Genomic DNA, 143,519 nt, shown 5'->3' with positions numbered 1-143,519 from the left:
TCGTCAGTAAAGTATGTTTGTGAATCAACTATAAGTATTGTGCGGCTCAATGAAGTCAAAGTGTAAGGATTAATATAATTAACCAGAGTACAATTCCTGCTCACCAAAGCACAGCTCAGCAAAACCATATAGGACAAAAATATTCGGTTTTAGAATGCGCGTCCTGCTACTGTACCCTGAGAAGTTCTGTAAATACTATACAATGCACAGTCCTGATGGAATGAGATGAAAAACAGAGTTTTTCCACTTTACGCATTTTATGTTTTGGTTAATTAAGAAATATATAGGCAGCTAACGCATACAATTGACATGGCTCTACGATGCTTGTTAAGAGAAGAGAAGGAATGACGCACCTGGATTTCGTGGACTGCCTCTCTCGGGAACACATATAAGTCGAGAGAGTTAACGATGAGATTCAGAAGATGCAAAGACAGCCCGTATGCAACGAACAAGGATTTGGAATGCAAACGCAACGATGGACAAAACAATAATTACAGTGAATGTCATGCGATAAAGTCCTTCAACTTCTCCGGAGCAATAGCCGTGAGGTCTCTTGTGTTTCGCCCATCTTATGTGCATACGTTTTGAAAGTTGCACCACTGCAAAACCTGTGAGCTCGGGACACAGTTCCAGGGACTTGTATGTTCCCTTCGGTCCTTGAAGTAGGAAAACTGGAGCAAAACTTGAAACCAGCGTCGCAAAAGAAGGCATTGATAATCTCAACACGTGTTCACGAAGAGGCCAGTCCCTCAGTTGTGCAGCCACGAATGAGATTGGATCATCTCTGAGATAATTACAAATTAAAAAAAAAAAAAAACCGCGATGCTTTACTCTGAATTTGGAGAAGACGATCAGAACCCAATTTCTGAGGAAAACACAGTACATGCTTTCTATGACTACACAAGTGTCTACACAGTTCATTAATTATTGACTTAGAAATTGGGAAAATAAGATGAAAAATATGAATTTAGTCCAAGAATTGTATACACACCCGCTGCGGGCATCATAAACAGATGCGAATCCGCTACTCCCAATAGGGTCATCACATGTGAATTTTGAGGTAGAAGCGACTGAATGAGGAGCATCACAATTCTGTTGATGAACCAAGTCAGTGTTTGAAGAAGAAACAGCTCCAACTTCTGCCGCCCCAGTAGGATCTCTTCTGTCTCGCATTGGATCGAGGCCAGATGAATTAACTGCATAGATGGTACAAGGACTAAGGTTTTGGGGAATGTACGGACGATGCTGTAAAAGACCGTAATAGCTGCAATAATTGGGAGGTTATAACATAGGACAACTCTTCGCGAGCAATAGACGGGAGAGCCCTTGGATTTCCTCCGCATATGCAACCGCTTAATAGAGGGCGGATTTATTTCATTAAGTAACGGGCCCAACCCCATTGCTGCTGATATTCCGACCAGGCTTTCAAGCTGGACAACTAAATCAACACATAGCGCTGCCAGGAGGATGGCCGCGAAATGATCAGTAACTTGAATATCAAAAGGATACAGTGTTTTCCATTGGCTATAGTTGGTGGTAAAGGAACTGAATTATTAGCAGCATCATTATTCTGTTGATGAACCATTTTATATTGTTTCAGTTTCGGCAGCTGCATGATCATTGAAGCCACCATGATATTTCAGAACAAATTCATGAAAGCATGTTTATTAGTAAAGTATAACATATGCATTGTTGTGGAGTCAAGTGTATGCGTGAATAGCAGCTAACGGATATGATTGTCATGGCCCTGCAATGCTTGTTAAGAGAAGGGAGGAGATGACGCACCTCGTACACAACCATAGTGATCCAGAGAAGCAGATATGCAACCGGAACTAAGTAAGCTGTCAGGGATTTGGCAATTACAGAAGTGACGCAGTAAAAGGCAGCAATAAGTAGAGTCATGGGGAGGTCATAGAATGGGAGAACCCGGCGTAGGTAATAGAGGCGAGGGACCTTGTTTTGCCCCAATAGTGTACACTGCATCAAACGCCAAATATAGGCTACTGCAAGCACTCTCACCATCTGAAACCGCTCATATGTTGCCTCCAGTCTTTCAAGCTTGGACGCTAAAGAAACACATAGGTATGCCTGAGAAAGAATAAAGATCATGAAGCAATGTTTAAAATCAGCGTCTCAGAAGAAGGCGGTAATCTCAACCAGCGTTCACGAACAAGTGGATCCAGATCTATCAGTAGTGTAGCCATGGATGAGATTGCATGTGCGTTCAATATGATGATGGCTGAGATATATGGGCAAGTTTCATAAGCAATTCACTGATTCTGCTTTTTTCAAACCCAAAACAACCATCTTCTTCGTTACTAGTCAACAATGGGCAGCGCGGCACAGGGAAATTTCACTTTCGTGATTCTCACTTTACTTGGAATTTGCTGGCTAAAATTTACCCTCCCCCTGGCCAACTTTTCTTTGAATTTTTTTTCTTTTAAGAAAATGGTAAAAAAAACCCTTAAAATGATGAAATTATGAAATAAATACTTGAATAAAGAAATTACTGTCAGGAGGACCAGGCCTTAAATTGAAATTATGAAATCATACCTACTTATTTTCTTTCTTCCGTCTCATCTTCTTCTGTTTGTTTTCTGGAGCTCTCGGCTTCAACCTCATCTCCAATCTTCTGACTTTGCTTCGACTCTGATTCTACACCTGTTTATCAATGGCTAAAGAGGCAAAACAGATTATGTTGGCTACGAATAGACGAAAATAATAGAGATATGAAGAGCGCATAAAGTCGTGAAGAGAAGTGAGAAGCATTTAGTATCCTCTAAAGTTAGTTGAGTTTTGAGTTGCGTATTCGCATAATTTCAATTATTTTTGCATTTATGACCAACGACTTCTCTCGCTTTTACTCTATGTTTCCTTCAACAACTCTTGGACTTTAGACTATATAGCGAAGGAAAAGATAGAGTGCAAAGAAAGATTTTTCTACTTCAATAAAAAAAAAAAAATTTCTAATTTGAGAACAACACAACCATATGATAGTCACAAATCATAAGTTAGAGAGGTTCAATCAATAACGGGATCACTAGTTTGAATTTTTAATTAAATCAAGGAAATTGAAATTTTATATACCACTTTTAGTCTTCAACATAAGAATTAGATAACTAATTTGGAAATATACAAAGAAAAATTAGTTAAGTTGATTATTTGTCACAAATATGTATTGGTCTTTCTAAAATATCCTCTTCAACCAAGTGTATTGGAACTACAATTTCATGAAAACTTTAACATGTACAATCACTATAACAACTACTTTGAGGAAAAAAAAAATATGAGAGATAAAATAGATTGAAGTCTCGTATTTAGTCTCAAAAAAAATTCCAATAGGTTTTTATATTAAGAATCGAAAGTAATCTATTCTTTTGATGATGAGCTCTTTTAGTTAATTTTCACAAGTTAGAGAGGTTCAGTTGATAGCTTTAACATTTACATGTTTTAATTTAATTAAATGAAAGCATATTAAGTATAGAAGGCTAAGCAGCTGATAAATCGTTTCCATAAATGATATAATTAAGTTAGATGTATCATAATAACAAGCTTACACGTAATTTTACTTAAGTAATTTAATTTTCCATTGATGTTAAAGTAAAAGATCTTAAAAGCTTCCTCCCCTGAATATACTGTCACTCATTTAAATGTACTGGGAATAGTAATTATATTTTCTGTGGGCCATTGTATCTGTTGAAGCTAAAGGTATTCGTAAGATATTCTCCAAATTAACCTCATAAGCCACAAATTATGGAGTAACTGGATTGATTGACTAAACAACATGTAATTTATCAAAAAGTACAAAATATTTAGGTTTTTTAAAAACAGAATGATGAAATAAAATTTACTAATTATTAACATAAAAATAAATGATTATTCTCATGGTCATCTCCTTACGTCTATATATAATCTGAAATGCAGTTAATAATTTTGATTTTATTTAAATCCATGTAGCAAAAATAATCCAAGTATATAGGCTAATTAGAGAGGCATTATTAGTTTCTAATGTCATTTCTGTTACAAATTAAGAAATCATAAATATAGGAACAATAACTCTAATTGAGAATGTTATAATGAGAATCCAATAAAAAAAATTATAATGAATTGTTTAAATTTTCGTAACCGTAAATCAAAATCAAAGGGGATCACAACTTCATCCAACACAAGAAACAAAACCATGGGAACATTAGTCCTGAAGCCCTCTTCACCAAAAACCTTCCGTTTGCATCTAAAAGCACATAATTCCCTCGTCATTCTACTGGTCTCCTTCGATCAAAACCTCTGCTATATTAAATCCAAGACATTAAGTTGAAGAAATTTGGTTAAGGATGCAAGAGTTAAAGACAAACTTCAGTAGCAGCAGTGGAAGACTAGTAGCAGTAGTATAAGCGCGTATATATACTGCCAAAATGGTCTTAGCCAAATGGTCAAGTCCACAATAGCCGTCTCTTTAATTTGGATTGGCTATTTTATCTCTCTCTCTGTTTTTTTTTACTAATATTTTTTGAAAGATGATAATTATGTAAACTCCAAAGGCGACTAAAAAGTTTTGTTAAAAAATAAGTTATAAATAATAATTCAGAAAGTTCTAAATATGAGAGTTCAAGCTGCAAGCTATATATTATACTTCACAATTACTAACTCCTACTTCTAAATATAGGAATTAGACAAAATAAATTTACTTAAATGACCTCAAATCACGTTGCTTTCCTAAATTTATAATTTTTTTGGCCCAAAATATCATTATTGATTGTATATATTAAGGGGGCTCCTAATCATGGAGTATTTCTATTACACGTGATTAAATGGTTTAAGAAAACCAAGATACATTTGTTATAGATAATTAACTTTAATAAGTTTATTAATTTACAAATTAGTCATTCAGGAGTAGTATTAATTAACCTCTGCCTAGACATTCATACTTGTAATTATATAAATTGATTCTAATTTAATTTCTAGCAAAATCTGTTAGAGATCGCACTGTTATAAGATTTAAGTTTTGAAACTCGAACTATTATTTTTCCTAATATTTTACAACAATTAATTCCTTACACGTGTTATGGAACTCCCCAGTAGCCCTTTTAAATATAAGAAAAATCTAGATTCCTTTCTTCTAGATCTACCGCGTTAAACACGCAGTATCATTGACAATGACAACTTCAAACTTCGAAGAAATTAAAAAGGATCTGAAAAATTCACTAAAATTCACATGTCAACCAGTAATTTTCACTAAAATCCATAATCCATAATATATATCCCAATCCACATTAATTATATTTTATTTTGATTTTGATGTCACACCTTAATATGGATTTTGATTAAAACATCAACATGATTCAGTTCGTTACCATTTAATATATACATACTATTATTCTGATTTTATTCATAAAGCAGAAAAGATATCTGAAAAAATAATAATTCACAGTATAATAATTTATAAATAAAATTAGAAGAGTATAGGCTAATAGTTTCACTGCATGAACTTGACATATTACAGCAGCGAAGCTCAATGTCAACAAATAACTTGTCTTCCCCATTTCATACTCGTCCATTTCTTCTTTCAAGGTTGTGTTTGGATGAAACCAAACCGTGGTTTGGAAAAGTGATTCTGGAGAATAGATTCTGAGAAAAAGTGATTCTGAGAAGTGAGAGTGTTTAGATAGTTATTACCAGAAGCACTTTTTACATGTAAAAATTACCAAAAATGGTATAAGTTAATATGATAATTATATAAGGGATAGATTTTATGATATATTTTGATTTGAAGAAATAAAATTGTTAATGAAAATTTTTTTACTAACATAATTAATAATATATAAGATAATATAATTAATACATAATTAATATGTGTATATATATTTAAAACATAATATTAAATATGTTTATAGAAAAATGAATTTTTTTTGCTAACAGAAAAATATTAATTTTCTTTAAACATTTTAAACGTGAAATCCCATAACATTTTTTCACAACTACTTTTTGTAATAACATACTACATGTATAATAACCTCTGATGTTTAATACAATTAATTAATTAATTGTCACCACATATATATATTCATAAAAATATAAGAGTAAAAATATTTTTAGAGAAGATGAATTATTTTGTTGCAAACAAAAAATCATGTATTTTTCATGAAGATTATAAACATAAAATGGGATGATATTGTTTGATAAAATAGAATAAACACATCTTAAAACAATTTATTAATTATTAATTATTAAAGTAAGTAACAATTAGCTTGAGAATATAAGGTATAATATTAATAAAAGAAATATAAATAAAGAAGTGTCATAATAATTAAGATGATGCATCGATACAAAGCATTTGTAATAGGTTTTGTTTTTAACTACATATTACAATCTATGATAAAAGGAAATAAATAAGACATGACTATTATCTTTGTATTGAATTAACAAGTTCGTCTCTTATGCCGTCACAAACCTGAGCCATGTAAGATGAAGATTGAATTGATGAATGTATACGTGAAAATCCAACCCTATCATCATCATCTTCTGCATAAGTACCTTCTTCTTCCAATTGAACGAATCCAGGATCAGTAATAGATGTCATTCTAATAAAATTATGTATAGCCATCGTTGCACAAACGATTTTAACTTGTGTTTCATAATCATAGGATGGCATGTTTCGTAAGATTGCGAACTTTTTTTTTCAAACTCTGAAAGTTCTTTCAATTGTACTCTTTAAACTTGAATGGAAATAATTAAAGACCTCATTGTCATTTTCAAACCCAAATGTCCTTCGAAAATCAGGCAGATGGTAACGCTCCCGTCTGTATGGGCCGAGATATCCATTTGGTGTTGGGTATCCAGCATCCACCAAATAATATTTTCCTATATAAAAAATAAAATTATTGTAAATTATGTTTCTATTGTTAAGCTAAATATAAATAAAATTTAGGAAATAAAAAAATACCTTCAGGTGGATAGGGAAAGTTCATTGAGGGAGTTTTGAGGGCATGATCAAATATCCGAGCATCATGTGCGCTACCTTCCCATCCAGCTAAGACAAAAGTAAAACACATGTCCTAATCACAAACCGCCATGACATTTTGTGACACTGTTCCTTTTCTAGAGATAAATTTAGTTTGATTTGTTGCACTGACAACGCAGGAAACGTGTGTGCCATCAATTGCTCCAATAGCATGTTTAAACAAAGGCCAGTATTTACGAAACCGAATTTTTGTATGAACATGCCAGAATGTTGGATCTTTTGGTTTGATATTAGACATGGCAAGTCTACAGCATGCCATTAGGACATTATGAAAATTTCTGCTAATTGTCTCCCCTGAATGTTGAAATTTTTCTTGTTGCATTCTGCTACTAAGTACATGGCCAACGGTATGTAAAAACATTACAACTGATTCATGTATCCCTATATTTTTAGTTTCTTTTAGACCATGTTGTTGCAATTGTTCCACCAGACTTAAGAACACACCCCGTTCTATCCTAAACATGTTATAACAACGACTGGAGTTGCCATCTAAAACATCCCTTACCCGTAAGCAGCTTGTATAAGCACTTGTATGCCGAGACTCTTTACACAAGTTCAAAGTAGCGTATGCACCGACCAATGCTGTAACTTTGTTAGCCCTTTTTTTTCATCCCTTAGCATGCTCTTCCACACATTTAATTTCAGCATCCATATTCGTTTTATCCTATGTGCATACACATAAAGTTTAGAATTCTTACGTAGAAATTACGAAACATTTATAAAAGTTACAGAGTTGTTTGATTCATATAACAACCCACTAGTCACATAAAACGATACACATATGGAACTGTCTAATATAATAAACAAGTCATAAATCCCTAGTGTAAAACTCCAAAATAGGTAGAAGTTGTTCCTTCTGATCCTTCAGAACTGCATATATTTCCCGTGCCTTCGGCCGTTCCATAAGGAGTTGTGTGCATTGTCTAAAGAAATCAGGATCACTGACAACTTCAGGAACTATTTTCAAGTGAGACAGGACTCTCCTAATTGAAATCTCATAAGCACGCGCTTCTTCTTCCAACCTTCTAGCTTCTACTCATGAAATGACCTCATTTCCACGCTCGGCCTCAGAAATATTTGTTTCAGCAATCTTGCTAAGTGCATCCGCTATTTTCATAGAGGGAGATGTGCGTTTCTTCTTGACTTCACTCTTCTTTCTGACCCCCAATAAGCTACTAGGTCGACTCCTACCTCTGCTTGTACCCCCACCACTGTTATCCTGCCTCAATTCAGTGTTGCCTCCACTACCTCCACTATTATCATTGAAGTTCACTGTATTAAATTCCCCACTTATACCAGTTGGTGCGCCTAAAATTTCATCACTATCTCCGGACCCTTCTTCCAAATCTTCATTCGGTGTTTCTTCACTTGGAAGTGTCATGGAAGAAGGTGCCCATGCTTGTGGTCCAGTTGCAGCCACACTCCCGAACAGTTGAGTTAATTGATCCCTAAATTGAAGTCCTCTTTCTCTAAATTTTTCGTAGTTTGGAACTTCCTGCACATTAGACACTAATAATATCATAAAATATTCAAAAAACAGTAAATATGCACAAAACATTAATAGGCAGAGAAAATGTAAGATCAAAAGGTTCAATAATTCCCCTTATTTTCCTCTCCCACCAATCATCAGTTGCACTGACAGTATTCCTTTCAGTATCCCATCCCAATCCTGTCTCGCGAAGCAGCCTATCCCATGTCTGCCACTCCTTTCGTAGGGAATCATATTTATTCTTAAATTGAGATTTTTCATACACTCTCCCAGTTTTGGTAGTAAACTTATCACCAAGAATATCCCAAGCTTTCTTTGTTAAGCTAGTACCTTTTCTTTCCCCTTGTTGCACAAGTTCAATGCACAGGTCAAGAAACACTTTAGTGGTTCTTAGATCCCAGGAAGCTTTCACCGTATCCTTACCCATTATGCTATAGCACAATTACAGCTCTTCAGTCATCATAAGTTAATCAACCCAAAATCATATGAAATAACAAAAATCATATTGTCTACTGCAATAGGTGAAAAAGTTGACCACATTTTAAATCTCAATTCCTTCCTACCAAACCAACCGCGACGAAAATTAACAAACACAAGAAAATTCTAATTTTAAATGGCCAGAAAAAATACACCCCTCCTATTCGAAACTTCATTATCTATTTTTGTTTGAAAATACTAACTTTTAAAACGTCAAAACTAACTAAATAATTATATATATTTTTTCCTTTTCTTAACTATTGTACAAAGACGATTGGAAGACAAAATAATAAGAAAAATCATATTTGAACCATCATGCACCATAAATCATATTGTACTCAACTTTTGAAACAACTGTATATTACGAATAATTTTCAAAAAAATTCGTTCATGTGTGTAATTAATACAAATATTCATGATGAATGCAATTATCGGATTTGTCAACTGAAAATATAAAACACTAGCAATATAAACCTCTAACCAAAATACAAATCACTTCTTTCAATATATACATGGATTTGAGTTGTGATTCTATTTGTCCTCACTCTCAAAAGTTGGCCATAAATTTATCAAAGTCCTTAATACAACAATACAGGACAACACATTCCAAATCAGATCAACTCTTAACAAATAATATTAATTAATTTAATTAATCACAAACCTAAAATACTATTAAAAAAATACAAAGTCCCAATATATTGTTCGACTTCACAGGCTTCTTCTTGGGGGGAATCTGGACAGGAAAAAGGGATCCCACGCCAAGCAACCAGAGCAAAAAGAATTTGCATTTTATATACCCAGTGGAATTCAATTCGCAGGCTTTCTCGTCTCCAAAACAATATCACCAAATATATCCCCTGCCTCCAGAACCACATTTCGTTTCATAAAAAAAATCAGACTACTATGAAAGCAAGCAATAATATCTCATTCCTTCGATCAACATGCCGGTCATGAACAAATTCAAAAACGAAAGTGGGAGGAAGTTTGCAAAACAAATCAGATCCACAACCAGGAAACCGAGCTACAATTCGAAGAGCATAGTAGAACACTACAGCCAAATCATTCCAAAATCTTTCGGTTTACCACAGGGAAAATACTGAAGCCAACATAAAAATTTTTATGTCACCGGAGATAGCTTACCTGAGTCAAAAACCTGACCAACCAAGCCCTACACAGCGACCTAACCAAGTGTACAAATATCGGAGCAGCGACGGCGAAAGAAGGGGGAAGAGGTGAGCTGATGAAGCTAAGAGACGAGCTGAGTGAAGATCGACGGTGAAATGCAGAGTAGCGACGTCGAAGTCAAGAGCGAAGAGGCGAGCAGGCAAGCTGGGTGAAGAGAGGCGAGCAGCAACGGCGAAGTGAAGACCGACGGTGAAATTCAGAGCAGCTACACAAGAAGAGCGAACCGGCGAGCAGAGAAAGAGGCGAGCTTCCTCTGATGAAGGCGCGAGCAAAGCGAGAAGAACCCCAGTCCAAAGTGTCGGCCAGCACTGCAGAGGGTATTTTTAGGTCAGCCGTTGCCTTCAATTATTAGAGCCAGAAGCGAAAATTTCTTGCTTCTGGTGAAACCATGGTTTCACCGATGGAAACCATGGTTTTAGCCTGGACCACGTTTCGGATTATATGCCTGCCTGTTTGGATGATTTCATGTGCAAACCATGGTTTCAGCTTCCAAACCATGGTTTGCTTTGTCATCCAAACAGGGCCTAAACCTCTATACCCTCCACTACCAAACAACCCTATCACTGTTACTAAACATGCCACAAGTGATGGATGCACCATCATGTCCAAAGTCCCCTCGAAACTTTTGCTTTTGACAACTTTAATGAATGCCTGTGTCACAGAAAGCACCAACCCAAACACAGCTGCACAGCGGCAACTGTGCTTATGAACCCGATCACATATTTCTTCTTTTCTGATGACACTTCACTGTCGGATTTTGCAGAAGAATCAGTTTGAAGAACGAGGAGGATGGAGGAGATTGTTAAGAGTAAAATAGAGTTTATGATATAGGGCGTGAATTTCTGTGAGTTGAGGAAGAAGGAGAAGAAGGCATTCAAGGCTAATTTTGATGAGCAGGTAAGAGAATATGTAGAAACAGGAAGGCTAGATAGACCCATAGCGCATAAGAAGAAATCTACAAAATATTAATATTAAATCTAAATTATTTATTTTTTAAGGCTTATGATTTTGGAAAAAGGAAAAAAGAGAACCCAAACCCTTCCATGTCCCCCGGCAAACACTGGGTATTGACTCCCATGGATGATCAAAATGGGAAATTACTAAAGTAGACAACAGTAACATCTGCACAATGATCCATATGCCCTTCTACCAAAAAATTGTCATGTCACAAAACCCACGCCACCATACCCCACCTTCCATCAAATTGTTTAGGATTAAGGAAAAATTACAATAAGGTTCCACTTAAAGGAATTAAATACAAAAAAGTTCTTTAAAATATCAAATTATTCTCAACTTTCAAGAGACCTCATTGTAATAAATTTTATTTGTTTAATTATCAAATTGCCTTTATTTTTTTTTTTATAGTTTGCATTGATAAATGAAAGAGTAGTCGTTGACAATTTAAAGTATAAGATTAACAACTATCGTGACAAGTATGGACAACACATTTTCTCAGCATATTACAAAATGTAATGCATAAGTTGTTAATAACTACCACGATGGTTGTTAATCCTTATATCTTAAGTTGTGAACGATTGCTGTTTTAGTTGTCAATGCAAACTTTAAAAAAAATGGCAATTTGGTAGTATTTTTTCTCAAGTTTTAATTGTGAAAATCACTTACTACACAGTCTCATGGGAAGTCTGAAATATCTTAGCACTTTGTATTGATTTGTAGTATGCTTTTAATGAGCTAACTATGTCATCCCTTTTTTTGCTTTTGTTCAGGCTTCTTTGATTTTGTCTAGCTTGTCTAACTCTTTTTAAATATAAAATAAAAATTATGATATAGTCGCTATAGAAAAAATGTTAACTTATTTATTAAAATTTTATAACATATATACAAATTGATACGTATTTGTTGGTTTAATCATTAAGATTTTTGTTTTAATATGGAAAATATATTTTGTTTATTTTAATATATAACTGTTGGTTCGAATAAATATAAATTTAAAATCTGATTTATGATATGGAGAATATATTTTTATTTATTTTAATATCATTAGAGATTGAGGTATGAGCTAAGAGTGAGTGAAAGATTAAAAGTAAAATTTAAAGAGGATGAGTGTGTAAAGTATTAGGGATTTAGGTTAGAGTTAAGAAAAAAATATAAATTCAGAAAAAAATTATTATTGGTCGGGTTAAACGGGCTGGCCTTTTTATTTTTGAGTTTTACAGGACTGGTTCTTTTAAGTCCAAATTTTCTTTAAAGATCCTAAATTACAAACCCGACCCTCAACTTAAACAGGTTTAAAAGGATCGGCCCGACGGCTCACCCGTTTTCACGGTTCTAATTTGGTGAGGATTTGAAATGGCTCGTTGAATTGGTGAAATGGAAGTTGTGCTAGATGGTGTGTGAGAGAGAGAACATAGCTGCCTGAGCTATTTATCGTGAGATATTGATCTCTCCTATCATTGTCAGTAGAGTTTACATTGCCGCCGATGGGAAGATGGAAGGAGAATAGGGGAGAGTGTGGTTTTATGTTTTTCCCCTTATTTTTCCATTAAAACATTACCAAAAAAAAATCATTTCTCCTCGTAACTGTCAAATAGTTGAGATATCATGAAACAGAATAAGGGATGTAATCTAACCAGGGACAAATTTATATTTACATATTCATATTTTTAGATTTTGGTCTTTCTAAATAATTATATTTTTTGAGATCCTCTCCAATGAGTATCATTTGTCTAGGTGCTTCCCTCTAATTTTCCCAATAAATTAGTTGTACAATAATTCTTAATCATTCACAAAAATGCTGATCATATACATTTTTTTTTTAAAAATATTTTTATAGGAATTGATTCAGACGTTTTTGGATACAACCTTACCTCTTCTCTCCACACATCTCCTCAATGTAAATAAACACCAAAGTTGATATTTGATGCAGTTATAGAAAATCATACTTTCAGAACTGGAAAAACAGCCAAGCCCGCCAGGACGAGCTATTTAGGCACTAAAAATGTCAAGGCTGGGCTTGTAATTTTTCTCCCAAATTGAAAACAGGTCTAACCGAGCTGGCAAACCCACCTAACAACCACGTGTCAAATGCTCTCATCCCAGTCAATCTCTTATCCCCCGACTTGTAGACACCCACTTCGCCTCTCTCCTTACTCAACACTTCTGCCTCGTTTGGTACAATGGAAGCGTTTTTTATGGAAGTGGAAATGGAAATGGAAATAGAAATGAAAATAGAAGTGGAAGTGAGATTAAAAATGTGTTTGGTGTGACCATAGAAGTAGAATTTAAATTTTAATTAAAATAATATTAATAATATGAAAATACTAAAATGTCTTTGCTGAAAAAAATCACTCTCTTCCTCGCAAGGAAAAGAAATCCATGTTTGAAAAGAAGCACGCCGTCGGAGGAAACTATTCAGGAATTAGAACTGTTGTGATAGGATTCTTTCAATTGCAAATCTGATCAAACCACTTTCCTATAGCAATTAATCCACTCAAAACACCCATATCTTGAAGAAGTTAGCTTTGCTTCTTCTCATACTCCACATACCGCTTCCTACAATCCAGCTACGCTGCTATCAATGGCGGCCATTAACACAGGATTTAAACAAGAAATCTTCCAGAAAATTAGCATAAGAACCAAAAAAAAAAATATTGCAAAGAAGATGGTTGCAGCTATCAAAGTCAAGAACGAAAATCATAGGGAAAAAATAATAGCAAAAATCTGACAAGAAAATACTTCCATTGTGGCAGCATCGAATCAAAGAACCACCTCTGTTAGAAATGAAAATGGGCTGCGGATTGTAACAGAGATTTCAGCTTAAAAAAAAAATACAAAGTACTATCGTCTCTGGAGAAGAAGACTCGCAGATCTGGAGAAATCTCTCCCTCTCGATGGTAGAAACCATACTCTTTGGAGAGACCCGAATGTTGATCTCTCTCTGTTGTCGTTGATGGAAGAAATAGATGAAGAGGATGAAACATTGTGAGCAGCCAAAATGAAAATCGAAGGTTGAAACCGCCGCAATCATACATCATCATCGTCGCCACGCCAACCTTGCCTCGTCTTCATCGTCCTCGCGAGGTCAGCGTTGTCAAAGGTGGAGGAGCAAGCGAGAAGGGAGAAGATGAGATCGAAGGGGATGCCGGAGGGGGGACATCGTCAATGATGGAGATGGACGCCGGAGGAGGATGGCGTCAGGTTTGACGGAAAAGGGATGGGCAAATTGGTCAATTGATAAAACAACTGAAGGGTGGTACAGTGGTCAGAAAATCTCACTTCCATGGAACCCATCTCAGTTCCCCGGTCTAGCTAAGGAACCGAGTTCCATCAAATTTGATGGAACTGACTTCCACCAGGAACCCACTTCACGCATACCAAATGCTTAAAATAATGGGTTCCACTTCCTTCCCTCCAGTTCCCTGCTACCAAACGGGGCATTCATATTCACAACTCACGCTTCACTTCATGCCTCATCTCTCTACTAAAAACTATGACAAACCCAGCTTATACCTCCTTTTTCTCCTTCACTTGAGTTTTTGCTCCTTTAGAGACTTCTCTCAACTACAGAATCAAGGAATTCTCCTCCTTCAAGACGCCACAATGTGGTCCCCCAATCATTCATTAATCAGAACTCCTTAATGCCAGGAATGAAGCCTGGATGGGATCAAGAAATGGGTTCGGATAAATTTCTGTCATCTTGAAAAGTTCAAATGACCTAGGTCGGGGATGGTTAGAATAGGGTCATGGAATAGCGATTCAACACTTGGTGGAGCTCGGAAGCAGAGATGAGGCCATTCTTGTCCTGATCGTGGAGGTCAAAGGCGTCATGAAGCTCCACGGAGATGCTGACGACAGAGTTGGAGTGACATAAGTTGGCAAACTCGGATAGGTTGATGAAATTATGGCTGTGAAAATGGCTCAGGAGGGGGGGGGGGAGAGGATTAAAGATGAATTGAAGCAGAGGATTGAAGTTGAATGATATGTGAAAATGGCTGAACAGAGAGAGAGAGAAGAAGGGTGAGAGAGATGATATGTGAAGAGCATTTGGACAAGCGTATGCTAGATGGGACCCATAAAGAAAAGGTAACGAACCTCTGGGAGAATTAACGAAGATAACATATTTTTTCCCTTTTGAAATATTCATGTGTATCTTTATACACAATATTTTATTATAGTACATGGTATTATTTTTAGATATTATAATGACTAAATTTGTCCCTTTAATTTTTTTTTTTTAAAACTAGATTCCTCTCTAACCGTGTTAAACACACAATATCATTGATCTTTCTTTGCGAACTATTAAATATACACGTGTGCGCGCAATGTCAATGACAATGACAACTTCAAACTTTGAAGGGGGAAAAAAGTGTGTATATTAACACTAATTGGAATGAATCAGATCATTTACCAATAATGAAGAAAATGATACGACAAATTCATTAATGCAAATGTCTACCAGCAATTTTCTTTCTTTCTGTTTTTTTAATACATCTACAAGCAATTTTCTACGTGCGACTGCCCTTAAAAAGCCATTTTTGAGTGAACTGTTTCATCATTTCATGCGCTGTCGGATTAATCAAGCCAATGTAATTTTTGGTGAAATTTGTCATTAAAGAATCTTTCATCCTGCGTGGAGCTGCTCTTCTTCATGCTTTGAAGGTGATAAATTGAGGTTTCTTTTGTGTGTGAGCGCATAATATGTTGAGAACAATTCATATGAATAAAATTGAGACAACTAATGTTAATCATCTTTTCTAGAAGTAAAAAAAAATGTTAATAATCTTTTCTAGAAGGAAGAAAGTAACGTATTATTATTAACAGGCATTAATTTTAATAGAAAGTATTTCAAAGATCTTGAGCTCCACGACGCTTAAAATAATGCGGGTGATGAAGGAAAAACCCATCAATCTCAACTCTCTAGGAAATTCTTATTCCAGCACTGTTCAAAAATAATTTTCCATTGACTTGGCCCCCACGTTGAATATCGGCGGAGCTCAGCATCCCACTGGAGAACAGCTTTGAACCCCGTTTTGGCATCTGAATAATATCAATTTATTTAATTTTTTTTCATACAACATAGTCCTTGGAGTTTGGATTGACACAACTCCAAGTTTCTTCTATTTAATGTATTGATTCATTTGTCAAACAAAACCACTGGTACTTAATATAAGAACTAGTTTAACTTTTAATTTGGTCCATTTCAGTTTATTTTGTATCTCATATTTATCTTTTTTTTCCTGAAGTAGTCATTGTAATAATTGCACATATTAAAAATTTCATCAAATGGTATATGATTAGCAAAGGCATTTTAGGAAAGACAACACCCATTTATTATAAATAACTAATTTAACTAACTTTTTTAATCTATTTAAATTAGTCAACTAGCTCTTATATTAAAAACTAGAAGAAATAGTACTGATGTAAAGGTTTAAGGCATTAGAGGAAAAGGAAGACACTTCTAGAATCAAGCTCAAACAACCCACTCGATGAACTTGCCATTTTATAGCAATGAAGCTCAATGTATGTCAACACATAACTTCCCTTCTCCTTTCAATCTTCTAAGCTCCCCACTCCCAAGCAGCCCTATCACTGTTACCAAACATGCCACAACTGATGGATACACCATCATGTCCAAAAGGCCCTTGAAACTTTTGCATTTCACGACTTTGCTGAATGCAAGCTGTGTCAGAGAAAACATCAATCCACACACAGCTGCACAGCGGCAACTGTGCCTGTGAACCCAATCACATACTTCTTATTTTCTGATGAACTTCACCGTTGGATTCTGCAGAAGAATCAGTCTGAAGAACGAGGAAGAAGGAGAAGCCATTGAAGGCTAGTTTTGATGTGCAAATCAGAGAATATGTGGAAACAGGAAAGTCAAAGCAGAAGGTTGCTTATCACTACTGTTTGATTGGCTCCACAAATTACCATTACCCCAATTAGGAATTGTTTCGATTGCTCCTTCTGATACTTGAAAAGAAAAGGAATGAAAATATTAATTCATGAGAATACAAGTTCATCTGAAAGTGTCAAAACAACGGAATAAGAAGACGTGTGTCAGACCCAAAAAACAAAAGAAAAGTAGACGTGTGAATATGGAGCAAGTTTTTTGCCGGGTGATTCTTATTTCTGAATAGGAAGAGAGAGCAAATTTATGGACACTATTAACAGACCTATTCCTATTTGGGAAGCTTCACTTGATCTTGAGCTTCTCCCATGGCAAATTTGAACAAGGTTCAGAAGAGAGAAGGCGTAGAAATTAATGGCTCTTGCGGTAATACTACACTTTGTCATTTTTTATACTTGAAATTCCTGAGAAGTTCAAACGGTTTTCATTTAAGTTATATTATTTGACCAGTAATTAAGACGAAAAGGAGTTCCTGACGATGAAGCCAAAAAGCCATTTTATCGTTTAAAAAATTAAAATGTTCTTATATGATACATTGAGTGCCATCACTATTAGTATATATATGCTAGCGATACATCTCATGACAATCATCTTGAATCTAGTTTTGCGTAATTGATTTGCCTCTTTGGTGGGATCAAGGACAGGTCATTAAATAGCGAGAATATATTAACATCCATTTTTTAATGTTTATTTACTTTATAAGGCCAACCTATTTGTGAATAATTTTGCTTTGTTTACCGCTTCTTGGAGTCAAAGAAAGAATACTAAATAAATTAGTTGAATATATATATATATATAATGGAAGGTGAGGAGAAGTCAGTTGTATATTTAATTTATTGGGAAAATTAATCTTTTAGTCCTTAAGGGTTTTAAGTTATTTGTAACTCAGTCCTTAAACTTTAACTTGGTGCAACTCAGTTCCTATAGTTTTGATCCGGTTGTAACTCAATTCTTAAAGTTTGATTCCATGCAACTCAGTTAGTCACTTTAAAATTAGTCCCTATAGTTTAGAAAATAAAATTATGGAAAATTAATATTTTAATCTTCATAATATCATTCAATTTATAATTAGGTCCCACAGTTCATATCCTTTTCATCAACTCCCTGCACATTCAGTTTATGAATGGCGTTACTTGCTATAGTCTACCATAATCGCTAATTTTCTGCCATGTTAGCTCTATTGAAAGTGCTAGGGCTTGAATAGCAAAATTTCAAGGCCGATAATCGTCAAGGCTTGACATTGATAATGAGTTCCTTGCTCTTCTGTTTTATTTTTGTCATCTACGCTGGCTTCATGGTCTCTCTTTACCCTGTCTTTTTTTATTCTTTCTTACTGAAATCATATTCACAAAGTATTTAGCTTGTATTTTAACAACACAACTTCAACAAGGCAATATTTTTTCATGCATGATGGAAACAAGCAAAAGCTAAAGGATCCTCTGTTCGCCTCTGCCTTCGGCCCCAAAAACAAAGGCAATGAAAATATTAATAATATGGTAATAGCAATCCCCAGTTTGGACTATTGTTTTCCATAGATAACATGATGATGATATCTATCATTTTTTCTTTTTTTGTCTACTTATCAGTATGTGCATGTTTACAGCTGATTAAAACATTAAAATATTCGACAGAAAAAAATAATAATGGAAAAAAACCACATCACAGTAACCCAAAAAAAAAAAAATGTCTTTCACTTAAATAATCTTTCAATTCGCTCTAGAACACTATGCCAAAATTAATAATAGAAGGCGACCATATTTTGATGCTTCTCTCCTCTACACTTCATCACCGCTCATAGTTGAAATGCGAAGCTATCATTCTGAAGGAAAATCATGGAACCGACATTAAGCTGATTAATCATATTTGGTTTAACGACAATGAACATGGAAGTGACAATAATTATTTTGGCAAAAGTACTGCCAATTTCATGAGCGTACTTGATTCATACCTTTTATATAACAGAAGTATTTTTACCCCAAAATAAAAGGTATCGAACAGATTACACCGATTTTCTTCCATCTAAACCATAACAACTGGAGTAAAACATAAATCACACAAAGCTAACCTGCAATTTTCTTCGATAAGTCCATCCTCATATTTATTAGCACTGGACTTACGAACCACCTCGTTTAAGAGTGATGAAGGGGTGGCGGGTCTTGCCAAATCAGATTTTGACTTGCCATCTCATAAAAAATTAACGGATTTTAAAGAGTTATAAATAGTGAGAAGGAACACCATTCTCAGATTGAAAGGCAGGCAGTTAATTGAAAGGATATAAATTATGGGACCTGATTATAAATTGAATGATATTCTGGGGATTAAAATATTAATTTTTCCTAATTTTATGTTCTAAATTGTAGGGACTAATTTATAAATGGCTAAACTATCGGGATTGAATTGCATAGAATCAAACTTTAGGAATTGAGTACAACTAAGTCAAAACTATAAAGATTAAGCTGTATCGAGTTAAAGTCTAAGGATTGAGCTACAAATGACTTAAAACTCTAAGGACCAAAAGATTAATTTTTTTCTAATTTATTTTGTTATCAAGATGATTATTTAATATTATTGTCATCTCATATCATACTATATCAAATTATAATTACATGTAACTCTTTTTACATAAAAAATCTAATTGAACCACCAATAAAGCTAAATGAAGAGAATTTGGACGTAGAGTACTATATATGTTACTAAACTGTGGCCTTATTTGGCACGCAGACAACATATAATGAAAAAATCATTTTCACAACGAGAAATTTTTTTAAGATTAATAAATAAAAAAATATATAAATATTAGTATGCCCTCAAAGTATTAGGAGAGTCGATAGTGTGTGCATGTTGTTCTTAACTTCTTACTACCTCTAGTCCTCAATATAAAAACTCGTTTGACTTTTATTTTGATCATAAATATAAGACCTCAATCAGCTTTGTTTCTCATATTTATCTATTTTTTTCTAAGGCAGTCTTTATAATAATGGTAGTTCTAGTCAATACACTTGATTAGCAATGATATTTTAGAAAAGATAACATCTATTTATTACAAATAACTAACTTAACGAACTTTCTTAATTTAATCAAATTAGTTAACTAGCTCTTACATTAAGAACCAGAGGTAGTACTATATAATTAACTAATTTATAGCCCTATGCGATGTGTGGTTTGTTTAAAATGTATTATAAACTAGTAAAGTAATTTGATTAAATAGGATATAAAAATATTGTGAAATATAACTAATTGTGCTGAACACATTAGCAGTTAAGGCACGTCATCTATTTCTAAAGATAAGAAATTGGGATTCAGTAAAAACAGAGCAATGATAAGCTATTTTGAGAAGAATAATTCTTTAGCAATATCTGTTTTATATAATAACCACAAAAAACTAATAATTGCCAAAATCGTCTTCTTAAAATTGTCAGGTTCACAATCGCCAACTCTTTGGACTCCCGATCTGGACTCGCCGTCTTTTGTCTCTGTTCCCTGTGGCTAATATTTTGGAAGGATGATAACTATGTAGCAGAACTCCAAAGGTTTAGGTGTCCAAACAATTTTTTCAAAAATAAGTTATAAATAATAATTCAAAAACTTCTAAATGTGAGAGTTGAACTTGCAAACTATAATACTTAATAATTTCTGATTTACCACTTAATTGGACTTTCATACTTGGTAGTTATTTAAACCAATAGTACTTTAATTTTCATCAAAATTTCTTGAGACCGGACCGTTATCAGATTTAAATTTTGAAACTTAACTATTATTTTCCAAACAATGGAATGCCCAATATTCTTTTTTTTTTAAAAAAAAAAATCTAGATTCCTCTTTTCTATATCTACAGTGTTAGACATGCAATATCATTTATCCCTCTTTGCCAGCAATGCTCCTATGCACAAAACAAATGAAGAGATAACCCTTAGATCTCATTTGGTATGAAGCATTGACAATGCAATATAAGAATTATGATTGGGATTGAGAAAATCTACTCAATCTCACCTATATAGATTTGTCTAATTACAAGTAACAAGCAATCTTCCATGCTAAGCATTCTTCTAATATATTTTCTCAATCTCAATTTCAATCCCATATTTTCAATACTTCGTATCAAACGAGACTTAAGCGGACATCATCAATCATTGAAACTTTCTTCCATCGGCTGGCTAGGTTGTTTGCGCTTTTACAAAGGGATGTTCTAGTAATGCTGCAGCAGATGGCCGCTGGGCCGGATTTCTTGCGAAGCAGAGTTCCAGAAAATCCTTACCATCTTGGCATAATCCTTCTGGTATGTCCGGATTTTCCTCTTTAAGACAAACTCTAAAGAACACCTGTTGCTGCTTAGTTAATGAATTTGTTTTAGTGAAATACTTAATTAACTAATAAATGCAAGCCCCATATATGTGATACGATGTCTCATATAATTCCACAATTATTTTGTTTCAAAAGTATACCCTAGTTTCTCACTTGCATTAACGCCAGATCTAAAGATTAGCTAGTTCTTTGAGTACATTATTATATGCTTTATTTATAGTCACACTGCTCTAAGATTAGATGTGTTATTTTTGTGTTGGGTAAAGCGAAAACAGATAGACTTTCTTTGATTAGAATATTTTATTGCTTCATTTGTTTAAGAAATATTTATAGCATAAAATAACAAAGCCTTAAATTCTTTGATTTTTATATGCACATTAAGAAGTCATATAATCTAATGCAATGTTATCTCTATATATAATGAAGTATAAAAGTGTTTACCGGTTCAAAACCAGACCAAGGATGCTTCCCTGAGAACATTTCAATCATTACGCAGCCCAAACTCCATATATCAGCAGCATAAGCTTCAAGCGAGCTCTTGTATTCTATTTTTTTAAGAACCTGTATGCATGAACAATTAAACAAGTCTATTAAGAAATACTTTGTGACGCATAATGTAGAGTATGTAAGTGTACACCTCTGGGGCTGCATAATATGGAGTTCCTAATACGGAGTGCGTGCCCGCAGATTCTGCTAACTATTCAACACAGAAAAGCCAATTGAGTTATTGTTGGCTGTTGGGACTATCATATCAATTCCAAGGGTATTTGAAAGGCCACAAATAACCACCAATACTATAGGTCACACATACTCGATCCTAAACATGTTCAAAAACCAGTGGCCACGATTTTGTCATGTGAGTGCATGTCGAACATGATATCCAAGAACTTACATGCTTAGCCAAACCAAAGTCAACGAGCTTTAAGATGTTGTTAGAATCGACAAGCAGATTGTCTGGCTTTATGTCCCTATACAATAATACACATGAAAACAAGGAGAGAATGAGGGAGGGTTATAGAATATAAGAATGATATATATTTTGAAGAAACGTTCTGCAGAAGAAAATCTATCTTTTTTTTATATTTTATTACTTTCCATTTTTCCTTTCTTTAGTAAGTGGGTTGTTTAATCATTAGGTGTATTAAAATTGCTAACAGGTAGGTTTCTTTTTGTAATGATGGCAGAGCAAGTGGGTGATTAGTTCATAGAAAGGAAGGGGGGAGCAAGCGGCTGGTTTCTTCAAGAGAATTGGAAACCTCAACCTATAAATATGTGTGTACCTATTAGGATAGACTTGGATGGTAATGAAAATTGATTTTGCTATAGTTTAGCTATTCTCTATCCTCCTTAAGTTCTTCTTATTCCTCCTCCTTCTTATCTTATCTCTAGCTCCCTTCATTTCTCTGTCGAATCCCCCTCTTTAGTTTAGTCTCTCCTATCCCCCATCATCACTGTTCTGTTTTTCCTATCTCTTCCTCTTATGTTTTTATGAACCTCCCCCAACTTCCTCCTCTATTTGTATTAGAAGAAATGTGTGTCAGTGTTTTTGTCCTGGGCGAAATAAATTACTTAAGACCATCCCAACATATACTTATCATTTTGACAACCCTATTTTTAGTGTGATTTTGAAACATGAGTTAAAAATTAATTATCTTACAGGGTATATGTGTTATAATATCCAGAAATCACACAATATTCCATACAAGTATAAAAAATACCTGTGAATTATTCTTTTGCTATGCAGGTAAACCAACCCGGAGAGAATTTGCGCAGTGAAATTTTGAATTAAAGGTTCACATAAAATACCTCGTTCTGATATATATTTCTTTAGTGAACCTGGTTTGATGTACTCCATGTATAAAGAAATGTGGTGTCCAGCCTAATTATGCATGAACCAAGTCATGAATTAATTGTGTATATCTTTCCTCCTCTGCTAATAAATCGGGAAAGTACTTACTATTTCATTGCCAAAATATTTCACAATATTGGGATGTTCCAGTTGGCTGAGAATTTTGATTTCCTGAAAACACAAATATATTTTAGCAATGTTTGATGCAGTGAAATGTATAATAAATTTATTGCAATAATAGGCAAATAATTTTCTTTCTCCATCTTTTAAATTAGCTAAAGGGTTTATTGACTTGCAATGACATCATAATCCCTGCAGTCTGGTTGAATTTAGAAATTATGTATAGCATAATTCGGATCCTTTGGTATTATAATGTTTATTAATTAATAGAAAAAGTAGTAGGAAGAGAATTTGGATTCTTTTTAAGATATCAAGTTTTTTAAGAGAAAAAATAATGAGAGGAATACGGAGTTTAATTACAATAAATGTTTAATTTATAACTCTACTCCATAATTTATTCTTAATTTTTTATATTATATTTTCACACACTAGAAATTAAAGCTTTGGCTCGACTTTCTGATTCTTCAATGACAAAATCGTCACTTGTAAAGGATCTTATGTGTGACAAAGAAATTTTAGTAATATGTATAAGCCATACCTTTCTTATAGATTCTCCATTTTCAAGTTTGAAAACATCTTTAAGTTCCTTGACTGCACATAATTTTTTGATTTCCCTGTCAGAAATGAAGAAGACGACATGGCTTTTATACTTCGAGCAAGTGTTTACTGCTTACTAACTAGCTAGGCTTCCAACATATATTTCTCATTAAGAAATTTAAAGTAAGACGATAAGATCCAAATTTTAGTTTACTCATACCTGTTATAGGCAACATAAACAGTCCCATATCCACCAGCCCCAATAATTTCTCCTTTTACCCATGTACTAAAATTGGCGGCATCAGAGGTTGAATTGGCATCATCGTCGTCGTCGTCTTCTTCCTCTACTGCACTTGAGACTCTGTCAAGAACGGAAAAGAAAACACATTGATGGCTGCGCAATTGTCCACATAATGCATTAATTATTGACTAAGAAATGATGAGATTAAGAAAAAAAAGATAAAAATACCTGGAAGGATCAACATGAACCGATACGAATCCACCATTCCCAGTAGGAGGATCCCATTTCGGCCTTTGGCTAAAATTTGAGGGAGAAGAGAATGATTGAGGGTCATCGTAGTTGTGTTGATCGACCAACTCATCAATGGTTAAAGAAACAGATCCAACTTCTGCAGCCCCAGCAGGATCCTCTGTTTCACACTGGCTAAGGTAGGTGGTCGAAGAGATTGAACGAGCACCATCATAATTCTGTTGATCAAACAACCCAGTGTTCAAAGAAGGGGCTTGGGCAGGGCTGATATTTTGTTCCAGTTCCGCGGCCTGCTTGATCATTGAAGCAACCATTATATTTCAGAACAAGTTCATAAATGCATGCATGTTCGTCAGTAAAGTATGTTTATGAATCAACTCTTAAGTATTGTGTAGCTCAATGAAGTCAAAGCGTAAGGATTAATATATATTAACCAGAGTACAATTTCTCTTCACCAAAGCACAGCTCAGCAAAACCATATAGGACAAAAATATTCGGTTATTAGAATGCTTGTCCTGCTACTGTATCCTGAGAAGTTCTGTAAATACTCTACAATGTACTGTGTCGATGGAATGAGATGAAATAAGAGAGTTTCTACACTTTACACATTTCATGTTTTGGTTATAATTAAGAAATATATAGGCAGCTAACGCATATAGTTGACATGGCTCTACGATACTTGTTAAGAAAAGGGAAGGAATGACCCACCTGGATTTCGTGGACTGCCTCTCTTGGGAACACATATAAGTAGAGAGAGTTAACGATGAGATTCAGAAGATGCAAAACCAGACCGTATGCAACGAATAAGGATTTCGAATGCAAACGTAAGGCGATGGACAAAACAATAACAACAGTGTATGTCATGCCATAAAGTCCTTCAACTTCTCTGGAGCAATAGCCGTGAGGTCTCGTGTCTTTCGCCCATCTTATGTGCATACATTTTGAAAGTTGCACTACCGCAAAACCTGTGAGCTCGGGATACAGTTCCAGGGACTTAAATATTCCCTCCGGTCCTTCAACCAGGAGCATTGGAGCAAAAGATATCACAATGCCCAAACTTGAAACCAGCTTCGCAGTAGCAGGCATTGATAATCTCAACTCGCGTTCACGAAGAGGCCGGTCCCCCAGTTGTGCAGCCATGAATGAGATTGGATCATCTCTGAGATATGTGTATTATTACAAATTAAAAAAAAAAAACCGTTGCTTTACTCTGAATTTGGAGAAGACGATCAGAACCCAATTTCTGAGGAAAACACAGTACATGCTTTCTATGACCACACAAGTGTCTACATAGTTCATTAATTATTGGCTAAGAAATTAAGAAAATAAGATGAAAAATATGAATTTAATCCAAGAATTGTATACACACCTGCTGCGGGCAACATGAACAGATACGAATCCACTACCCCCAATAGGATCTTCACATATAAAATTTGAGGTAGAAGAGACTGAATGAGGAGCATCATAATTCTGCTGATGAACGAAGTCAGTGTTTAAAGAAGAATCAGCTCCAACTTCTGCGGCCCCAGTAGGATCTTCTGTCTCGCATTGCGTCAAGGCCAGACGAATTAACCTTATAGATGGTACAAGGACTAAGGTCTTGGGGAATGTACGGACGATGCTGTAAAAGACCGTAATAGCTGCACTAATTGGGAGGTTATAACATAGGACAGCTTCTCGTGACCAATAGACGGAAGAGCCCTTGGATTTCCTCCGCATATTCAGCGGATTTACTTCATGAGGCAACTGGACCATGACCATCGCTGCTGCTGATATTCCGTCCAGGCTTTCAAGCTGGACCACTAAATCAAAACATAGCGCTGCCAGGAGGATGGCCGCAAAATGCTCAGTAACTTGAATATGTAAAGGACACAGCCAGTTGGTGGTAAAAGGGACTGAATTATTAGCAGCATCATTATTCTGTTGATGAACCATTGTATATTGTTTCAGTTTCTGCAGCTGCATGATCATTGAAGCAACCATTATATTTCAGAACAAGTTCATGAAAGCATGTTCATCAGCAAAGTATAACATATGCATTGTTGTGGAGTCAAGTGTATGCGTGAATAGCGGCTAACGGATATGATTGTCATGGCCCTACAATGATTGTTAAGAGAAGGGAGGAAATGGCGCACCTCGTACACCTCGCACATAACCATAATGATAAAGAGCAGAAGATATGCAACCAGAAATAAGTGATCAGCTGTCGGGGATTTGGCAATTACAGGGATGACGTAGTAAAAAGCAGCGGTAAAAAGTAGAGTAATGGGGACGTCATAGAATGGGAGAACCCGTCGTAGGTAATAGAGGGGAGGGACTTTGTTTTGCCCCAGCATTGTACACTGCATCAAACGCCAAATATAGGCTGCTGCAAGCACTCTCACCATCTGAAACCGCTCATATGTTGCCTCCAGTCTTTCAAGCTTGGACGCTAAAGAAACACATAGGTATGCCTCAGAAATAATAAAGATCATGAAGGAATATTTAAAACTCAGCGTCTCAGAAGAAGGTGGTAATCTCAACCAGCGTTCACGAAGAAGTGGATCCAGATCTATCAGTAGTGTAGCCATGGATGAAATTGCATGTGCGTTGAATATAATGATGGCTGAGATATATGGGCATGTTTCATAAGCAATTCACTGATTCTATTCAAACCCAAAACAACCATCTTCCTCGTTACTAGTCAACAATGGACAGCGCGGCAAAGGGAAATCTCACTTTCATGATTCTCAGTTTCTCACTTCACTCGGAATTTTCTTTTTGGAATCCTTGAATAGAGATGAAAACAATGGAGTGTAATAAATGAAAGAAGAATTGGGGGAGGAGTAGTCAATGACGGAAGAAAAAAAAAACGAGGGAAGCAACGGATGAAAGTGGAAAAAATGGATGGGGGCGGTGGAAGGGATTGAACGTGGGAATATTAAATACCTTCACCCCAGTTGTTATTTTCAAAGCAGAGGAAGAGAGAGCAGAAGAGAAAGAGTAATAGGCAGTGAGGAAAATCAAGAGAGAATAAAAGTACACGCTGTCTGAAGGTGAAGATAAGATTTAGAGATCATTTAGGTATACAAATATACTTCTTTTTATATTTTTTATGAATATTTTTATATATTTAGAGTTTTATATTATTAGTTTTATTATAATGTTTAGAAAAAATTTTAAAGTTTGAGTATAGAGTAAATAGTGACTTTTAACAATATATGATCGTGAAAATTTAAAGATATATTATTAAGAAATTTTAATTAGTTAATATTTGTTTAATGATTGTTTTGCTAATTTCAAATTAAGATTTTAGTTGAAAAATTTATTATTTAAAACATATAAAATGTTTTTACCAATTAAATTTAATTTAAATAATTTATTTGTGTTATTTAATAAATTATTGAGATTTTAATCAGTTTGAATATTGAATAGGTTAAAGATATATTTTTGAAATAATTTTTGAAGGTTTGAAAAATTATAAATTAAGAATTTTACGAAATTAGATAAAGTTGCAATTTATTTATAATTCAAAAGGGTTGTTTGGTTTGAGAAAAATTTTAAATGAGACTATAATAAATAATTGAGATTTTAATATGAAATATTTATATTTTTGGTAATAAAAATATATTTGCTTAAGTTATTAAATTTAAATAGTTTGATGTAAATTATATTTTCAAAATAATATTATCTTTATTATAAATAGCTAGATTTGTGAGAATTAATATATTTTTGTAATTTTAGTTTAGAGGGTATTCTTAAAATTTTAGAGTAGTTTTAAGTTTTATATTAATATCTATATGCAACTTTGTAGACTCTAAAAATTCTTTCATATACATGTAAATTGTATATGATTATATTGTTGATTTACTAATTTTTATATCATACTGAAATATAATATTATGATTTTTCAAATAAATGTTTTAATATGTTACTTGACTTTAAGATATATTGCTATTAATTATGACCAATATTTAAATATATTGATAGCTATGGAATTATCATGAGTTGCTGTTAAATGGTATAAAAATTTTATTGCTATCTTATTTTAATAAATTTGATGACATATTTCTGATGTAACATTATTTGAATATGACATTTCTATTGTTGGGCTAAAGATAGAAGGAAATTTGTATGGATATAAATTACCATGTCGTATGCTATCACTTGGTGCACAGTGGATGGTACTTATCAAGGCCCATTCTTTCATGTTTTCCTTTGGCCGGGAATTTATTGGAGTTGTGGGACATGTGACGCCTCTTTTTTTTATCTGCAAAGGAGGAAAGCCATAGTCCGAACTTGAGCTCTATATCTTTAACCAAATATATCTCCAGTATCAGTGAGCTTGGAATAATTCAGTAAAATGAATTAGTTCCTATTGGACCATGTGTTAGCCTATGGCTTCAGTCAGTGGTATAAGGGTGGACGGTGATATAGAGGCTGCATATTGCATTATTTTTGGATATATTGAAAAAATGATATTAGTATGTTGTTGAATTTAAAAACAAACTTGAGTTGAATGTGTAAAATTCATGATTTTCATACATAAATATATATATATACATATAAATGGATTTTTATTTATCATATATAGTTTGCTTGTATAGGTTAATTAGAATTTCAGTAGTTAATGAGACGTTTGATCTCATTCCTTATATTAAAATTTTCAGGTGAAAGATTTAGTAGGAATCAAAGGAAGGCACCGATGGAGTAAACCGTGAAGGCTTTTGTACTCCTCGAACACATGCTATGTTGTATTTTTATCTGCCATGATTAAGACTTCGATAATTTATTTTGTTATGTCAAAAAAATATTTTGAAATCATGACCTGTTTGAAGTGTTAGAAATACATATGGACTTTTAAATAAAGTATTTTATTGTGTATATGAATATAATTACATGAGGTGTAACAGATAATAATTTTTATTTTATTTAAATCCATGTAGCAAAAATAATCCAAGTATATATGCTAATTAGAGCGGCATTATTAGTTTCTAATGTCATTTCTGTTACAAATTAAGAAATCATGAGTGTATATTATAATAAGAATTCAATTAAACAAATTATAATGATTTGTTTAAATTTTCGTAACCGTAAATCAAAATCAAAGGGGATCGCAACTTCTTCCAACACACGAAACAAAACCATGGGAACATTAATCCTGAAGCCCTCTTCGCCAAAAACCTTCCTTTCGCATCTAAAAGCATATAATTCCCTCATCATTCTACTGGTTACCTCTGCTCTATTAAATCCAAGACATTAAGTTGAAGAAATTTGGTTGCCGATGCAAAAGTTAAAGACAAACTTCAGTAGTAGCAATAGTAGCAGACTAGTAGCAGTATAAGCGCGTATATATTGTGCCAAAATGGTCTTAGCAAAATGGTCAAGTCCACAACAGCCGTCTTTGGACTGGCTACTTTGTCTCTCTGTTCCTCTTGACTAATGTAAAAGACCGCCACATGCAGCCAGCCCCTGCTGATTCCTTCAACCATCCACGTCTATCCCCACCCTCCTGCTGGGGGTAGGGTCCACCTTGTTTGTTTTCGTTACTTTAAACGAAAAGATATATCTTTGAAAAGTCAAGTCCTAAAAATTGAAGCATTTTTATATATAAAAAATTATGTATAGAGTTAAAATACTAAAAATAACTAAAATCATATCTTTACAACTTATAAAGCCACTGTAAAACTAATATCACTTGGTAAAACAAAGAGATGGTTCAAGAAAACCTACATTAAATTGAAAATATTTAAGATCAAATTGAAAATCAAATTAGCTCTTATATTAAGCGAATAGAATGCTAAAATTGTGATTTTTTTAAAACTACCAGATGCACAATAGCCTACTCTTTGGACTCCCAAGCTGGACGCATTTTCTTTTGTCTCTGTTCCTTGTGACTAATATTTTGGAGGGATGACAATTACGTCGCAGAACTCCAAAGGTTAAGGTGTCTAAAAAATTTTGTCAAAAAATAAGTTATAAATAATAGTCGTAATTCAAAAGGTTGTAAATATGAGAGTTGAAGTTGCAAACTATAATACTTAACTATTAATATTTTTTGATCAAACAATACTTATGTCAAATTCCGTATATCCATTAAATCAAGTTTTCCAACCACATAAGACCATATATCATATATTTAAAATATTACTGTTGAATTATAAAACGACAGATGAGAAAATAAGATATATGGCAATGTATTATTGGAGAACTTAACATAATAAATATTATGAACTTGATTTAAGTATTTTTCTTTTTGATCTACAACTTGGAGACTTTCACTGCCCAATATTCTTTTTTTGAAAAAAAAAAATCTAGATTCCTCTCTTTTATATCTACAGTGTTAAACACGCAATATCATTTATCTTTCTTTGCGAGTAATGGTCCAATGCACAAAACAAGTGAAGAGATCACCCTTGTTATATAAATTAAGACCTTAGCTATTTATATCATACTAAAATCCCAATACCCTCAACGTACATCATCAGTCATTGTACTTTCTTCCGTGGGGAGGCTAAGTTGTCTGCGCTTTTACAAAGGGATGTTCTAGTAATGCTGCAGCAGATGGCCGCTCGGCTGGAGTTCTTCTGAAGCAGAGTTGGAGAAAATCTTTACCATCTTGGCATAACTCTTCTGGTATGTCCGGATGTTCCTCGTTAAGACAAACTCTATAGAAAGCCTGTTGCTGCTTAGTAAATGAATTTGTTTTAGTCAAATATTTAATTGACTCATAAATGGAAGCTCCATATATGGGATACAATGTCTCATATAATTCCACAATTATTTTGTTCAAAAAGTATACCATAATTTCTCCCTTGTCCTTGCATTTAACCAAGGCACTATTTCATTAATGCCAGACGTAAGGATTAGCTATTCCTTTGAGTACGCATTAGATGTGTTATGCTTGTTGCTTCACTTGTTTAAAGAAATTTTTATAGCAGAAAATAAGAGACTTAAATTCTTTGATATTTATATGCAAATTAAGAAGTCATATTATCTAATGCAATGTTAGATCTATATATGTCGAAGTGTAAAAGTGTTTACCGGTTCAAAACCAGACCAAGGATGCTTTCCTGAGAACATTTCAATTATAACGCAGCCCAAACTCCATATATCAGCAGCATAAGCTTCAAGCGAGCTCTTATATTCTATTTTTTTAAGAACCTGTATGTATGAGAACCAGATTTAATTGAAAAATAATTTTTGACGCATAATGAAGAATATGTAAATATACACCTCAGGGGCTGCGTAATGTAGAGTTCCCAACACGGAGTGCTTGCCCACAGATTCTGCTAACTATTCAATACAGAAAAGCCAATTAAGTTATTGCTGACTCTTGGGACTATCATATCAAGTCCAAGGGTATTGGAAAGGCCACAAATAACCATCAGTACCGTGTGGGACACGCATACTCGATCCTAAACATGAATCACCATCTTAAATAATCACTTGAGAAATTATGTCTCGAGTTCAAAAATCAATGGCCTCGATTTTGTCATGTGAATGCATGCTGTACAAGATAATCAAGAACTTACATTCTTAGCCAAACCAAAGTCAACCAGCTTTACTATGTTGTTAGAATCGACAAGCAGATTGTCTGGCTTTATGTCCCTGTATAATCATACATGACAATAAAGAAAGAATGAGAGAGGGTTATAGAATATAAGAATGATACATATTTTGAAGAAACCTCCTATAGAGGGAAATATGTCGTACTTTTGTATTCTATTACTTTCTGGTTTTCCTTTATTTAGTAACTGCGTTGCAAGTAGGTTTCTTTTGTAATGATGGCAAGGCAAGTGGGTGACTAATTCATAGGAAGGAAAAGATAGAGCAAGCAGATGTTTCCTTCAAGAGAATTGAAAACCTCAACCTATAAATATGTGTGCGCCTTCTGTATTAGGATAGACTTGGATGGTAATGAAAATAGATTTTGCTATAGTTTAGCCATCCTCTATCCTCCTCAAGTTCCTCTTATTTCCCCTCCTTTTGGTCTTACCTCTCCCTTCATTTCTCTGTCTATTCCCCCTCTTTAGTTTTGTCCATCCTATTCCCCATCATTACTCTTCTGTTTTCCCTATCTCTTCCTCCATGTTTTTGTGAACCTTCCTCAAATTCTCCTCTGTTTGCATTAGAAGAAATGTGCGTCAGTGCTTTTGTCCTGGGGAAAAAAATTACTTAAGACGAAAATCCCAACATATACTTATCATTTTGACAACCCTATTTCAGTGTGATTTTGAAACATGAGTTAAAAAATTAACTATCCTACAAGATATGTGTGTCACAATGTCCAGAACTCACGCGATATTCCATACACGTTTGAAAAATACCTGTGAACAACTCTTTTGCTATGCAGGTAAACCAACCCAGAGAGAATTTGTGCAGTGAAGTTTTGTTAAGACAAATAGAATAACACATAAGCCCAGCCATTACTCAAGAGCAAAGCCCAATAGGCCCAGAGTGAAATTACTAAGTGACTGACTGTAGTTTATTTCTTCTAATGTATACGTGGCCTATCTCTATTCTTTCTAGGGTTTTGTCTTGTCTATATAATGTACAGTTACTGCCTTGTGCAGTGTGCAATCAATACAATATAATTTTTCCTCTCATTACAAGTTTTATCTTGGTATCAGAGCCCTAGGCTAGCCGCCATGGCAGAACAAACCTCTCACACTGAAAACCCAGGATTACAGAGCACCGGAAGCAATGGAGGCAACAGCTCACTGAGTTCGGCCACAGCTCTTGCCAGGTTGACTGAGAAGAGCAATACACTCTCTCAGACATGTTCTGTCAAGTTGGACAGAACCAACTACTCCATCTGGCTGACTCACGTTTTGCCCATTATCAAAGGGCACAAACTTGAAGGTTTTATCAACAGCACCAAACCTTGCCCTCCTCAGTTTATCAAAGAGAATGACTCCTCCAGGCTGAATCCCGACTTTGAAGATTGGGAAGCTGCAGATCAGTTGCTGTTTGGATGGTTGCTGAACACCATGACTCTGGAGATATCTTCAGAAATGACCAATGTATCCACCTCTGCTGGCTTGTGGAGAGCAGCGAAACAACTAGCTGGTGCTCAGACGAAATCACGCCTTCTTATGCTGCGTGCTGAGCTACAAAGAACCAGAAAGGGAACCATGAAAATGGGAGAGTATTTGGCGAAAATAAAAGGCATTGGAGAGCAACTTACCCTGGCTGGAAGTCCCTTTCCTCTTCCTGACTTGATTATTCAAGCGTTGGCTGGCTTAGATGCAGATTACAACCCCATAGTGGTTCAACTATCCAATCAAGCTGAAGAACTGAGCTGGATTGATCTTCAGACTTCTTTGTTCACCTTTGAAAGCCGGCTGGAGCAACTCAATCAGCTTGCTCAACTGTCACTCAGCAACAACTTTGCTAACTATGCCAGATCTGATGGTGGTTCTTCTTCCAGAAACAATTGGAGAGGAGGAAGAGGAAACCGTGGCAGACGTGGTAGAGGAAGATTTGGAAGAGGAGGACGTTATAACAGCTACAACAACAACAATGATACTGATGTTATAAAATGCCAGCTTTGTAACAAGGTTGGTCATGTTGTTGAACATTGCTTTTATAGATATGACCGTTCTTTTCATGGTCCAGGTAGCAAACAGAACAAAGACAGAAATGACTATACTGAACTTGATAGTGCATATTGGGCAACACCCGAGACTGTAAATGATGATGGTTGGTACTTGGATAGTGGAGCAACAAGTCATGTGACAAACGATCTCAGCAAGCTGGACAATCCGACTACACCTAATGGTAAGATGAATGTGATTGTTGGTGATGGATTTAAGCTAGGAGTTGAAAGAGTTGGCTCATCCATCATTCATAATGGTACTAAAAGAAAAGTTGAGTTGAAAAACATTCTGTATACCCCAAAGATCAAGAAAAACTTGCTGAGTGTTTATAAAATGGCTTATGATAATGATGCTGATGTGATCTTTAATACCAGTGGTGTTTTTGTGAAGAATCAGGACACAGGGGAAACAATACTGGAGGGAAGACCAAGTAATGGTGGTATGTTTCGAATCAGTAAGCAAGGACAGAATGGTGAAACTGAAGTAGTTTTTGTTGCAGAAGAAGAAGCTAGTGCTCCAGCAACTAAATCTAGCTATTCTAGTAGGACTTTTTGGCATTGTAGGCTTGGACACCCAAGCAATAGAATATTGAATCGGCTAATTAGAGAATGTAATCTGCAAATGACTCCTATCAATGAAAATGAGTCTGTTTTCTGTGAATCTTGCAAGTATGGAAAGTTACACTCTCTTCCCTTCAAGGTGTCTGCTTCTAGAGCCTCAAAACCACTAGAATTAATCCACACGGACCTTTGGGGTCCCTCTCCAATAACCTCAATGAATGGTTTTCGGTATTATATTCTGTTTCTTGATGATTACAGTAGGTTCTCTTGGATCTACCCTCTAAAAACTAAAGATGAGGCACTGCCCATGTTTGTTCAGTTTAAAACTCAAGCTGAAAGGCAATTTGATAATAAGATCAAAATTATCCAAAGTGACTGGGGAGGAGAATACAGAAGCTTTAGTAAGTTGTTGAGTGAAAATGGAATTGTTTTCAGACATTCCTGTCCTCATACATCAGCCCAAAATGGCAGAGCTGAAAGGAAACATAGGCATATTGTAGAAATGGGTCTTACACTTCTAGCACAAGCTAAAATGCCTTTGTTTTACTGGTGGGAAGCCTTTCATACAGCAGCTCAACTTATTAATAAACTACCTACTCCGGTTTTGGGAGGAATTTCACCCCATTTCCGTCTCCTAGGCAGACATCCAGATTACAACTCACTAAAGGTTTTTGGTTCAGCTTGCTTTCCATGTCTAAGACCATACAATGAGCATAAACTACAATTTCAGTCTGTAAAGTGTGTGTTTATTGGCTACAGCAACTCTCACAAAGGATATAAATGTTTGAGTCCAACAGGAAGAGTGTATATTTCTAGACATGTTGTATTTAATGAGTGTGATTTTCCTTTTTCAACAGGCTTCATCAACAAAAGGAAAATACCTGAGGAATCTATGCATCCTAAGGCCTTCTTTCAACCTCTCTTGTCTGCCTTTAAGACTTGTCCAACTGATCACAATATTGGTGAAGCCGCCACTCCTCAAATCACAGCACACTCCTCATCAGATGATTTGCCTTCCTCTGAACCTGCAGTTGCAGAACAAATACTGAGTCAGTCCTCTACTCAAAATCAGAGAGAAAATGGGTTACATGAAAGTCAGCATTCAACAGGACAGAACACAGAACAAGCAGAAGAGTCAAGCAATGAAGAAGCTAGCCCTCAGTCAGCTGGAAATGAACTAATTCCGACTCAACATCACATGGTGACAAGAAGCAGAGCTGGAATTCATAAACCAAAACAACCATATGTTGGTGTAGCTATTGCAGATTCGACTCTAAAAGAACCGTCTACTGTCAAAGAAGCCTTGAATTCAGAAAATTGGAGAAGGGCTATGGCTGAGGAGTTTAATGCTCTTGTCAGGAATGAAACTTGGGTCCTTGTTCCTCATTTCAAACATATGAAGCTTATTGACTCTAAATGGGTCTTCAAACTAAAGTCTAATGCAGATGGAACTGTGTTTAGACCTAAAGCTCGGCTAGTAGCTAAGGGTTTTCAACAAAGCCCAGGAATCGATTTTGATGAGACTTTCAGTCCAGTGTTGAAGGCTTCCACTCTGAGGTTTGTACTCTCTCTTGCTGTTACTTTTGGGTGGCCTATTAGACAGTTAGACATAAATAATGCCTTTCTTAATGGAGAATTGCAAGAACAAGTCTATATGAGGCAACCTATAGGCTTTGAATCCAGTAAATTTCCAAATCATGTCTGTCTTTTGAGGAAGGCTCTCTATGGTCTAAGACAAGCTCCCAGAGCCTGGTTTGAGAATTTAAAGTCAGTACTGTTGAATTGGGGTTTTACACATTCCAAATGTGACACATCACTATTCTTTTTCAAGAGCAAGGAGTTCTGCCTTTTTGTCCTAATTTATGTTGATGACATAATCATTACGGGAAATTCCTCAAAAACTCTCGTTATGTTCATTCAACGCCTAAATGATCAATTTGCACTTAAGGATCTGGGTAATCTGCACTATTTCCTTGGAGTAGAGGCGTACAGAGATGACACCGGCTTGTATCTTAAGCAAGAAAAATATATTTTCGATCTGCTTCACAGATTTGGAATGGGAAATTCCTCATCAGTGCCAACACCTATGATTGTTAATAAACACTACTCAAAGCATGATGGAGTTCCCCTGAAAAATCCGACTCCCTACAGACAAGCTATTGGAGCCTTACAGTATCTCATCAATACACGACCAGACATCATGTTTGCTGTAAATAAACTCAGTCAATTCCTTACCTCTCCAACGGACACTCACTGGCAGGCGCTTAAACGGATCTTCCGCTATCTAAAAGGCACCTCGGATTTTGCTCTGCATATTCGGCCGAGTACTCATCTTACTCTCCAAGGATTTTCTGATGCCGATTGGGCTGTTTGCCCTGACGATCGTCGCTCAATAGGAGGCTACTGTGTTTATCTCGGTGACTCTCTTATCTCTTGGTCTGCGAAGAAACAAAACGTTGTGTCTCGGTCGAGTGCCGAATCCGAATATCGGTCACTTGCAAATCTCGCCACCGAGCTTGCCTGGATTCAATCCTTGATCAAAGAACTTGGTGCCCGATTGAATCGAACTCCGATCGCCTGGTGTGATAATATGAGTGCTGCCGCCTTAGCATCAAATCCTGTCTTCCATGCAAGATCTAAACACATCGAATTGGATGTGCACTATCTCAGAGATCGGGTAATGAATCATCAGCTGTGTGTTCGCTATATTCCCTCCTCTGAGCAAATTGCGGATATTTTCACCAAGGCGCTCTCCCATTCCAGATTTCGGGCCTTCTGTGACAAACTTGGCCTCACCAGATCTCCAAGCCCAAGTTTGAGAGGGGATGTTAAGACAAATAGAATAACACATAAGCCCAGCCATTACTCAAGAGCAAAGCCCAATAGGCCCAGAGTGAAATTACTAAGTGACTGACTGTAGTTTATTTCTTCTAATGTATACGTGGCCTATCTCTATTCTTTCTAGGGTTTTGTCTTGTCTATATAATGTACAGTTACTGCCTTGTGCAGTGTGCAATCAATACAATATAATTTTTCCTCTCATTACAAGTTTTATCTAGTTTTGAATTAAAGGTTCACATAAAAGACCCCCTTTCGATATATATTTCTTCAATGAACCTGGTTGGATGTATTCCATGTATAGAGAAATGTGGTGTCCAACCTAATTATGTATGAAACCAAGTCATTAATTGTGTATATAGCTTCATCCTCAGCTTAAATCAGGAGGGTACTTACTATTTCATTGCCATAATACTTCACAATATTGGGATGTTTCAGTTGGCTGAGAATTTCGATTTCCTGAAAATACAAATATACTTTAGTCATGATTGATACAATGAAACGTGCAAATTTATTGCAATCATAGACATATTTTTCTTTTTCCATCTTTTTAAAATTGCTAAAGTATACATTTAATCATTTAACTTTATAGATGGTTTCATTTAATCCCTTAACTTTTAACAAAAAAATACAGTTAGTCCTTTAACCCTAAAATTATTAACAAAAAACAATGATATTAAGAATTCAAATGTTGATAAAACATTCTTAGTGCTAACAAAATAAGTTTAGTTTTCAAAATAATCATGATTGTTACAAAAAACATCATTTAAGCCTAATGATTTTAGGGTTAAATGATCAAATGTATCATTTTCAGAGTTAAGAGATCAATTTCAAACCTTATACTACCTCCAGTCCTAAGTATAAGGCATTGTTTGTAGTTTACAAATGAGGTTTTATACTTAAGGCCAGAAGTTGTATAAAGTTAAAAGACCAAATATGTATTTTAACTTTTTAAAATAGGTGAAGGATTTATTAACTTGCAATGACATCATAATCACTGCAGTTCTGTTGAATTTCGAAACTATAAATGGCATAATTCGGATTCTTTGGAATTACAATGTTTATTAATTAATAGAAAAAGTAATGGGAAGAGAATTTAATTTGGATTTCTTTAAGTATATATCATGTTTTTAAGAGTAAAAATGATGAGAAGAGTATAGAGTTTAATTACAATTAGTGTTCAGTTTATAACTCTACTCCAGAATTTATTCTTACTTTCTTATTCTATTTGCACACATTAGAAATTAGGGCTCTGGCTTTGAGTTTCTGATTCTTCAATGACAGAATCATCACTTGTGGTGGATTATATGTGCGACAAGGAAATTTTAGTAGTATATATAAGACGTACCTTTTTAATAGATTCTACATTTTCAAGTTTGAAAATGTCTTTAAGTTCCTTAACTGCACATAATGTTTTGATTTCCCTGTCAGAAATGAACACAACATGGCTTATATGCTTCAAGCAAGTGTTTACGGCTTATTAGCTAGGCTTCCAACACATTGTTCTTAATAAGAAATTAATATTAAGATGATAAGATCAAAATTTCAGTGTACTCATGCCTGTTATAGGCAACGTAAACAGTCCCATATCCACCAACTCCAATAATTTCCCCTTTTTCCCATATGCTAAAATTGGCGGCATCAGAGGTTGAATTAGCGTCATCTTCTTCTCCTTCTTCTACTGCACTTGGGACTCTGGTTACTCTGTCAAGAATGGCCAAAACACAACACATTGATGTCTACGCAAGTGTCCACACAATGCATTAACTACTGACCAATAAATGATCAGATTAAGAAAATAAGATCAATATATGAATTAAGGCTGAGAATTGTATACATGCCTGTGAGAGGCAACATGAACAGATGCGAATCCACAATCCCCTGTAGGAGGATCCCATTTTCGCCTTTGGCTAAAATTTGAGGGAGAAGAGAATAACTGAGGATCATCGTAATTGCGTTGATCAGCCGATTCATCAATGTTCAAAGAAACAGCTCCAACTTCTGCAGTCCCTGTAGGATCCTCTGTTTCACATGGGCTAAAGTTGGTGGTAGAAGAGACTGAATGAGCAACATCATAATTCTGTTGATCAAGCAGCTCAGTGTTCAAAGAAGAGGCATGGGTACGGCTGACATTTTGTTCCGGTTCCACGCCATGCTTAACCATTGAAGCAACCATTATATTTCAGAACAAGCTCATAAAAGCATGCATGTTCATCAGTAAAGTATGTTTATGAATCAACTCAAGAAATTGTCCATAACACAAGTATTGTTGTGGCTCAATGACTAATATATACTAACCAGCGTACAATCCCTACTCAGCAAAATCATATAAGACAAAAATTTATGCTCTAAATTATTGGGTTATTAGAATACATGCCCTGCTATTTTACCCTGAGAAGTTCTGTAAATACTCTAACAATGTACTGCATTGATGCAATGAGATGAAATAACAGATTTTCTCCACTTTATGCACTTAATGTTCTGGTTATAATTAAGAAATATATAGGCAGCTAACGTATATGATTGACATGGCTCTACAATGCTTGTTAAGAGAAGGGAAGAAATGAGCCATGACCCACCTGGATTTCGTGGACTGCCTCTCTCGGGGACACATATAAGTCGAGAGAGTTAAGGATGAGATGCAGAAGATGCAAAACCAGACCGTATGCAACGGATAAGGACTTGGAATATGAGCGTAAGACGACGGACAAAACAGTAATTGCAGTAAATGCCATGCAGTAAAATCTTTCATCTTCTCGGGAGCAATAGCCGTGAGGTCTCTTGTATTTCGCCCATCTTATGTACATACATTTTGAAAGTTGCACTACTCCAACACCTGTGAGCTCAGGTAACAGTTCCAGGAACTTATCTGTTTCCCCGGGTCTTTTATCCAGGATCACTGGAGCAAAACATATCACATAGAGGAAAATAGAAACCAGCGTCGCAGTAGAAGGCATTAATAATCTCAACAGGCGTTCATGAAGAGGCCGATCCCGCACTTGTGCAGCCACGAATGAGACTAGAGGATCTCTGAGATATGTGTATTTTTTCCAAAAAAAGAAAAAGACCGTTGGTCTGGTGAAATAATTTAGCAAATTAAAAATCCTTTCTTTTTCTTTCTTTCTTCTTTTTTTTTTTAGTGGGACGGAAAATGTATTAACAGAATGTACAAAAAATACAAGGCACTACCATCTGAGCTTCAGCATCTATGAGGTTCAAAAGGCTGTTAGCTTTGATGGTGTGATTGACAATGGAACAAAGAGAAACTAAAATGTTGTCAGTAGGAAAAAATGCATCTATTTCTATTATCCCACAGTTTCTAAGGGGTGTTTGCTAGTATGAAAAAATATTTTTGAAAACTACTTTTTCACACAATGAGACAAATTCCTCTGTATATTTATTTCGTCTACCGTAAAAATACTTTTAAAACCATAGTTTGGTTTCCATCCAAACATCCCCTAAGTTCTACCGAAAAAATGTCCTTTCTAAGTTCTACTGAATCGCTTATCTGCTATTGCTCTCTCCATATTAACAGCTAGTCAACAAAGCAAAGCGGCGCGACGGAATTTTCTCTTTCTTTTTAATAAACAAATGTTTTCCTCTCAAAGTTAAGTTAACTCGGACTCGCACTTCACTCTGAATTTGACGAAGACGATCAGAACCCAATTTATTAGGAAAACACAATACATGTTTTCTATGGCTAATAAATCAAGATATTGAGAAAATAAGATGAAAATACGAATTTAGTCCAAGACTTATGTACATACCTGCTAGAAGCAACACGAACAGATATGGACCCCCCATCCCCAGTAGGGTCATCACATATAAAATTCGAGGTAGAAGAGACTGAATGAGGAACATCATAATTGTGTTCATGAACCAAGTCAGTGTTTAAAGAAGAAACAGCTCCAACTTCCGCAGCCCCAGTAAGAACCTCTGTTTCATATTGGCGCCTGGCCAGAGAAATTAAATATATAGATGATGCAAGGAGTAAGCTTTTGGGAAATGTGCGAACGATGCCGTAAAAAACAGCGATAGCTGCAGCAATTGGGAGGTGATAACATAGGAGAACCTTTCGTTGGTAACGGACGGCAGAGCCCTTGAGTTCCCCCCGCATATGCGACAGCGTAGCACAGCATGCATCGCTTATTATAAGCAACGGGAAACAGGATAGCAGTGCCCATGTTTCGTTCAGGCTTTCAAGCTGGACCCCTAAATCAACACATAGCGCTGCCAGGAGGATGATGGTGAAATGGTCAGTAAATCGAATATGAAGCAACTCGGTGATGGAAGAAGAGGCTGGGGTGGGGCTGACATGTTGTTCCAGTTTATGCAGCTGCATGATCATTGAAGCAACCATTATATTTCAGAACAAGTTCATAAAAGCATGTTCATTAGTGCAGTATATTGATGACTCAACTACTGAGAATATTGTGTATAACATGTGTTGTTGTGGAGTGAAGTGTATGCGTTAATAGCAGCTAATGGATATGATGGACATGGCACTACAACGCTTGTTAAGAGAAGGGAGGAAATGGCGCACCTTGTAGTTAAGGATAATGAGCCAGAGCGTAAGACATGCACCCAGAAATAAGAGAGCTGTCGGGTATTTGGCAATTAGAGGAATTGCGTAGCAAAAAGCAGCAAAAACCACAGTAATGGGGAGGTCATAGAATGGGAGAACATTTCGCAGGTAATAGAGGGGAGGGACCTTGTTTTGCCCCACAAGTGTACACTGCATCAAACGCCAAATATAGGCTACTGCAAGCACTCTCACCATCTGAAACCCCTCATATGCTCCAACCAGCCACGTGAAGAAAACACATAAGTATGCCAGACCAATAATAACGGCCAGGAAGCTATGTTTGATATACAGCATCTCATAAGGAGGCAGTGATCTCAACCAGCGTTCACGAACAAGTGGATCTATCAGTAGTGTAGCCATGGATGAGATTGTTTGTGTGTTGAATGATGGCTGAGATATATATATATATATATATATATATATATTTATGGGTACGTTTCAAAACCAATTCACTGATTCTGCTTTCTTCATACGCAAACAAACCACCCTCTTTGTTCCTCCCAACTGCTACTAGTCAACAATGGACAGCGCCGCAAAGGCAAACTCCACTTCGATGATTCTCACTTTACTCCGAATTTGCGGGTTGAAATTTATTCTCCCTCTGGCCCTTTTTGGGAAAAAAAACAAACGAACAAACTTTTTTCTTTTTGGAATCCTTGAATATCATGGTCGTCATTTTTCTTGATTCCCCTTAATTGAATTCCATCAACGTGTAAATTCTTTTTTGTTTCTTTAATTATTAACTTTACTTTTAGATTTGGAAAAATTCTGTGTGTTTTTTCAAAATAAAAAAATAAAACCGTACAGTTACATCAACAAAATGGAGGCCTATGAGATTTTTCAACTTCAATTTAAAAAATTAATTTCCGATTTGAGAACATCATAATATAAGAGTAAGATAACTAATTTTGATATATAAAAAATTAGTTAAGTTCGTTATTTGTTACAAATATGTGTTACTAATATCATTTCTCTCACAAATTAAGAAATTATGAGCGTAGGAGCAATAAGTATAATTGAGAAAATTATAAGAATCCAATGGAAAAAATTATAATGACTTAAATAAATTTTCGTAACAATGAAAAAAATCAATGATAGTAGTAAAGATTAGTAGATTAAGCAATTAGTACTTGTGAAAACAATATCCAGATACTGTCAAGATATTTGACTTATGGTTGTAGGTTGTATATTATGATATTTGTAGGCCTAATTTAAATTTTTTTTGGGATAATTTTACTAAACAAGTAATTGTAATTACAACATGCATAATGAAAGTTGTCACTTCCGTGATGGCATTCGGAACTCGATTATTTGTGCCCCAAATTACATCTACTTGGACCCAATTTCACTACACAAGTAATGGGATTAACAATATTCATAACGAAAGTGACTACTTTTGTACCATTTGCAACTCGTTTCTTTCAAATCCAAGTAAAATGTATTTGGAGCCAATTTCACTATATCGGTAATGATAATCACAACATTTGTAATGTGAATTACAACTTTCATAATGAGAGTTATCATCTCGCTATTACCATTTGTAACTTGTTTCTTTCAAACCTAAATAACATTTATTTTCAGCCAATTTCACTATTTCGATAATGATAATCACAACATTTGTAATGTGAATTACAACTTTCGTAATGAGAGTTACCATCTCACTATTGTCATTTCAACTCATTTCTTTCAAACCCAAGTAACATCTAGTTTCAGCAAATTTCACTACCCCAATAATGATAATCACAACATTTGTAATGTGAGTTACAACTTTCGTAATGAGAGTTACCATCTCACTATTGCCATTCGTAACTCGTTTCTTTCAAATCCAAGTAACATATTTTCAGCCAATTTCACTATCCCGGTAATGATAATTACAATATTTGTAATGTGAATCACAATTTTCGTAATGAGAGTTACCATCTCGCTATTGCTATTTGCAACTCGTTTCTTTCAAACCCAAGTAACATATTTTCAGCCAATTTCATTACCCCGGTAATGATAATTACAATATTTGTAATGTAAATAATAACATTTGTAATCAAATTAACCACTCTAGTCATGCCTATTGGCAACTTCCACCATCTCTCTTGGAAGAATTAAACAAATGGTAAAATGTGTTGACAAAATAGCATACAAGTACACCTGAAGAGCAGCATAATATGTTTACATTAACATTAAGACTTTACTATATGTATAATGGAATTGATCACTCAAGTGACAATATTTACCAAAAACCAGGAGGCCTATGATAGAAGCTACATAACTTATATTCAAATGACAAGTTAACATTAACATTAAAGTACCACTTAATGTTTTCTTGTCATTTAAATTACAAAGCATATCCTACCCAATTAACATCATTTACAAAAAAGATAGCCTACTTATCAACCCTTCTTCAAAAAAATTAAGAAGGGTTCAAAAGTCATTCCATTCACACCAAAAAATTACCCCTCAATGTTAGACCTAATGTTAGATGTCATCAAAGCTTGCTAACCTGCAGCAAAGAAGCATAAATCAGTATTTTAGTTCCCCAATAATCAATTTCATTTACTTTCCGAAACACCCAAAAAATGCACACACCCACTTCCTCCATTGACAACTTAAATATAGGATTTGACAATTCTACTAATGAATTTAACAACACTGACCACCTCCTACTTATTGTTTGGCCTCAAACTCCATACCCATATTATCAGTTGCCACCATTTTTCCATTTCGGATGCATTAGTGATTTCAATTATTTGCATGCCCATTTTGTCATTTTAAATTTCAATAGTCATTTTCTGGTCATTTTCCCTAGAAAAATTCAGAAAAACCAAAATACATTTGTTATATAATTAAATTACCTAATTTCATTAATTTACACAAATTAGTCATCCGAAGCAAAAGTAATACTACGTTCGATCCTTATTGTAAGTGCTAGTTGACTAATTTGAGTAGATTAAGAAAGTTTATTAAGTTAGTTACTTGTAATAAATAGGTATTGTTTTTTCTAAAATACCCTTGCTAATCATGTATATTAGTTAGAACTATTATCTGATAAAACATTTAACATGTGCAACTACTACAAGAACTACTTTAGAAAAAATAGATAAATATGAGAGACAAAGTGAATTAGAGTTTTATATTTAAGACCAAATTAAAAGTCAAACTAGCTTTTATATTAATGACAGATGGTAATATTAATATCAGACTTGCAACTTAGACTTTCATTCTTGTAATTATTTTTGGCCAAAAAATACTCGTAATTATTTAAATCGATTCTAAGTTAATATTCAATAAAATTTGTTGAGACCGGACCGTTATAAGATTTAAGTTTTGAAACTTAAACTATTATTGTTCCTAATATTTTCCCAACAAATTAATTCCTTGCCCGTGTTATGGAACTGCCCAAGATCCTTCTGTAGGTAAAAAAAATTCCAAGACAATGCCACTTTCAAACTTCAAAGAAATAAAAAAAATGTATATATTAAAATTAATTGGACTGAGTCAGAACCTTGACCAATAAAGAAGAAAATGATACGACAGAGTCATTAATTCAAACGTCAAGTAGCCATTTTCTACCTGCGACTGCCCATAAAAAGCCATATTCAACTGAACTGTTTCATCATTCCACGTGCGTTCTGATATACATGGTAGGTTCTACATTCAATACTTAATTATGAATATTCACGTCTGCATGGACATGCAACGAAACACACGTAAAGTACGCGGGAGCCATTAATAGTATGCTGAGGGAGCTAGGCATACACAAATACTTGTAATTAACTTTCTGGTCGGTTAGTTTTGTGTCTCCTTAATTATGTATCTGCAAACTAAAAGATGGGACTAAGTTATTTGAACTCTAAATGTAATTAAGTTGGCAGAATAACAGTAACAAAAGATGACAAAACAGCAGCCATTTACCAAATCGATCTTCTGTTGAAATTGAAGATAGAGATCGATATACAAATTCTTGAGGAAAGAATGAAGATTTTATGAAGAATAATGCTCCTGCTATGCACAAAATTATTGAAGAGACGACCCTTCTTAGGGGTGTCTGTTGTACCCCCTCTAATGCCATTCTTCTTGCCCTTTCATTTTGCCTCCCTTCTCAAATATTTTCTTCTTATTTCTTTTGGTCATTAAATTCTACAAAAAGTGACACTGATATCTCATGGACAAAAAATAATACAATAGTTTTCAATTTTGTTATGATTTTTCAAAGAAAAATACTCTAAATTAAAAAGAAACTACATATTTTATGTGGAATATTTGAAAAATCGTAAAAAATTAAAAACTGTACCATTTTTTGCTCATAAAATATCAAAATATCACTCATTTTATGTAGAAGATGATGACCAAAAGACATTTGGAAAGGAAGCCAAAATGAAGGGGTAGCAAGGAAGGCATTAGAGGGTGCATCAGACACCCCCTCCCCTTCTTATATAGACTAATTAAGGCTTTAGCTATATATATGTCATACTAAAATCTCCCAATACTCCCAACGTTATCAAGCCTTGTATTTTCTTCCATCAGCAAGCTAAGTTGTCTGTGCTTTTGCAAAGGGATGCTCTCGCAATGCTGCAGCAGAAGGCCGCTCGTCTGGAGCTAGGAAGCAGAGTTGAAGAAAATCTTTACCCTCTTGGCTCAACTCTTCTGGTATGGGCGGATGTTGATGATCAACACAAATTTTATAGTAAGCCCGCACCTGCTCAGTAAATGAGTTTGTTTTAGTTATATACTAAATTAACAAATAAATGAAAGATCCATATATGGGATGCAATGTTTCATATACTTAATACCCAAATTTCTCACTTATTGCCCTTGCATTTAACCAAGGCACTACTTCATTAACGCTAGACCTAAAGATTGGCTAGTCCTTACAGTACATTATGTGCTTTGTTTTTGCTTCATTTGTTTAAAGCATAAAATAACAGAGACTTGCATTCTTTGATCTTATATATGCAAATTAAGAAGTCATATATATATATATATATATATATATATTATCTAATGCAATGTTCGCTCTATATATACATAGAAGTGTAAAAGTGTTTACCGGATCAGCATGAGGCCAAGGATGCTCCCCTGTGAACATTTCAATGATTACACAACCCAAACTCCATATATCAGCAGCAGAAGCTTCGCGCCAGCTCTTATAACCTGTATATATGAGAAATTAAACAAGTCTATTAAGAAATACTTTAATTTGTGACACATAATGTAGAGTTTGAAAATATGTACCTCTGGGGCTGCATAATATGGAGTTCCCGACGTGGAGTGCTGGTCCACAGATTCTCCTAGCTATTCAACACAAAAAAGCCCATTTAAGTCATCACTATTGCTGACTCTTGGGACTATCATAGCATTTAAAAGGCCACAAATAATTAACCACCAATACTGTGGGACACACATACTCATCCTCTACACACAAAAAAAAAAAAAAAAAACTTTAGTTGACGGCTTTCAAAGGCAACAAAAAAAGACTTTCAGCAGCGACAATAAAAAGTCACTGCTAAAAGTAAGATTTTTTGTCGCCGCTGAATATTAGACCTTCGATAGTGATGTCATCACTGAAGGGTTCATTTTCAGTGGCGACTTTCTAGGGTTGCCATCAAAAGTAGACTTTCAGCGGTGACTAGACTTTTAGCAGCGACTTTCTAATATCGCCGCTGAAAGTATAATATAATAATATATATTTTATTTTACAATAGTAATAAACAAATTCAGTCTAGCTCAACGGCTAGAAGATTGGACACAAAAAGAGGTAGTCACGAGTTCAAACTTTGAAGAAGACACATTTAAGGTGAAAATATTTGGGTGGTGATGTGGTGGGAAGGAGTGATGTGGCATGAGAGTGGTGATGTGGCAATGACGTGGGGGCGGCCGACGATGACATGGAGGTGGCTAGTGATGACATGGCACTTGGTCGGTGATGACGTGTTGCTCGACAACGATGAGGTGGAGGTGGCCAGTGATGACATGGTAGTCGGTGGCAATGACATGGCATCGATAGCTAATTTTTTTTAGGCATCACTTTTAATGGCGACAAAAAGAGTCACCGCTGAAAGTCACTTTTGGTGACGACAGATTGTCACTGCTAAAAGTTCTTTCAATGGCGACAAGAACGTCACTGCCAAAAGTGTCTTTCAGCGGTGACTTTTTTTGTCCCCACTGAAAGTTTTCAGCCATGGTTGCTACGGCAACGACTTTTCAGTGACAACAAGTCGCCACTGAAAACTTTTGGCTGCGACTTTTTGTCACCACTGAAAGTCAGTTTTTTTGTAGTGATATCCTAAACATGAAACACCATCTCGAGTTCAAAAATCAGTGGCCTCGATTTTGTCACGTGAATGCATGTTGTACAAGATATCCAAGAACTTACATGCTTAGCCAAACCGAAGTCAACTAGCTTTACTATGTTGTTAGAATCGACAAGTAGATTGTCCGGCGTTATGTCCCTATACAATCATACATATAAAAAAAGAAAGAAAGAATGAGAGGTGGGGGGAATAAATTAATCATTACAATCCCAATACACAGGATGTGTGTTATGATGACCAAAACTCATGCAGTATTCCATGTAAGGAGGGATTATACCTGTGAACAACTCTTTTATTACACAGGTAATCCAACCCAGAGAGAATTTGTTTGGTGAAATTTCGAATTAAAGGTTCAAGTAAACCCCTTCTCTTCCGAGATATATTTTTTTAGTGAACCTGGTTCGATGTGTTTCATGAATAGAAAAATGTGGTATCCAATCTAACTATGCATGAACCAGTAAGTGATTAATTAATTGTGTACACAGTTCCCTCATCAGCTTAACGTAGGAGAGTACTTACTATTTCATTGCCATAATACTTCAGAATGTTTGGATGTTCCAGTTGGCTGAGAATTTTGATTTCTTGAAAACACATAAATCAACTTTGTTTGAAGTTATATATAGTGTTCATTATTTTATATAAGAAAATGGTCCAAAGAGAATTTGGATTCATTTAAGATATCATGTTTTTCAAGAGAGAAAAAATTGATGAGAAGAGAAGACGGTTTGATTACAATGTTTAATTACTTGTTTAATTAACTTTAGTACTGTAGAATTTATTCTTACTATCTTATATTGTATTCAGCCAGTTAAAATTAAATCTTATACTTTACTTCACTTGTGGAGGAATATTAGTGACGAAGAAATGGTAGTAGTATTGACAACTCTCCATTTTTTTCAGTATATTTAAAAAATATTTTTAATATATTTGGAGAGTTATCATTTCGATAATTTTGATTGATTTTTAAGAGTTGAATATAGAAATTAATTTTGAGTACCAGAAGATCTTCATGGTAAATACCACAGCTTTTAAATACAATAGAAGTAGTTAAAAATAAATTGAAATATAAAAAATAATTTATTTTATTTTATTTTGTTCATTTTATTTCAATTCCCTTTCTTTTATTTCTTTAATTTTGTTTTTCTACTTTTATCTTCATTTTCCTTCCTCCTCTCCGTGAGGAAAAAACACGTGCTGCACGTGCTGGAGGGGAGAGTACGAACCGTTTGGACTTGGAAGCTGAGGGTTTTGAGGAGTATCTTAAATTCATCAAACCTAGACTATTTATATCTAATTTGAACAGTTCAAATTTAAAATTTTTAATTAATTATTTGTAAATAAAAAAATTATTTTTTAAAAATAATTATTAAAGAATTATCTTTATTTTAAATTATATACATATTAAAATAATTATTCTAAATAAATATAAATAAATTGAATTGAATCCAAATAATCAAATAAAATATGGATGATCCAGAATTTGAGTTTAGGATAGTGCGGAAACTGGATCCAAGGCTACTGTGGGTTTTGGTTGGTCTGGTTCGTTGACGGGGAATCAAATTCATCTTGTTGAAACATTAGGCCCTACCAGAAACCACACACACTACGCATAGAAACGAGCTATTTCCATTAATCTCATAACCTGATATTTACATCAAAATGGGCTTAATAGAATAAGCCAACACTGGACCCCTTTTATAGAGCCCAGCAGACATAACAAACAATACAAGAAAGTCAAGAAGAACCAGAAACGTAATCAGATCTAAAGCAATTTGGGCTTAAACTAATTAACCCAAAAATACAAAAATGACCCTCCTATTTCTCACACATCTCTGGAGCTTGGAGGCGACGGACTGAACTGAGCGGGGAAAAGGAGGCGTCTGGCACCGGTCTTCACAGTTCATCGTCTTCTTCTTGGAGGAGGAAGTCGAGTTCGACGGACGTGAGCAGCGGAGGTCGCGACTGGCCTGAGGGAGACAGGACGGTGACGAGGTCGTCTTCTTTGCTCGCGAACCGGGAACGCTGTCGGACTGGTTGGGTGGAGAACTGGAGATCGTCTTCGACGAGAGGGGAGAGACGGTGAGCTGCTCTGGGTTCTTCTTCTTCGACTACGACTGGGAAGAGAGTAGGTAGTGAGGGAAACACGTCTTGAGAGGTGACTGGCCGACAACTTTGGAGCTGGAAATACAGTTGCTGCTGGTTCGTCTCAGAAGAGGAGGAAGATTAGATACATTAACACTGTTTTATTTCTTTCTCTTTGTCCTTTCTTGATGATGATGGATTCTGAAATTGTTTCTGCCGAACTGAGACTGACTGAAATTGAAGAATTTCTCTGCACTCCTCTGTTTTTTCCTCCCTTTTTTTAATTGAATTGACTTGATACCTCATTAACTATTTCGCGGCCGTACCTAAAGAATTTTTGCAGGGTCCAATATACACAAGACGTTCCTTTTTAATAGATTCTACATGTTCGCGTTCGCAAATGTCGTTAAGTTCCCTAACTGCAACTAACTCTCTGATTTCCCTGTCAGAAATGAAGACAACATGTTTTTTATGGCTCCGAGGAAGCGGCTTTCAACACATATTTCTTCCTAAGACATCAGATTAAGACAATAAGATCAAAATTTCAGTTTACTCATATACCTTTTGTGGGCAACATAATCCCATATCCACAGGCCCCAATGCGTTGCCCTTTTTCCCATCTGCTAAAACTGGTGGTGTGAGAGATTGAATTAGCAGAAGCATCACGCTCTTGCATGACCAACTCAGACTTGATAGGTTCATCATTGAAGCCACCACCTTCGATGGAGCTGATATCTTCTTTCCAGCAAAGATCAAATTCCTCAGAAACACAAATAATTTGTCATTGTCTGTAGGAGAAACAAACGCAGAAATGGCACACCTGGTCCTGGTTGAGCTCCTTTCTTGGGAGCAAGTAGGGAAACAGAGGTGATAGCAGTGGGACGAGGGGAATAAGAAGTTGAATCAGATGAATCAGAATTATGGCATCCATGATCCGTTCAAACAATGGCAGCTGTGGGGCTGTGAGACTCATGAACAAGTGGAAAACAGCAAGAACAATAAAGAGAAGCTTATTTGAGGCAAACCAGTGGGAGGTGTTAGTGTTGGGTCTCCTTATTCCCAAGTAGAGACGAAATTGAGGCCTTATTAATTGTGCCCCGTAGAAGCACTGCCATCAAGGAAACCAGAGCTCCTCCCACCACCACAAGTTTTGCAGCCATGGTGGCTTCCATGAATGAGGCTAGACGAGCTCTGAGATGTGACCTATTTCCCCATACAGTACTCTTTCTCAAACTTAGAATCGATTCAGATCTATCAATTTCAGCTTCTGGCTTGTCGGCCATCTCTGCATCATGCTTGATGAGAGAAGCAGTGGAAATTTCATCCTGCATACCTCCTGGAACAATCGAAGTTCTGGTCCTCCCACACGAATCTGCAAAATCTAAGATTGAAAAGAAAAAACACAGGAGAAAATGAGAGTAAATTATGAATGATATGATTTGTTACAAGATTGACTCATCCTCTCAACAACAAGCATGTACTGACTGCCATTGGTCTTTGTCCAGTTACCATATTTTCCATGAGCAGAAGCAACGATGGTTTCTGAATGTGAAAGCTTTTGGGATGAAGCTGTCTTCTTTTGGGAGAGCCATTTCTTGGAGAAAATTATGTCTACAGATAGAAAACGTCGCCGGGAGGGGAGGAAAAGTAGAAGCTCCGTTCCTCTTATAGTCTTCAGAATAGTGACTGTGCCCTGCTTCCGCACGAGCTTAGTCTCTTCCTCCACCCCCACCACCACCAGAGACGAGGACATTAAACCTTCAGCACGCATCCCCCAGTAAATCTGCATACATGATACATCAAATGACCAAAGCTTGACAGGAAAAGCGCCAAAATAGAACAAAGAAACAAGAAACCCAAGGAGCAGGTAGGCGAAATTTGAAGGTGGTGACAATGATGAGGTTGTTTGGGTTGGGAATTCAGGAGCAGAGAAAGGGTGTTTGTAGAGGAAACCAACGTTCACGTATATGCCCATAAATTAATGCAACTTGTCATTTCTTTTCTATTTTTAACACGTAGCAACTTGTCATTTTTTTTTCTACTTTTAATGCGTAGCAACTTGTCATTTCTTGTCAAGGTGTGAGCTTGTGAGAATATCTGCTTTTCTCACTACTTTTACTACTGCTGCCGTAATTTTTTCTACAGTAATTAATCAAGCCAATGTAATTTTTGGTGAATTTTGTCATTATTAAAGTATCCTTCACAATGGAGACCCGGATTGAAAAGTTATGGTTTTGGACATTCACCTGATGTAAACAAACATGTTTTGGCCTTAACTTTTAAGCAACAAATCTTCGTTTTCCCCCTCCTTTAGTTTAGTCAATTTCTCAATCTTAAAAGAGGATGTGTTAATTTTGAACCACATAATGTGTGCTATTTTCGGACATTGAATTTTGCGTCATCCCCTTCGTTTTTTAAATCAAGTTGAACATCCTGCGTGGAGCTGCTCTTCTTCATGCTTTGAATATGAGAAATTGATGTCTATTTTGTGTGTGAGCGCATAAGATGTTGAGAATAATTCATATGAATAAATTTGAACAATTAATGTCAATCTTTTCTAGAAGAACAAAAGAAAGCTGCGTCTTATTAACAGGAATTAATTCTAAGACAAAGGATCTTAAAGATCTTGAGCTTGGCTACGCTTAAAATAATGTGGGTGAAGAAAAAAATCCACCAATGTCAACTCTCTAGGAAATTCTCGTTCCAGCACTGTTAGAAAATAATTTTCCATTGACTTGGTCACCACGTTGAATGTCGGTGGAGTTCAGCATCCCCCGGAGAACAGTCTTGAAACCCTTTTTTGACATATGAATAATATCAATTTATTTATTTATTTTATTATAACTTTGAATTGACACAACCCCAAGTTTCTCCTATTTAATGTATTCATTAGCCCCAAAAAAAAAAACAGTCCTCATAACTCATCCATGCATTTAAAATTAAGTTTTAGTAGTTTTATCTTAAAATATTGATGTAGCGGTTTAAGGCATTAGAGAACAAAGAATAAGACAGAATCAAACTCAAACATCCCACTACATAAACTTGCCATGTTTATAGCAGTGAAGTTCAATGTCAACATATAACTTCCCTTCCCCATTTCATACCCTTCCATTTCTCCTTTCAACCCTCCGAACTCCCCACGCCCAAACTGCCCCATCACTGCTACCAAACATGCCACAAGGGACGGATGCACTATCATGTCGAAAATGTCCTTGAAGCTTTTGCTTTTCACAACTTTACTGAATGCAAGCTGTGTCACAGAAAGCATCAATCCATACACAGCTGCAGTGGCAACTGTGCTTATGAACCCAATCACATACTTCTTATTTTCTGATGACACTTCACTGTTGGATTCTGCAGAAGAATCAGTTTGAAGAACGAGGAGGATGGAGGAGATTGCTAAGAGGAATAGAGTTTATGATGTACAGTGTGAACTTCTGTGAGTTGAGGAAGAAGGAGATGGAGGAATTGAAGGCTAATTTTGATGAGAAAATCAGAGAATATGTAGAAACAGTAAGGTTAAAGCGGCAGGTTGCTTTTCATTATGGCGAATGGAGTGTTTGGATGCAGGAATAGTATAAAATGGGAGAAGTATAGGGAAACCCACAAGTTAGATAAGTGTTGCAATCCATTTGCTATTTCCACCTTCTTGATAGGAGAGTCTTCCTGGCCAGGAGCATTGCTTGATTGGCTCCACAAATTACCATTACCCCCATCATGAATTGTTTCATAAATGAAATTATTTTTAAAATGATGAGAAATCTTTTTAATATTCATAAATAAAAATAATATGTATATAAAAGTATGCCTTCAAAATATTCGGAGAGTGTGTGTATGTTGTTCTTATTATATACTAATACTAGACTACTAATAATTTCTGATTTACAGCTTAGACTTTCCTACCTGTAATTATTTAAATCGATTTCAACAAAGCTTGTCGAGACCGGACTGTTATCAGATTTAAGTTTTGAAACCTAACTATTATTTTCCAAAGAATTATTCATTGCACGTGTTATGGAACTGCCCCATACTCTCTTTTTTTTTTTTTTAAAGAAAAAAATCATTGATCTTTCTTTGAGAACTATTAAAAGATTCCTCTCTTTTAGATCTACAGCGTTAAACACGCAACATTGATCTTTCTTTGCGAACAATGCTCCTATGCACAAAACAAATGAAGAGATGTGCCTTGTTATATAAACTAAGACCTTAGCTATATATATCATACTAAAGTCCCAATACCTTCAACGTAGAACATCAATCATTGTTCTTTCTTCCATCGGCAAGTTAAGTTGTTTTGTGCTTTTACAAAGGGATGGCGTAGTAATGCTGCAGCAGAAGGCCGCTGGGCCGGAGCTCTTGTGAAGCAGAGTTCCAGAAAATCTTTACCATCTTCGCATAATCCTTCTGGTATGGGCGGATGTTCCTCATTAATACAAACTTTACAGAACGCCTGTTGCTGCTCAGTAAATGAATTTCTTTTAGTGAAATACATAATTAACTAATAAATGTAAGCTCCATATATGGGATACAATGTCTCATATAATTCCACAATTACTTTGTTGAAAAAATGTACCCTAATTTCTCACTTGTCCTTGCATTTAACCAAGGCACTATTGCATTAACGCCAAACCTAAAGATTAGCTAGTCCTTTGAGTACGTTATTATATGCTTTGTTTACAGTGACACCCTGCGCGTTATGCACATGCTGAGAAGTCTACGGTTCCAAGATTAGATGTCTCATGTTTCTGTTGGGTAAAGCAAAAACAGGGATTAGAATATTTTGGGTATAACTTAAAGTATTCTCATATCACTTTGAGTTTGAGATTAATCTTTGTCAGACCAAGAGCATTAAAGTTAAAATCCTCCTAACAAGTGCGCTTTTAGGCATTTGAACTGGTGTTTTCTTCCATACAGGGTCAGACAGCTTATCATTTTGACTAACAAGTTGTTGATTTTGTTTAGAATATTTTATTGCTTTAAACATGTGAAGCAATAAAATGTTTGGTTAGAATATTTATTGATTCACATGTTTAGAGAAATTTTTATAGCGGAAAATAACAAAGGCTTACATTCGTTGATCTTATATGCAAATTAAGAGGTCGTATGATCTAATACAATGCTAGCTCCAAACACACACACATATATATATTGAAGTGTACAAGTGTTTACCCATTCCAAACCAGGCCAAGGATGCTCCCCTGAGAACATTTCAATGATTACGCAACCCAAACTCCATATATCAGCAGCAAAAGCTTCAAGAGAGCTCTTATATTCTATTTTTTGAAGAACCTGTATGTATGAGAACCAAGTTTAATTAAGAAATACTTTGTAACGCATAATGTAAAGTATGAAAGTATATACCTCTGGCGCTGCATAATATGGAGTTCCCAACTGGGAGTGCTTGCCCACAGATTTTGCTAACTATACAACACAGAAAAACCAATTAAGTTATTGCTGACTGTTGGGACTATAATGTCAATTCCAAGGGCATTTGAAAGGCCACAAAGGCAAAAGTAACCACCAATACTATGGGACACAAAAACTCGATCCTAAACATGTTCAAAAACAAATGGCCTTGATTTTGTCACGTGAATGCATGTTGTACAAGATATCCAAGAACTTACATGCTTAGCCAAACCAAAGTCAACCAGCTTTAAGTTGTTATTAGAATCGACAAGCAGATTGTCAGGCTTTATGTCCCTATATAATCATACACAAGAACAAAGAGAGAATGAGAGAGTTATAGAATATAAGAATAATATATATATATTTTTTGAACAAACCTCCTATAAAGGAAATCTATCCTACTTTTATATTTTATTACTTTCTGTTTTTCCCCTATTTTGTAAGTGGGTTGTTTAGTCATTACATGTATTAGTGGGTAGGGTTTCTTTTTGTAATGATGGCCGAGCAAGTGGGCATAGAAAGGAAAGGGTAGAGCAAGCGGATGTTTCCTTCAGGAGAATTGGAAACCTCAACCTATAAATATGTGTGTACCTCTCTATCCTCCTCAAGTTCTTCTTATTCCCGCTCTTTCTGGTCCTATCTCTCCCTTCATTTCTCGATCTAACCCCCTCTTTAGTTTGGTCTCTCCTATCCCCCGCCATCACTGTTCTGTTTCCCCCTCTCTCTTCCTCTATGTTTTTGTGAACCTCCCCCAAATTCTCCTCTGTTTGCATTAGAAGAAATGTGTGCCAGTGGTGTTTTTGTCCCGGGGGCAATAAATTACTTAGGAAGACAATCCCAACATATGCTTATCATTTTGACAACCCTATTTTCAGTGTGATTTTGAAACATAAGTTAAAAAATTAATTATCCTACAAGATATGTGTGTTACAATGTCTAGCGTATTCCATACAGGCATGTGGAACATACCTGTGCACTACTCTTTTGCTACGCAGGTAAATCAACCCGGACAGAATTTGTGCAGTGAAATTTTGAATTAAATGTTCATTTAAAACCCCTTGTTCTGATATATACTTCTTCAATGAACCTGGTTGGATGTATTCCATGTATAGACAAATGCGGTGTCCAACCTAATTATGCATGAACCAAGTCATTAAGTAATTGTGTGCATAGTTTCATCCTCAGCTTAAATCAGGAGAATACTTACTATTTCATTGTCATAATACTTCACAATATTGGAATGTTTCAGTTTGCTGAGAATTTCGATTTCCTGAAAGCACAAATATACTTTAGTCATGTTTGATACAGTGAAATGCGCCGTAGACAAATAATTTTCTTTCTCCATCTTTTTAACATTGGTAACGGATTTATTGACTTGCAATGACATCATAATCACTGCGGTCTGGTTGAATTTAGAAACTATGTATGGCATAATGCGGATCCTTTGGAATTATAATGTTTGTTAATTAATAGAAAAAGTAATAGGAAGAGAATTTTGATTCTTTTAAGGTATCAAGTTTTTCAAGAGAAAAAATGATGAGAAGAATACAGAGTTTAATTACAATTAATTTTTAATTTATAACTCTAAATCTAATCTCAATTTCTTATATTTTATTTGCACACACTAGAAAATTTAGTAATATATATAAGACGTACCTTCTTTATCGATGCTACATTTTCAGGTTTGAAAATGTCTTTAAGTTCCTTAACTGCACATAATTTTTCAGTTTTCCTGTCAGAAATGAAGAACACGACATGGCTTTTATGCTCCGAGCAAGTGTTCACAGCTTATTAGCTAGGCTTCCAACACATATTTCTTGATAAGAAATTAAAATTAAGACGATAAGATCAAAATTTCAGTTAACTCATACCTGTTATAGGCTCAGTCAAGGAAAAGGGGGGAAAAAAAAAGTACCTGTTATAGGCAAGATAAACAGTCCCAAATCCACCAGCCCCAATAATTTTCCCCTTTTTCCATCTGCTAAAATTGTCGGCATTAGATGTTGAATTAGCATCATCATCATCTTCTTCTTCCTGTATTGGACTTAAGACTCTGTCAAGAATGGAAAACAAAACACATTGATGGCTACACAAGTGTCCAAATAATGCATTAATTATTGACTAAGAAATGATGAGATTAGGAACACTAGGTCCAAATACATGGAGGACGCAGCACGAACAGATGCGAATCCACCAGCCCCAGTAGGAGGATCCCGTTTTGGCCTTTTTCTAAAATTTGAGGGAGAAGAGAATGATTGAGGATCATCATAATTGTGTTGATCAATGTTCGAAGAAACAGATCCAGCTTCTGCAGCCCCAGCAGGATCCTCTCTTTCACGTTGGCCAAAGTTGGTTGCAGAAGAGATTGAATGAGCAACATCATAATTCTTTTCTTCTTCTTTTTGGAGTAGGCAAGTAGACCTTGCGAGCAGGGATCGAACCCTGTTAAAGGCCGCCAACAGGCGGCTATGATGCCACTGCGCCACACAGGCACTGGCAGCAACATCATAATTCTGTTGATCACGAAACTCAGTTTTCACAGAAGAGGCTGGGGTTCGGCTGATATTTTGTTCCACTTCCCCGCCCTGCTTGATCATTGAAGCAACCATTATATTTCAGAACAGGTTCATGAAAGCACGCATGTTCGGTTATTAGAATACATGTCCTGCTATTGTACCTTGAGAAGTTCTGTAAATACTCTACAATGTACTGTGATGATGCAATTAGATGAAATAATAGATTTTCCATTGTATGTAGTTTATGTTCTGGTTATAATTAAGAAATATATAGGCAGCTAACGCATATTTTGACGCGGCTCTACCATGCTTGTTAAGAGAAGGGAAGAAATGGCCTACTTGGATTTCGTGGACTACCTCTGTTAGGGATACAGATACGTCGAGAGTGCTGATGATGAGGAAAAGAAGATGCAAAACCAGACCGTATGCAACGAATAAGGATTCGGAACGCCAACGTAAGACGATGGACAAGATAATAATTGCAGTAAATGTCATGCCATAAAGTCGTTCAACCTGTCGTGGGCAATAGCCGTGAGGTCTCCCGTGTTTCGCCCATCTTACGTGCAGACATTTTGAAAGTTGCACTGCTGCAAAACCCATGAGCTCGGGAAACAGTTCCAGCAACTTATGTGCTTCCTTCGGTGTTTTAGCCAGGACCATTGGAGCAAAACATATCACTAAGCCAAAATGTGAAACCAGCTCCGCAGTAGAGGGCATTAATAATCTCAACGGGCATTCACGAAGAGGCCGATCCCCCAGTTGCGCAGCCACGAATGAGACTGCAGGATCTCTGTGATATGTGTATGTTCCCAAAAAAAAAAAAACCGTTGGTCTGGTGAAATAATTTCACAAATTAAAAGTCCTGTCTTTTTTTTTTTGAGTGGGTAGGAAAATGTATTAACAGAATGTACAAAAAATTACAAGGCACTACCATCTAAGCTTCCGCATCTATGAGGTTCAAAAGGCTGTTAGCTTTGTGATTAACAATGGAACAATCAGAAAGTAAAATGTTTTAGTAGCTAAAGGCGCATTGGAAAAAATGCATCTATTTCTATCATCCCACAGTTTCTAAGGCAGCGTTGGCTAACGTGAAAAAATATTTTTTAAAAGTATTTTTTTATACAACGAGTCAAATTTTTTTATATATTTATTTCATATAATATGAAAATACTTTTAAAATTATAGTTTAGTTTCTATTTAAACACCCAACACCCTTACAGCAAAAAAGTCCTTTCTAAGTTCTACTGAATAGTTTATCTGCTATTGCTCTCTCCATATTAACAGCTAGTCGAGAAAGCAAAGCACCGCGACGGAATTTTCTCTTTCTTTTTAATAAATAAATGTTTTCGTCTCAAAGTTAAATTAACTCGGACTCTCACTTTACTCTGAATTTGACGAAGACGATCAGAACCCAATTTATTAGGAAAACACAGTACATGTTTTCTATGGCTAATAAATCAAGATATTGAGAAAATAAGATGAAATACGAATTTAGTCCACAACTTGTATACATACCTGCTAGAGGCAACATGAAAAGATAAGGACCCGCCACCCCCGCTAGGATCATCAAATATAAAATTCGATGCAGAAGAGACTAAATGAGGAGCAGCATAATTGTGTTGATGAACCAAGCCAGTGTTTAAAGAAGAAACAGCTCCAACTTCTGCAGCCCCAGTAAAAACCTGTGTTTCGCATTGCCCCAAAGCCAGAGAAATTAAATCCATAGATGATGCAAGGAGTAAGACTTTGGGAAATGTGCGAACGATGCCGTAAAAAGCAGTGATAGCTGCAGTAATTGGGAGGTGATAAGATAGGATAACCTTCCGTGGGTGTTGGTCGGAAAGGCCCTCGAATTTCACCCCCACGGGCGACGGCATGGGACAGGACATAATTTTTATTAGAAGCAACAGGCTCCAGCATTCCAGTGCCCCTGTTCCGTGCAGGCTTTCAATCTGGACCCCTAAATCAACACATAGCGCCGCCAGGAGGATGACGGTGAAATGGTCGATAAGTGGAATATGAAAAGCATGCAGTGTTTCCCATGGGTTAGAAGATATTGAATTATTAGCAGCATCATTATTCTGTTGATGAAGCAACTTGGTGATGGAAGAAGAGGCTGGGGTGGGGCTGATATATTGTTTCAGTTTCTGCAGATGCATGATCATTGAAGCAACCATTATATTTCAGAACAAGTTCATAAAAACATGTTCATTAGTGAGGTATATTGACGACTCAACTACTGAAAATATTGTGTGCAACAAACATATTTATTATTTCTGGCACAATGAAGTCAAGTGTATGCGTGAACAGCAGGTAACGGATATAATTGTCATGGCCCTATAATCAATGCTTGTTAAGAGAAGGGGGGAAATGGCGCACCTCGTACACAATCCAGAGCAGAAAACAAGCATGCAGAAGTAAACTAGCTTCCGGGGATTTCGCAATTACAGGAAGGACGTAGCAAAAAGCAGCAAAAACTACAGTGATGGGGAGGTCATAGATTGGGAGAACATTTCGTAGGTAATAGAGGGGAGGGACCTTGTCTTGCCCCAATATAAACTGCATCAAACGCCAAATATAGGCTACTGTGAGCACTCTCACCGTCTGAAACCGCTCATTTGCTCCCTTCCCTGTTTTAACCATGCACTCAAAAGAAACACACGAGCATGCCAGACAAGTAATAACGAGCAGGAAGGTATGTTTGGTAGACAGCGTCCCATAAAAAGGCGGTAATCTCAACCAGCGTTCACGAACAAGTGGATCCAGATCCGTCGGTAGTGTAGCCATGGATGAGATTGCGTGTGTGCGCAATGATATACGCACACATATACATATATATATATATGGTTATGTTTCAAAAGCAATTCACTGATTCTACTTTCTTCATACCCAAACAAACCATCCTCAATCTTCAATATTACTCCCAACCGCTACTAGTCAACAATGGACAGCGCAACAAAGGGAAATTTCACTTTGATGATTCTCACTTTACTCGGAATTTGCAGGCTTTATTTTACTCTCCTTCTATCCCTCTTGTTGCTTTAATTATTTGTAATAATTGGATTTTTTTTTAAATATCTTTACAAATCATGTATTAGCTAAAACTATTATTTGATTGAACACTTAACGTATGTAACTACTACAAAAACTACTTTAAAAAAATAGATAAATATAAAAAACAAAATATATTAAAGTATTATATTTATAACTAAATCAAAAGTTAAACTAGATTTTATATCAAGAATAGAGACAAAGTACTCTCTTTCTTCTTGGGATCCTTGGAATATCGTATTCGTCGTGTTCCTTGAATCCCGTGACTGAATTCCATCTACGTGTAACTCTCTTTTTTTGTTTTCAATTATTACTTTACTTCTAGATTGCTGGTAAAAAAAAAATCACTTTTAGATTTGGAAAATTTCCGTGTGTCTTCTCAAAATGAGAAATAAAACCGTTCAATTACATCAACAAAAAGGAGGCCTGAGAGATTTTTCTACTTCAATAAAAAATTAATTTCTAATTTGGGAACAAACACAACCATATGATAGTCACAAATCATAAGTTAGAGAGGTTCAATCAATAACGGGATCACTAGTTTGTACTTTTAATCAAATCAAGGAATCTAAAATTTTATATACTACCTCTGATCTTTAACACAAGAGTTAGATAACTAATTTGGAGATATAAAAAAAATTAGTTAAGTTGATTATTTGTCACAAATATGTGTTAGTCTCTCTAAAATATCCTCTTCAATCAAGTATGTTGGAACTATCCTTTCATAAAAACTTTAAAATGTGTAATCACTATTGCTATTATTTTGAGAAAAAATAAATAAATATGATAAAGAAAAATAATTTTTAGTCTTATATTTAATATATAAAAAAATTCCAACGAATTTTCATATTAAGAATCAGAAGTAGTTTATTTATATTATGATGAGCTCTTTTTCACAAGTTAGAGAGGTTCAATCAATAGCTTTAACATTTACATGTTTTAATTTAATTAAATGAAAGCATGGTAAGTATTGAAGGCTAAGCAGGTGATAAATCTTCTCCATAAATGATATAATTGAGTTAGATATATCATAATAACAAGCTTACATGTAATTTTACTTAAGTAATTCAATTTTCCATTGATGTTAAAGTATGAGATCTTAAAAGCTTCCTCTCCTGAATATACTGTCGCTCATTCAAATGTACTGGGAATAGTAATTATATTTTCTGTGTGTCATTTTATCTGTTGCAGCTAAACGCACTCGTAAGGTATTCTCCAAATTAACCTCATAAGCCACAAATTATGAAGTAATTGGATTGATTGACTAAATAACATGTAATTTATCAAAAAGTACAAAATATTTAGGTTTTTTAAAAATAGAATGATGAAACAAATTCTACTGGTCTCCTTCGATCAAAACCTCTGCTCTATCAAGACATTAAGTTGAAGACACTTGGTTAAGGATGCAAGAGACAAACTTCAGTAGTAGAAGACTAGCAGCTGTAGTATGAGCGCCTATATATACTGCCGAACTAGTCTTAGCGAAATGGTCAAGTCCACAATAGCCGTCCTTTTGGACTGACTATTTTGTCTCTCTCTTCCTTTTGGCTAATATTTTTTGAAGGGTGATGATTATGTAAACTCCAAAGGTTTAGGTGTCTAAAAAGTTGTGTTAAAAAAATAAGTTATAAATAATAATTCAGAAAGTTCTAAATATGAGAGTTCAAGGTGCAAGCCATATATTATACTTCACTATTACTATACTCCTCCTTCTAAATATGAGAATTAGAAAAAAAAATTTACTTTAATGATCTCAGTCCACTTTATTTTTCTAAATTTATAATTTTTTTTACTCAAAGTATTAATATTGAGTGCATATATTACCTCCAATCCTAAATATAAAAGCTAGTTGATTAATTTGAGGAAGTTAAGGAAATAATTTTAGTTAGTTAGTTGTAATAAATAAATATTATTTTTCTTAAAATATTCATACTAATTAAATGTATTAGCTAGAACTATTATTAATAAAAGGACTATCTTGAAAAAAATGTATAAATATAAAAGACAAAGTGAATTGAGATTTTATATTTAAGACCAACATAAAAGTCAAATAATATTTTATATTAAGAACAGGAAGTAGTATTAAGGAAGCTCTCAATTAGGTAGTATTTCGAATACATATGACTAAAAGGGTGTTTTGCAAACCTAAGAAAAGCACTTTTGGAACCCAAACTAAAGTTTGGCCCCAAAAGTATCCAAACACCACTTAATTTTTTGAAACCAGGGTTTTATTATAAAACCGTGGTTGGCTCATCAAAACCATGATTTATGGGGTGTTTGGAAACCTCTAAATCATAGTTTTAGAAGTACTTTTTCGTAAAACGAAACAAATTTTTTTATATATTTATTTCGTAAATTATAAAAACACTTCTGAAATCATAATTTGATTTCTATCCAAACACCCCTCTAGTGATGAACGAAATTGTTTCGCTTTTTGAACGAATATGGGCGTTGTCAGCAAAATTGTTTGCCCCGTCAAAGTCATCTTCATGCCTTTGCAGTTTGCACTTCTTCTTTCTCTTCTCTGATTCTTTTTGTCTTTTGACTGCCTCTCCTCCCCACCCCTTAAAATAATATTTTTCTGTTAAAAACATATTACTCAATTTTTCTAAAAACATAATCTTATTTTTTATAAATATATGTACACATATTAATAATTACTACCTTGATCCTTAATATAAGACTTTATTTGACTTTTATTTTAGTCTTAAATATAAAACCCTAATCTATTTTGTCTCTTATATTTGTCTATCATTTTTCAAGATAATCTTTCTAATAATAGTAGTTCTAACCAATAAACTTGATTAATAGGGATATTTTAGGAAAGACAACAGCTATTTATTACAAATAATTAACTTAACTTATTTTCTTAATCTACTCAAATTAGTTAACTAACTCTTATATTTAGGATCGGAGGCAATAATTAGTATTAGTTAACTAACTCTTATATTTAGGATCGGAGGCAATAATTAGTATATGTTTTTATACATTATTTATTATTTACTATGTTGGCAAAAAAACTATTAACAAATTTATTATTCCAATCCTTAATATAATTAGAGAGTTAATATTGATTTTAAATATAAGATTATTATTCTACGCCTTAATGTAGAACCTAATTGGAGAATTAATATATAGATAAGGTCTTAAACTTTCATTGAAGGAAAGCTTCGACCAAATGGTAATATGTAGTTAAGAAAAACCTATTACAAATGCTCTATATTGATGCAACATCTTAATTATTACGACACTTCTTTATTTATTTTTTTTTATAAACATATTTAATCTTATTTTTTTATAAATATAAATACACATATTAATTATTTATTAATTATATTTTCTTATATATTATTAATTATGTTGCTATAAAATATATTATTAACAAATTTATTTTTTCAAATTAAAATAGATTATAAAATCTATCTTTTATGTAATTATCATATTAACTTATGTCTTTTTTAGTAATTTGTACATATAAAAAGTGCTTTTGATAACAACTATCTAAACACTCTCACTTTATCAAGATCATTTTTTCACAAAATCTATTCTTTATAAAAAAAATATATTCTTCAAAAATTATTCTTCAAACCATTATTTGGTTTCATCTAAATACCCCCTAAATAGGATAATTTAAAAAAAAACTAAGACATATTTATTATAGATAATTAACTAATTTTATTAATTTACACAAATTAGTTATCCAGAAGTAGTGTTAATTAACATCTGCTTAGACTTTCATACTTGTAATTATTTAAGTACTTATTTAAATTGATTCTAATTTAATTTTCAACAAAATTTTTCAGCTCAAAAATATTTCCAACAAAATAGCCACTGGCTATTTGGCCGAGTGGTATGTATGGGTGTGTGGAGTGTGTGCATTGCGGGTTCGATGCCGCTCCCTTTAACCAAAAAAAAGATTTCCAACAAAATCTGTTAGGGACCGGACTGCCAATTAATTCCTTGCACGTGTTATGAAGCTGCCCGATATCCGCCCTTTAATATAAGAAAAATCTAGGTTCCTTTGTTTTAGATCTACCGTGTTAAACACGCAGTGCTATTATTGACAATGACAACTTCAAACTTCGAAGACATTAAAAGAGATCCGACAAATTCATTAAAATTCAATGTGAGCCAGCCACTTGACTGAACTGTTTCATCATTTCATATGCTCTCTCATATACATGTGTGTATATAGTAGCTTCTAGAATTGATCCTTATAAGTTGGCCAAAAAAAAAAAAAGAATTGATCCTTATAAATAGGGAAAATGACAATAAAATACCACCTGAATTCCAAAAAGACAAATAAGGGACCTGAATAAGCAAAATGACAAATAGGGCACTAGGTACCAATTTGGAATATAGATTTTCGGCCAAAAGACCAAATTGCCCTGATTATCTCTGAACATTGAGCAGTGAATTCATGCGATAGAGAAAGGGAGAAACTGATTTTCTTCTACGAAACTACATCCAAGTTCCTGCAGTCACCAAAAAGGATTTTTCGAAATCACGTTGCCGTCGTCGTAGGAGTAGATTGCCATTGCTGAATTTGGTTACCATCGCTGAAATACATTACCCTGTCTGAAATAACTTGTACCCCCTGAAATTGTCGTCGTCGAAGAGGTCGCTGAAGTATTTGAATTATTCATGAGTGAGTAGAAGTTGATGGCGGGATTTGGATTATTCATTTTTGTGGCTGTTTCATGGTGAAATAGGAACAGGATTATTGCATTTGAGGGTTCATATTCAGTATTTGGTGAATGATGAAGCAGAAATCAGAAAATAGTCGCAAGCAATTACGTAATGTAATTGCTGTCATATGTTTGCTGGTTTTTGGTAAATCCCATTCTGTGAATGGTAAATCCCATTCCGTGAATGGTAAATTTTAATATACATGTAGTTAATTATGAAACTTAATAGTTCAATGTTTATTGTGATGTACTTCAGGTGCACGTTTACTGAATGATTTATTTATGCTTACAAGTTGCTCTTCCGGTGAAAACAGGTTTACAAAACCCCTTGAAGAAGTGGTCACTTTCACTATAAAAGTTGTAAATCCCATTATGTGTTTTGTAAAATTCAGCGTGAAATTTTATTGGTGGTGAAAAGTAAGTTACTCATCCCCCGAAAATATGTTGCAAAATCTATTAACAAAGCGGTCACTTTTATCACAAAAGTTGTAAATCCCAGCATATGTTTTATAAAATTCAACGTGAAATTTTATTGGTTTTTAGAAACAAGTTACCTATCCCCTGAAAACAGGTTACAAAAGCCATTTAAGAAGTGGTCATTTTCACTATAAAAGTTGTAAATCTCACTGTGTGTTTTGTCAAATTCAGTGTGAAATTTTATTGGTTTTTAGAAACAAGTTGCTCATCCCCTGAAAAGAGGTTGCAAAACCCATTTAAGAAGTGATCATTTTCACTAAGAAAGTTGTAAATCTCACTACATGTTTTGTAAAATTCAGCATATAATTTTATTGGTTTTTATAAACAAGTTGCCAATCCCTTGAAAACATGTTGCAAAACCCATTGAAGAAGTGATCATTTTCATTATGAAAGTTGTAAATCTCACTATGTGTTTTGTCAAATTCAGCATGAAATTTTATTGATTTTTAGAAACAAGTTGCTCATCCCATGAAAAGAAGTTGCAAAATTCATTTAAGAAGTGGTAATTTTCACTACAAAAGTTGTAAATATTACTCTGTTTTGTAAAATTCAGCATAGAATTTTATTGATTTTTAGAAACAAGTTGCCAATCCCTTGAAAACATGTTACAAAACCCATTGAAGAAGTGATCATTTTCACTACGAAAGTTGTAAATCTCACTATGTGTTTTGTCAAATTTAGTATGAAATTTTATTAGTTTTTAGAAACAAGCTGTCCATCTCCTGAAAACAAGTTACAAAACCCATTGAATAAGTGGTCATTTTTACTACGGAAGTTGTAAATCCCACTATACGTTTTGTCAAATTTAGCGTGAAATTTTATTAGTTTTTACAAACAAGTTGTTTATCTCCTGAAAACAGGTTGCAAAACCCATTAACAAAGTAGTCACTTTCACTACAAAAGTTGTAAATCACAATATGTATTTTGTAAAATTCATAATTAACTACATGTATAGTAAAATTTACCATTCACATAGTGGGATTTACCATTTACGTAGTGGGATTTACCAAAAACCAGCAGACATATGACAGTAGTTACGTAACGTAATTGCTTGTCATTGTTTTCTGATTTCCACTTCATCTTCCCCGCAGGTTCACTCCCTCTCTCACTACAAATCCTCTTTCCCACAACCAAAACCCACCAAATCAACAATCTCTACAGAATGGTGATGCGAAGGAGTAAGATAATAGCATTTCCAACATTCTTCTTTCCTTCTTCCCGCATTTCATCACCGTCGGTCTTCCTCTCTCCTTTCTCTCACTGCGTCGCTTTCTTCCTCTCTCCTTTCTCTCACTTTCAGACAGGGCATTTTGGTCTTTTGGCCAAAAATCTGAATTCCAGATTGGTACCCAGTCCCCTATATGTCATTTTGCTTATTCAGGTCCCTTATTTGTCTTTTTAGAATTCAGGTGGTATTTTATTGTCATTTTCCCTTATAAATATTCACGCCTGCATGGACATGCAACAAAACATACGTAGAGTACGAGAGACACATTAATTATTTGAAGGCCAAGGGAGCTAGGCATCCACAAATACTTGTAATTATAACTTTCTGATTGACTATTTTTCTGACTCTATAGGTGTGTTTGGATGAAACTAAACCGTGATTTGAAAAATAGATTCTGTGAAGAATAGATTTTATAGAAAAATGATTCTGAGAAGTGAGAGTGTTTGGATAGTTATTACCAGAAGCACTTTTCCCATGTGAAAATTACCAAAAAGAGTATAAGTTAATATGGTAATTATATAAGGGATAGATTTTATGATATATTTTGATTTGAAGAAATAAAATTGTTAATGAAATAATTTTTACTAACATAATTAATAATATATAAGATAATATAATTAATACATAATTAATATGTGTGTATATATTTATAAAACATAATATTAAATATGTTTATAGAAAAATGAATTTTTTTTTTGCTAACAGAAAAATATTAATTTTCTTTAAAGATTTTAAACATGAAATCCTATAACATTTTTTCACGACTACTTTTTGTAATAACATACTACATGTATAATAACCTCTAATGTTTAATATAATTAATTAATTAATTGTCACCACATGTATATATATTCATAAAATATAAGAATAAAAATATTTTTAGAGAAGATGAATTATTTTGTTGCAAACAGAAAATCATGTATTTTTCATGAAGATTATAAACATGAAATGGGATGATATTGTTTGATAAAATAGAATAAACACATCTTAAAACAATTTATTAATTATTAAAGTAAGTAATAATTAGCGTGAGAATATAAGGTATAATATTAATAAAAAAAATATAAATAAAGAAATGTCATAATAATTAAGATGATGCATCGATACAAAGCATTTGTAATAGGTTTTGTTTTTAACTACATATTACAATCTATGATAAAAGGAAATAAATAAGACATGACTACTATATTTGTATTGAATTAACAAGTTCGTCTCTTATATATGCTATCACAAACCTGAGCCATGTAAGATGAAGATTGAATTGATGAAAGTATACGTGAAAATCCAACCCCATCATCATCTTCTTCTGCATAAGTACCTTCATCTTCCAACTGAACGAATCCAGGATCAGTAATACATGTCGTTCTAATAAAATTATGTATAGCCATCGTTGCATAAACGATTTTAACTTGTGTTTCATAATCATATGATGACATGTTTCGTAAGATTGTGAACTTTTTTTTCCAAACTTCGAAAGTTCTTTCAACTGTACTCCTTAAACTTGAATGGAAATAATTAAAGACCTCATTGTCATTTTCAAACCCAGATGTCCTTCGAAAATCAGGCAGATGGTAACTCTCCCGTCTGTATGAGCCAAGACATTCATTTGGTATTGGGTATCCAGCATCCACCAAATAATATTTTTCTATATAAAAAATGAAATTATTATAAATTATGTTTCTCTTGTTAAGCTAAATATAAATAAAATGTAGGAAATAAAAAAATACTTTCAGGTGGATAGGGAAAGTTCATTGAAGGAATTGTGAGGGCATGATCAAATATTCGAGCATCATGTGCGCTACCTTCCCATCCGGCCAAGATAAAAGTAAAACACATGTCCCAATCACAAACCGCCATGACATTTTGTGACACTGTTCCTTTTCTAGAAATAAATTTAGTTTGATCTGTTGCACTGACAACGCAGGAAACATGTGTGCCATCAATTGCTTCAATAGCATGTTTAAAAAAAGGTCAGTATTTACCAAACCGAATTTTTGTATGAACATGCCAGAATGTTGGATCTTTTGGTTTGATATTAGACATGGCAAGTCTACAACATGCCATTAGGACATTATGAAAATGTCTGCTAATTGTCTCCCCTGAATGTTGAAATATTTCTTGTTGCATTCTGCTACTAAGTGCATGGCCAACGGTATGTAAAAACATTGCAACTGATTCATGTATCCCTATATTTTTAGTTTCTTTTAGACCATATTGTTGCAATTATTCCACCAGACTTAAGAACACACCCCGTTCCATCCTAAACATGTTATAACAACAACTGGGGTTGCCATCTAAAACATCCCTTACCCATAAGCTGCTTGTATAAGCACTTGTATGCTGAGACTCTTTACACAAGTTCAAAGTAGCGTAAGCACCGACCAATGCTACAACTTTGTTAACCCTTTTTTTTCGTCCCTTAGCATGCTCTTCCACACGTTTAATTTCAGCATCCATATTCGTTTTATCCTGTGCACATACACATAAAGTTTAGAATTCTTACGTAGAAATTACGAAACATTTATAAAAGTTACAAAGTTGTCTGATTCATATAACAACCCACTATCATATAAAACGATACACATATGGAACTGTCTAATATAATAAACAAGTCATAGATCCCTAATGTAATACTCCAAAATAGGCAGAAGTTGTTCCTTTTGATCCTTCAGAACTACATACATTTCCCGTGCCTTCGGTCGTTCCATAAGGAGTTGTGTGCATCGTCTAAAGAAATCAGGATCATTGAAAACTTCAGGAACTGTTTTGAGGTGAGACAGGACTCCCCTAATTGAAATCTCATAAGCACGCGCTTCTTCTTCCAACCTTTTAACTTCTTCTTCCAACCTTCTAGTTTCTACTTGTGAAATAACCTCATTTTCACACTCAGTCTCAGAAATATTTGTTTCAGCAATCTTGTTAAGTGCATCTGCTATTTTCATAGGGGGAGATGTGCGTTTCTTCATGACTTCACTCTTCCTTCTGACCCCCAGTGAGCTACTAGTCGACTCCCACCTCTGCTTGTACCCCCACCACTGTTATCCTGCCTCAATTCAGTGTTGCCCCCACTACCTCCACTATTCTCATTGAAGTTCACTGAGTTAAATTCCTCATTTATACCAGTTGATGCACCTAAAATTTCATCACTATCTCCGGACCCTTCTTCCAAATCTTCATTCAGTGTTCCTTCACTTGGAAGTGTCATGGAAGAAGGTGCCCATGCTTGTGGTCCAGTTGCAGTCACACTCCCAAACAGTTGAGTTAATTGATCCCTAAATTGAAGTCCTCTTTCTTTGAATTTTTCGTAGTTTGGAACTTCCTACACATTAGACACCAATAATATCATAAAATATTCAAAAAACAATGAATATACACAAAACATTAACAGGAAGAGAAAATGTAAGATCAAAAGGTTCAATAATTACCCTTATTTTCTTCTCCCACCAATCATCAGTTGCACTAACAGTATTCCTTTCAGTATCCCATCCCAATCCTGTCTCGTGAAGCAGCCTATCCTATGTCTGCCACTCCTTTCGTAGGGAATCATATTTATTCTTAAATTGAGATTTTTCATACACTCTCTCAGTTTTGGCAGTAAACTTATCACCAAGAATATCCCAAACTTTCTTTGTTAAGCTAGTACCTTTTCTTTCCCCCTGTTGCATAAGTTCAATGCACAGGTCAAGAAACACTTTAGTGGTTCTTAGATCCCTGGAAGCTTTCACCGTATCCTTACCTATTATGCTATAGCATAATTACAGCTCTTCGGTCATCACAAGTTAATCAACCCAAAATCATATGAAATAACAAAAATCATATTGTCTACTACAATAGGTGAAAAAATTGACCACATTTTAAATCTCAATTCCTTCCTACCAAACCAACCGCTACAAAAATTAACAAACAAAAGAAAATTCTAATTTTAAATGGCCAAAAAAAAATACACCCCTCCTATTTGAAACTTCATTATCTGTTTTTGCTTGAAAATACTAACTTTTAAAACGTCAAAACTAACTAAATAATTATATATACTTTTTCCTTTTCTTAACTATTGTACAAAGACGATTGGAAGACAAAATAATAACAAAAATCATATTTGAACCATCATGCACCATAAATCATATTGTACTTAACTTTTGAAATAACTGTGTATTACGAATATTTTTGAAAAAAATTCGTTCATGTGTGTAATTAATACAAATGTTCATGATGAACGCAATAATATTATATAGAGTTATCGGATTTGTCAACTGAAAATATAAAAGACTAGCAATATAAACCTTTGACCAAAGTACAAATCACTTCTTTCAATATATACATGGATTTGAGTTGTGATTCTATTTGTCCTTACTTTCAAAAGTTGGCCATAAATTTATCAAAGTCCTTAAGACAACAAAACAGGACAACACATTCCAAATCAAATCGACTCTTAACAAATAATATTAATTAATTTAATTAATCACAAACCTAAAGTACTATCCAAAAAAAAATACAAAATCCTAATATATTGTTCGACTTCACAGGCTTCTTCTCAGGGGGAATCTGGACAGGAAAAAGGGATCCCGCGCCAAGCAACCAGAGCAAAAAGAATTTGCATTTTATATACCTAGTAGAATTCAATTTGCAGGCTTTCTTGTCTTCAAAACAATATCACCAGATATATCCCCTGCCTCCAGAACCACATTTCGTTTCATAAAATCAGACTACTATGAAACCAAAGCAAGCAATAATATCTCATTCCTTCAATCAACATGCCGGTCAATTTTCCAAAAAACTAGTTGAACAAATTCAAAAACGAAAGTGGGAGGAAGTTTGCAAAACAAATCAGATCTACAACCAGGAAACCGAGCTACAATTCGAAGAGCATAGTAGAACACTACAGCCAAATCATTCCAAAATCTTTCGGTTTACGACAGGGAAAATACTGAAGCCAAAACAAAATTTTTAATGTCACCAGAGAGAGCTTACTTGAGTGGAAAATCTGACCAACCAAGCTCTACACGATGAGCTGACTGGGCGAACTGAACAACCTCATATTGGAAACCGAGGATTGATGGATCGGACAACCCAACACGACAAATTTAGAGCCGAGGACAATCTTACCGGCGTACAAATTCAGAGCAACAACAACAAAAGAAGGGGGAAGAGGTGAGCTGATGAAGCTAAGAGACGAGCTAAGCGAAGAGCAACGGCAAAATTCAGAGTAGCGTCAACGAAGTCAAGAGCGAAGAGGCGAGCAGAACTAAGAGGCGAGCTGGGTGAAGAGAGGCGAGCAACAACGACGAAGTGAAGAGCAACGGCGAAATTCAGAGCAGCTACGAAAAGAGCGAAGCGGCGAGCAGAGAAAGAGGCGAGCTTCCTCAGTGAGTGAATGTGCAAGCAGAGCGAAGAGAGAACCCCAGTCCAAAAGTGTCGGCCAGCGCTGCAGAAGAAGGGTATTTTTGGGTCAATGCCATTGCCTTCAATTATTTCAACCAGAAGCGACAAATTCTTGCTTCTGATGAAACCATGGTTTCACCGGTGGAAACCATGGTTTCAACCTGGACCACGGTTTTATCAAAATGCCTGCTTGTTTGGATGATTTTATGTGCAAACCATAGTTTAACCTTCCAAACCATGGTTTGCTTTGTCATCCAAACAGAGCCATATATATCTGCAAAACTAAAAGATTGGACTGAGCCATCATTTGAACTCTAAATATTAATTAAGTTGGCAGAATAACAGTAACAAAAGATGACAAAACAGCAACCATCTATTTACCATCGATCTTCTGTTGAAACTGAAGACATATAGAGGTCGATGTACAAAATTCTTGAGGAAAGAATGAATCGATGATTCTTGTTATATATATATAGACTAATAAAGGCCTTAGCTATACATATATATGTCATACTAAAATCTCCCAACGCTCCCAACATTTTCTTCCACCAGCAAGCTAAGTTGTTTGTGCTTTCACATAGGGATGGTCTAGTAATGCTGCAGCAGAAGGCCGATCGGCCGGAGTTTTTTGGAAGCAGAGTTGAAGAAAATCTTTACCCTCTTGGCTCAACTCTTCTGGAATGGGTGGATGTTCCTCTTTAACGCAAACTTTAAAAGAGGCATTCACCTGCTTGTTAGTAAATGAATTTGTATTAGTTATATACTTAATCAATTAATAAATCAGAGATCCATATATTATCTAAAGCAATGTTCTCTCTACATATGTATATGTACATACTGAAGCTCAAAAGTGTTACCGGTTCAAGATCAGGCCAAGGATGTTCCCCTGAGAACATTTCAACGATTACACAGCCCAAACTCCATATATCAGCAGCAGAAGCTTCAAGCCAGCTCTTATATTTTATCCTTTTAAGAACCTGTATGTAAGAGAAATTAAACAAGTCTATTAAGAAATACTTTGTGACGCATAATATGGAGTATATGAAAATATGAACCTCTGGGGCTGCATAATATGGAGTTCCCGGCGTGGAGTGCTGGCCCACGGATTCTGCTAGCTATTCAATACAGAAAAAAGCCAATTAAGTCATCAATATTACTCAATATTGGGAATATCATGTCAATCCCAAGGGTATTTGAAAGGCCACCAATACTATGGGACACACATGCTCCATCCGAAACATGAAACACCATCTTAAATTACTGCAGATATAAAGCCTCATGTTCAAAAATCAATGAATGTTCAAAAATCAATGACCTAGATTTTGTCACATGAATGCATGTTGTACAAGATATTCAAGAACTTACATGCTTCGCCAAACCAAAGTCAACCAGCTTTACTTTGTTGTTAGAATCGACAAGTAGATTGTCTGGTTTTATGTCCCTATATAATCAAAGTAGAGAAAGAATGAGAGATGGGGGGAATAAATTAAGTATGACAATGCAGTAAACAGTGGTTAATGATTAATTATCCTACTAGATGCATGTGTGTTAAATGACCAAAACTCATGCAGCATTTCATGCAAGTATGGGATTATACCTGTGAACAACTCTTTTATTACACAGGTAATCCAACCCAGAGAGAATTTGTGCAGTGAACTTTTGAATTAAAGGTTCACGTAAACCCCCTCGTTCCAAGATATAATTCTTCAGTGAACCTGGTTGGATGTATTCCATGTATAGAAAAATGTGGCGTCCAATCTAATTATATGCATGCACCAGTAAGCGATTCATTAATTGTATATATAGTTCCCTCGTCAGCTTCAATTAGGAGAGTACTTACTCTTTCATTTCCACAATACTTTACAATGTTTGGATGTTCCAGTTGGCTGAGAATTTTGATTTCCTGAAAACACAGATACACTTATAGTCATGTTTAATGTGATACAACGAACTGTGAGAATATAATCATTTTATTCACTTGTGGAGGATCATATAAGTTGACAAAGAAATTGTAATAACATATATAAGACGTACCTTTTCAAAAGATTCTACTTTTGGAAGTTTGTGAATGTCATTCAGTTCCTTTACTGCACATAAGTCTCCGGTATCCCTGTCAGAAATGAAGAAAACACATTTCTTACTAAGAAATTAAAACAGAGACGATAAGATCAAAATACCAGTTTACTCGTATACCTGTGACGTGCAACATAAACAATCCCATATCCACCAGCCCCAATACGTTCCACTCTTTCCCATGGGCTAAGATTGGTGGTATGAGAGACTGAATTAACAGCAGAGTCATCCTCTTGAATGACCCTATCAATGCTGATAGCTTCTTCCCGTGAAGCAAACATTACACAGCAAGTTTCTACAGGAATTCCTCTCTATTGGGAAACGAATTCATCAAATGAGAGTGATAGCTTTTATTGTATTATAGTTTTGTGTAATCTAGGAAAGATCAAATGCCTCAGAAACAAAAAAGTAATTAATCCTTGTTTGCCTAAGAAAGAAGGGCAGAAATGGCACACCTCGTCCTGGTTGACCTCCTTTCTTGAGAAGAAGTAGAGAAACAGAGGTCGCAGCAGCAAGTAAAGCAGTCGGATGACAGGAAGAAGAAGTTCAACCAGAATTATGGCTTCCATGATCCATTCAAAGAATGGCATTTGTGAAGCTGCGAGACTTATTAACAAGTGGAAAAGAGCAAGAACGATAAAGAGAAGCTTATTTGAGGCAAACCAGTGGGCGTTGTTAATGTTCGGTCTCCTTATTCCCAAGTAGAGACGAAATTGAGGCCCTATTATTGTGCGCCGTAAAAGCAATGCAATCAAGGAAACAAGAGCTCCTCCCACCACCACAAGTTTTGCGGCGACAGGGGCTTTCATGAATGAGGCTAGACGAGCTTTGAGATGTGAACAATTTCCCCATACAGTACTCTCCCTCAAACCCAAAATCGACTCAGATCTGTCAGTTACCACTTCTAGCTTCTCGGCCATCCCTGAATGGTGCTTGATGATAGAAGCCGGAGAAATTTCATCCGGCATGGATCTTGGAACAGTCGGAGTTGAGGTCATCCGCAATAGATCTGCAAAATTAGGATAAATTATGGATTATGTGATCCGTTAGAAGATTATTTAATCTTCTCGATAAGTGAAGTACAATTATTATTAACAAGAATGTACTGACCGCCATTAGTCTTTATCCAGTTGCCAATGAGTCAATCTATTTCTTCTTGTCTAAAAGCAAGAGTTACCGTTTCTTAAGTAAGCAGCACCAATGGTGGTTTCTGAATGTGAGAGCTTTTGGGATGAATCATTCTTCCTCTGTGCTAGCATGCCTGGGGATAAAGTATACGTTGCAGGAAGGGGGAAGAAGATAAAGAAGAAGAAGCTCCGTTCCTCTCACGGTCAGAGCTCAGCTCAGAATAGTGACTTGCTTCCGCACGAGCTTAGTCTCTTCATCACCAGAGAGGAGGACATTCAACCTCGAGCAGACATGCCCAATAATCCAACTACTTATCTGCGTATAGAAAAAGAAAGACCAAAACTTGATCAGAAAAACGCCAAAACAGAACGAAAAACAAGAAACCCAAGATGCAGGTGTCACAAGCAGTATACACAAGAAACCAGCTAAATGTCTTGGAGCAAAAGCTCATTACAGTAAATAGAAGCAATTCCGCGAAAAAAAAGAAGAAGAAGACGTCACTGAAGAAAGGTAGGTACAGCAGAAAGAATCAAAAGAGGATTCAGTGAGAGAGGGAGAGAGCATCCAAAATCATTCCCGCCCCCGCCTCTCAAATTCCCGAAGCTTCCACATTTAGAAGGGACAAATGGAACCATAAAAATGAAAACGAAACCCAAGGAGCCAGTCAGCGAAATTTACCTGAAGAGAGAGACCAGACTGTGAATGGGAGTTGCAGAGGAGGGAAGAAGCAGGTGTTTGGATTGGGACTGCAAAATAAGGAGAGAGAATCAGAGGGTCACAGAGGTAAGCCGCCATGTTGGACTCGAGCTGTTGACCATTACTCCCTCCGCTTTGTTCTTTTCTAAAGATATAATTAAAGCTTCACCCAAAAAAAATATAATTAACCGAATCATTGTCCAAAAAATTAATTAAAATTAATTAGACACAATAAATATGTAAAAATAATAAATTTTATTTTCTAAGAATATCCTCCTTTATATGAAAGAGAGAAAATATGCAGTGGAAAGAGAGTGTGTAATTAAATAAAGATAAAATGAAAAGTTTATAAATAAATTTTTTAAACAGCATCTAAATGTCTCTTATGAAAAAAACACAGCATATCAAATAATTATATCTTATTAAAAAAAAAAGATGGAGTAGCTTCTAGAAGACTAACCTCTTTATTTTACGGAATTAATTAACTTGACATTTAGGGCATGGTATGATAGCCATCCCCTTGAGGGATGAATTCGGTAATTTGTCCCTGAAAGCTTATTTTGGCTCGATAAGAAGAAAGAGAGGAGAGGGATTTTAATGAAAGGAAGGAGAGGAGACGAGAGTGGAAGAATTTTAATATTATCTTGTTTGGATTTGTAAAAAAAAAAGGGAGGGGAGGGGAGAATATTTTGATATGAACAATTTTGCCCTTATTTTATTTAAAATATGGGTATAATGGTTACAGCATGACAAAATATTACTATTTTCCTCCAAATCTTCCCAATTTTGGAAGGAAGGAAAAAAATTTTAAAATTTTTTTTATTTCCTTTTAAAATTTATGTGTTGCCAAACAAGAAAAAATAATTAAAATATCTCTCTCTCCCTCCTTCCCACTCAAATCTCTCGTACCAAACACACCCTCAAAGGGATTTTGAACCAGTGCCACGGGCTGAAGCATTACAATTTATAATCAAAGTGGAATTTATTTACCGTTAAATACAATCATAATTAATTATCTAGTACTAGCCCTTTCAGACCCGCCGTTTGTTTTTATTTGATGTTCTCCGACTTAATTGTTTTGGTCTTTCTTATTGGCTTTCGTTTACTTTTTGAATTCAACATGGAAAGTATAAGATATTTTCAAAACGAAAAGATATATTTTTGAAAAGCCAAGTCCGAAATGAAGCATTTTTATATATAAAGAACTAAGTACAAAGTTAAAATACTAAAAATAACTAAAATCATATCTTTGTAATATATAAAGCCACTGTAAAACTAACTATTACTTAACAAAGAGATGGTTCAAGAAAACGCAACATTTCAATATGAAGCATTCAATTTAATTTGTTTATATATCTTGAACAATTTTTTTCAGTTTAATTAGTTATAAATTCAAAATAAAAATAATCTTACAATGAAGGACATTTTTATTAAATTACTATAAACATTGAAAAAATTACCTAAACACTACACCGTAAAAAATATTTACAAAAATACCATAGTAAAAATCATTCACGATGAGAACGTGGTGTGATTTATGAGAAAATTATTTGCTCCGAGTTTCATATTAGACATATATTTTAAACAATCAACCCTTGTAAACTGACGAGTCTTGTCCCCAGCTAACCTATGAGCAGCCCATTTATGCTCCTAATTTGATAGGTTAACTCGATTGTCTTTTTTTTTTTTTTTTTAAATGTTTTGATAAAAAAAATATTTTGTTTTTTTTTTCAAACTACTTCTTCTAGTTATTTTTATAAAAACTTAAAATTTGAATTGCCTTGATTTTTTTATGAGACTCTAATTAGGGTATTTTGAACATTTAATATGTTTTTATCATTTTTGCTCCTAATTAATTTTATACAGTCCATTGATTAAAAAGTTAGCAACTTGACATATTACATTTTTTTCCATATTTTTTTCATTACTGCTCTATTTCTCTCTTTTACTTACCTTTTATAAATAAGCACATACTCAAAAAAAAACTTTTTACATATATATTATTTTTAATTAATTTTAAATTTTTTCTTAAATCATTTATCATGCTTTAAAAAAAAAAAAGACCAAAAGGATTATTAATATTAAAGGATTGTAGTTAATCTTACAAAAAAAAAAAACAGATTGAAGTCAAGAATACTTTGTTGTCATTACCTGTTTGAATATTAAATTAATATTTAGTTTTTAGATGATGGTTTTAAATTTTACATTTTTTACTAATTAGATTCTGATCTGACTCGCTAAAGGCTATTCGGGGTTTTAGCATCATGCCATTTAGTACAGCTGCAACCGTACAGTATTGTATATAACGACGACGAAATGACAAAACAATTATTTAAATGGCGTGTATTTTTTACTGCCTTCCGTGTGTAGCTCATGAAAGTGTTTGGTTTGATGCGGGGCTCTATGATCATAATATGCCGTACTTCTTGATAATTTATGCATGTCACTTGTGCTCCATACTTATATATAGGTAAAAAAATTAATAATCGAGTTGGTATATGGCCTTAATTATTTTCATTTATTATTTAACACGTGAATGTTTAATCAATATGGCGCATCGCATTTCATCATCATAGTATGAATTTATTTATTGTTAATAATGATGAATATAATTATCCAGTGTGAGTCATATTCCATATTTGTTTTATCTATTTTTTCTCATAAAACAACAAGTTTAGATGAATTAAGTCTGAGTCATTAAGATTAAGTAAAAAATGCTCATAGATTATTTGGCAATAAAGTCATCACATGGACATTAATAAAATTTGAATTTATAACCTTATGAGTTGCTTGTTGGCATCTTTATTTTAGCTTAATGTTGTCTAAATTAAATGATTTGTTCTGTTCATTTGGTTTTATATGCGTTGTAAGTTAAGGATTATATGAGCACTGGGTCAAAGTTCCTTTTAACACATAATTGACTGACCAGATGGTAATTTTATAATTTCTGTCAAAAGAAAAAAAAGGTGGTAAACACATAACTTAGTGCAAATAGTTGCTAATTAAACTCATCTCCATTATCATTCTTCCTGTGATTCCAGCAACTTCAGCCCTAACAATAGAAATGAATCGTAACTAACTAAGCATATCTCCATCGTTTAATTGAAAAATTAAATAGTTTTAAGAAAATCTTTATTTTCCTGCCATTTCTTTTTCAACTATTTAGTTTTATTTACTTTTTTTTAATTTAAAGCACAAAAACTAAAAACTGAGATTAAAAACGCGACCTTTTGTTTTATTTTTAGTAAAGTTATCATGCCCTGCTCGTTTAAAAAAAAGAAAAAGAAAGTGTCATGTCCTTAAAGTATAATATCTTTGATTAGTTTTATTTATTACATAGATATGGTTGTTGACAAATGAGTGATGACTTTGAATGATGGGACCCTCTAAAATTTTCCACCATGAAAAGACATACTAATTTGCCTTTTCCCACCATTAATTTAAACATGATTTCAATGGTGGTTCTTGAAAAAAACCCTCTTCTTAATACATAATTATAAAACTATTTTTAAAATGATAACCATGGTAGAAAAAGAATTGAGTTAGAGTGTTAAAATACTACCATGGTTATAAAGAGTTTGATGTATTTCGAAAACATCCCAAGTGGCTTAGGATACATAAAACACCCATGGGTTTAACAACGTAGAACAAAGCCTCAGGGCACAGTAATTGCCCACAAGCCCAACATAATATTTATCCCACAAAGACTTAGGGCACAAGAAACATAGGGTGCTCAATCCAGCCCACAAGTCATACACATAAAAGTATCACATACAGCAGAGTCTTATGGCCTTTAGCCATTTTAACAGCATTCCATGAAATACAGTCATCCAAACAAAAGAAAGTATATGTCAACACAGTTGTGGGCCCTAAGATGGCAATATACATAACATTACATATCTAAACCAAAAGAGGACTGCTAGGCTATGCTCGCCTATGCCTCTGGTTGCTTCCCCTCACGCCGAGCCAAACTAGATGGCTCTCCTGAAAAGTATTGATGAACAGCGGGGTGAGACGTAAAGTCCCAGTAACCAAGTATTAATTTATGACATATACAAGTAGGATGGTAAGTTGGTGAAGTAGTGCTTAAATATAGTTTAAGAAATAAATGGTACTTTAATAGATATAATCACATAAAAAGAGTATATCTCTCCATCCACAACACAATTCATATAAAAGTACATATATGCAACAACACAATGAAATATGCCCTCCCATCACCTTGCTCCTCCTTATGACTCCTTGACAAGGACCCGGGCTTTCTGTGCTGAGTAACCCGGCCAAAGGTCACCCCACTCACATCAAGCAACGGGCCCCCTCCTGTACCTACACCGCCCAAGAATGGACTATGGTGCAAGAGGTGTCTACCCAAGAGTTCATTCTCAATTCCGGGCCAAGGAAAAGGAAGAACTACAGGGGTCTAACAATAAGGCCAAACACTGGGATCCGTAGTGTAGGCATGCCGCGCGGGCTTCAAGAACAATTATCCTCCACATAACAAAATCTCATCCTCCACATATGAACCCCATGCATAGTCACAATATAAATCAAAATATCACAATCTTCAAAGTAAGATGATATAATTTCAAACAAAGTATAACACATTTTCATTTCATTTAATAACATAATATTAGTATATTAAATTCAGTACTACACGAAAACACAATTTCCAATAAAACACAACACAAACATAATTAGATCAACATACTTCCCACTTCACCAAAATTTGTCATATAATAAAATATATATTTTATTCACAGGCATACTTTTACAAATTAACTAAGAAAATAAAAACATAATAAACACCTTACAATCCAAAGCGTGTATATAAAATAAATTAACCCCGGTTACCTCTACTTCAAGCTCAACCTCACAGCTTGAGAAATAAGAGCACAAATTACAAACTCCGAAGTACGAGATAATCTACAAATAATATAGATATAATTTAATATACATACAAATAATTAACTTAAATTACATAGAATTTATTATTAATAATATTTATACATATATTTACTATCCAAAAATTCTTACTTCAAATAACAATTTTTCTCTACCCAAAAACTAATTTAAATTATAAATATTTATAAAATATGGTTTTTATCTAATATTGTAAGAATCTCAATTTATAACTTAAGTTTCTAGTTTCAAAATTTTTCTAATAATATAGTCTTAACCTATTTTACGTTTTAAACCGATTAAAATATCAATAATATATTAAGTAACCCAAATAAGTTATTTAACTTAAATTTAATCGGTAAAAACATTCTATATATCTTGAATAATACATTTTTCAACTAAAATCTTCGTTTAAAATTCTCAAAACAATCAATAAACAAATATAAACCTATTAAAATTTCAATAATATATCAAACAATCCAAATAAATTATTTAACCTATTTTTAATCGGTATAAATATGATATATATCATAAATGACAGATTTTTCAACAAATAAATTTAATTTTAAATACCATAGATAATAAATAGACAAATCTAAACCGGTTAAAATTTCTTAATAATAAATCTTTAAATTCCTACGGTCAAATATTTTCGAAACTCAATACTTACTCTATACCCAAATCACAAAATTTTCTTTAAACATTATAATGATACTACTAATATAAAGCTCTAAATATATAGGAAATATTCATAAAAGAAATCTAATAGAAAGAAGTATTTTTATGTACCTAAATGATCCCCAAATGCTAGCACGTCCTTGCAGAAATCTTCACTCACTCTCTTGCTCTTTGTTTTTCTTCCTGCGTCTCTCACCCTCTCTTTCTCTATTCTACGCAACACTCCCTCCTCTATTTATCATTCTCATTTCAACCGTCCACCCCAAATTTTCTACCTTCATTTATGATCCTTTCCCATTTTTCCTCCTCCCTCTTTAATTGCCTGCGTCAAAATGCCTTCCGTCAATGGTCTTCCCCCATGATTCTTCTCCCCCTTAATAAACCCCCAGCTTTTCCACTGAAAGTCGGTGGAAAGCTGGGTCAATTTTTTTTTAATTAATAAAATATTATTATTTAATAATAATAAAATATTATATAATATTTTTTTGTTTTGTTTTTTTTTTTTTTTGGAATGTTACAGTTCTCCACTTTTTTTGTTTTGTTCAACCAGCAATTCCTCAGCTGAAACTAAAAAAAATATTTAGAAGAAACAATTATTAAAAAATTTCATAATATTTCTTTGTTTTTTTTTTTCCTGATCAAGATAAGTTAACAGTATAGGTTTATTATTATTTTCTGTATTGGAACTTATCATCAATTTACTTTAATATTTAGAGTGATTTTTCTCAAGGCGTTTGACAAAACACTATTCAACCATGTTTTTTGTTGACTTTTGGGTTAAGATGTACTTCGAAATATTTTTTTCAGATACATCCAGCATTTTAAAATATTTTGTAGTACGTTCAATACTTTGAAATATTTTTTTTAGATGCGTTCAACACCGTAAAATATTTTTTAATACATTCAACATCTCAAAGTATTTTTTTAAGTGCAACACCAAGGCAAAAAAAATATTTTAGGGTGTTGGGTGCATCTAAAAAATACTTGGAGATGCTGCACATACCTAAAAATATTTTAGAGCACCAGATATATCTAAAAAAAGAATTTTTAAGTGTTAGATACATTTTCACCTTCTATTTTTTCAGAAACAAAAGCTCAAATCAATCTCCCTCTATCCTTTTTTTTTTTTTTTGCCTGACCGGACAATCTCCTTCTTTTTTTGCCTCATTATGTATTTACATCATTTACTCAAACAGGTAGTGTTGGATTTAAACTGGGACCACATACATTTAATTCAGTAATATAACTATTTCCATTTGTTTCTGTTAATTAAATTTTTCTATGGGGCATTGTGTCTTTGCAAGTGAGGAATCTCGAGAGCTACTGTCAAGAGTTATTGCATATGCATCTAAGACATTAGATAAGGCACAAACCAATTATATAACCAGAGAAAAAGAATTGTATGTAATAGTCTTTGGTCTAGAAAAATTTAGGCAGTACTTGTTGCATTCTAAGGTTGTCATTTTCACAGATCATGCTGCTGTAAGATTCTTTTTAAAAAGCCTCAATCAAAGCCTAGGTTACTTAGATGGATGTTATTGATACAAGAATTTGACGTTGAAATAAAAGATAGGGCAGAGGTAGAAAATTTAGTGGCGGATCATTTGAGTAGGTTACCTACTAATTCAAAAGGGATAGATGAGATAGATTTAATTTGTGATGCATTTCCTGATAATATGCTCTATGCTGTCACTGTTAAAGAGCCTTGGTTTTCAAACTTAGTCAATTATTTAGTTGCTGATGTGGTGCCTCTATTTATGAATCAATTCCAGATCCAGAAACTTAAAAGAGAAGCACAATACTATGTATGGGATGCTCCACATTTATGAAGACTATGCAATGATCAATTGATCCGCAAATGTGTTTCAAATGAGGATATCCCTTCTATTTTAGAATTCTCTCATTCTTTATCCTGTGGTGGTCATTTTAGTGCAAGGAAAACTTCAAGAAAAATTTTGGATTCTGGTTTTTATTGGCCTTCTTTGTGCAAAGATGCTTATGAATTTTGTAAAAACTGTGATAAATGTCAGAAATTTGGTGGGCTATCTAAAAGACAAGAAATGCCTCAACAACCCATGTTATTTTGTGAAATTTTTTATGTTTGAGGCATTGATTTTATGGGTCCATTTCCCCCATCACATGGTTTTTCATACATTTTGCTAGCTGTTGATTATTTGTGTAGCTACTAGGAAAAATGATGCTCAAACAGTAGTGAAGTTTTTGAAATCTAATATATTTTGCAGATTTGGAATCTCTAAAGCTTTGCTTAGTGACCGTGGTACTCACTTTGCAAACAAACTCATGGAAACATTGCTGTCCAAGTATGGAGTCACGCATAAGATGGCAACACCCTATCATCCACAAACAAATGGTGCAGCTAAGGTATCCAATCGGGAAATTCAAGGCATTTTACAGAAAATTATTAAACCAAATAGGAAAGATTGGAGTCTTAGATTAGATTAAGCTTTGTGGGCTTATAGGATAGCATATAAAACCCCCATTGGTATGTCTCCATTCAGAATAATCTATGGAAAGGCGTGTCATTTACCTGTTGAAATTGAACATAAAGCTTACTGGGCAATAAAAACTTGTAATATGGACCTAGAAGTTACAGCTGAAGAGAGAAAACTACAAATTCAAGAACTAGAAGAGTTGCGTTTAGAAGCTTATGAGAATTCCCGTTTGTATAAAGAAAGAACTAAAATTTTACATGACAAGGGGATTTTGAGAAAGGTTTTTCAAGAAGGGGACAAGGTACTTCTCTACAAGGCAAGATTTACTTTCAAACAAGGCAAACTCCATACAAGCTGGGATGGACCATTTGTGGTACTCAAAGCTCATAATTTTGGAATGGTAGAGATCTTGGATGAGCAGACTGGACATGTTCATAAGGTCAACGGACACTTGTTAAAGCACTATCATGCCAATGACAAGCCACCATAATCAGATTGGTTGTCCTCTTTTCTCCCTATCCTTTCTAATTTTGCACTGCCATTAGTACTACTTTGTTTTTCATATTACAGAATTTAAGTGTGGGGGAATTAAGGGTTTCTTTTTTTTAAAAAAAAAGTTTTGGTGCTGTTTTATTACTTTTCTCTTGTCTGCTGCTAGACACTTATCACACATGTAGAGCACAATCCTCTTTAGATCAGTGTTGTTTTGCAACAGTGAATGTGATCTTTCCCTTTTGTGGTACATTGAGGACAATGTCTGTTTTAAGTGTGGGGGAGTGAGTGTAATTGTAATCATTGAAAACTAGCGATTTGACGCTTGGAATGAATCTAATTTGAAGCATTTAGCTATCAAGTAGTCAGGGATTTTATCAACTTTGGTCTGCTCCTTGCTGTAGTAACTTGACTTTGTAGTGAATTGGAATGCTGCTTACTTGTTTATCATTCTGTCTTAGTTTTGCTGTCATGAAATTTAGTTGAGCTTTGAATACATTTCTTTGAATAATGTTAGAACTTGTTCAAGTGTGAATTCCTTGCTAAATCAATCTATTTTTGGAAAGTGTGCATCATAAATAACTCTTCTCATGCATTAAGTTCAAATCCTCATGCAATTGTTCAGGGTAGGTGAATAGGGATGAGTAAACCAATTGGAAGAATTTTGAGCCTCAATTCATTTCTTAAATCGTGTGTGAAGCCATCTAATGTAGTAACTTCCTAGAACTTGTTCCTATCCTTAATTCAAGACTACATTAGCACTTGGAATTGTGAATATGATAAGGGCATTTCATTCAAAACCCTTTAACCAAACAGTAGCCATTCACACTGACCCGTTGCCTAACCCCTTGAGCCTTTCACTGTTCATTAAAAATTTCAGCATGATTGATGAACACTGCATACATTGGATACTGTGAGAATATGAGTTGCCGACATAATAGTTCAGTTCTGTGATGGTATATGTATTGATAGAAGTCAAGAGCTTATTATAGAAAGTCTGATATATTCCTACCTGCCTGGCCATGTAATCACTACTGCAATGATTTAAAAAAACGGTTTGAATGAAGACAAGAAAAAGAAATAGTAAACAAAGAGGTGCCAATGAAAGCAGAAAAAAAGAGAGAAAGAAATTAAAAAAATGGAAAAGAAAAAAAAAAGAGAAGAAGAAGAAGAAGAAAAGAGGAGAGAAAGAGAAATAAATGAGCAGTTGAATTGACAAGGAAGAGGAAATGTATTCATTCATGATTATGTAATGTCAGATTGCTGATACAATTCATAGTTGGATTCATATATGAACATATCTTGAATGCTGGAAAAAAATGTTCGTATGCTGAGTAATCTAGTAAAACGCATGTGTTCATTAATTATTGACACTCATTTTCCATTCCAGCACTTGGCCTTTCCAACATTACAACTTTAACAAGCCCCTTTGATTCACAAAGCCTTGTGGCAAGTAAGTGGTGGAGAGATGTAGGGTGGTTACAAGCCTATGGTGAAGCCTAAGCTAGATGGTCTTGAGAGAAATGACCTTGTTCTATGAGAGTGAGGGAAACACTTTACCTTGAGAGAAACCTTATCTTTTATTTGTTGTCCTTGGCTAAGTTGCATGATTGTGAATTGATCTTTTAGCATGTGAGTGTTCTTTATTGATGACATTTGAAGGAAGTGATTGACGAACACAAGTATTTCATTTTTTGAGCATGGTTTAGCATTCTTCATTGATAATGTGCTTGAAATTCAGCTTTATTCTGTCATTCTGTCCCAGGAGTGCCAAAACTTAAGTGTGGGGGAATTTGATAAATCATATTTTTCATGTGCTTGGGATGTATATTTTAGGCTATTTTAAGAAATAGATTGAGCATTAATTGCATTAATAAATAAAGGAAATGTTGATGCACTTGAGTAAAAGAATTGAGCAATTGTGACATTTTTAATCTCCACAAGTGGATATTACTTTTGTCTTATTATTCTGAATTCAGGGGCAGAATTGTAAATTTAGAGTGACAAACATTTTTCCTATGAGGAAGGAAAGGGGAATCCGAAGGAGAAGCAATTCCATCACCAATGGAAAGGAGATTCCATCATAGATTCTAACATTCAGATTCGGAAACTCTAATCCTGAAGCGGGAAAGCTGAAATGTTCAAAAATTTCATTCCATGACTAGCTTAGAGCCAATGAAAAAATTAGTTACAACAACTTGGGAACCAGAAACAGAAATTAATAACGGACAAGGAGGAGATACAGGAGAGACATGAGTTTGGGAGCGGCGGCATATATATTGGGAAAAAAATAGAAATAACGAGGGGTTTTTTTTCTTTTTCACCAAGGATTGGAACATTGAGATTAAGTTTCTATCCCTCCAATTTGTCAATCTTCTCGTGGGCAAAAATTACTAAACCTGATATCCTCCATGGAGAAGTCGAATTCAAGTGTTGAAGGAGGGAGAGTATCCGTCATGTTTAGCTAATTCTAGATATTCTTCCAAGAGCATAACCGAGTCCGAGCTACTGGATTGTAGAGGGAGTTAACATTCATCTTTCTTCTTCAATTACTATGCCAGTTGTAGAGTAATTAGAATAGAGTTCTGTTGTTCTCTATTCAAAAATTGAATTGAATGTTGTGTAACCGAATGCTGTAGAGAACTTGGTAATTCATTCTTGAGTTAGAAGTTAATTAGATCCTTAATTTGATTCGGTGAAATTGGATAATGTGGTTTGATTAATTGATTCATTCGAATATACGTTCTGTTCAGTTAGGAATGCTTAGTTCTCTTCCACACACTCAGTAACACTTAGCTCCAGATTAGATTAAGGCGATGAAGATGGAGTGAAACTCTTGGGAGAATTGAGACTCTGATGTTTTTCTTAAGATTCAAAGTGCTGTCTACGTTTTCTTTCCTTATCATTCTAATCTTGTACCTAAAAAAAATCAACAAAGACCTTTCTGTATTAATCTGAATGTTACTCTATTTCTACACTGCTACCAGTAAATTGTATTAATTTTGCTTAGAAATTCAGAGAGTTAATTGACCAAGTGATTCGACACTTAAGTTGCATCATTTTACTGCACAACTTCCCCTTCCTTCTTGTTTTTGATTGCCTATTGTAATATCTCTAATTTTATGGATTTGAGTAAAGCATGATGAAGGAGAAATTTTTAGAGAAATTATTGAGATTAAGACCTTTCAAATATGGTTTGAATAATTATAAAGTTAATTTCAGGAATTTAGGACCTATTTTCTTAGAAAATTCAAGGAAAAATAGTTAGAGGATAATTTTTGAGCTAAGATTTTTAGGATAATTATTTTATGGACTAAAGAAGCTAATAATAGAAGAAAATTCATATAAAATATCCAGGTTTGACTTCTGGAATTATTTGATTTTCCTAGAAAATAGAAAAGGATCAAATTGAAAGAAAATAAAGACCAAAGGGCATGATGGTCATTTCACATCCCTTGTTCCTTTTAATTTGCCAAAAACGCCTCCTCCCTTCTCATTCTCCTCTGCTACCGACTTGAATAAAAGGAGAAGGAACATAGAAAGCTTGAAAGGGTGAGAGGAAGACGAGCGACCACGAAGAAGAATCAGAGGTGTTTTCTTTGCATGTAAGCGTGCTTTTCTGATTAAGGTGAGTCCTTCAGGCTTTCGTCTATCCTTGTTTTCTTTGATTGGGGCTTTATGGGCGTGGAAGAGATAAAGGAAAATCCTGCCCTAGGGAGAGAAATTCAAGAATCGCATGAAAGCTTTGACCAAAGCATAAATTTGGAGTTGTGTGAGAGTAGTCCTGCCCTTTTATGCTGCTGTTTGTGTTCTTTTTTTTCTGGTACTTGATTGCCGAAACAAGGGATGGGTGATTCAGGGGGCTAGCTTCGAACTTTTCTTTCCTTGGGTATAAGGATGAATATTGATGAAATTGAAGACAGGTTTTATGACCCACGTTTATAGGAAATTGCTCTTGGGCTGATTCTATTTTAATGACATTCTCGAAGACGTCTTTGAACAAATACCTTCATTGTTTTATGCGGATGGCACGGGTTCCATACTTGAAAGGTGAATAAATAGGAATAGCATGATTATAAAGATTAAATAATGTTATAGGATATTTTGGAGGAAAGGCCGTGAGGTTTAACGAAAAAAAAAAAGGAGATGTAAGAGATATTTGTGTGTGTGTGGGGGTGTTTGGCTATTGTCCATGTCAAATCTGGAAAAATTTTCCAAATTTGCTTAAGAATGTGGCGTGAAATATAGGAAGGGAAGAGAGATGATTAAACCTCAGTGTAGACATATTAAAATATTTTTGGAAGCACGGGATGCTATCCAAAATTGTTTAAAGTGTGAAGATAGATATTGAAATCTGAAAAAAAAAATTTATAGATTAGCAAGGTTGCTGAATTATTTTTGGAGACTAGGAATAAATCATATATATATAAATATTAATCTGCCCTTGCCCATATAATTTATAGGATTTGATATTTATTCAAGTCCATCAAGAAGAGAGCCAAGGAAGAAGCAAGGGGAAGTTAGTGCTGAAGAAAAAGCAAAAGGTAATAACTCTTTTCCTCTAATGTGATTATGCATTGATTGCCACATGCTTGGACGTGCCCTTATGCTGATTGTGCATGAGAACATGTAAGTTGCCTTTGCATGATAATAATTGTCATGACAATATGTGCTGGTTTCCATTTATTTTGGAATGTGGGCGTAATAGATAGCGATTGGCTATATGGGTGTATGGTGTATGTGCATCATTGATTATATTTGGATGCAAAGTGTTGTTCTCTTTGGCCTATGTAGCATGTTGTTTATGATTTTGTATGATTACGTGAAGGAAATTTGTTACTACTGAGATTCTTTAGAGTCTCACCCCTTCTTCCATGTAATACAACAAGGCAAGTACTCCTAAGAGCAAGGGAGTAGTGATCGGTGGAGTTTAAAGGTGCACGAAGCTGGCGATCTTTTGTGTATATATATTTTGCTTAAAATGCATCTTATTTTGAAGTGAAGATATATTGTATATCTATTTTGGTATGTAAATATTCCTCCATAAGGAGGTGGCTAAGGGCAGATAAACCATGGTAATTGCTATTGAAGAAAATAATCAATATTTTGATATATAGTTATTATTTTGTCTAAAATTATGTGTAGCTGTACATGTAACTCGTTGTACGAGCCTATGGCCAGAATATTGAATGTTAGATCCTACTGGCTATAATTGATTTGATATATGATCCAAAATGTTGGATGGGAAAAGAATGGGTTCGATGGTTGAATATGAACCATGGGTTTTTAACGGTTTTTACCATTTTTGTAAAAAGGTTAAAGCGGGTACTCGAACCACTAGACAGGTTACTCAAAAGTGAATTTTGAAAGGTTTAAAACTTTTCAGAAAATCTCATTCCTTGAACAGGATCAGACTTCGTATTTGGGAACTAAAAAAAACAATTGTCTTCCCAAGGATTGGAACCTGGTTTTTAATGATTCGAGTATTGTCCTATATACATGTCACACAATTGTACATTCTAGGGTTTCTAACCCTCTATTTAAATGAATAGTAAACATCTGGCTGTGTGCGCCATTATTATACACAAAAACCTAGTTTTATTTATCTGAACCCAATCACATATTTCTTCTTTTCTGATGAAACTTCACTGTTGGATTCTGTGGAAGAATCAGTTTGAAGAACGAGGAGCATGGAGGAGATTGTTAACAGGAATAGAGCTTACGATGAAAGGTGTGAATTTCTATTAGTTGAGGAAGGAGAAGGCAGCATTGAAGGCTAATTTTGATGAGCAACTGAGCGAATATGTAGAATCAGGAAGTTTAGAGAGACCCACAGCGTATAAGAAGCAATCTAATGCAAGAAGAAGGGCAAGAGAGACATAGACGACAGAAGCCAGCATTAAAACAGAAGGTTGCTTATCATTATTGTGAATGGATTGTTTGGGTTAGGGAAACCTACAGTCTTCCTTGGAGTATTGCACTTGATTGGCCCACCAACACAAGAGCAACGTACAAGCATTTTCTTAACCAATGCTGACATTTCCTTTTCGTTTTGATCACAGTGCTTGATTGGCCCCACAAATTACCATTAGCCCCGTGACGAATTGTTGTGGTTGCTCCTTCAGATACTGAAAATATAAATAAATAAATGAAAATATTAATCCATGAGAACACAAATTCATCTTGAAGTGTCAAATTAAAACAATAGAATAAGGAGACATGAATGTGAGTATGGAGCAAATTTTTGGTGTGTTGTGCTTCGTAATTTCAGAAGAGGAAGAGAAATCAAATTTATGTCCAGTATACTAACTAGTGACCTATACCTATTTTGGTAAGATTCAGAAGAGAGGAGGAGGAGAAATGCGCCTTGCTGTACGTGATACTACACTCCATTATTTTTATATCTGAAGTTCAGGCGGTTTTCATTTGATTGAAGTTATATATATTTGACAAGTGTAATTACAACGAAAAGGAATTACTGATGAAGCCAAAAAGCGATTTTATCGTTTAAAAACAAAGTACAAGTTTTCTTAGTTATATAATACATTCATTTCCATCACTATTATATAGTATAAGTTAGTAATACATCTCATTTGCCAACCATAATCTTCTATCTAATTTTGCTAATTTACCTCTTGGTTGGGATTAAGGACAGGTCATTAAATAGGTAGAATATATCATGAAGGGTTAGAACAATTTTTTTTTTTAATTCACACACACACACGTATACATGTATAATACATATGTATGTTTGTGTGCGCGCACGCTTTTTGTTATTATAAAGGTTTTTTAATTAAAATCATGTAATTTTTTTATAGATGTATTCAATCTTTGTAACTCAACATTATATAAATACATGCAATAGATCCTTTGAAATTAATTCAACTGAGACGCCGTTGAGATATATCCAGGGATACGATCAAGTTCCATGAAAAACCTTTTATCCTTGACTAAGATTTGCGTAACTAATTAAATAATTCCTTTATAAAAAAAATGTGTTAGTTTTTCTAAAATATTTTTTTGAATTATTTGCACTAAAACTACCTCTTACATAAACTCCCTTAACATGTGTGCAATTAATAGGGAAATATATAATTTCGACAAAAATTACAAGTAAGAGGGATAACATATAGGCTAAAACATACATTTGGTCTCTTAACTTTATATAAAGTTTCAAGCTAGTCCCTTAACTATAAAAGGGATACATTTAGTCATTTAATCTTAAAATTGTTAGGTTTAAATGATGATTTTTGGTAACAATCATGATTATTTTGAAAATTAAACTTAATATATTAGCATTTGAGAATATTTTATTAATATTTAAAATCTCAATGTCATCACTGTTTGTTAATAATTTTAGGAGTAAAGGATTAAAAGTATATTTTTTAAAATTAGGAGGCCAAATTGAAGCTCCCTATAAACTTCAATAACTAAATATATATTTTAGCCTAAAATATATTAAAATCTGATATTTAGAACCAAGCTCAACCATCAACTAACTTTTATATTAAAAACTAGAGGTAGTATAATAGAAAATGCATATGTTCATGTATTAATTTCTAGTATTAATATTTATTTAGTTTACATGTCAACCTGATTGTGAATAAATTTTACTTAGTTTACCCCTTCAAGGAGTTAAAGACATGACATAAATAAATTCTTAGTTGAATATATAAGTTTATATCTTTGTTTCGTAATCAAGACTATTTATTTTATTATCATCATATAATATCAAATTGTATACATATAAATAACTTGACGGCCAAAAAATTATATTTCTACATAGAAAATCCAATTGAATCACCAATAATGACAATCGATCAGATGAGTAATTTTTACATCCCTCCGCCAAGCTAAATGGAGAGAATTTGGTACTAAACTTGTCTTGTTTGGTGTACAGACAAGAAGGATGACAAAAGAACTATTTTCATACTCATAAATAAAAATAATATTCTGATAAGAAAAATATAAGTACTAATTTACTTTAGTATGCCCTCAAATTTTAAGAGGGTGTTTATTATTATTATCAGTAGCAGCAGCGTAAGCGCATATGCTGCCAAAATGGTCTTAGCGAAATGGTCAAGTCCAAAATAGCTGTCTCTTTGGACTAATATTTTGTCCCTCTGTTCATCTTGACTAATAATTTTTGAAGGATGATAATTATGTAGCAGAAATCCAAAGGCTTAGGTGTCTAAAAAATTTTGTTAAAAAATAAGTTATAAATAATAATTCAAAAACTTCTGAATATGAGAGTTCAAGTTGCAAGCTATATATATTATACTTCACTATTACTAACTACCTTCTGCCTCTAAATATAGAAACTGTATAAAAAATTCACTTTAATCATAAATATAATATCTTAATCCATTTTATCTTTCTAAATTTATATATTTTTTAAATTATCATTATTGATTGCATATATTAAGAAGGCTTACAGTCAAAGAATATCTCTATTGCATGTGATTAAATAAAAAATTTAGAAAAACCAAAATACACTTGTCATATATAGTTAAATTACCTAATTTCATTAATTTACACAAATGAGTTATCCGAAGCAAAAGTAGTACTACCTCTGGTCCTTATTATAAAAGCTAGTTGATTAATTTGAGTAGATTAAGAAAGTTTGTTAAGTTAGTTACTTGTAACAAATAGGCATTATTTTTCCTAAAACACTCTTACTAATCATGTGTATTAGTTAGAACTATCATTTAATAAAACATTTAACACATATAATTACTATAAGGACTACCTTGAAAAAAATGGATAAATATGAGAGACAAATTGGATTGGAGTATTATATTTAGAACCAAATTAAAAGTCAAACTAACTCTTATATTAAAGATTGGGGGTAGTATTAATATCAGACTTGCAACTTAGGCTTTCATTCTTCTAATTATTTTTGGCCAAAAAATACTCATAACTATTTAAATCGATTCTAAGTTAATATTCAACAAAATTTGTTCAGACCGGACCGTTATAAGATTTAAGTTTTGAAACTTAAACTATTATTGCTCCTAATAGTTTCCCAATAATTAATTCCTTGCCCGTGTTATGGAACTGCCCAGGATCCTTCTTTAGGGGGAAAAAAATTCTAAGACAATGACGCTTTCAAACTTCGAAGAAATTAAAAAAGAAAAGTGTATATATTAAAATTAATTGGACTGAGTCAGAACACTGACCAATAAAGAAGAAAATGATACGACAGAATCATTAATTCAAACGTCAAGTGGCAATTTTCTACCTACGGCTGCCGATAAAAGCCATATTCAACTGAACTTTTGCATCATTCCACGTGCGCTCTGATGTACACGGCAGCTTCTACATTTAATACTTAATTATGAATATTCACGTCTGCATGGACATGCAACGAAACACGCGTAAAGTACGAGGGGGCCATTAATAGTGTGCCGAGGGAGCTAGGCATGCACAAATACTTGTAATTAACTTTCTGGCCGGTTAGTTTTTTGTCTCGTCAATTATATATCTGCAAACTAAAAGATTGGACTAAGTTATTTGAACTCTAAACGTAATTAAGTTGGCAGAATAACAGTAACAAAAGATGACAAAACAGCAGGCATTTACCATATCGATCTTCTGTTGAAATTGAAGATAGAGGTCGATATACAAAATTCTTGAGGAAAGAATGAACATTTTCATGAAGAATAATGCTCCTGCTATGCACAAAATTATTGAAGAGACGACCCTTCTTAGGGGTGTCTGTTGTACCCCCTCTAATGCCATTCTTCTTGCCCTTTCATTTTGCCTCCCTTCTCAAATATTTTCTTTTTATTTCTTTTGGTCATTAAATTCTACATAAAGTGACACTGATATCTCATGGACAAAAAATAATACAATAGTTTTCAATTGTGATATGAGTTTTCAAAGAAAAATACTCTAAATTTAAAAAAAAAAAACTGTAGAATATAATATCAAAAGACATTTTTTGTGGAATATTTGAAAAATTGTAAAAAAAATAAAAAACTGTACCATTTTTTGCTCATAAAATATCAAAATATCACTCATTTTATGTAGAATATAATGATCAAAAGACATTTGGAAAGGAAGGCAAAATGATGCGGTAGCAAGGAAGGCATTAGAGAGTGCAGCAGACACCCCCTCCCCTTGTTATATAGACTAATTAAGGCCTTAGCTATATAAATGTCATACTAAAATCTCCAAATACTCCCAACATTATCAAGCCTTGTACTTTCTTCCATCAGCAAGCTAAGTTGTCTGTGCTTTTGCAAAGGGATGCTCTCGTAATGCTGCAGCAGAAGGCCGCTCGTCTGGAGCTAGGAAGCAGAGTTGAAGAAAATCTTTACCCTCTTGGCTCAACTCTTCTGGTATGGGCGGATGTTGATGATCAACACAAATTTTATAGTAAGCCCGCACCTGCTCAGTAAATGAATTTGTTTTAGTTATATACTAAATTAACTAATAAATGAAATATCCATATATGGGATGCAATGTTTCATACACTTAATACCCAAATTTCTCACTTATTGCCCTTGCATTTAACCAAGGCACTACTTCATTAACGCTAGACCTAAAGATTAGCTAGTCCTTACAGTACATTATGGGCTTTGTTTTTGCTTCATTTGTTTAAAGCATAAAATAACAGAGACTTGCATTCTTTGATCTTATATATGCAGATTAAGAAGTCATATGTGTGTGTGTGTGTGTGATGCAATGTTCGCTCTATATATACATAGAAGTGTAAAAGTGTTTACCGGATCAGCATGAGGCCAAGGATGCTCCCCCGTGAACATTTCAATGATTACACAACCCAAACTCCATATATCAGCAGCAGAAGCTTCACGCCAGCTCTTATATTCTATTTTTTGAAGAACCTGTATATATGAGAAATTAAACAAGTCTATTAAGAAATACTTTGTGACGCATAATGTAGAGTTTGAAAATATGTACCTCTGGGGCTGCATAATATGGAGTTCCCGACGTGGAGTGCTGGCCCACAGATTCTACTAGCTATTCAACACAAAAAAGCCCATTTAAGGCTTCACTATTGCTGACTCTTGGGATTATCATATCATTTAAAAGGCCACAAATAATTAACCACCAATACTATGGGACACACATACTCATCCTAAACATGAAAAACCATTTCGAGTTCAAAAATCAATGGCCTCGATTTTGTCACATGAATGCATGTTGTACAAGATATCCAAGAACTTACATGTTTAGCCAAACCGAAGTCAACTAGCTTTACTATGTTGTTAGAATCGACAAGTAGATTGTCCGGCTTTATATCCCTATAAAATCATACATATAAAAAACAAAGAAAGAATGAGAGGTGGGGGGAATAAACTAATCATGACAATCCCAATACACAGCGGTTAAGAATTAATTATCCTATAAGATGTGTGTCATGATGACCAAAACTCATGCAGTATTCCATGTAAGTACGGGATTATACCTGTGGACAACTCTTTTATTACACAGGTAATCCAACCCAGAGAGAATTTGTTTAGTGAAATTTCGAATTAAAGGTTCAGGTAAACCCCTTCGGTCCGAGATATATTTCTTCAGTGAACCTGGTTGGATGTGTTCCATGTATAGAAAAATGTGGCGTCCGATCTAATTATGCATGAACCAGTAAGTGATTAATTAATTGTGTACACAGTTCCCTCATCAGCTTAAAGTAGGAGAGTACTTACTATTTCATTTCCATAATACTTTACAATGTTTGGATGTTCCAGTCGTCTGAGAATTTCGATTTCCTGAAAACACAGATAAACTTCTAGTCAAGTTTTATATAATGAACTGTGAGAATATAATCATTTCTTCACCTGTGGAGGATTATATAAGTGTGACAAAGAAATTGTAATAACATATATAAGACTTACCTTTTTTATGGATTCTACCTTTGTAAGTTTGTGAATGTCATTCAGTTCCTTCACTGCACATAGGTTTCGAGTTTCCCTGTCACAAATGAAGAACACATATTTCTTACTAAGAAATTAAAACTAAGACAATAAGAAAAAAAAAATGCCAGTTTACTCATATGCCTGTGGCGTGCAAGATAAACAATCCCATATCCACCAGCCCCAATACGTTCCACTTTTTCCCACGGGCTAGTATTGGCGGTATGAGAGAGTGAATTAACAGCAGAATCATCCTCTTGAACGACCATAGCTTCTTCCGGTTCATCTTTTTCCATAGAGCTGATATCTTCTTCCTGTGAAGCAACCATTACACGGCAAGTTTCTAAAGGAATTCCAACCTATTGGGAAAAGAATTTATTAAATGAGAGTGATAGCTTTTATTTTATTATAGTTTTGTGTTATCTAGGAAAGATCAAATGCCTCAGAAGCGCAAAAATAATTAATCCTTGTTTGCCTGAAGAAAGGCAGAAATGGCACACCTCGTCCTGGTTAACCTCCTTTATTGAGAAGTAGAGAAAGAGAGGTCGCAGCCGCAGGTAAAGCAGTCGGATGACAGGAAGGAGAAGTTCAACCAAAATTATGGCGTCCATGATCCATTCAAAGAACGGCATTTGTGAAGCTGCGAGACCTATTAACAACTGGAAAACAGCAAGAACAAATACGAGAAGCGTGTTTGGGGCAAACCAGTGAGAGGTCTCAATGTTGGGTCTCCTTATTTCCAAGTGGAGACGAAATTGAGGCCTTCTTATTGTGGCCCGTAAAAGCACTGCAATCAAGGAAACAAGAGCTCCTCCCACCACCACAAGTTTTGCAGCCATGGTGGCTTCCATGAATGAGGCTACACAAGCTTTGAGATGTGAACGATTTCCCCATACAGTACTCTTTCTCAAACCCAACATCGATTCAGATTTATCAGTTATAACTTCCAGCTTCTCGGCCATGTCTGCATCATTCTTGATGAGAGAAGCCGGGGAAATTCCATCCCGCATGGATCGCGGAACAGTCGGAGTTGAGGTCATCCCCAATAGATCTGCAAAATTAAAATAAATTGTGGATTATCTGATCTGTTGGAAGATTATTTAATCTTCTCAATAAGTGAATTACTATTATTATCAACAAGAATGTACTGACTGCCATTGGTCTTTGTCCACTTGCTAATGAGTCAATATATTTGACCACCAATTATCTAATACTATATTTTCGTCCGATTCGAATTTTTAGATTTCTGATTATTTTCAAGACCGGTATCATATTTAAAAAATCAAATAAAGGAACACCCAATTTCTTCTTCTTTAAAAGCAAAAGTTACCGTTCTTTCCGTAAGCAGCATCAATGGTGGTTTCTGAATGTGAGAGCTTTTGGGATGAACCATTCTTCTTCGGGGCCAACATGCCTGAGGACAGAGTACGGCGCAGGAACCAGGAAAGAGTAGGAAGAAGAAGAAGAAGTTCCGTTCCTCTCACAGTCAGAGCTCAGCTCAGAATAGCGATTTGCTTCCGCACGAGCTTAGTCTCTTCATCACCAGAGACGAGGACATTAAACCTTGAGCAGACATCCCTAGTAATCCAACTACTTATCTGCGTATAGAAAAAGAAAGAGCAAAACTTGATCAGAAAAACGCCAAAATAGAACAAAAAACAAGAAACGCAATATGCAGGCTTCACACTACGAGCAGAATATAGATAATATCAAACTTTATACTCTCAAGAGACCATCCAAATGTCTTAGAGCAAAAGCTCATTACAGTAAATAGAAGCGACTCTGCAGAAAAGAAAGAAGAAGACGTCACTGAAGAAAGGTATACAACACAGAATCAAGAGAGAATTCAGTAAGAAAGAGAGAGAGAGAGAGGACACTGAGTACGAGTTGCAGGAGAGAGAAGAAGAAGCAAGTGGTTAGATTAAGAATGAGTTGGATTTAGCGATAACAAATTGATGGAGACAAATTAAGGAGAGAAACATGAAGACTCCAAAATGAGGAGAGATAACCAGAGTCAGCAAATGTGGGGGCCACGGAAGTTAGTCGCCAAATCTGACTGAAGTTGTGGGTCATTAAGCTTCTAGAAGATTAATGTCTTTATTTTACAGAATTAATTGACACTTAGGGCACGTCATAGTAGTCATCCTTTTGAAAATATTGGGGATGAAACTAGGTTATTTGTCCCCAGGAATTGGGGGATCTTAAACAAGTGCCTAGAAGCTAAAGCATTATACTCCGTATTTAATATAATATCTTATTTGATTTTTTTAGTCTAAATATAAGATTTTAATTCACTTTGTCTCTCATATTTATCTTTTTTTTTTAAGATAATCCTTCTACTAATAGTAGTTATAGCCAATAAACTTGATTAGTAAGGATATTTTCAAAAGGACAATACATATTTATTACAAATAACTAAAGTAATTTATTTCCTCACTCTATTTAAGTTAGTCAACTACTTCTAATATTTTAGGATCGGAGGTAATAATTTATAGTCAAAGTGGAATTTATTTACCGTTAAATACAATCATAATTAATTATTCAGTACTAGCCATTTTAGACCCCTCGTTTGTTCTTATTTGATGTTCTCTGACTTAATTGTTTTGCTCTTTCTTATTCGCTTTCGTTACTTTTTGAATTCAACTTGGAAAGTATAAGGTATTTTCAAAACGAAAAGATATATTTTTGAAAAGCCAGGTCCTAAAAATGGAAGCATTTTTATATATAAAAATTATGTACAGAGTTAAAATACTCAAAATAAATAAAATCATATCTTTATAACTTATAAAGCCACTGTAAAACTAATGTCACTTGGTAAAACAAAGAGTTGGTTCAAGAAAACCGACATTTCAATATGAACCATTCAATTTATTTCTTTAGATATTTTTGAACATTTTTTTATTTTAAGAGGTATAAATTTAAAATAAAATTAATCTTATAATGAAGAGTAAAAAAATTTACCTAAATAATATACAATAAAAAATATTTACTAAAATACCACAGTAAAAATTGGGACTAAGGTGCGTTTAGCATCCCGAAGTATTTTGTTAGGTGCATCCAACTCCCTAAAATATTTTGTGGTGTATCCAACACCCTGAAATATTTTTTTTCATATGCGTCCAATATCTTAAAGTATTTTGTAATGCGTCTAGTACTTTCAAGTATTTTTTTTAGGTGCATTCAGCACGTAATATACATTCATTTAACTGACATTTTGAGGAGTTGATAATGGAATTAAAACTGCCCATAAAATAATACTTTAAAAGCACAGCTACTTTTGAAAAAAAAAATTAATACTTTAAAATCAAAATTATACCATAAAATATTTTAAAGTACTAGATGTATTTAAAAAATATTTCGAAGAACTGAACTATCACAAAATACTTCAGGACACCTTAACCTGAAAAATTATTTATGTTGAGAACATGGTGATATTTATCAAAAAATGTTTGTTACGAGTTTCATATCAAACAAATAATTTTTCAATTAAAAAAATAAACTCATTTCGAGGATGAATGAGTTTAGTACTTATCATTAACCAGACTGAACTAGCCGGGTTGGACCAAAAGCAAATGAACGAGTCACTTGGTCAGTTGAGTCAACCCTTATAAACTGAGAAATCTTGACTTGTAGTAACTCGGACCAACCTAGGAACAACCCATTTAACCTCCTGATTTTATGGGTTAACTTGGTTGCTTTTTCAAAAAACATATTTTGATAAAAAAGTCTTTTTCTAACTATTTCCTTCCTTCTTTTTATAAAAATATGAAATTTCAATTGCCTTAATCTTTTTATAAAATTCTAATTAGAGTTGTTTGAACATTTAATGTGTTTTTATCATTTGCCCTAATTAATTTTGTATATTCCATTAATTAAAATATTGGCAACTTAGCATACTACATTCTTTCTCATACTTTCTATCATTATTATTCTGTTTCTTTCTTTTATTTACCCTTTATAAATAAGGACATACTTAGAGGAAAAAAAGGTTTGGTTTTAACATATTTATTACTTTTAATTAATTTTTATTTTTTAAAACCATGTAATTCAGTTATCAAGGTTTTAAAAAAGGATCAAAGATAGCATTAATAATTATTAATTTTGTGATTAAAATACTTTGTTGTCATATATCTATTTAAATATTAAATTGATATTTACTCTTTAGGTAATATAATATAAATTTAAATTATTTCTAAATTTTTTATTCCTCACTCATGTAACTCATTATCCCTCAAACTGCTCGTTCCATTGGCTTAGTACCAGGGTACTTAGTACCACCGCAACCGTACAGTGTTACATGACCATGAAATGACAAAACAATCATATGTAAATGACATGTATTTTTCATTGCCTTTTATAATGTAGCTTATGAAAGCTGTTTGGTTTGATGCGATACTCTATGATCATAATATACTGTACTTCCTGACAGTTTATGCGTTTAACTTGTGCTCTCACACTTCCATATCGGTCAAAATTTAATAATCTAGTTGATATATAGACTCAACCCTTTTCCTTTCTTATTAAGCATGTGAATGTTTAGTCAATATGGCGCATCACCTGTCATCATCATAATAATGAATTTATTTATTGTTAATAATGACGAATATGATTATCTAAGTCACATTCCTTCTATGTTTCATCTATTTTTTCTCATATACTACTTTTGATGCTAGTTATAAAAACTTATTCATAGACTATAAATAAGGTTTTATTCATAGACTATAAATAAGATTTTATAAATAAGACCGGGGATTAGTATATAACAAAAGTTTAGATCAATTAAGGTTGACTCATTAGGACAATTAAGACATATGTTCTGCTAAAAATGACTTATCAAAATACTTATAGATTATCTGGTAATATAGTCATCACATTTAAAGTAATAAAATTTGAATTTATAACCTTTGTGAGTTGCTTGTTGGCATTCATTGTTTTAGCTTAATGTTGTCTAAATTAAGTGAATTGTTTTGTTTATTTGCTTTTATGTACGTCGTAAAGTAAAGATTATATGAGTACGGGGTCAAAATTCCTTTTAACACATAATTGACTGACCAGATGGTAATTTTATAATATTTGTCAAAAGAAAAAGAAAAGGTCGCAGACACATAATGCAAATAGTTACTAATTAAACTTATCTCCATTACCATTCTTCTTTGATTCCATCCACTTCAGTCCTAATCATAGCAATGCATAGTAACTAATTAAGCATATCTCCATCATTTAATTGAGAGACTAAATAGTTTTAAGAAACTCTTTATTCTCCTTCCATTTCTTTTTCAAACATTTACTTTTTTATTTGAACATGTGACTTTTTATTTATAAAGAAGTACACGATGTCATCAAACTATAAAATCTACCACCGACTAGTTTTATTTACTATCCTAGGTCCTTAATATCAAAGTTAATTGACTAATTTAAATAAATTAAAAAAGTTTGTTAAGTTAATTATTTGTAGTAATTAGGTGTTGTTTTTTTCTAAAATATCATTACTAATCAAGTGTCATTTGATAAAATATTTAAATATATACAACTATTACAAGAACTATCATAAAAAATAAATAAACATGAAAAAAAATTAAAATTTTATATTTAAGATCAAATTAAAAATTAAACTAATTTTTATATTAATTAAAAAAAAGATAGTAAAGATAATGAGGCGGTTGTTAGGAAATGACTTTGAATGATGGAACCCCCGGACTTTTCCACCATGAAAAGACGGGACTATTTTGTGTTTTCCCACCATTAACTTGATCATGGTCTACTGAAACTAGGAAAAATTATAATGAAATTATAAAAAAAGGATGCATTTATTAAAAAAAAAAAAAGAGGTTTCATAATAAGTTAACAGTATGATTTGTTATTTTTTTTAATTAAAACTTATTATCATATATTAATTATTTCTTTGTAGAATTTTTTGATAATTTCATTCTTTACTTAGAAATCCGGTGCCAAAGTCATTGAATGGGTAAGTCGTCAATCCCTAAAACAGACTAGGTAATTTACTTTATCCGTTGGGTTACGGGTGGGCATTTTACCAGAGGTTTCTATTGTATCAATCTACCCCTGTGTGATTCCTGTTGCTATGATTTTTCTCAAAGTATTTGACAAAACACTATTCAACCATATTTTTGGTTGACTTTTTTAGCAACAAAAGCTCAAATCAACAAAAACTCAATTTTTTAGCCTCATTTTTGCTATGGTTTTTTTTTTTTGTAACCGTTGTGGAAATCTAACTTTCCACAGCGGTGTATTAAGCAACCACTGTGGAAATTTAATTTTTCACGACGGTTGTTTATTTAACTGTCGTGGAAAATCAATTTTCCATGGCGGTTTTCAACCACCATGTTTTTTTTACTTTTCAACTTTTTATCAATTTCACTTTTAAAACCGCCGTGAAAAGCTACTATTAACCGCCGTGAGAAGCTTTTTTTTTTGTAGTGATTATATATTTATATTCTTTAAAAAGTGTTTGGATGTAAATTAAATTATAATTTTAAAAATAATTTTATAACATATGAAGTAAATATATCGAGGAGTTTATCTTAATTTACAAAAAAAAATACTTTTTGAAAGTATTTTTGGGTCTAAACACCTACAGATTGGGTTGGATTTGAATTGGGACCACATGCATTTAATTCAGTAATATAATAATTTCCATTTGTTTCTATTAGTTATATTTTTTGGTGGGGCATTGCAAGTGAGAAATCTAAAAATGATACGGTCGTATTCGTATTCTCCAAATTAAATTCTTTTTTGTGTAACCAAATTCTCCTAATTAAATTCAAACCGGCAAACCAGGAAGGAACTGAACAGTGTTTTACGTAGTCTTTTATTGGCACATTATTTTGAGAAATTAATATCTCCCAAAATATTTAAGAGGAAGGATTAAGCTTTTTACAACTAAGTATATTAGTATACAAGGATTTGGAAAAGACAAATCTTTGGTTTTACTTTAATAAATTTAATATTTACATTTTATTTCATCATTTTTTTTGTCTTATAAAGAAGACAAGTTTGAAAATTCATCACCTTGTACCATGCTTTTCTTACGAAAAGAAAAGGAAAAAAGCCAAAAAAAATAGATGTATAATAGTAGTAATTCTTAATCATTCACAAAAATGTTGATAATGTAAATTTGAAAAAGAAAACCGGTTAATATAATCTTTAGTCTTTCAAGTTTGCTCTCATTTTGGTTTTGTTCCCTCAAGTCTCAAACTATAGATTTTGATCTTTTAAGGAGCAAAATAGTCTAACCTTTTATTAGATTATAGAGACCAATATTTTAAATGAAAAGAAACTTAAGGGACTAAAACTTATGGTTTAAACCTTGAGGGAACAAAACTAAAATGATGACAAACTTGGAGAACCAATATTTATATTATCCCCAAAAAAACCTATCTTATTTAATTGGGGTACCCCACACACAAGGGCTGATTGAGATTTGACCAATTAAATTTTCAAGTTTATAATAACAACAAGGACATATAAATTGATGTCTCCACTAACGGGGTCAAAATGGATATCCTAGTCAAAATGTCGAAAATATAAATGTAACAAGACAAGAGAGGCACCAATTTGTTACAGTTTCATTTAGGAGTTTCGAGCACTCGAAATTTTTTTTCTTGTATAACTTTGCCTCCAAAAGTCAAAAAGCATAGCATTATTGCACCCTACTAATAAAATTGTGACGTTAAACGTTAATATTCTTTATAATAAGAGACAATATTACTACAATTTTAAACTTTCAAGACAAATTAGCTCTAAAAAAAACTTTCTAGTCACCAATGCTCATAAATAAAAACGTTCGGGATAAATTAGCACCTTAACCCTTAAAAAAATAACAAAGTAACTGAAGCCTTTTCACAATGCTAAGTTTGTGCTTTCTTCCATCAGCAAGCTAAGTTTTTTGTGCTCTTACAAAGGAATGGTCTAGTAATGCTGCAGCAGATGGCCGGTCGGCCGGAGTTCTTGTGAAGCAGAGTTCCAGAAATCCTTTACCCTCTTCGCATAACCCTTCTGGTATGGGCGGATGTTGCTGTTCAACACAAACTTTATAGAAGGCCTGCACCTGCTTGGTAAATGAATTTGTTCTAGTTATATAATTAATCAATTAATTGATAAATGAAAACTCCATATATGGGATGCAGTGTCTCATATAATTCCAAGATTATTTTGATGAAAAAATATACCCAAATTTCTCACTCCTTCATTACTAACGCCAGACCTAAAGATTAGCGAGTCCTTTGAGCACATTATTGTATGCTTTGTCTACTGTTCTAAGATTATAAGTGTTATATTTGTGCTGGATAAACCAACAATAGAAGTGTAGAAGTGTTTACCGGCGCAAAACCAGGCCGAGGATGCTTCCCTGAGAACATTTTAATGATTACACAGCCCAAACTCCATATATCAGCAGCAGAAGCTTCAAGCGATCTCTTATATTCTATTTTTTGAAGAACCTGTATGAACGAGAAACAAGTTTATTAAGAAATACCACTTTGTCACACATAATGTAGAGTATGAAAACATATGCCTCTGGGGCTGCATAACATGGAGTTCCCAACTCTAAGTGCTTGCCCACAGATTCTGCTAGCTATTCAACATAGAAAAGCCAATTAAGTTAATGCTTTGGTTCTTGGGAGCATCATAACAATGCCAAGGGTGTTTATTAAGTATTAGTTCATTTTTAATATAAAATCTAATTGACTAATTTGGGGATATTAGAAAATTTAAATAAATTATTTTAAAGTATTATATTTATTGTTTTTTCCAACCTAATTTGGCCATCTTAAAAAATGATATATAATCTAATGATGCACGTGAGTATTTTAGAGAGATGATTATATGAGATATGCTATAATTGAGTAATTTTTTATCTTTCTTAATTTCCTAAAATTAGTAAATTAGATATTATATTAATGACTGAAAGTAGTATTATGGGACAAACACCTGATACTAAACATGAAACATCATCTTAAATTACTGAAGATATGAAGCCTCGTGTTCAAAAATCAACGGCATTGATTCTGTCACGTGAATGCATGTGGTACAAGAGATCCAAAAACTTACATGCTTGGCCAAACCAAAGTTAATCAGCTTTACTATGTCGTTAGAATAGACAAGCAGATTGTCTGGCTCTATGTCCCTATATAGTCATACATAAAAAAATAAAGAAAGAATGAGAGGTTAAGGGAATAAATTAAGGTAATCCCAACATGAGCTAAAAATTAATTATCCTGCAAGATCTGTGTTACAATGACCAAAACTCATGCAGCATTCCATGTAAGTATAGGAATATACCTGTCAACAACTCTTTTATTACACTGGCAATCCAACCAAGAGAGAATTTGTTCAGTGAAATTTCGAATTGAAGGTCCATGTAAAACACCTAGCTCCAAAATATATTTCTTCAGTGAACCTGGTTGGATGTATAGAGAAAGGTAGCGTCCAACCTACTCATTGCATGAAACAATGAGTGATTAATTAATTGCGCATATAGTTCCCTCATCAGCTTCAATTAGGAGAATACTTACGATTTCATTTCCATAACACTTCACAGTGTTTGGATGTTCTAGTTGGCTGAGAATTTTGATTTCCTGAAAACATAGATGCACTTGTTACAGGAACTTCACTCCATTGGGAAACGAATTCATAAAATTAGAATGATAGCTTTTATTGTATTTTAGTTTGTGCTATCCAGGAAAGATTAAATGCCTCAGAAACACAAAAATAAAGATTCCTTGTTTGTATAAGAAGGAAAGGCAGGAATGGCACACCTCGTCCTGGATGACCTCCTTGCTTGGGAAGAAGTAGAGAAACAGAGGTGGCAGGAGAAGGTAAAGCGGTCGGATGAGAGGAATAAGAAGCTCAACCAGAATTATGGCGTCCATGATCCTTTCAAAGAATGGCATTTGTGAAGTTGCGGGACTTACTGACAACTGGAAAACAGCGAAAAGCTTTATTGAGGCAAACCAGTGGGAGGCGTCAACGTAGAGACGAAATTGAGGCCTTATTATTGTACCCCGTAAAAGCACTGCCATCACGGAAACAAGAACTCCTCCCACCACCACAAGTTTTGCAGCCATGGCGGCTTCCATGAATGAGGCTACATGAGCTCTAAGATGTGAACAATTTCCCCGTACAGTACTCTTTCTCAAACCCAAAATCGATTCGGATTTATCAGTTACATCTTCTAGCTTCTCGGGCATGTCTGCATCATGATTGACTACCATTGGTCTTTGTCCCGGTGCCAATAAGTCAATCTATTTGACTATATTTGAAAGGGATCACCTAATGTCTTCTTTTTCTAAAAGCAAAAGAAGTAACATTAGTTACCGTCTTTCCCATAAGCAGCAGCAATGGTGGCTTCTGAATGTGAGAGCTTTTGGGATGAATCATTCTTCTTCTGGGCGAACATGTCTGCGGATAGAGTACGTTGCAGGAAGAAGAAGACACCCCCAATAATCCAACTACTTATCTGCATATAGAGAAGGAAAGACCAAAACTTGATCAGAAAAACACCAAAATAGAACACACAAAAAACAAGAAACCCAGGGAGGAGGTCAGCGAAATTTACCTGGACAGAGACCACACTGTGAGTGCGAGTTGCAGAGGAGGGAAGAAGCAACCGGTGGAGTTGGGAATGAGTTGGATTTACCCATAATATAGTGATGAAGACTGCAAAATAAGGAGAGAGAAACACTGTCAGCAAATACACTGGCCACACAAGTCACCAGTCGCCATGTTTGACTGAAGTTTTTCATCTTTAGCTCGTAGAGCATTGACCTCTCTATTTTATAGCATTAATTAATTATATAAAAACTAGATAATTAATTTATGGATTGTTACAAACGTGTATGTCCTTAAAATATTCTCTTCAATCATAGGCATTGGATAATTAGAATTGTCCATTGGTTGGAATCTCTTAGAATTAATAGATATTTTCAGAAAAAATGATATAAAAATAAATTGAGATCTTATATTTATAATCAAATTTAATCATGAGTGAATCATGTATTAATTTAAGGACAGAGGTAATAATTAACATGACATTTAGCCTAAAAATATTAAGGTTTTTGTCTTCATTTATCTTATCTAAAATAAAACTATGCAGTAGTTATAAGTACAAACAAGAGCCTGAACATCTGTTCGAATAAGAAAAGTTTTACACTTTGTTAAGATATGTAAACTAATGGTAAATGAAGATCTACTAGCTATTATGGTGATTAAAATGTTAAGAATATCAGCTACTATTCTTGAAAGAATTGAAAATTGATTTTAATTGTTCTTCCACAAGTCCAAAACATCTAATTCTTTTCAATTATCTAGCTTGAGTATTGATTCTTCTAAGTATTTTTCTAATTTAAACTTATTCATAAAAGACTAATCTATAACTTTATAAATATATTAATAATAAAAAAAAAATAGGCAAGCTTAAAAGGGCTAGCCCTTGGCCTTAAAGGGTTGACCCTTTTATTTTTGAGCCCTATAGGGCTAGTTCTTTTAAGCCCAATTTCCTTTTAAACCACCTAAAATACAAGCACGGCCCTCCACTTAAAAAAGCTTAAAAAGACTGGCCCGATAGGCTTGGCCCGTTTTGACAACTCTACATTTAAGGCATGTCATAATAGTCATCCTTTTAAAAATACTGGGATCGAAATCAGGTTATTTGTCCCAAGGAATTGGCCGATCTTAAGCAAGTGCCCTGGGGCTAAAGTATCATAAACGGTCTGGGCGGACTAAATTGTATTTTTATAGCACTAGTGTATGAGGTTATTAACTTTTTAATTGACATCATAAAATGTGACTACCACCTGTGCTCAATCAATACTACTCATCAATTTAAATTGTTCATTACTAGCCGGCCATTTCTTTTAATTTACTATTTAATATGTGAATTTTTAATCAATGTGGAATTCATTCATTGTTAAGTACGACTGATCTTTAATATGAGAACTAATTAAATATTCAACTAGGCTCTGAATATAATATTTCAATCCACTTTAATTTTCTCCAACTTTTATCTATTTTATCATCAAGTAATAATATACATTGTTAATAAAAATATTTTATAAAAAATAATATTTATTTATAATAAATAACCAACTAAACTAATTTTTTTAATATCTATAAATTAGTTGTATAATTTTTATATTACTGAACAGAGAGAGGTAGAATAATCATAAATAATTATCCGGTAGCCATTTTAGACCTCTCATTTGTTTTCATCTGATGTTCTCTGACTTGACTGCTTTGCTTTCGTTTACTTGGAGACACGAAAAGTATCAGGGCATTTTTCCACAACGAAAAGAGATATTTTTAAGAAAAAATCCTTTAAAAAATACTTTTAAATTTTAAAATTTCACATCAGCTTAGTTCGCTATACTTTAATAACAATTGATAATATTTAAAAAATAAATGATAACATATTTTTGTAGTTATTTCTAATTTGAGATTTTGATATTTTAAAAAAAAATTATTTTTCCTATTTTTTTAAAAAGCCATGTCATAAAAATCAATGTATACTAAAAATAACTAAAATCATATCTTTATAATACCATCTTCAGTTCTTAATATAAGAACCAATTGACTAATCTAAGTAGATTAAGAAAATTAGTTAAGTTAGTTGTTTGTAATAAATATATTAACTTCCCTAAAATACTTTGGCTGATCAAGTGTATTGTTTAGAATTATCATTTAATAAAAATTTTAACATATACAACTACTATAATGACTTTCTTAAAATATATATATATATATATATATATATACACGAGAGATTATATTTAGAATCAAATTAAAAATTAAACTAATTTTTATATTAAAAATCAGATAAAGCCACTTAAAAACTAACTATCACTTGGTAAAACGAAGAGATGGTTGAAGAGCATTACCTGGGAAAAAAACAGAAAAACAAACAAGCATAACAGAGATATGGTTCAAACAAAGCTGAGTCTTCTTTTTGGAGCGTTAGTCGTATTCTCCGGATTGAATTCAAAACCAACAAATAACGAAAGAACTGAACAGTGTTGTATCCAATCTTTAATATACACGTTATTTTGATAAATAAATATCTCCCAAAATTTTTAGGAAAAAGTGCAAATAAAGACCCCTAATATGTAAAATTATGATTTGGGAGTCTTAATTTGAAAAATAGCAAATAAAGACCCGGTCTTACTTTTGTAAATATGAAATCGTGATGAAATGTCTAAAATATCCCTCAGCCAAATGACAAATTGACTGTGGGAAATGACGAATTCACTTTAACAAATGACAATTTCAGTAGACCAAATCACAACTCGGCACGAGCGTATGACAAATGAAGAGTTGACTATGGAAAATGACAAGTTCATTTTGACGAATGACAACTTTAGTAGACCAAATCACAATTTGACTAGGGGCATTTCAAACATTTCATCATGATTTCATATTTACAAAAGTGAGAATGGGTCCTTATTTGCTATTTTTCCAATTAAGGTTCCAAATTGTAATTTTACATATTAGGGGCCTTTATTTGCAATTTTCCCAATTTTTCCCAAATTGCAATTAATACGGTTTTTTTTTTTCAAATTTTAACCTTATTTACTTATTCTCTCTTTTATCATACTCCTTCTAACATTTGATTCATACTTTCTCTTTTATCTTTTTTTTTACTTATTATAAGAATATATTTAAAAATAAAATTATATTTTTGACATATTTATTGTTTTTAAATGATTTTTCATTATATATAAATTTGTCATTTGTAATTTATAAGGTTAATATAATATTTGGTCTATTAAGTTTGCTTTCATTTTAGTTTTTGTCCCTCAAGTTTTAAACCATAGGTTTTGGATCTTAAAAGGGTAAAATGATCCAAGTTTTTATTGCATTACAGGAACCAATATTATGAATGAAAAGAAAGTTGAAAGATCAAAACCTATGATTTAAAATTTGAGAGATCAAAACTAAAATTAGAAAATCAAAATTTGAATTAATCCAAGTTTATGACAAAAATAATAGAAAATAAACTTTTAAACTTCTGGAGAAAGTAAATTTTTAGACTTAGAACAAGGGAAACAAAAGAATATCATTCCAATTTTTAAATTTCACACCAACTATATCTAGTGCAGTTTGAAAGGGGATTTTTTTTTTTTTGACCAGCCAGTTTGAAAGGGCTTAAAGAAGACGTCTCCTTTTCTTCGTCTCTTTTTAATTCTGTTTCTTGTAGTTTAGTATTCAGAGCTATTTTTGATAAGTGAGAAACTTTTCTTTTCTTTTCTTTTCTTTTACCTGTCAATGCTTATGAATTGTAACCTTACTTTATTTTATTTATAAATATCATTTTTCTCTGACCTAAAAAAAAGGCTAGAAAGTGCAATACTTCCATACCACAAGTGAGATTCCACTTTTCAGTGTATCCTTATTTTTAATTCAACTATTCTTTCAAAGGTCAACATTCTAAAGGCAACACAGTCCATACTACTCATTTTGGTGTCTTGACTTTTCACACCTGTGAAATCGATATACTTCTCCGATCTTTAATATAGAACTTAATTGTTAAGATAGTTTTGGTCCTAAATATAAAACTCATTTCTCATATTTATCAATTTTCTCTAAATTGTCCTTATGGATACTCCATTAACCATGATCAAGTAGAAGAGGAAAAGGAAGTATTAAGAAAGATGATTATGGTGTTTTAGGAAAAACGTGTCACATTTCTTATAATTAACTAACTAACCTAACTTCCTTAATATATACAAATTAGTTAAATGGATCTTATATTAAAGACTAGAAGAGTATATAAATAAACTCTTCCTCCACGTCACTATTAAAAATAGTTAACATTGACTCCACACTTTCAAATTATTGTTCAAAGTCATCATAAATGGTATATGGTTTGCAATTAAGATTTTCGGGCTTTACGTCTTATGGCTCAATTATGTGACTGCGTCCAACATTGTTTAATAGGTTTTGAAATCTGGTCAAATAAAAGGCATTGCAAATGTTGATTTTTCTTGCCTTTTTGAAGTATATAAAAAAAATTAAAACTAGAAAAATCATTTTTTAAGGGTGTTGAAAATGACTATTTTTTAAATTATGGATAAGTTTCTTTTAAATACAAAGCCTTAGCCCCATCTTTTATTATTCGCTACAATTTTATTGAATTTTTACTTTGTAACCTTCTTTTCTTTATTTTAAATACAAGACAATAATTATTGTTAAAAATAAGATATTTTCTTTCTTTTTTTACCAGCAAATAATATATTTCCTCTTTCCTACATTTTTAAAAAATTTATATAAATAATTTTTTTGAGTTGTTAAAGATTATTTTTTCAAATTTTTCCATATCCTTATAAGTTTTTTGTAAAAACAAAATATTAGCACAATTTTTTATCTTTTCTTATAATGTTTTAAAATTTGTATTATGTAACTTTCTTTTGATTTTTTAGATTATTCCACATCTTTAGAAGTTTCATTTAGGAACAAAATCTTAACACAATCTTTTAAAGATATTTTTCACAAATTCTATTGTGAAAAATAAAATAATACAAAATTTGGACAAAAAAAACTCTAACCCTCTTTCAGATTTCATCATACAGTTTGAAATGAGAGAGAATAGAAGATATAATACCTAACAAAATTTCTGCATGAATATCTTTATGAGATTTGTTCAAAAACAAGATCTTAGAAGTATAAATTTTTATTTTTAAAATTTATTTGTTCTATTTTAAATAAATCACAAAAATTGTGGGCATTAGAGGAAAATAAACTCTCGCCCTTTTCAATTTGACAAGGGGCGGGAGTAAAAAAGAAACGCATGTTGTGAAGCGATGGAAAGGAAAGAAGCGCAAGAGGAGAGATAAGAGAGTGAAGCGAGAACCACATAAGGCTAAATTGCAAGTGGAGTAACACGAAGATGGAGAAGAGACCAATATTATTTAAGTGCATCATAATTAAAATCAGTGAGGTTTACTTGCCTCATTGAAAAGCATCCAAATCAGAACCATCAAAATAAAAAGCAAGGAAAATTTATAATAATAAAGCCATTGTAAATTTAAATAAAGTAAATTCACCTCATTGAAGTTTACGTATTTCCGGATGACATGTAAAAGCAGTTTGTCCTTTCAATTCCCCAAGTAAAGCCATGAGATTCATTAAATTGCCCAAATAGCATCTAGTATTAACAAATCCAAAATAAAATCATGCTAATAGACTTCTCTTGCCTCAGTAATTATAGTTACCCCTTAACCATGAGCCTCCCTTATCATTAAGTAATCTAATTCTGGTCATTAATGTAAGAGCTAGTTGACTAATTTGAATAGATTAAAAAAACTAATTAAGTTAGTTATTTGTAATAAATATGTGTTGTTTATCCTAAAATATCCTTATTAATCAAGTGTATTAGTTATAACTACCATTATTATAAGGACTATCTTAAGAAAAAAAATGGTTAAATATGAAAGATTATATTTAGGACCAAAATAAAAATCAAATAAGCTCTTATATTAAGAACGGGAGGTGGTAGTTACCTTTTACGCATAAATAGCAAGGACCATTTTGTTTTCTTATTATTCACCCTACATAATGTGTGCTATAATATTTTTATATCTTTGAAATGCTCAAAGTATTGGCTACAATTAATTTTTTAGTTTCCATAATTTTATAAGTTTGTTCCTTGTGGGTAATTAATTTATTTGTTTTGGTTGTTTCAACTTCTTTTAGGATTACTTTTCCTATGTATTTATATTGTTTTCTTAATATTTTTAAATTAGTTTGAGTACATTATGATTTATGTTGAATCAGCCCTCTAACAATTAATATTATTTGAAAATAAATATTTAAAAATATGGATTCATTATGATATTTCCAAGTGAAAACCTATGCAGTTTGATTGTACACCTATTTTATAGTAACTACATGAGTTGTTTGAGTAAAAATGATTCCAAAAGGCTAAGTTTTCGCGATGGTTTGGAACCTCTCTTCTTCCTTTTTTTTTTTTTTTAACCATTAGATTAATACTTTAACAGTTCAGATTTAAATCTTTTTAAAATTATTATTAATTATAAAGCTAAATAATAAACTACAAAGTCTATCAAAATTTAATTATAATGGTTTGCAAATGTACTAAATATTTTTAAAATTATTTTTATAAATAGTTTATAAAAATTAAAATATTACATGTTAAAATATGTTAATCTAATGGTTAGAAAAGAAAGAGGACGAGAGAGGATGGGAAGGGAAGAGGAGAGGTTCCGAGAGGGGGAAGGTAGCACCAGTTTAAATATTCCAAGACTGAACTTGTTCCGCAATGTTCTTTTTTGATTTTGTTCCGGGGAACAGTTTTCCAACACAAGTTTAAACCAAGTTTTGAAAATTTATAAACATGAGGACAAAACTTAAGCATGCATGGTTTGGTTTTGTATAGGATTTGTCAGCAGTTTTTCCCATAAAAAATATCAACATATCGGTGAGTTTCAGCACCAAATAAAAAATCTCTCCCCCCCCCCATACACACACACATATATATATGTATAAAGTAGAAGTATGTCGAGATTGGAAGTTAATTCAGGCCTATATAACTTGGCAGAACAGCCGTAATCATCTATACTATCATAATTCTCTTCTCTTTCTTTCTCTATCTTTAGGATTTTCTTTCCTCTGTTGTGCATTTTCTGCAAGTCTGTGCTTTCATGAAGACAAGAATGGATGTTGTAGTAATTCTGAAGCTGATAGCCGCTTGGCTGGATTTCTTTCGAAGCACAATTGGACAAACTCTTGACCCTCAGTCGACAAATCCATTGGTATTTCAGGATCTGGCTTGTTCCAACACACTTCACGGTTGACCTGCCGCTGCATAAAATGATTCTATTTAATGATAAGTTTAACTATAATTGAAACATCAGTTATTTACCACCCTACTTAGTGTATATATATTAGTCTGAATAGAAAATGAAAGACAGTAACTGTTGAGAAGTGTTATACCCAATCAAGATCAAGCCAAGGGCGCTTCCCTGTGAACATTTCAATGATTACACAACCCAAACTGCATATATCAGCGCTATAGGCTTCACCCGAGCTGCTATATTCTTGATTTTGAAGAGTCTGTGTGAGAAACATGGTTTATTAATTAATTAATAGTTCTTGTAAATTATGATGATATATATAAAGTATGAAAAATGCAGATACCTCTGGAGCTGCATAATGTGAAGTTCCCCACAAGGAGTCACTGCCCATAGATTCATGCCCCTGTTCAACACAGAAAAGCCCCTTAGCCTTGCTGACTCAGAGGGACTAAAAAGTGAAGAGGACAAAAACATTATTGTTGAATAAGTGAAGAGGAGGAAAGAAGTGTTAAAGGGATAAGGAAATATTAATACTCCTCCGGTCTTTATTATAAGATCCATTTAACTAATTTGATTAAATTAACAAAATTAGGTAAGTTAGTTAATTATAAGAAATGTGGCATGATTTTCCTAAAACACCATAATCATCTTTCTTAATACCTCCTTTTTTTCTTCTACTTGATTATAGTTGAGGGAGTATTCATAAAGATAATTTAGAGAAAATTGATAAATATGAGAAATGGATTTTATATTTAGGACTAAAAATAACTCAACAATTGGGTCCTATATTAAAGACCGGAGGAGTAATTTCATTATATAGAAAATAACTGTAACTGAGCTAATAGGCAAGGTTAATTTGTTTACTAGATGCAACAGGAGAGATATTCAAGTACTTACATGTTTAGCCAAACCAAAGTCAATAAGCTTTACAAAGCCATAAGAATCAACGAGAATGTTATCCGCCTTGATATCCCTATATAAGCATAATAGTAAAGGGGAAAAAGTTGAATTACTTAGGATTAAAACAATATATTTTATTACCAATTTGGCTGGACCATATGGTTGATGAGTATAATTAAGCGCAAATCAACGAAATATTTGCATATCATTATAAACCAAGCAGTTAGAGGGAGATCGATGAACATACCAAAAATAGATAATACTCCTCCGGTCCTAAATGTAAGACCCTTATACACACTAGTATAAGGGTCTTACATTTAGGACCGGAGAAGTACTTGCAGTTCCATGGAACTAATGCAGTATTGCACATAATACTACTGAGTACAGAGACAGGATTATGGAATGCATACCTGTGGACTATTCTTTTGCTGTGTAAGTAAGCCAACGCAGAGAGAATTTGGAAAGTGATATCTTTAACTAAACGTTCGTGGAAAGCTCCGCGTTCACTGATGTATCTCGTCAGTGTCCCAGTTTCAACATATTCCATGAGTAGCCATATCTGGTTTCCAACCTATTCACCCATAAACCGACATGTGTTAACTAGACACGCACGCAAAATGTAAAAACTTATGGCTACTCAGTGCACAACTTACTCTTTCACTGCCATAATACTTTATAATATTCGGATGTTCCAGTTGGCTGAGAATTTCGATTTCCTAAACACAAAAACACACTTTAGCCCGGTATGGTATGATGAAGTGTGTGAATTTTGTTTCGTTTTCTTTTAATGTATTTCTGTTATCGTCATTATCTACCCATAATTCTGTACCTTTTTTATGATCTTAAAGCGACAGCACAATCATTTTACCGTTCAGAAGCCACGCATGGCGTAATTTGTATTCTGTAAAGTTATATTAATGTTTGTTAGGCAAGTAAAAAGGATCATATGAATATAATAATGTGCCTTGTTCATTCCTTTGTCAATCCAGGCACAAATTCTTTTCTCTCTTTCTTCTATTCTATTTGAAAGACACCTGAAAATCTTTGACTTTCTGATTCTTCAAACAAACATTGTAATAAAAGACATACCTTAATGTTGTCAGGATTGTCAGGGTCTTTTAGTTTCTTTACTGCACTTAAGTGTCCAGTTTCTCTGTCATAAATGAAAAGCACAACACATTCATGTTTTTTATGGCTACACAAGTGTCTACATAATTCATTAATTACTCACTAAGAAATGATGAAATGAAGAAAATAAGATCAAAATGTGAATCTAGTCTGAGAATTGTATACATACCTGTTACAGGCAACATGAACAGATGCGAATTCACCGCCGCCAATAGGGGGATCCCGTATTTCCCATTGGCTAAAAGCTGAGGTACAAGAAGAGACTGAACCAGGAGAATCATAATCGTTTTGATCAACCAACTCATCAGTGTTCAAAGAAACAGCTCCAACTTCGGCAGCCCCGGCAGCATCCTCTGTTTCCCATTGGCTAAAGTTGGTGGCAGAAGAGATTGAATTATTAGAAGAATCATAATCCTGTAGATGAACCAAGTCAGTGTTGAAAGAAGAGGCTCGGGTGAGGCTAATATTTTGTTCCAGTCCTTTGCCCTGCTTGATCATTGAGGCGGCCATTTTAGAACAAGTTCATAAAAGCATCTTCATTAGTAAAGTATATTTACCACTCAACAAATTGTCTATAACATATGTACTTTTTGGAACACAGTGAAGTCAAATGCCCGGGTTAATAGCAGCTAAGGAATATAATTGTTAAGAGAAGGGAACAAATGGCTCACCTTGGTTTTGTTGAATTCCACTCTTTCGGGGATAAACATATGGGTCAAGGCCAGAAGAACTAACTCCAGAGATAATGCAAGGAACAAGGTTTTGGAAAATGTGCGAACGATGGTGTAGAAAACAGTAACAGCTGCAGTGATGGGGAGGTTAGCAGATAGGAGAACCTTTTGTAGGTGACAGACGAGAGATACCTTTAATTTCGCTGGCCTATGCAACGACGGCATAAGACGGGAAAAATTTAATGCTCCAAGCAACATGACTATGTAAAACAGTTCACATGTCCCCTTTAGGCTTTCAAGCTGGAGCAGTAAATCAACACATAGCGCTGCCAGGAGGATGAAGGCGAAGTGGTCAGTAACTTGAACATCAATAGGATCCAGTGTTTCCCATTGGCTAGAGTCGGCGGTATAAGAGATTGAATTATTAGCAGCATCATTATTCTGTTGATGAAGCAACTCAGTGCTGAAAGAAGAGCCTTGGGTGGGGCTGATACCCCGTCTCAGTTTCCTTACCTGCTTGATCATTATTGAGGCAACACGTATTTGAGAACAATTTCATAAAAGCATGTTCATTAGTAAAGCATACTGATGACTTAGCTCCTCAGCGAAGTCAATTGTGGGGGTTAATAGCAGCTAAGGGATGTAATTGTCATGGCTCTACGAGAAGGGAGGAAATGACACACCTCGGACACATATGTAATGAACCAGAGAAGAAATGCAGCAGCCAGAAGTAATTCAGCCTCTGGGGATTGGACAAATCCAGGAGTGGCGTTGTAAAAAGCAGCAATAATGAGTAGAGTAATGGGGAGGTCATAGAATGGGAGAACCTCTCGCAGATAATAGAGGGGAGGGACCTTGTTTTGCCCCATTGTACACTGCATCAAACGCCAAATATAGGCTGCTGCAAGCACTCTCACCATCTGAAACCGATCAGAAGTTCCTTGCCGTCTTCCAACCTCCATCGCCATGGCAGCACAGAGCGCTGCCAGCGAAAGAAAGTCGATCAAGTAATATGTAGCAAACAGCATCCCATGATGAGAAGGAGATAATCTCAACAAGCCTTCCCTAACAAATGGATCCATCACTTGGGTAGCCACTGAATGAGATATGGGTATATTTCTAAAGCAGTTCAGTGATTCTACTCTGTTCAAAGTTCAAACCAAAAAAACATCCTCTTCATTAGTCCATAAACAACTAGTCAACAAAGGAAGGCGCGGTTTATAAGTGAAATTTGACCTTAAAAGAAAAAAAAAACTTTTGGATTCAGAAAAATTCTGTGTTTTTTTCAAAATAAAAAATGAAACCGTACAATTACATCAACAAACAGGAGGCCTGTGAGATTTTTCTACTTCAATAATTGAATATAATGAAAGCATATCAAGTATAAAATGCTAAGTAGATAAATCTCATCCATAAATAAATAATTGGTTTAGATATATAAAAACAAGCTTTTATGAATTTTGCTTAAGTAATTTAATGTTCCATTGATGTTAAAGTCAAAGATTAAAAGCTTCCTCCCCCGAATATACCGTAAGCCATGCAAATGTGGGCCAGATAATATGTGGAGTGAGGACTTTTGGCTTTGGGTGACTTCTCTCCCAACTCCCTCCCTCTTGTTTGGCTTTTCCCGCTTCCTTGAACTGTATGGATAATACTAGCTCCTGTTTTAAGAGTTAAATAACTAATTTAAAAAAAATAGTTTAATTAATTAATTATAATAAATATGTGTTGACTTTTTTGAACTACTTTCTTTAATTATGTATATTGAAATTATCCCATAATAAAATCTCTTACAATCAATAGAGAATAATTTAGAGAAAGCATTATAAATTTAATAGACAAGTGAATTGAAATCTTATGCTTAATACCAAATTAAATTTTTAAGTAGCTCTTATCATTAAAGACTAGAGTAGTATCATGATTTCCATGAGCGGGGGATGCTTATAAATCAACCTCCCATGAAGTACCTGGATTAACTGATAAATGCGTAAAGTTATTACTCATTCTGTTCTTGTTACAAGTTTCAAATAACTAATTTACGGATAGTAAATTATTAATTAAAATTAGTTAAAAATAATAAATAGGTTAGAAATAGATTTTTATTTTAAAAATAATAAATAGGTTAGAAAGAGACTTTTATTTCTAAGCATACCCTTATAATAAATGAAAAAATGATGATAGAGAATATACAGAGAAATGTGATAAGAGGGAAATAATTAAGGACAATATTGAAAAAATATAGTAAATGTTAAAAAAATTTAAATTAAAGATTATAAAAAGAATCACACCCTTTTTCAAATTCAAAGCTTATAAATAAGATCAGATGAAGTATAAAATACAAAATAATTAGTTTTTTGAAGAAAATAAAATGATGAAGTAAATTTCTTGCATCTATGTATAATCCGTAATATAATTGATTTTTATTTTATTTAAATTCATGTGTCAAAATTAATCCAAATCTATAGTAAATGAAAGCCGCATTATTAGTTACTAACATTTCTCAAAAAAATTATTAAATACTAACATTATTTCTCTTACAAATTCAAACATTATGAGTATAGCGGGCTCATAATTACAATTAGAAACTATCAAAATTTAATAGAGAAGTTATAATGACTCCAATGAAAATAAGATAAAATTATAGGATCTTGTATGTTAATTTTGCTTTATTTTAAATAGATAGATCTCCCATAATATTGAACTTTAAGAGAGGATTAAACCCTTCCCCACTAAGTTTGCCGACCTACAAGTGTTTGGAATGGACAGATTTTTTATTTTACTTTAATTTAGTAAATTTAACATTTACTTACTTTTCATAAAGACAGGTCTGAAGATTCATCACTTGGTACCATTATGATGTCTTACTTACAAAAAGAAGGGGACAAACCACCAAAAAAAAAGAAGCTGTATAGTACTAATATACGCTTCCAGTTTTTAATATAAGATCCAATTATTAAGGTAGTTTTGATCCTAAATATAATACCCATTTTTCATATTTATCAATTTTCTTTAAATTATCCCTATAAATACTCTTTCAACCATAATCAATTAAAAGAAGAGAGGGTATTAAGAAAAATGATTATAGTATTTAAAAAAAAACGTGTCATATTTTTTATAATTAACTAACTTACCTAACTTCCTTAATTTAATCAAATTAGTTAAATATGTCTTATATTAAAGACCGAAGGAGTATGTTATTTACTTGGAGTGGGGACCACACACAGGTTAAATGAAATTTTACCAATTAAATTTTAAAGTTTATAACAAGAAGGGCAACAAGGTCATACAACTTGATGTTTCCACTAACATTGTCAAAATGAATATACAATTTTCCTTATCCTTAAAAAAAAAAAACGACGTAACAAGACAAGAAATTAAAAAAAATAATAACAAAGTAAAACTGAAACCTTCACACGGAGCTAGCTTCTCCCTTTATGCATCCTCGAAAAAAAAAAATGAATCTATATAAGAATTGGTTCTGACTTTTCTGTGTTCAACCCTTGACCTCTTGTATCTGCAGATCTCCTCAATGCAGATAAACACCAAAGTTGATATCTGATGGAGTTAGAGAGGGCGACACTTCCATACCAAAAGTGAGATTCCACATTTCAATGTATCCTTATTTTTAGTTCAACTAAGTTCTTTAGAAGCACATCATTCTGAAGGCGACACTGTCTATGTAGCTCTCTTCCGTGTTTTGACTTTTCAAGCCTGTCAGATTTAAAATATTATGAGACTCAACCCGTTCGATAGTGTTTTATTGTTTCTGGCAACAGTTTTCCAACACAAGTTTAAATCAAGTTTTAAAAATAAAAAAATATATAAAAAAAAGGACAAAACTTAAGCATAGGTTTTTACAGGATTTGTCAACTGTTTTTAGCATAAAAATACTTCTATGAAAGTTCCTTAACTGGTTTTCCCAATTGTCAAACAGGATTCACCCCTTTACCGGCATAGCATAGCATACCAGGCAAAAGATTCTTCATATGACACAAATGCTATTAATAAAAGCTTACCATCTAATGAGGGATCTGGAGAAGAACAAGTGAGAGGAAATACAAAGAAAAGGAAATGGCCAAGCCAGCGAGAAAATTGTGCAGCAACCGCTTGTTATCTTTCGTGGGTATAAATACACTCTTAAGTGTATTTGTTAACTCAAAAAGCCGATGAGATACCTGAAAAACCATGTGAAACAAAAAGTGCAACCTAGTCAACGGTTCAATAGAGACTGAAAGAAATATTTTTAAAAAAAATTATTAAATTATTGAATAAACCAAAGAGAATAGCTCCTTACCAAGACGTATATAGCAGTTGTGAGCATAAAGTTGAGCAAAGGATATTCTGGGATAAGAGAAAGAAGCCACTTCGGCTGTCCATTTGGCATGTTAGATCTGTAAATGAATAGAAAAACTATTGAGTTCACATAGTCCTAAACTTGGGGAAAACGCCCAGGTTTTCCTTCATTCTTATTTTCCCTGATGTTGGTGAAATTTTAAAAAAAAAAAAAGTAAAAAGGAATAGTGTCATCATTGAAATGTCCCGTAAGTGCCAATCTGACACTTTCCTTGTCTCTGAACAACAGAAAGCAACCTCTAAGCAGGAAGATCTGAGTATGTTTGTCCTAAAATATTAAAGTAATGACAAGCACATATCACAAAACATCTTTCTTCAGATTTTCCTATCTTTGCATATTAGCATCACATGGAACTTAGCTCTATTTGTGAGTTGACCATCCCAATGATGAGAATAAAACGGCAACAACCCACACGCTTGATGGATAAGAGAAGGCGTAGGCCATAACGCATAGTGAAATAAAGAATGAGTTCATTGATATGCTGACTCACCTCAACCAAATGTGGAACTGTGAAATATAGGTCTCCAAAGTAATCTTGCCGAGCCACCTGATGATACAAGGTAAAGAAAATTAAGAACCAGAAAATTAGAGTTTATGCATCTAACCAAACAACCATCAAAGAGAACTTCACTAATAAAGGCAAAGAACACATACGCAAAGAGAGTCAATGAATAACTCCGTATCTGCTGAGTGAAATTCCGCAGGCAAATGTAAACTCTGGAAAATCAATAATGTCAAAAGTTAAAGTTCACCGAAGATAATCAAAATACTTCACATGCAACTCAAATCTTTAAGATGTGCTTCCTACAATGAAGAAAGAAAGAAAAAACAAGAAAAAAGGAAGAACAAGAATGATAGAAAAGAGGAGAAAATATAATACTAACGTAATTGGAATCCATGAGGTGTAGGGGTGAAGCTTGTTGTAAGAGACCTTGTCAAGCTTGTATATATATTCGTACCACAGATATCCAACCTAGAAAGGAATCATAAAGATGATATTTTCTTACTTGTCATAAAAATCAAGAGAGGAAAACCATGAGCAAATAATCACACTACAGGTCTTGTGACTCACAAATGTAGCAACTGAAACGATGCTTATTTTGATTGTGTATCTCCTCTTGGCTTCACACTCCTCCAATTTTTCCATCCATTTTTCAACCTGATATGGTAAAATATTAGCATTAAAATAGTTGTGTACAGAATGAAATAACACCCAGCACAACAATTAATAGCATTACATTTGGATGAAAGTAGGCATATATCATTCCAATTATCCAGATATAGCGATCAAGTCCAGATCTAAAATGCCACTCATGCATTCTAGGGACATCCGGCTTTGCAGGATCAGTATAACCTGCCATAAGGAAAAGACCTTTATGCACTTGAAGTAAATCCATAGAGTTCACTTGCATCAGAAGCAGCAGCAAACATAATCAATACCAAACTAATATTAGAAAACTTCAAGATAAGAAGACTACTAACCTAAAAAGAACGCAAATGGACTCCAAGCTATGTCAAAGACCCCAGGGATTTCCCAAATCAGTATCACCACAAGAAAGCATGCCAAAATCTTCACAGCTATCACCGAACTTATCTCATTATACTTATTATATATACCCAATGCTCCATACACCATCAAAGTAAATAGTGTGTGCATGGGACAAATATAATAGAGCATATAGTCATTGTTAAGCACAATACAACAGAAGGCCACAAAGAAATTGAGACGCCACATCATCTGCATCAAAGATCAATGAGTCAGATACATTTGTCAGGATTAAGAGGGTGGTGCAAATTTGGAATTCTATATCACCTGAGCAAAGCGTGCAAGGCTAAAATCTTTTCGAATGTAATAATAGGAGAAGTTGCCAAATCCAGTCATCCAAACATATGCAGCAATGAAAACACGTATTGCATTGTATATCTCCGCTGCCGCAAAATAGTGGTACATCAGAAAGAGGACCTGAAGAACAGAACATAAATATCATTGCAATCATGAACATAGTAGAATGTGCCTCATTGATAATAATGTAGAGCAGAAAATGATTTTTGGGTATATGAAATATGACGTTCTAGAAGTAACATGCACCGTGCTTAGCTTGTCTACAGCCCACTTATATTTCATTTCAACAACTGAAAATCTTAATTTCTGCCCCATAACATCCACCAGTTCACAGTTTCACCTTAACATCTTAGACAATATAATACTCCATGAGCTAGATAAATGCCAACAAATTATAGAATATAAATGAAATTTAAAGAAATATCCACATAAGGATAGCAACTAGCAACAACTATTAATAAATAGAAACAAAAAAATACATGATAGTATATAAAATTAGCTCCAGTCAAAGCAATTATGTAGCATCTTCTTTCACGGAATTACAAGTTTTGAAATCATCCTAAAAGGAGAACCCACCTGCATCCATCCTTTCCACTCCTCTGTCTGATGCCGATTGAGGTAAAGTATGCTTCTTCCAGAAAATGCTGATGTGTCATTATGTTTCTTCAAAGAAGTCATGGCTGAGACTATAATCAACAGAATGTAGAGAAAGAGGAAAAGATCGCGATTGTAGCTCTGTCAATAAAAAAGTTATTTAAGAAAGTTACCCAAAAGTTTATTATAAATTCCATGAATTTAGTTCATAACAAGATTTAAAGATATAGCATATAACCATTCATCCACTAAAACACTTCCAGTGCATGCATGAGGTCTCAAGTCAAGCATCCCTCACCAAGTCAAATAAAAACATGTTTTGGAACTAAATATTGTGCAGGGTATGAAGTGATGAATTGTGAACTAAACTAAGTGTAAGATTGAAAAATGAAAATTGAAAATTATAATCAGAGTACAGCGATTTAGAACATAGCATCTTTTAGGGTACTATGAATCAAAGGAATTGGTTTGCTAGCCAATAATAGTAGTTGCAATTTAATGGAAGATTGCAAACATATGCATTTGAATTCTTGTACCTTTGTGGAATCTCCAAGCACATTAGTGCGGTCACATGTGTAGAAATAAAATAGAATGAACCCAAATTCCGACCTGGAAAAAAATGTAAACGCATTATCAAAAAGTTTAAAACAATCTTTGAGTTACCTACAGAAAAAGCACTTACATTGCCCTCAATGTCATTCGATTTTCTAACAGGAAGGAATCATCCATGGTCAGAAACCTAGACAGATCATGTAAAAGGTAAGACCCTAGAACAGAAGAATAAAGCTCAAAAGAATCCATGGCATTTTATATAATAGAAAATGACCTAATCAGATTCAGTTTGATGGATGAAACATGGAGTTTTGCTGATGCTGATCTTGTAAGCCCTGCTTCCAGCAAAACAGCCCGATCATCTTCCTTAGTTGCCTCCTTCCCCAATTCATCAAGATTAGTATCCGAATGACTGAAGTCCAAGAAGATGGTTTATTAAGGATAAAAAATCATTCGCAGATAACTCATTCTAATGGCATCCATCTATAAAAACCTCAGAGAGCAAGAGACAATATTAAAACGGGCGATGAAAAACAAAAAAGTGCGTCAAAGGCCAAAGAAATGATTGAGAACTTTATAGCAATTTCATTTCATGAAATAAAGGACAAATATTCCATCAGCACTAGTAGATTTTTAAGTTCAATTATGCATCGTATCTTTTGCCAGAATTTCATTATAGCTTTTTAGTAGTTTTGATTTTGATTTGATCACTGCAATAAACATTCTGTTCAGCTCCATGGTTGCCACCAGGGTATTTCAAAAGTCCAAAGAGTTCATGGCTATAGTGATAACACCTAATTGTTCATGAAACCTCAGATCTTGCCATCTCTATTTTTTATGAATATTGACGCACAAAGAAAGAAGCGCAACTAAGCCCAAAGAAATAATCGAGAACTTTAGATCCATTTGCTTAAATAAATAAATAGCACCTTATATGAAACAAAAGGCAAACATTTCATCTGCATAGATATTTAAGCTCAATATGCATTGTATCAGATAACAAAATTTTATCATAGCTTTCTAGTAGTTTTGGTTTGATTACTGCAACAGACACCAACTGAGTCTGCTAAGCCCCACAACTGCCATCACGCTGTTTCAAAGGTTGAAAGAGTTCAAGGCTACAGAGGCAGCATATATTTGCTCATAAGATCTCAAATATAGCTATGTTTTTTTCTGAATACATTGATGCACAGTCTCTGATTTCGTTTTACATTAAAGGCCCAATACAATGCCACGTCGCCAAAGAAATAGGCATTATTATACTTCCTTAAGCCCATACTTTGTGACCTGTCTATATGCCCTACAAGCACTAAATGTTAAACACGTGTAATCACACACTATATATAAAAAATGATACGATGATCCCCATCAAAATCTCCCTTCTCTGCAATACTGAACTTCTAAATTGAGAGAACCATATGGCTCATTTCATTATATACAGCCAAATAGAAAAGAGGGAGCATATCCTTGAACTACATCAATCATAAACTTTATAATTTGAGAAAAACCAATCCATTAAAGCCAATTTCCCTAAAAAATAATAAGGAAAGAAGCTTACACTTTTGGAGGAGACGAGCTTCTCTTATACTCTAAGTACTCTGCATATATCCATGTGACAAAAACTGGAATGACACCCAGTAGAAAAGAAACCTGGAGTACAAAAAGCAAAGTTCCATCAGAAAATTTACAAGACTTTATGCAAAACTTGAACAAAAGCAAGAACACATCAGATCTGACACTAGATTGAGTTCACTTTGCTCCGATGACATTAAAATATAGTCTTTAAAAAATTTGTGAGCAGGAGAACAAGATCATGGCAGTGTAATCAGACAGAATCTAATCATCCAACGAGCATTCTTTAGTGACCACTATTAAGCGAGATGAAAAACTTTAAATTGTACTTTTTTTGCATGTTATACTTCGAGCAAACAGCATTGAAGTGTTTGCTTCAAGAATATTGTAACAGGTGTCATGTCAATCGATGAAGTCCGAATTGCATTCACATGCATACCCTTATCAAGTAATCATCTTTTCCTCCGAGATTATAAAAAAACAAACCCCCATCACAGCGTCTAGGCGCCACAGACGAACATTTTGAGGATTCATGACAGGTTTAGCAGCTCAGCTTAAAAATTTCGTTTTTATCACATGATGAAGGAATTGTATAACTTTTCATGCAAATGCTCATCGTATTAGCGGCATGCCTATGATCCATTATTAAAAAAAAAAAAAAAAAAACCGTTTTAATGAGCATTAAACGTGACCGACACGCATGCAACCAGATCACCAAGTAGCCAGCATGATACGGCAAGAACCATCACGCATCAACCGAACTCCCCAGCCTCCACTACGGATAACCCAAATCTCAAGAAACAAATTTGATTTGCGTCATTGAACCAAACATTACACACCTGCCCAGGCGTGATTGGCCCCGACACCACCATTTCCGATCCCAGATGCCGGCTCGAAACTGCAAGAAACCGAACGAACCATAGTGAGAAACCAACATAATCGCAACCCAAAATCTGGAAATCTGAGACAAAAAGAGGAACCACCTGTGGAAAGGAAGCGACCGATTTGAGGGGGCGTGTCAGAGAATGATCATATATCCGTGGTGAGATTAAAAACCCTAATGAGAAGGAGGGAGGGATATAGATCGAGGAAAGAGAATAGGAGATCTGAAGGGCACCAAAGGAAGAGTTTGCTTCAAGAAGAGAGAAAATGTCGGAGGGGAAGTCTCTGTCACAGTGGCTTCTTGCTGATGATAGTGATGATATTTTTCTGATGTGGTTGGTGGGGTTGAAATTCGAAGCCTTTGAATCAAAGGCTTTTTTGATTTCTCTGTGCCTCTCTGGTTCTGGTGTGTTATGGTTAGTTGCTGGTGGTGGTACTTTGTTTCCTTGCTTCCTGCAAAACGGTAAGTTTAGAGAGAGAAAGAAGATAGAGAGAGAAAGGACTCAACTACTCTCCTGCGGGCTGTGTTAATTTGTGAACGCGGGTGTTATTTAATACAGCGAATTAGCAGTGTAATTAATGGCACCGCACCCCTTATTTTCAAAGAATGATTACAGCTAAGACCCAGAATCACCACATAGGGCCAAGATTTTAAAAATGTCATTTCATTTATTAGATTCTGATCTACAGTTATTTTTAATAACTTATAATTTTTTATATGTTAAAATTATTAGTATTAAATTTTATGAGAATTTAGTTAAATTTTAGAAAAATTAGGTTTAGATATTAAAAAAGATTAAACTTAAAATTAATTTTATCTGTTAAAAATCATTGCTCCCAAGTCTTAAATGGAAGACTTTTATTTTCCAACCTAAATAGAAAACTTTAGCTGATGACAATATATATATATATAAAAGACTTGGTTTGGTGTTTGCTCTTCATTAAATGTAATACCTAATTCACTTTTTCTTCCAATTATATATACTCTTTTGACTTAGATAACTTATTTGCGTATATTAAAAATTTAGTTAAATTAATTTTTCTAAAAAAAATATGTATACGTTAATTTTTTTAAAATATTATTTTTTGTCAAGCCTAAAATATCTTTTTTAATTATTTGCAATAAAACTTGATAAAAATATTTTAATATACGTAAGCAATATGAATAAATTGAGAACAAATAATAATTTAGGAGACAAAATAGACTAAAATTTTATATTCAAGATTAAAGTAAAATTTTTGAAAAGCTTTTATATTTAACATCCGAGGAAGTAATTTTTTCTTAGGCTATCCTTGATCGCATGCGTCAAATAAGTTTTCTGTAAAAAGGGTAATGATTAAAAAATATTTTAAAGCATGAATACATATTTATTATAAATAAATAATTTAACTAATTTTTTTATATTGATAAATTAATTATATAGTGGTTATATTTAGAATAAAATGATGTCCTAACTTTGAAATTCGTTTAATGTAAAATATTCACACAGGTGTGATGGCAGAAAATATTCACACGGGGAGTGTGCGTGTGAAGATTTATATTTTCGACTGTTCTCCAGCCAATGCGGAAGCTCACGGACTTTCTCGGGGGCTACCGAGTCTAGCGAGTGAAGGCGGTGACTCCATGAACTTGGAAATATGTGTACAAGCCTACAAGGCATTTAAGGAGATTTTGGAGGTATTTGGAAATAAGGAGGAGTGCATTTTAAAAACATTTTTTTACAAATCAAGATAAATTACTTCACATATTTATTTTGTATATGATAAAATTATTTCTAAAATTATAGTTTGGTCTTTATTCAAATACTCCTTAGAGGAAGTTTATTAAATTGATTATTTACAATAAGTTTTTATAATTTCCCTTCAATTTGGTTAGTTCTAACCATTTTTACTAGACATTACTCCCTCCGTTCCTTATTATAAGAGACATTTGATGCTTATAGTATGTTCCTAAATATAAGAGACATTTAAAAGTTGTCTCTACTTTTTTGTATTGATTTCCTATTTTACCCATATTTATTGTCTCCAACTGACGCTCTCTCTCCTTCCCACTTCTCTTTCTTTTAACAATTTACTATTGTTTTCTCTCATGCTCTCTCTCCTTATTAATGAGGACATTTTTGGAAAAAAATTATACTTTTTACACATTAATTGTTCTTAACTAATTTTAACTGTTTTTTTTATCAACGTAATTCGGTTATTTGTCTCTTATAATAAGGAACGGAGGGAGTACTCTTTTACTATTTTATTACTCCTTCATTGCATCTTTAATCTTATAACTTACCTTTCACTCACATTCATATGATTTATTATCATTTATTTATCATTAAGTATAAGTGTAGCTTATATATAAAACTATACTTTTTAAATAGGACATATCATTATATTGTGATGCAAATGAAGCATGTGAAAAAATACAATATACTTCTCTTATCTTCTTGCTTTTATTTCTTCTCTACTCTACTTTCTTTGTTAACTCATTTCATGATAATAGGGATATTTTTAAAAAAAATTATAAATTTAAAAAATAAAGTGAATTAAGATCTTATATTTAAGATCAAATCCTACTCTCAACTGGCTGTTATATTTAAGACTATAATTAATATATGTACAATGCATTTAATAAAAAAAAATAAAGATAATTAATATATTTTTACCTAAAATTTTAATACAAATGTACGGAACTACTTGCCTCTTATTCTTATTATGCTTGTGGTGCTTTTTATCCAACAACCCACTCATATCTCCAAACATTGTTGACTTTTGGAAAAGTGTATCATTTAATAATAATAAATATCATATACTTATGTCAACTATGATTAACTAACATCTTATTAGAACCAATTGGTGTCTTATAAATCTAAAAGCAAAAAAAAAAAAACATATTGAAAGGGTTTCCCACCGCTAGACAAATATATATATAGAGAGAGAGAGCACAAATATATATCTACCTACTGGATTTATTTCATAAAAAATGGATAAATTTAAATAAAATGAAAACATGAAAAATACATCCATATAAAAAGTTTCGTTCGTAACCAACTTTCTTTTTTTTTTTTTTTTTTTGCCAACTTGTTTGTTTACTTTTATGAAATAAATTTGTTTATTTGTTGTCGTTACTCTGTTAAGCAAAGTACATAACAAGGAACCTATCCATCATCCAATCATTGTTCTTTCAACTTTTGTTCATAATCTCCCTCTTTTTTACTTCCTTCTTTACTTAAAAAATGAGCAATTAATTTATTTATTTATTTTTTGCCAGAAGCCCACGACTGGTTCAAATGGTCTTATGGCAATTTGTCTAGAAAGGTCAAAAATGATTTAATCATACTAAATTGAATCGACTCAATAGTCAGTCAATCGGTGAAAGTCGCTTCTAAAACCCAAAAATGAAAAAAAAAATCAAGTTTGAGTTTTATTTTATACAAATAAATTTTTTTTTAACAAAAACCTTAATTCAAGTCAATTGAAACTGGCGTTTATAATTTGTTTGGAGTCATTATTCCTCGTAAGCAGAGTACATATTAAGGAACTTTCCGTGATCAAATAATTGTTTTTTCCAAAAACTTTTTCGGTCATAATTTGTTCCTTTCTCAGCCCATAGAGGGTCAAATGGTTGATCTCAATGTTCTAAAATCTTATCTAATTTATTCCGAATAATTTTCAAAAAAGGAAAAGTCAATTGCATATCGTGTACTTACCTTTTTGTTCTTGAAATAATCATATTACTAAGATTTAAAAAAGTCAAATTTATCAATGTTTTTTATGATTTTTTTTGCTACGTACATGTGTATATATTATTCTATTAGATACAATCCTATTCGAAGTACTATCAGGTACTAAATGTGAACACTTCTTCTAATAAGAATTTGATTTTTAATTCACCACATCGTAAGAGATTAGCTCTTTTCATTGAATTTGACTCACATTGCTACTCCTTTTGTTTTGTTAAAAGTTAAAACCAGAATTATCACTGTGATGTTTCTTTTTTTTTTTTTTTTGAGCTAACACTGTGATGTTTCATATTACATCGTACTCTCTCTATAGAAGTGTGTTATATAGGAAAAAACTTTATTGAATTTATTTATATCCATTATATTAGTGTTAAGTTCTTCAATCGTATGTCACTATGTGGTTATGTTTGTTTCATATAAATTTATAATTAAATATTATTAAATACTAATATTTTAAAATAGGACACATGATCATGTGTGATTAGAAAACTTAATATAATAAATATAAAGAATTTAATGTAAGTATTGTCCACATATATATATTGCCAAAAACATAATCATATCATAATCATAATATATATAAAATTTGGGTTGGTTATGTTTTTGGCAGCATGCATCATGGTTTTATTGTTTGCACTCAATTATGTGTTGCTCTCCACTCTCCAGGTAAAAACAAAAAGGGAAAATTTCACTGTCAATAATGTTTTTAGTCCATTCGTTACTTTATACTATTTTCAGTCCTTAATATAAAATCTTATTTGACTTTTATTTTGGTCCTAAATATAAGAACCCAATCCATTTTGTCTCTCATATTTATGCATTTTTTCCCAAAACAGTCCTCTTAATAATGGTAGTTATAGCCAATATACTTGATTAGTAAAAATATTTTAGAAAAGACACCACCTATTTATTACAAATAATTAACTTAATTTTTTCTTTAATCTTCTCAAATTAGTCAACTAGCTCTTATAATTAGGATTAGAGGTAGTTTAAAGTAGCTTCAATCCTCCCCCCCCAAAAAAAAGCTAGCTTCAATCTTATGCATTATGCATAAATTCAATTATTTATCTACAAAATCATAATAAATTTAAAACGTAAATAAATTGCCCAAAAACAAAAGAAAATCAAATCAAATATCAAGAAAATAAGTAATAAAATTACTGTAGAAAAAATACTACTCTGGGTCTTTATATAAAAACTAAATAATTAATTTGTGGATATTAAGAACATATGCTAAATTAGTTATTTAAGTTATAATAAATGAATATTATCTTTTTTAAAATACTTTTGTTAATCACGTGTATTAGAATAATGTTTTAATGTAAACTTCTTAACATGTGTAATCATTATAAGAATTATTTAAGAGGAAAAATAAATAAATATTATGGACAAAATGAATTGAAATTTTACATATTTAGAATTAAATTGAATTGTCAAGTAACTTTTATACGGAACAATACTTACATATTTGATCTTTATAGTTTATATAATATGAGAAGTCTTTAAATTAGATGAGGCAATTATCAAGTTGGAACCAATATTTAAGATTGTTATGATATTTAATTAAAGTTTATAGTACACACCAGAAAGAAAAAAGTAGAGTACAAAAAAAAAAAAAAGGAAAAGACTGAGGAGCAACCAGCTGAGAGAAAGGCGGAGGAAAATGACACACATTTTGATGATAAAAATAAAGCAAATGAAACTGGCAAAAGTAGGAATAATAAGAATAAGGTACAACAACCTCTAGGCATATTAAGGTACATCTCATCTACCATCCGACATATATAACACAGTACATTACATCAACCTTTTATTTAAATACGTGATTGGTCCTACCATTTGGTCAACAAATCCCACGACATACAGACTTGGAAATAATAGTACATGCTAGACCTTCATGCTTTAGGTTATGTTCAGGTCAAAAAAGAAATACTTTGGTAGTATGTCCTTATAATTAATTTTGGCCCCTAGTCTCAACAGTTTGGCTTCACCCCACGATTCAACCCGTACAAAATGTTACATTATGATGCGCACACCTACACAATAATGGATGGACAGGTAAAGAGAAGAGAACTTGTTTATAATTAATTTTTTTTTGGCAAAATTACATATTTAGTCCTCTAACTTTATATAATATTTTAATTTGGTATTAACTTTAAAAAATATATTTTTAAAGCTTATTTGTATATATTTATTTTAAGTACTTGTGCTCATAAGCACGTTTATATAAGTCGAGACATAATTTTTTTTATATTTGTATTGTATTTTGTAAATTTATGATTGAAAATTTGTTTTTAAGGATCATATCACAATTTTAAACAAGTCCTTAGTCCTTTAATTTTAAAAGTGTTAGTGTTAATTTGAGCTTGGAAGCATGTCTAGCCCTAATAAGCTCTTAGGACGTACTCAACTTACATAAGCTTTATTATATAAAAAAAATGTGAAATGATAATTTCTTATTAATAATTGTTATTGTTATGAAAATTAAACTTTATAAGTTAGCATTTGAAAAATATTTATTTTTCAATATTTAAAATCTGAGCTCATCATCCTTTATTGCTAGTGTTAGGGCTAGAGATCAAAAAGACAATTTTAAAACTTAGAGATAAAGTCAGAGGATCAAAGATGCGTTTCTCACCGAGTTTTTCATCCGGGCCAATGAAAAGCAAGTCCTAATAAAAATTCCAAGTCTATTTATAAATGCGCACCTATTCTAACAATTAACGATGGCAAACGGCCATGCGCCTTCTTTTGGTTAAAATGTGGCATTCCTCTCTATAAATGGTTTTAGGGACCCGCCCCTCAACTTCTTTTACACAAGTTTAAATGGTGATTGACACTAGACTAGATTATTATATTTATTCGATTTAAACTATTCCTCCAATCCTTAATATAAGATCTATTTAATTAATTTGATTAGATTAAGAAAGTTAGGTAAGTTAGTTAATTATAAGCAAAGTGACACTTGTTTCTAAAACACCATAATCATCTTTCTTAATATCCCATCTCCCTTTTCTACTTGATTATGGTTGAAGGAGTATCCATAGAGGTAATTTTAAAAAAATTGATAAATATGAGAAATTGGTCTTATATTTAGGACAAAAATCAACTCAATAATTAGGTTCCATATTAAGGACAGGAAGAGTAATTTATTTTATTGATTTTGATCTTTCATTTGAAATGGTTTATAAATTATCCCTTTTTCTCATGATATGAAATAATAATGATTTATAGTTTTGGTAAGATTTGTTACTTTAACCCATAAAACCCACAGCCTCAGGCACACTGTTTCTCCCGAACTCGTTTAAGCAACACCAAAAATTGGATCAATTGTAATCCATTTATCTTGGATTTTAATTGTGGGAAATCATTTTTGATACCCAATAACGTTCAATTCAATACAAAGTCAAAATAAAAAATATTAATTTTTCTTAATATTATCAGGTTTTATTTTTTATTATGAGGATAATAGTATCATTAGATTCAAGACTAAGCCATGTTATCCTTGTTTTGGGATGAGGCTGAGCCTTGACCAACGGTTTCTTGATTCAATTAACACATAATTAAATACTTCTTCTTTCGTCTTTTTTATAAGTAATAATTACCATCTTCCTCTTATTTCTAAACATAAATAATAATTTTAAATTGTCTTAAATTTTTATAGTAAATTTCTTATTTTACCCCTATTAATTATTTATTTTAATATTTAATATATTTATTATCTTATTTTTCAAACCATCATCTCTCCATTATACATTTTCTTTTCATTTTATTATAATAAATTTTTTTTATTTTCTTTTTTATACTCTTTCTCGCATAAATAAAGATATTTTGAAAAAAAAATTTCTAATTTTTACCTATTTATTATTTTAACCAACTTTTTGATCTCATTAATAAAATCTAATGTTGCTTTAAAAGAAAAAAAGGGGCGGAGCGAGTCCAAACTTAACTGGTGATGTGATACACACAGCATCCCTACTCCCGACGGTGCAAACTGATCCCCGCCCATTTTCTGAACGAGCTTGTCTATGGCGTTTTCCGCTCTCTGGCGACTAACCACTCTTGGGCGTCACTTGACTTCGTCTGATACCGGCGACAAGGTATGTTCTAATGAGTTCCTCCACACTAATATGCCTTTCTGGTATGATCTATTTCCTGCCACCCCTTTGATGAACTCATAAAGTTCTCGTTTTTCTTATAATTGCTACTTGTTTGAAAACTATCACTTACCATAGGTAATTAAGCTTGATTTGGTTTTCCCCATTTTCTGTTGAAATGCTTTCTTAGGCTGCGGGTGGCAGTTCTATTGGAGGGTCAATCAAGATAGCTTCAGAGGTGTCTGAAGCTTTATCACTCGGGCGTCCTGTTGTTGCTCTTGAATCCACTATAATTTCACATGGTTGTCCCAAATTATATCTCATTTTTCTCTGTGTTTGTTTCGAATTTTCTACTTCGCATGATTTTAGCCTCTGAAATTCGTATTGCCTCTTTCAAGGTGCTTTTGCTAGTAAATTTTATTTAACGCATTTGGGTTTTGGTTTTAGGTATGTTATATTAAATCTGTTCTTGTTTGTAGGGATGCCATATCCTAAAAATTTGCAGACTGCCAAAGAGGTGGAGGCTATTGTGAGAGAGAATGGTGCAGTTCCTGCAACGATTGCTATTTTAGATGGCATACCCTGCATAGGTATATGGTGATCGTCTTTCCCAATTTTAAATTATAATTCATAATTGACTTGTGAAAATGATTTTGGCAAATGAAGCATGATGGATTGCTCGCAGCTACTAACTTCGATTGTTGTTGTTGTGAGTTGTGACAAAGTTAGTGAAAACTTTTACATGATTAGTTATTAGTTAATTCTTTAAAATTTGATACTGCTTACTTGAGGTGTGTTGCGATGTTCATGCCATTCTCTGTTTGGAGTTTCATGGTGGTATACGTAGCCATTCCGATCTCATCCTGTCTGATGAATTATTTATGTTGGGCTGGATATGGGTTCACGTTTAATCCTTACCCTAAATGGACCAAAAAGAAACGACATATCAACTAGCTGAGTTATCTGTTTTTGCTTTAAGTTCATGCAACATTTAAGTGATGAAGCATTGACGTATAATAGCCCTTGTAGGTTATAGTTGAATATGTTAACTATTGTGTTCCAGATTAAGTCTTACCTCATTTTGAAAAGCATGGCTTTCTTCAAAGTTTTAATAGAGTTAGCATTTTGAGATTGGGGGAAAAACTAGATGCCAGGAGATTAACTAACTGGAAAATGGAATCCAATTGAAACGGCTAAAGTCAGCCTTCCAAGTACATGATAGACAAGAAAGAAGCTTTGGGAATGTGTAAAATCAGATATTTATGCGTATAACAAATAACAAACTAAAGGATAAGCTGAGGCAGAGAATTTTGGTCTTTGAACTGAGTAAGTCTTCTTCTGCTTACTTGTGTTCTGTGGTTAGGTCTAAGTACAGAAGAACTTGAAAGGCTAGCTACTCTGGGAAATAGAGCTCAGAAGACAGCTCGAAGGGATATTGCATATGTGGTTAGTGTTTTTTATATTATTACTCACTATATTCATGTTGATTCCCATTTCTTTTTCACTTTTGAGAGAATAACATTTAGGTCAATTATTGAACCTTCAACTTCACTGCATGATCAGGAACCTTAAAAATGAAACAAGGAAAAAGATCATAATCAAGCAGTTATATAGACAGTGCTAAGCTCTTAGCTCTTCCCTTCACCCTGCTTATGGTTATTCAGTATGTCATTATATATTTGCATACTAATTTGTGCAGTTTTTAGGTTGCCAGTGGTGGAAATGGTGCTACTACTGCTTCTGCAACCATGTCTTTGGCTTCTATGGTGATCTTCTCATCAATAATTTTCATACTTTCTTGTTGTGTTATGTTTAATGCCCATTCCTTCTATGATGTTATTTGGTCTCACGGGACCAGCATTGTTTGAATATTTCCTCCAGGTTAATATTCCTGTCTTTGTAACCGGAGGAATTGGGGGAGTACATAGACACGGTGAACATAGTATGTTAATCTACCTCCTTTAAGTTGATGATGGAAATTGGTGGATTGAATAATGAATGCTGCCCATTTGTTTAAGATGCTGCATGGACCATATCTAGTTCGTTATTGTCTTGTTGGCTTGAAATTACCAAATGACCAGTAATCTGGGTATCTAGATAATGTGACACTCCATTAAAGCTTCAAATCAGTCTACCTGGAGTGGGGGAGTGGAGGAAAGAGTTGAAATATCTAATTCATATGTTCCATAAGCCTGGCAGCTTGGACACGAATGCTTGTACTATCAAGCTTGGCTTTGCATCTGCTTTGATAGAATAAGTTTTTGAATATATTACTCCTCTAGTCCTATTTATAGGGCAAAGAAAGAATTTTTTTTTTGGTTTTATTTATAAGTCACTTTATTAAATTTTTAGTACGAATGTACTATTTTATCCTTCATTTATTATAACGTAGATAGTCAATTTTTTTTTTGAAGGCGTATATATTAAATAAGGGTGAAGTTGAGAAGTTATTATATTTTAAACAAGAGTTAATGCAGTTTAAAGTTTTTCTTAGTCTGTGTGAAATATGTTGGAAATGCCCTATAAATAAGAGGAGAGGATTACACATTTTCCTTTGTTATAAAAAAGGTGGGGAACCCAAGAAGAAGATACATCATGAGTGTGGATAATGTTTGGTTGCCTTCTAGAAACTCTAAGAACTGAGTTTTTTTTAAAAATATATTTTTGGAATATCCACAATAATTTCCTGAATTTGTCTCAAGCAATAAGCATACTGACTTTTTGCTTGCCCCTGGCAGCCATGGATATTTCGTCTGATCTCACTGAGCTCGGAAGAACTCCGGTAGCAGTTATATCTGCTGGGGTGAAATCAATATTGGATATTCCCAGAACGCTGGAGTATCTGGTACCTGTTTAATTTTTATTCTTGACATTATCCCCAGTGTCAGTTTCATCAATGTACCATCCATATGTGGTGGCGGCTTATTTGATTCTTTTGATCTTGGCATAGGAAACACAAGGGGTTTGTGTTGCAGCTTACAAGACCAATGACTTTCCTGCTTTTTTTGCAGAATCTAGTGGTTGCAAGGTACATACACTGGGTTTTGTTTAGGCTCTTTTATGCCAGTTGGAATGATAGCAATTATATTCTTATTTTCTATTTTTTCCCATTAAGTGTCTCATCAAAACAGAATGACGTTACTGCTTTCTGTTGGTTGGATTAACAAACATACTGTTATTGCAAAAGTCCGAAACCGGCAAGAGCCTTGAACTGGTTGAAATGATTTTAACATTTATATACATACTACAAAGCTTCCTCAAGTCATGATTCAAGAGGGGAGAGATAAATTTTAGAGGAAAGGAAACATTTGTCCTTGATATTTGTATTCTCACTTTATTTATCCACCTACGATTTCTTCCAATATGCTAGTTCATTCATTAAAATACTTTCGATGTTGTCCTTCCATTTCATCTTCTATGCTAATCTAAATTCTAATACATTATTGACTTACACCTAACACAGACGTAATCAACATCGATTGAGAATCTCAAATTCGGAGCCCAAGTTTCATGAAATTTAGAATCTCCGTAACTTTGAAGTTCAACCACCCAACTCCAGTTTGTTCGACTTTTTTTATCTTATATGATTTGAAGCTGTGCTTGAGTGTGACTTGAAATGGGTGCTATTTAAGAAGCAAATGTCCGCCTTTAGGCAATATGTTAGCTTCTTAATTGCAGATGGAGATGGAATAAATGAGCAAATTTTTCTCAAGAGGGAATGAGGGATTAAATGGAAAGGGAAATAACTTTTATGGAGGCCTGACCGAAAGTTCATTGATGCATGAAGAACAACGGCAGAGTTCTCTTGAACTTTCATTTTGGAAAATCAATAGTGCGCCACTTTTCATTTTTGTTCAGTTACATGTAGAACGTTAGGAGTGCCATATAATGCTTTAAAATATGAGCTTTATTAAGAATTATGTTAATGTGTCCAGACAAAATTTGCAGGTGCCTTGTCGGATAGATTCTCCAGAAGAGTGTGCTCGTTTAATAGGCAAGAACAATTACCTTTAGGTGGATTTGGTACATTAGCAATCTAATTTTGCAGTTTGTGGGAACTTATTTCCATGATATTTAAGTTCTCACTAGATGAAAATTGAAAATTTCTCATGTCCCAAGCATCACCCTCGCTTTTCACTTGTCAATTTATACATATTATCTTGGTTTCTATTTTCTTTATAGTTTCTATTCTTTTAACAGAAGCAAACATGAAGCTCAACCTCGGAACAGGAATCTTGATAGCAGTTCCTATTCCTAAGGAACACTCAACCTCAGGAAATATCATTGAGTCAGCCATACAACGAGCCCTTAAGGAAGCCAGGTAATTGTAACAATCAAAACTCAGAAATACATGTATATATAATGACAGAACAAATATCAAGCAAATGTTATACTGTTCTCATCACAATATGGATACAATCATACTCAGAAATAGAAAATATGCAGAAAGGGAAATGTCAGAAGAAGAGAAGAAGAATTCCAGAGGGAGGGAGGGAGGAAGCCACACAGAGAGGAGAGATTCCAAAATCAATCCACACTCCTTCTGGTTTTTGTGTCTATATGTATCTTCCCTTTTGCCTACCCTAAGCCCAAAGTCATCAATCCAATAATACTCTCTTGACAATCCAATTCTCTCAGCTTCCAGCCATACCTGTCTCCTTGATTCTTGGCTTGGGCTCTCTTTTAGATCACCAACTAGGCCCAACCGCTTTGGGATCGTTACATTACTCCCCCCTTTAAAAGGGACCTTGTCCTCAAGGTCCATGCAAGCAATAAATGGTGTAAAAAAAATGAAATAGTGTAGTCTCCTCATAATCCACTACACAAAAGACATGCAAGTATATTGCAATTAGCACAAATTCTTTGTGCATCAATACTCCAGAAAGATGGCAGGGCTTTTGCAATTAAAATTTCTTGAAGCACGGATCCAAGTGTTTAAATCTGCTTACATCCAGTTTAGGAAATTCCCCAGGCAAAGTCTGCAATCAAAATCAAACTTGTCTCTCCTTATCAGGAGGACTATAATTTTCATCAGCATTCATTGGAATATTCTCACACATAGCAATCACATGAACAAATGCAATCCCTGCATCTTCACCCATGAATTCCCCAATTCTAAAAACATTGCTGCAATTATGTTAAGCAAAGCGTACAAGACTTTGGCAAAGGTAGAAAAGCAAATAAATCCTGAGAGGTTTTCGGATGCCACTTGGGTGTCGCTTAGCAAGTATAATGCTTATTATCATACCATGAAAAAGGGTCCCATCCACTTCTCCAAAACGTTGCAACAAGGCCATCTTAGGTTCCATACCAGTAGACCAATTGAGATGTAGAAGGGAAAAGAGGTGAAGATGATCAACAACACTTTGTGAAACAATAAGTGTGTCTGGCTTAAGTGATTCTTATGGTGGAGACTCCTATAAGATGCCAAGATCATAAACCCACCTAACAGGAACAAAAATATTTCTAGTAGAATAGTTGTGACCCTTCCAAGTCATTCCTTGAATCTCCAATAATTCTAACAAGTGTCTCTTAGAATCTGTCATGCACTTATAGGTGGCTACAGATGAAAAACAGAACAAATGTCATCTTCACTTAGCTGCTGCAGAATGATCTTATCCAGGAAAATAAGCGCGTCAGTAGCTCTTGTAGGAATATTATAAGCCTTCAGATTTTTGGATTTGAGTTTCCCAAGTAATGCACACATAGATGCGATGATGATAAAACCGTCCCTAGCATTGTCTCTGAAAAGTTGCTTGCTATCCTTCGAATTTTTGGATTTGAGTTTCCCAAGTAATGTCTTTAGTTCTGTCTTTGTGTGTATTATCAATCTGGCTTTTCTATTCTTCTCTCTCTAGTCCTCTGTCTTGGAGCCTTTTGATTAAACACAGGCGGTTCAGATTTCATAATTCTTTTGACAGTTGAGAAGTTCTTTACGTGCTTCAAAAAAGGAAAAAAAAAAACTAATCTGGTTGTCACTCATTCTGCAGCTACTGACAGCCCCCCCCCCCCCGGGGGGGGAAAAGGTGAAGAACATATATTCATCGTCAAAGATTACTTACACACAATGAAGGGGTTTTCCTAAAGACAATGTTTCTGGTTCTCCTCTTGCAGGGAAAAGAACATAACAGGAAATGCTGAGACTCCCTTCTTGCTTGCTAGAGTAAGTGAACTCACTGGAGGGGCCTCACTTGCCTCAAGTATCCTCCCTTATTTTTAATTCATAAAAGTTTGAAGAATTATTTTCTGATAAATTAATTAATCATCTAATATTGTTGGAGTAGCCATATCTTTAATCACTACTGAAAAATAGATAGCCTTGGACATTTTGGGCTTTCAAAGGTAGTATAATTGGGAGAAAAAAATATTCTTTGAAAGATTAAAATGAAATGCTATGATTTTGGTGAACAAACAAGGCAAAATGTATTATATGAAGGACTAAAATATCAAATCACTTTGGATTATGATTTTCGAAGTTGTTAGGTCAAAACTTAAGCATTTGATTTGATTATGTGAGAAGCTTAACGGTATGTAAGATATAGCACTTGTGAAGAATAATGCTCTTTTTGGAGCTAAAGTTGCTGTGGCCCTCGCCCACCTCAGACAACATTCTCAGTGAATAGTGATGATCTCATTCGTTGACTCTTGTCTTTGTAAACTACTCATCTTACCTTTACATATAGTTTTTTTTTTTGGGTTCTTTTCTAAGATGATGATAGACAAATTGTTAATTTCTTCTCTTCTCTTCTCTTCTTTTCTTTTTTGAAGTGGGGGTAATTCAGTTTAGAGTACCAATCAAGTTTAAATTTATCACATTCAGTTACAAGTTGGGTCAGTTGGTGAGGGGGGGGGGAGGATTGGATCAATAAAGCTAATTCCTCTATAAATAATTAAGCCTCTTGCTTGCTTACTAAGAAATTCTTATATGCACTGAGAGCACCACGTAATCTTCTCTCTATCCAATCAGGAGAAAAAAAAGAGAAACAACTCAACTTGAATCCAGCTGTTGGCAACCTATTCACATTATTCTTGATGCAAGTTAAATTCACTGAGATTTTATTTATTGTTTTAATTAAAATTTAAATTACTTAAGAATTTGAGTTAGATCACAATGGCTGAGTTGTATTTTGATTGGACATAACACACATGACACGGTGTTCTGAGAATGCAGGCAAGAATTTTTTCTTACTTATGATTCTTTCTTTGTGTGATCTAACCTAGTATGAAGCTTTACTTATCAATAATGCCCATCTATACCACATATTATATTTCATAAAAAGCAAATATAAAAAGTGCTGTCAAACCTAGACCCACCTAACCCCTACATGCCTAATTTAAAATATAATGTCAATCTAATTGATTGTGCCTCATTGATTGAAAACATGAGGTAGCTAATAATTGCAACTATCAATAATTCTGATTAAAGTATATGTTACATGCAGGTTTAGTTGAATGGGCAATGTTTCTCCTATCCTATGGGTCCTTTTATTCTAGGGTTCACAGTCTATATTATAGCTTGCTGGTGGTAAATAAACAAAACAGGAATCTGAATTATTTTAGATTTTAAATTATAATTCAAGGGTTAGAGTTATTTTTAAAAATCCAAAGTTATTAGTATAGTTTGAGAAAAATCAGCAATAGGCTTTTAAAAAATTGATATATTATAATAAAAAAGAAATATTCATCTTCTTTTCTTACTTCTTGTTTAGGTCCTGCTATATGTATAAATTTTTGAGATCTACGCATTCTAGTCATTAGTAAATGTTATAATTTTAAAGATGTTTTTATGACTTAAATTTTTTTTCGGTAAACCAAAAGGAGAAATAATATTTCAAAATGTAATAAACGTCTTAAATACAATAATTATGTTGATTGTAATTTCATTAAAACTTTAAAAAGATCTATTATACTATTAACCCAATCAATCTTTAAATGTTGTTTTTTTTATAAGACACAGCTTACATTATTTGATTTCTTGTAAAAAGCTCTAATATCTTTTTGATGATGATCAGACAGACCACTTGAATTTTTT

General features: G+C 33.7%; 13 protein-coding genes and 3 long non-coding RNA genes across 22 annotated transcripts; 3 read left to right on the top strand and 13 right to left on the bottom strand.

Annotated features, from left to right (window-relative positions):
• Positions 1-20,936: 20,936 nt before the first annotated feature.
• On the bottom strand, positions 20,937-26,908 carry LOC114713676 (uncharacterized). The gene is made up of 11 exons (XM_028898351.1): positions 26,474-26,908; positions 25,708-26,297; positions 25,047-25,497; positions 24,318-24,628; positions 24,069-24,209; positions 23,850-23,925; positions 23,300-23,362; positions 23,061-23,221; positions 22,235-22,310; positions 21,784-21,903; positions 20,937-21,365 (listed from the first exon to the last, which is right to left on the bottom strand). The coding sequence occupies exons 1-11, from the start codon at positions 26,906-26,908 to the stop codon at positions 21,195-21,197; spliced, it is 2,595 nt and encodes an 864-aa protein (XP_028754184.1). The 3' UTR covers positions 20,937-21,194.
• Positions 26,909-37,568: 10,660 nt separating this feature from the next.
• LOC114713718 (uncharacterized) lies at positions 37,569-38,702 on the bottom strand. Its single transcript, XR_003737376.1, has 3 exons — positions 38,666-38,702; positions 37,714-37,776; positions 37,569-37,639 (listed from the first exon to the last, which is right to left on the bottom strand). It is a non-coding gene; the product is annotated as an uncharacterized LOC114713718 (long non-coding RNA).
• An 11,862-nt stretch (positions 38,703-50,564) lies between these two features.
• On the bottom strand, positions 50,565-51,029 carry LOC114713726 (uncharacterized). Its single transcript, XR_003737377.1, has 2 exons — positions 50,851-51,029; positions 50,565-50,731 (listed from the first exon to the last, which is right to left on the bottom strand). It is a non-coding gene; the product is annotated as an uncharacterized LOC114713726 (long non-coding RNA).
• A 293-nt stretch (positions 51,030-51,322) lies between these two features.
• On the bottom strand, positions 51,323-52,213 carry LOC114713706 (uncharacterized). Its single transcript, XM_028898387.1, has 2 exons — positions 51,775-52,213; positions 51,323-51,661 (listed from the first exon to the last, which is right to left on the bottom strand). Exons 1-2 carry the CDS (start codon positions 52,076-52,078, stop codon positions 51,327-51,329), a joined length of 639 nt encoding a protein of 212 aa, XP_028754220.1. The 5' UTR covers positions 52,079-52,213; the 3' UTR covers positions 51,323-51,326.
• Positions 52,214-53,278: 1,065 nt separating this feature from the next.
• On the bottom strand, positions 53,279-54,544 carry LOC114713668 (probable purine permease 6). Its single transcript, XM_028898339.1, has 2 exons — positions 54,529-54,544; positions 53,279-53,688 (listed from the first exon to the last, which is right to left on the bottom strand). Exons 1-2 carry the CDS (start codon positions 54,542-54,544, stop codon positions 53,279-53,281), a joined length of 426 nt encoding a protein of 141 aa, XP_028754172.1.
• LOC114713660 (mitogen-activated protein kinase kinase kinase 5-like) lies at positions 54,459-56,396 on the bottom strand. Its single transcript, XM_028898328.1, has 5 exons — positions 56,287-56,396; positions 55,914-55,989; positions 55,651-55,710; positions 55,459-55,578; positions 54,459-54,745 (listed from the first exon to the last, which is right to left on the bottom strand). The coding sequence occupies exons 1-5, from the start codon at positions 56,394-56,396 to the stop codon at positions 54,548-54,550; spliced, it is 564 nt and encodes a 187-aa protein (XP_028754161.1). The 3' UTR covers positions 54,459-54,547.
• Positions 56,397-56,422: 26 nt separating this feature from the next.
• On the bottom strand, positions 56,423-60,998 carry LOC114713651 (uncharacterized). The gene is made up of 8 exons (XM_028898320.1): positions 60,591-60,998; positions 59,727-60,358; positions 58,569-59,001; positions 57,856-58,280; positions 57,611-57,748; positions 57,352-57,427; positions 56,903-56,965; positions 56,423-56,825 (listed from the first exon to the last, which is right to left on the bottom strand). Exons 1-8 carry the CDS (start codon positions 60,996-60,998, stop codon positions 56,607-56,609), a joined length of 2,394 nt encoding a protein of 797 aa, XP_028754153.1. The 3' UTR covers positions 56,423-56,606.
• Positions 60,999-73,393: 12,395 nt separating this feature from the next.
• On the bottom strand, positions 73,394-76,931 carry LOC114713640 (mitogen-activated protein kinase kinase kinase 3-like). Its single transcript, XM_028898312.1, has 11 exons — positions 76,914-76,931; positions 76,285-76,550; positions 75,563-76,116; positions 75,228-75,418; positions 75,069-75,144; positions 74,875-74,937; positions 74,632-74,792; positions 74,400-74,475; positions 74,090-74,149; positions 73,892-74,011; positions 73,394-73,761 (listed from the first exon to the last, which is right to left on the bottom strand). The coding sequence occupies exons 2-11, from the start codon at positions 76,364-76,366 to the stop codon at positions 73,591-73,593; spliced, it is 1,554 nt and encodes a 517-aa protein (XP_028754145.1). The 5' UTR covers positions 76,367-76,550; positions 76,914-76,931; the 3' UTR covers positions 73,394-73,590.
• Positions 76,932-85,103: 8,172 nt separating this feature from the next.
• Positions 85,104-85,451, top strand: LOC114713631 (uncharacterized). The gene has a single exon (XM_028898303.1). It carries the CDS (start codon positions 85,104-85,106, stop codon positions 85,449-85,451), a length of 348 nt encoding a protein of 115 aa, XP_028754136.1.
• A 3,431-nt stretch (positions 85,452-88,882) lies between these two features.
• LOC114713713 (uncharacterized) lies at positions 88,883-98,018 on the top strand. Its single transcript, XR_003737373.1, has 3 exons — positions 88,883-89,081; positions 89,917-89,997; positions 98,006-98,018. It is a non-coding gene; the product is annotated as an uncharacterized LOC114713713 (long non-coding RNA).
• On the bottom strand, positions 95,459-103,606 carry LOC114713685 (mitogen-activated protein kinase kinase kinase 5-like). 5 transcript variants are annotated; one of them, XM_028898375.1, is made up of 9 exons: positions 103,595-103,606; positions 97,836-98,067; positions 97,318-97,649; positions 97,129-97,191; positions 96,888-97,048; positions 96,648-96,723; positions 96,380-96,439; positions 96,184-96,303; positions 95,459-95,845 (listed from the first exon to the last, which is right to left on the bottom strand). In XM_028898375.1, the coding sequence occupies exons 5-9, from the start codon at positions 97,022-97,024 to the stop codon at positions 95,678-95,680; spliced, it is 561 nt and encodes a 186-aa protein (XP_028754208.1). In that variant the 5' UTR covers positions 97,025-97,048; positions 97,129-97,191; positions 97,318-97,649; positions 97,836-98,067; positions 103,595-103,606; the 3' UTR covers positions 95,459-95,677. The 5 variants fall into 5 exon arrangements, 2 of the variants coding, with proteins under 2 accessions (XP_028754208.1, XP_028754200.1); XM_028898367.1 differs by lacking the exon at positions 103,595-103,606 and adding an exon at positions 98,666-98,959 and having other exon boundaries at positions 97,836-98,386; XR_003737366.1 differs by lacking the exons at positions 95,459-95,845; positions 96,184-96,303; positions 96,380-96,439; positions 96,888-97,048; positions 103,595-103,606 and adding an exon at positions 98,666-98,959 and having other exon boundaries at positions 96,662-96,723; positions 97,318-97,694; positions 97,836-98,386.
• LOC114713625 (mitogen-activated protein kinase kinase kinase 5-like) lies at positions 98,829-107,567 on the bottom strand. The gene is made up of 7 exons (XM_028898300.1): positions 107,112-107,567; positions 106,869-106,931; positions 106,636-106,787; positions 106,405-106,480; positions 105,675-105,794; positions 105,254-105,403; positions 98,829-98,933 (listed from the first exon to the last, which is right to left on the bottom strand). Exons 1-7 carry the CDS (start codon positions 107,565-107,567, stop codon positions 98,829-98,831), a joined length of 1,122 nt encoding a protein of 373 aa, XP_028754133.1.
• A 7,429-nt stretch (positions 107,568-114,996) lies between these two features.
• Positions 114,997-117,698, bottom strand: LOC114713615 (mitogen-activated protein kinase kinase kinase 5-like). The gene is made up of 8 exons (XM_028898292.1): positions 117,358-117,698; positions 117,150-117,213; positions 116,714-116,776; positions 116,471-116,631; positions 116,058-116,133; positions 115,504-115,563; positions 115,300-115,419; positions 114,997-115,167 (listed from the first exon to the last, which is right to left on the bottom strand). Exons 1-8 carry the CDS (start codon positions 117,696-117,698, stop codon positions 115,006-115,008), a joined length of 1,047 nt encoding a protein of 348 aa, XP_028754125.1. The 3' UTR covers positions 114,997-115,005.
• Positions 117,699-117,817: 119 nt separating this feature from the next.
• On the bottom strand, positions 117,818-118,941 carry LOC114713606 (uncharacterized). The gene is made up of 2 exons (XM_028898279.1): positions 118,543-118,941; positions 117,818-118,372 (listed from the first exon to the last, which is right to left on the bottom strand). Exons 1-2 carry the CDS (start codon positions 118,939-118,941, stop codon positions 117,818-117,820), a joined length of 954 nt encoding a protein of 317 aa, XP_028754112.1.
• A 2,143-nt stretch (positions 118,942-121,084) lies between these two features.
• LOC114713732 (protein REDUCED WALL ACETYLATION 3) lies at positions 121,085-128,121 on the bottom strand. Its single transcript, XM_028898416.1, has 17 exons — positions 127,758-128,121; positions 127,614-127,672; positions 126,761-126,852; positions 125,477-125,614; positions 125,333-125,389; positions 125,187-125,259; positions 124,633-124,791; positions 124,027-124,176; positions 123,696-123,951; positions 123,452-123,567; positions 123,286-123,372; positions 123,098-123,186; positions 122,868-122,930; positions 122,704-122,760; positions 122,154-122,250; positions 121,876-122,034; positions 121,085-121,570 (listed from the first exon to the last, which is right to left on the bottom strand). Exons 2-16 carry the CDS (start codon positions 127,644-127,646, stop codon positions 121,879-121,881), a joined length of 1,623 nt encoding a protein of 540 aa, XP_028754249.1. The 5' UTR covers positions 127,647-127,672; positions 127,758-128,121; the 3' UTR covers positions 121,085-121,570; positions 121,876-121,878.
• Positions 128,122-135,386: 7,265 nt separating this feature from the next.
• On the top strand, positions 135,387-143,025 carry LOC114713587 (pseudouridine-5'-phosphate glycosidase-like). Of its 3 annotated transcripts, XM_028898262.1 has the most exons (13): positions 135,387-135,490; positions 135,678-135,789; positions 135,967-136,077; positions 136,851-136,933; positions 137,194-137,253; positions 137,369-137,429; positions 138,226-138,332; positions 138,438-138,515; positions 139,436-139,481; positions 139,688-139,808; positions 141,602-141,687; positions 142,024-142,140; positions 142,930-143,025. In XM_028898262.1, the coding sequence occupies exons 1-12, from the start codon at positions 135,419-135,421 to the stop codon at positions 142,104-142,106; spliced, it is 1,020 nt and encodes a 339-aa protein (XP_028754095.1). In that variant the 5' UTR covers positions 135,387-135,418; the 3' UTR covers positions 142,107-142,140; positions 142,930-143,025. The 3 variants fall into 3 exon arrangements, with proteins under 3 accessions (XP_028754095.1, XP_028754088.1, XP_028754102.1); XM_028898255.1 differs by lacking the exon at positions 142,930-143,025 and having other exon boundaries at positions 142,024-142,161; XM_028898269.1 differs by lacking the exons at positions 137,194-137,253; positions 142,930-143,025 and having other exon boundaries at positions 142,024-142,161.
• Positions 143,026-143,519: the final 494 nt, after the last annotated feature.

This window comes from Neltuma alba, unplaced genomic scaffold (genome assembly GCF_004799145.2).
Source record: "Neltuma alba isolate B1F8T4 unplaced genomic scaffold, ASM479914v2 tig00001900_pilon, whole genome shotgun sequence".
NCBI classification, from domain to species: Eukaryota; Viridiplantae; Streptophyta; class Magnoliopsida; order Fabales; family Fabaceae; genus Neltuma; species Neltuma alba.
Note: the sequence above shows the minus strand (reverse complement) of the source record. Positions and strands in the feature narration are given on the sequence as shown.

Coding starts and splice junctions, on each gene's coding strand:
- LOC114713606 (XM_028898279.1), bottom strand. CDS start 118,941: ATGGATCCATTTGTTAGGGAAGGCTTGTTGAGATTATCTCCTTCTCAT. Junction 118,373..118,542: donor TCATTACATATGTGTCCGAG/GTGTGTCATTTC, acceptor ATGATCAAGCAG/GTAAGGAAACTGAGACGGGG.
- LOC114713615 (XM_028898292.1), bottom strand. CDS start 117,698: ATGGCCGCCTCAATGATCAAGCAGGGCAAAGGACTGGAACAAAATATT. Junction 115,564..116,057: donor ACTTTGGTTTGGCTAAACAT/GTAAGTACTTGA, acceptor TGTGTTGAACAG/GGGCATGAATCTATGGGCAG. Junction 115,420..115,503: donor CACATTATGCAGCTCCAGAG/GTATCTGCATTT, acceptor TTTCTCACACAG/ACTCTTCAAAATCAAGAATA.
- LOC114713640 (XM_028898312.1), bottom strand. CDS start 76,366: ATGCTAGCACAGAGGAAGAATGATTCATCCCAAAAGCTCTCACATTCA. Junction 75,145..75,227: donor GTTTATGTTGCACGTCACAG/GTATACGAGTAA, acceptor CATTTCTGACAG/GGATACCGGAGACTTATGTG. Junction 74,476..74,631: donor AATAAAAGAGTTGTTCACAG/GTATAATCCCAT, acceptor TTGATTATATAG/GGACATAAAACCAGACAATC.
- LOC114713732 (XM_028898416.1), bottom strand. CDS start 127,646: ATGGTGGTGTCGGGGCCAATCACGCCTGGGCAG. Junction 125,260..125,332: donor CGAATGACATTGAGGGCAAT/GTAAGTGCTTTT, acceptor ATTTTTTTCCAG/GTCGGAATTTGGGTTCATTC. Junction 122,931..123,097: donor ACCTCATGGATTCCAATTAC/GTTAGTATTATA, acceptor TTGATTTTCCAG/AGTTTACATTTGCCTGCGGA.
- LOC114713631 (XM_028898303.1), top strand. CDS start 85,104: ATGGACCTAGAAGTTACAGCTGAAGAGAGAAAACTACAAATTCAAGAA.
- LOC114713685 (XM_028898375.1), bottom strand. CDS start 97,024: ATGGAACACATCCAACCAGGTTCACTGAAGAAATATATCTCGGACCGA. Junction 96,440..96,647: donor ACTTCGGTTTGGCTAAACAT/GTAAGTTCTTGG, acceptor TGTGTTGAATAG/CTAGTAGAATCTGTGGGCCA. Junction 96,304..96,379: donor CATATTATGCAGCCCCAGAG/GTACATATTTTC, acceptor TCATATATACAG/GTTCTTCAAAAAATAGAATA.
- LOC114713660 (XM_028898328.1), bottom strand. CDS start 56,396: ATGGCGGGGGATAGGAGAGACCAAACTAAAGAGGGGGTTAGATCGAGA. Junction 55,579..55,650: donor CATATTATGCAGCGCCAGAG/GTATATACTTTC, acceptor TCATACATACAG/GTTCTTCAAAAAATAGAATA. Junction 54,746..55,458: donor CTTGGCCTGGTTTGGAATGG/GTAAACACTTGT, acceptor TTTACTGAGCAG/CAACAGGCGTTCTGTAAAGT.
- LOC114713651 (XM_028898320.1), bottom strand. CDS start 60,998: ATGGCTACACTACCGACGGATCTGGATCCACTTGTTCGTGAACGCTGG. Junction 59,002..59,726: donor TTTCATGTTGCCTCTAGCAG/GTATGTATACAA, acceptor CACATATCACAG/AGATCCTGCAGTCTCATTCG. Junction 56,826..56,902: donor AGTATTATGACAATGAAATA/GTAAGTATTCTC, acceptor ATGCATAATTAG/GTTGGACACCGCATTTGTCT.
- LOC114713625 (XM_028898300.1), bottom strand. CDS start 107,567: ATGGTAGTCAATCATGATGCAGACATGCCCGAGAAGCTAGAAGATGTA. Junction 106,788..106,868: donor AGTGTTATGGAAATGAAATC/GTAAGTATTCTC, acceptor TGCAATGAGTAG/GTTGGACGCTACCTTTCTCT. Junction 105,795..106,404: donor ACTTTGGTTTGGCCAAGCAT/GTAAGTTTTTGG, acceptor TCGTTCATACAG/GTTCTTCAAAAAATAGAATA.
- LOC114713676 (XM_028898351.1), bottom strand. CDS start 26,908: ATGGCTACACTACTGATAGATCTGGATCCACTTCTTCGTGAACGCTGG. Junction 25,498..25,707: donor GTTCATGTTGCCCGCAGCAG/GTGTGTATACAA, acceptor CACATATCTCAG/AGATGATCCAATCTCATTCA. Junction 23,363..23,849: donor ATGGAGAATCTATAAGAAAG/GTATGGCTTATA, acceptor TTGTGTTTTCAG/GAAATCAAAATTCTCAGCCA.
- LOC114713587 (XM_028898262.1), top strand. CDS start 135,419: ATGGCGTTTTCCGCTCTCTGGCGACTAACCACTCTTGGGCGTCACTTG. Junction 137,254..137,368: donor CCATGTCTTTGGCTTCTATG/GTGATCTTCTCA, acceptor TATTTCCTCCAG/GTTAATATTCCTGTCTTTGT. Junction 137,430..138,225: donor ACATAGACACGGTGAACATA/GTATGTTAATCT, acceptor TGCCCCTGGCAG/CCATGGATATTTCGTCTGAT.
- LOC114713706 (XM_028898387.1), bottom strand. CDS start 52,078: ATGCAGATTTACTGGGGGATGCGTGCTGAAGGTTTAATGTCCTCGTCT. Junction 51,662..51,774: donor CTGGACAAAGACCAATGGCA/GTCAGTACATGC, acceptor TAGATTTTGCAG/ATTCGTGTGGGAGGACCAGA.